General features: G+C 46.4%; 1 protein-coding gene and 1 pseudogene across 2 annotated transcripts; both read right to left on the bottom strand.

Annotated features, from left to right (window-relative positions):
- Nucleotides 1–51,609: 51,609 nt before the first annotated feature.
- On the bottom strand, nt 51,610–106,766 carry LOC146854011 (proto-oncogene Mas-like). 2 transcript variants are annotated; one of them, XM_085651875.1, is made up of 2 exons: nt 106,579–106,766; nt 51,610–57,517 (listed from the first exon to the last, which is right to left on the bottom strand). In XM_085651875.1, exon 2 carries the CDS (start codon nt 57,496–57,498, stop codon nt 56,491–56,493), a length of 1,008 nt encoding a protein of 335 aa, XP_085508001.1. In that variant the 5' UTR covers nt 57,499–57,517; nt 106,579–106,766; the 3' UTR covers nt 51,610–56,490. The 2 variants fall into 2 exon arrangements, with proteins under 2 accessions (XP_085508001.1, XP_085508000.1); XM_085651874.1 differs by lacking the exon at nt 106,579–106,766 and adding an exon at nt 87,946–88,134.
- On the bottom strand, nt 92,278–93,520 carry LOC146854012 (proto-oncogene Mas-like; annotated as a pseudogene).
- Nucleotides 106,767–144,179: the final 37,413 nt, after the last annotated feature.

The following is a 144,179-nucleotide window of genomic DNA, read 5'->3' as shown; positions in this document are numbered from 1 at the left end:
CTCCAGCATCTCCACGATCTGCGTGGGGCCCTTCTGCATTTTGCCACTCGACGCGCCTAACCGGTTGCTGGCCCGCTGGCTAGTGGCCATCTTGGCGACGAAATCTACAACAAACACCGCTGGTCTGGTTGCTCCAGACTGGCCCTTGCTCCCCTCCAAAGGAGCAGTTCCTCTGGCCTTGCTGGTCAGAACCATCAGCTTATCTCCTTGCCTACAACAATTGCTTTTGCCAAGGCTTGTTTGCTTCGATCAAGTCGCCGACACCGCCGACAGCGAGAGCCTGTGTGGGACAGCTCGTGACCCGACTCCTGGACGTCGTCGACCTTCAGAGACCACGTGGCTGCAGAGACAAGCTACACCTTTCTTCCTGTTTGCACCCGACATCGCCTGGTACCCACCTGGTGCCACGCTGGTCACTGGCTAGTGACTGTGAACACTGTCCCCTCTGCTTTCAGGTCTTCAACATCTCCGATCCACTCTTGGATCCACTGCATCTCTTCCCGACCGACCGCCTGCAGCACTTTTGTCTACAGGCCCCACGGAACAGATAGAAGAAACCCGACGCACTTCGAGGCCTATGCACCCGCTTCCTGTGGGTGAGGTAAAGCTGGCACTCCTGTGCCCAAGTGTAGTATTACATCTCTAGTGCCTGTGTTCCAAATCTTAAGTTCCTAGGTCATCCGGAAGATTCCTTTTGCAGTAACTTTGTACTTTTTACGCACCCATTGAAACCTATGGGAACCCGCGTGTGACTATTTGCTCTGCACACGCAACCCGTGGACCTCCTGGTCACTAACTGAAGTTAGCTCCGTGCAGGCCCAGCGATTCTAGAGGCCCTAGGCCTTTTCCCTTTTCTGTTCGTGGTACTTATACCACTATTTTAGTATATGGTTCGAGTGGCCACCGGGGCCTATCCATATAAAGTGCAACTTCTGTGTATTCTGTGATAATCTTGTTTGACGATTTGTGCTCCTGTGCTCATAAAGAGACTAGGGGTTACTTTGAGAAATAAATACATATATATTTTGAATATATATCTGTGTGGTGTCCTTTCATTGGTATAAAAGGGGGTTACTATTGGTAAAACAGCTTGCTTAACACGCATCACGAGTTTAGCCTCAAAGACTGCTTAGCCTACGCTACCACTAGGGCAGCTAGTCCAAAAAGGTTGACTTACAACCACACCATAAGGGTTGCTTGGCATGGTACAAGGTGATCACTTTAACTAGTGAGCATCATATACCAGGCCAACTTCTCACATTGGTGAGCAGCGGTTGGATTTGAGCTTGCTGTGTTTTACCATTGTAATCTCTTGGTTACCAATTGAAAGATCACATAGGTACCTGTAGGTACATATAAAACAAGATTAGATATACATAAGTTCTACTGAACTTAGTTGTTGTAGAGGAAAGGGAGTAGCACACCCTGACTACAACTACTAGATAGGTTTAGTAGGTAAACCCAAGTGTAGGTAGATTGCAACACATCCACCCACACTTAAGAGCAATGGCTGGGGCAGAGGGGTCCACTGTACCCATCTCTGTTGAGAGTGACCCCCCGAGGGCACCATCCATCTATGCTACCCTTAATCAGAATGAGCTCAGGCAGTTGGCAACTCTTAGAGGCCTTAAACAGCCCAAGAACCCTACCTCTGCTGTGCTCAGGGAGCTCTTGCAAAATGATGAGAATCAAAAAGAGCTCCAGAAAGCTTCCCAGTTAGCCCCCTTAGGGACAGGAACAGGAGGCCCCCTTTCTGAAGAGGCCACTGAGACACCCCTTTCCAATAGTCACCCCTTAGATGGGATGCCTACCACAGAGGAAGAAAGTGATGGGGATTCAGACAGTGGTGAGGATGAAGGGAGAACCAGCCCAGTGCCAAGTGTTATACTTGGCCCAGCTAAACCAAGGCTATTGGGGACTGACAGTGGGTTCACCCCACTGGATCTCCCCAGTGGACTTAACCCAGGGCTTGGAAGGCAAAGGAATCGCTCAGGTGACTCCAATGCCTCCCATGGCTCTAGAGGCTCTCAAGGTCACTCCAGGAGAAGGATGACAACCCCTCAGAGGAGGGAACATGAGGCCAAGATGCAAGAAGCCCAGCTGAGGATCAGGAAGCAGGAGCTAGAAGTAGCCCTGATGGAAGAGAAACTGAGCAGGGCTAGACAGCATAAAGAGAGTGGGTCTGTACCCACTGGTGGCAGCATTGTCCCTAAGGACAAAGATAGGGTTTTCGATAATAGAAACCTGTCTAAGGTTGTGCCCCCCTACAAAAGTGGGGATGACATCCACAAGTGGATAACTGCTCTTGAGAGAGCCTGCAAAGTACAGCAGGTTCCTGAAGACCAGTGGGCAGCAATCCTCTGGCTCTCCTTTGAGGGAAGAGGCAGAGACAGACTCCTCACTGTTAGAGAAGAGGATGTCAGAAACTACAGAGTCCTGAAGAGTGTTCTAGTTGATGGGTTAGGCTTAACCACTGAACAGTACAGGTTAATGTTCAGAGACACCCAAAAGACACAGACTCAGGACTGGTCTGAATACATTGAATGTGCCACTAAGGCTTTGGAGGGTTGGTTGCTGGGAAGTAAGGTATCTGATTTTACAGGATTGTATAATTTGATGATGAGAGAACAGATTTTAAATAACTGTCAAAACCAACAACTGCATCAACACTTGGTTGACTCTGATCTGACCTCTCCCCAAGAATTGGGAAAGAAGGCAGACAAATGGGTCAGAACCAGGGTTAAGCAAAAGAACCAGAACCAGGGCCAAGGGGGTGATCAGAAGAAAACAGACCAAAAGGGTGGAGATCAGAAACCTAAAGACCTGAAGTCTTCAACAGGGCCCCAAACTACTGCTAAGGAGGGTGGGTCCCAACAGTCCAAAAAGAAGAAAGAAGGTCAGAAGAAACCCTGGTGCAATCATTGTAAAAATACAACTCACTGGACTAGTGATTGCAAAAAGGGTGGAGCCCCCAACACTGTTGCCCCTAAGGCACCTGCTCCCAGTACTACTGTTAGCAGTGTTGGTCCCCAGACAAAGGGTGTAGTGGGAATCACTATGGGAACTGAAGGAGATTCTGACTTAGGCAGAACCCTGACACAGGCAGTCCTGATCTGTGATGGGGACATTGATTTGTCCCTGACTGTGAGCCCCAGTAACCTGGGCAAGTACAGACAGACTCCTTTAATAAACGAAAAAGTGGCTCAAGCCTACAGGGACACATGTGCCAGTGTCACTATGGTGACACCAGGCTTTGTGGACCCTGGACAGTACATACCAGGTGAGAACTACCTGGTGACCAATGCCAGCAATGCCACTACTTCACATAGTGTGGCAGTTGTTAACTTCTCATGGGGAGGGGTAACTGGCCTCAAAAGGGTTGTGGTTAGTGCAGACCTCCCAGTAGAATGTTTGTTGGGCAATGACCTAGAGAGTTCTCTATGGTCAGAAGTGGAGTACAGGACTCATGCAGAGATGTTAGGTATATCATCACATGTCCTTGCTGTGACCAGGTCACAGGCCAAAAAGTGCCTCACTGAACCTCAGGTCTTGGATCCTGGAACAATGGACCAAGCACCTACCAAGAAGAAGAACAGGAGGGTCAAGGCTGTGCCTTCCCCCCTGCCTCAGAGTGATGATCAGCCTTCCCAGGAAGCTGATCTAGAGGACCCTGAAGGAACTGTCCCTGAAGAGCTTGAACCTGATCAGGTTGAGTTTCTGGGGACAGGGGGACCTTCAAGGGCTGACTTGAGGCAGGCTCAGTTATCCTGTCCCTCTCTTGAACCCCTCAGACAGCTGGCTGCTGCTGAGGCTGCTGGGAATGCTCAAGGTACCCATAAAGTGTATTGGGATGAAGGGCTCCTTTATTCAGAGGCTAGAGACCCCAAGCCTGGTGCAACCAGGAGGTTGGTTATACCTCTGCAATTTAGGGGCTTCCTTCTTACCTTGGCCCATGATATTCCTTTAGCAGGACACCTAGGCCAGAACAAGACTTGGGACAGACTTGTCCCTCACTTTCACTGGCCTCATATGAATGAGGATACAAAGGAGTTTTGTCGCTCCTGTGTCACCTGCCAAGCCAGTGGCAAATCAGGTGGCACAACAAAGGCCCCCCTGATACCACTACCTGTGGTGGGGGTTCCCTTTGAAAGAGTGGGAATAGATATAGTGGGTCCCATGGATCCTCCCACTGCATCTGGGCACAGATTTATACTGGTGGTAGTGGATCATGCCACCAGGTATCCAGAGGCAATTCCCCTTAGGACCACTACAGCACCTGTTGTGGCCAGGGCCCTGCTGGGAGTATTCTCCAGAGTGGGGTTTCCTAAGGAGGTAGTATCTGACAGAGGTACCAACTTTATGTCAGGATACTTGACAGCTATGTGGAAGGAATGTGGTGTCAACTACAAGTTCACCACCCCTTATCACCCACAATGCAATGGGCTTGTTGAGAGATTCAACAAGACCCTAAAGGGTATGATCAAAGGATTACCTGAAAAGCTCAGGCGAAGATGGGACATCCTTCTACCCTGCCTTCTGTTTGCTTACAGAGAGGTCCCACAAAAGGGGGTTGGCTACAGCCCCTTTGAATTGTTGTTTGGGCACCCTGTAAGAGGCCCACTGTGTTTGGTGAAGGAAGGATGGGAGTTACCTCTCAAAAAGCCTAAGCTCGACATAGTGGACTATGTACTTGGTCTCCGCTCCAGGATGGCTGAGTATATGGAGAAGGCATCCAAAAACCTTGAGGCAAGCCAGGCCTTACAGAAAGCTTGGCATGACCAAAAGGCTGTCTTGGTTGAGTATCAGCCAGGACAGAAGGTATGGGTGTTGGAGCCAGTGGCCCCAGCAGCACTCCAAGACAAATGGTCTGGACCCCATACAATCCTGGAAAAGAAGGGAGAGGTCACCTACTTGGTGGACCTAGGAACTCCCAGGAGTCCCCACAGGGTACTCCATGTTAACAGGCTTAAAGCATATGTTGACAGGGCAGACATGGGCTTGCTCATGGCTACAGATGAGGGACAGGAGGAGGAGAGTGACCCTCTCCCAGACCTGTTGTCTCAGAACCCTGAAGATGGCTCAGTTGAAGGAGTGACCCTTGGAGGCAACCTCACTGCCCATCAGCAGACTGAATGTAGACAGGTTCTACAATCATTTTCACATATGTTTTCCTTGATACCTAGTCAAACTGACTGGTGTACCCATGTTGTGGACACTGGTGACAGTCTGCCTGTAAAGAACAAGCTTTACAGACAACCTGACCACGTCAGGGACTGTATAAAGGCTGAGGTACATAAAATGCTGGAATTAGGTGTCATTGAACCCTCAGAGAGCCCCTGGGCTAGCCCAGTGGTTCTGGTCCCCAAACCTCACACCAAAGATGGCAAGAGAGAGATGAGGTTCTGTGTGGATTACAGAGGACTCAATGCTGTCACCAGGACAGATGCACACCCTATTCCAAGGGCAGATGAGCTCATAGATAAACTAGCTTCTGCAAAGTTTTTGAGCACATTTGACTTGACAGCTGGCTATTGGCAAATCAGATTAGCTGAGGAGTCTAAGGCCAAAACAGCATTCTCAACCCCAGGTGGGCATTACCAGTTTGTGGTGATGCCCTTTGGTCTGAAGAATGCACCTGCCACCTTCCAAAGGCTGGTGAACCAAGTCCTTACTGGGTTGGATGACTTTTGCGCAGCATATCTTGATGACATTGCTGTCTTTAGCACCACCTGGGAGGATCACCTGATCCACCTGAAGAAGGCTCTTGAGGCTCTGCAAAGGGCAGGCCTCACTATCAAGGCTACTAAGTGCCAGATAGGGCAGAGTAAGGTTGTGTATTTGGGCCACCTTGTGGGTGGAGGCCAAGTTCAACCACTGGAGAGTAAGATACAGTCCATCAAGGATTGGTCCCCTCCAACCACCCAGACTCAAGTTCGAGCTTTCTTGGGCTTGACTGGGTACTACAGGAAGTTTGTTAAGAACTATGGGTCCATTGTGACTCCTCTTAATGATCTGACATCCAAGAAGATGCCCAAAAAGGTTCAGTGGACAGTAAGCTGTCAAAAGGCATTTGATGACCTGAAGGAGGCCATGTGCTCTGCACCTATCCTGAAAAGTCCTGACTACTCCAAAGAGTTTATTGTCCAAACAGATGCTTCTGAGTTGGGTGTGGGAGCTGTGCTGTCACAACTTAATGTAGATGGTCAAGACCAACCCATTGCTTTTATTAGCAGAAGGTTGACCCCCAGAGAGAAGAATTGGTCAGCTATTGAGAGGGAGGCCTTTGCTGTGGTGTGGGCCCTGAAGAAGCTGAGGCCATACTTGTTTGGCACTCACTTCAAGATTCAGACCGACCATAAGCCCCTCTTGTGGCTAAATCAGATGAAGGGTGAAAATCCCAAACTGCTTAGGTGGTCCATTTCCCTACAGGGTATGGACTTTACAGTGGAGCACCGGCCAGGTACTGACCATGGGAATGCAGATGGTCTCTCCAGGTACTTCCACTTAGGACATGAAGACGAGACTGGTCAAGGCTAGTTTAATGTCCCAGCGTTTGGGGGGGGGTTGTGTAGGAGAGTAGGGTCTGCTATCCTATGGTCACCCCAAATTTTTGCTTTTTGCTTCACTGGTTTTTGACATATTGAGGCTGTGGGCCTGCCAATCAGACCCCCAGCCTGCTGTTCTCTCTACTAAATTGACACTGTGCACCCTAGGTGCATAACCTATTGGAATTGGATCACCCTGTGAGCCCCTGTACCAGTGTACACTAGGTACCCAGGGCATTGGTGTATCTAAGGCCTGCCAGGGGCTGAAGCATGTATTATGCCACCCCAGGCTTGGCCTAACAAATTTGACACAACTGGCTGATCACTCAGCTGGGGTAAGTTGGTGTAACCACCTCTTACTTAGGTGTAGTATACCTATACCTAACCTTAAATGGGACACATGGTAACCTATAAGTCACTCCTATGGCAGGCCTTAACAATCCTGAAGGCAGAGTGCTTGGTTCCATGTGAGATGGTGCTCTGGCATGAGCTGAGCCTGTCTGCAGTGGTCGGAACCACTTCCTTCTACTGTTTCCAGATATCGTCATACCATATACTCTTAAGTGCATTATGAACCTCGCGGTTAAATGCTAACTTTGGTTTGGCTTTATCAAAACATGTCGAGTAAGGTGTCATACGAATTGGAATACTAACCCCTCGCCAATTCTGGCGACGGGGTTAGCATTCCACCCTTCTAGAGGGACACGACATGTACAGTACCTGAAACCCGGGTAAAATCAGACATAGCCTCAGCTCCACAAAATGGATGCTGCCACCACAGACACAAGTCTGCCCTCCTGCTGCTGGGAGTCCTTCCAGCTTGGGAGGTGTGGACAAAGGGTTTCCTGCCAGGGGAGGTGCGTGCACCACCCCAGACAGGATTTTGTGTATTGGTCAGGTAGGGCTTGAAAGAAACCAGACATGCCTGTGGCTCACAAGGAGCCTCGGGGCATATGCCAGTTCAAACCGGTCCTGGGGCACACCAGTCCCGGGCCTGGGGCGAGCTGGACAAAGGATTGGGGGTGTAACCACCCCCCTTCCTGGTCCCACCCTTAGGGAGGGACCTAGCAGGTAGTCCGGCCCCTAGAATCCGCTTAAAGGTAGGAGCTGTGTCCTAAGACTTCAGACATCCTGAAATCAACTTACAACTAAGAAGAAGACGGGAACTTCGACGCTCTGCCGCACAGAGGACTGAAGCCAATCTCCCCTGTGGTCAGGGAGTGACCACCTTGCTAACGCAAGCACCATCCAGCGAATCAACGTCTGCTTTGCCGCCGCCTCCCGCCGGAGCCCGAGCCCAGAGACTGACAAGACCTGGACCTCCAGACTTCTCACCGCCCGATCCACAGTCCCTGCAAAGAGGAGACCCGTGGAGGCACCGAGACACGTGGAGCCAGCCATCTTGAAACGACTACGACAAGCTGACCAGTGCAACAACCGAGGCTCCCTCCAAGTTGTGCTTTGGGTCCTGAGAAGCCCAACCCCCGAGCAGCATCTGCACCAAAGGTGAGCCCTCCAGCATCTCCACGATCTGCGTGGGGCCCTTCTGCATTTTGCCACTCGACGCGCCTAACCGGTTGCTGGCCCGCTGGCTAGTGGCCATCTTGGCGACGAAATCTACGACAAACACCGCTGGTCTGGTTGCTCCAGACTGGCCCTTGCTCCCCTCCAAAGGAGCAGTTCCTCTGGCCTTGCTGGTCAGAACCATCAGCTTATCTCCTTGCCTACAACAATTGCTTTTGCCAAGGCTTGTTTGCTTCGGTCAAGTCGCCGACACCGCCGACAGCGAGAGCCTGCGTGGGACAGCTCGTGACCCGACTCCTGGACGTCGTCGACCTTCAGAGACCACGTGGCTGCAGAGACAAGCTACACCTTTCTTCCTGTTTGCACCCGACATCGCCTGGTACCCACCTGGTGCCACGCTGGTCACTGGCTAGTGACTGTGAACACTGTCCCCTCTGCTTTCAGGTCTTCAACATCTCCGATCCACTCTTGGATCCACTGCATCTCTTCCCGACCGACCGCCTGCAGCACTTTTGTCTACAGGCCCCACGGAACAGATAGAAGAAACCCGACGCACTTCGAGGCCTATGCACCCGCTTCCTGTGGGTGAGGTAAAGCTGGCACTCCTGTGCCCAAGTGTAGTATTACATCTCTAGTGCCTGTGTTCCAAATCTTAAGTTCCTAGGTCATCCGGAAGATTCCTTTTGCAGTAACTTTGTACTTTTTACGCACCCATTGAAACCTATGGGAACCCGCGTGTGACTATTTGCTCTGCACACGCAACCCGTGGACCTCCTGGTCACTAACTGAAGTTAGCTCCGTGCATTCCCAGCGATTCTAGAGGCCCTAGGCCTTTTCCCTTTTCTGTTCGTGGTACTTATACCACTATTTTAGTATATGGTTCGAGTGGCCACCGGGGCCTATCCATATAAAGTGCAACTTCTGTGTATTCTGTGATAATCTTGTTTGACGATTTGTGCTCCTGTGCTCATAAAGAGACTAGGGGTTACTTTGAGAAATAAATACATATATATTTTGAATATATATCTGTGTGGTGTCCTTTCATTGGTATAAAAGGGGGTTACTATTGGTAAAACAGCTTGCTTAACACGCATCACGAGTTTAGCCTCAAAGACTGCTTAGCCTACGCTACCACTAGGGCAGCTAGTCCAAAAAGGTTGACTTACAACCACACCATAAGGGTTGCTTGGCATGGTACAAGGTGATCACTTTAACTAGTGAGCATCATATACCAGGCCAACTTCTCACAACGGCATTGTCAGAGGCAGACCAGGCTCTTTGAGGTGCAAGGACAATCCTCCCCCTTCCCCCATCGCAGCCCAGGTGTAATCAGCCCTTTCCTGACCTATCTAGACCATCTGGAGCCCCACCGCCAACCCCCCAAGCTTTCTATCCTCCAAAACCCAGACAGGCAATCCACATTCCAATAGAGGCATACGAGAGGAATGAGCAAGAAAATACCCACTTTCTAAAAGTTGTGTTTTCAAACACAGAATGTAAAACTCACCTTCTCAAAAAGATGCATCTTTAGATTCTGAGTTCAGGCATACTAAATTCTATTTTCTTACCGAATTCCCTGGGCCAGTTATGTTTATAGGATGTTATGAACAAACCTCCCATTCTATCCTACGGGGAACTGGTAGCCTTGCAATAGTGAAAAACGAAATTGGCTGTAATTCACTATTAGGACATGCCACACACACTAGGGCATGTCCTACATTTCACATACATTGCACCCTGCCCACAGGGGTAGCTTGGGCCTACCTGAAGGATGTCTGACATGTAAGAAAAGGGAAGGTTAGGGTCCGGCCAGTGTGTGCACTGGCCAAGTCGACATGACAGTTACATACTGCGCGCAGACTCTGCAATAGCAGGTCTGAGTTACCGTTTTCAGGGCTACTCACGGGGGTGGCACAACCACTGCTGCAGGCCCCCGGGTGTGAGAAGGTGGCCTGATATATGCTGTCCACTAGTTCTAGTGGGCACCCTGTACCAGTCCAAACAACCCCTTATGGTGAATTGGTTAAAGACAAAGGTACCCTAGCTCTTCAGAGCGTCTGGGGACTCGCGCATTTAAGTGCTGTGGTGAAGGTGTGCAGTGCTCGCTTTTAAACTACCCGTTTTGTATCTTTGTTCTAGTTAGTTTGTATTCCCCTGTTTTTAAAATTGGGCATTCTCCCTCTTACCTGCATTATAATTTGTTTTTTCACCGCTGCTTTAGCGGGTCCGGTCCTGGTGGGTTACGATACTGGGGGGAATTCGGGCGCCATCTTGGAGTGGTGGTGGTGACGTTTTGGGGCGCCATTTTGAGCGGTCTAGTGGTGTTGTCCACACGCGGACACTCTATTTAAGGCGGTTCCTCAAGGGGGTCAGCCTGGAAAAAGGTACCCTAGCTCCTCAGAGCGTCTGGGGACTCGCGCATTTAAGTGCTGTGGTGAAGGTGTGCAGTGTGGCTGGAACCCGCTCTCAGTTTCGTGGGACACTCCAAGAAAACTGCGGCCTGTTGCTTTGGAGTTCTTCGAGGCTTAAGATCCATCCTGAAGTTTTTTGACCCCTCCACGAGGCAGCTGGTGGTTCAGGCAACTGTAATTTCTCGATTAGACTACGCCAGCTCACTCCTGGTAGGGGCAAACTTGGCGGAAATTAACCGCCTTCAACGGGTCCAAAACGCAGCAGCCAGAGCCATAGTGGGCCTGCCTAGGTCCTGCTCTGTGTCTAGCACTCTCCGATCTCTTCACTGGCTGCCGGTGAAAACTAGAATTGACTTTAAAGTGCTACGTCTGGCATTCAAGATCCTGAAGGGTCTAGCTCCTCGGATCCTCTTGAACCTTTTGTCTTTTTATGTACCTTCTCGCTCTTTGAGATCGTTGGGCCAAGCATTTGCAGTGGTCCCGCGATTCAAGTTGAGTCGTATGGGAGGTCGGTCTTTTCGGGTGAAAGCAGCTATTCTGTGGAATTCTCTCCCGTTGGAGATTCGCCTTCTGGACGATCTCTTTCTATTCCGTAAAGCTGTAAAGACTGTGCTATTTTAACTATTTCATTTCTGCGTTGTTTGTATGTCACTCCTCCTGTTCTGTTAGGTGCGGCTAAGTTTACCTTGTCATGCGCCAGGACGCCCCTTAGCTGGGGCAGCTGTGCGCAATACAAATGCCCCTAACATAACATAACATAACAGTGCTCGCTTTTAAACTACCCGTTTTGTATCTTTGTTCTAGTTAGTTTGTATTCCCCTGTTTTTAAAATTGGGCATTCTCCCTCTTACCTACATTATAATTTGTTTTTTCACCGCTGCTTTAGCGGGTCCGGTCCTGGTGGGTTACGATACTGGGGGGAATTCGGCCGCCATCTTGGAGTGGTGGTGGTGACGTTTTGGGGCGCCATTTTGAGCGGTCTAGTGGTGTTGTCCACACGCGGACACTCTATTTAAGGCGGTTCCTCAAGGGGGTCAGCCTGGAAAAAGGTACCCTAGCTCTTCAGAGCGTCTGGGGACTCGCGCATTTAAGTGCTGTGGTGAAGGTGTGCAGTGCTCGCTTTTAAACTACCCGTTTTGTATCTTTGTTCTAGTTAGTTTGTATTCCCCTGTTTTTAAAATTGGGCATTCTCCCTCTTACCTGCATTATAATTTGTTTTTTCACCGCTGCTTTAGCGGGTCCGGTCCTGGTGGGTTACGATACTGGGGGGAATTCGGCCGCCATCTTGGAGTGGTGGTGGTGACGTTTTGGGGCGCCCTTTTGAGCGGTCTAGTGGTGTTGTCCACACGCGGACACTCTATTTAAGGCGGTTCCTCAAGGGGGTCAGCCTGGAAAAAGGTACCCTAGCTCTTCAGAGCGTCTGGGGACTCGCACATTTAAGTGCTGTGGTGAAGGTGTGCAGTGCTCGCTTTTAAACTACCCGTTTTGTATCTTTGTTCTAGTTAGTTTGTATTCCCCTGTTTTTAAAATTGGGCATTCTCCCTCTTACCTACATTATAATTTGTTTTTTCACCGCTGCTTTAGCGGGTCCGGTCCTGGTGGGTTACGATACTGGGGGGAATTCGCCCGCCATCTTGGAGTGGTGGTGGTGACGTTTTGGGGCGCCATTTTGAGCGGTCTAGTGGTGTTGTCCACACGCAGACACTCTATTTAAGGCGGTTCCTCAAGGGGGTCAGCCTGGAAAAAGGTACCCTAGCTCTTCAGAGCGTCTGGGGACTCGCGCATTTAAGTGCTGTGGTGAAGGTGTGCAGTGCTCGCTTTTAAACTACCCGTTTTGTATCTTTGTTCTAGTTAGTTTGTATTCCCCTGTTTTTAAAATTGGGCATTCTCCCTCTTACCTGCATTATAATTAGTTTTTTCACCGCTGCTTAAGCGGGTCCGGTCCTGGTGGGTTACGATACTGGGGGGAATTCGGCAGCCATCTTGGAGTGGTGGTGGTGATGTTTTGGGGCGCCATTTTGAGCGGTCTAGTGGTGTTGTCCACACGCGGACACTCTATTTAAGGCGGTTCCTCAAGGGGGTCAGCCTGGAAAAAGGTACCCTAGCTCCTCAGAGCGTCTGGGGACTCGCGCATTTAAGTGCTGTGGTGAAGGTGTGCAGTGCTCGCTTTTAAACTACCCGTTTTGTATCTTTGTTCTAGTTAGTTTGTATTCCCCTGTTTTTAAAATTGGGCATTCTCCCTCTTACCTGCATTATAATTTGTTTTTTCACCGCTGCTTAAGCGGGTCCGGTCCTGGTGGGTTACGATACTGGGGGGAATTCGGCCGCCATCTTGGAGTGGTGGTGGTGACGTTTTGGGGCGCCATTTTGAGCGGTCTAGTGGTGTTGTCCACACGCGGACACTCTATTTAAACCAGTCCTCAAGCGCGCAGCGGTAACGCGCAGCGGGCGCGCCTTTTTCGCGCCTGAGTCGTGCCAGAGTCCTGCCCGTCTGCGCCCGTCAGCGCTAAGGAGGCGTGAGGCATGGGATATGTTGGTCGTAGGTGTTCCCTCTCTTTTGAGGTGATGTCTGCGGTGAGGGGATATTCCAGGGATGAGTTGCTGTATTGCAGACAGGCGGTTCCTCGCTGTGCGTCTGAGCCTGTTAGCCCCCTTTGTGGTCAGTATAAGTGTGCTTGTGGCTATTGGTCGCTTGATGCCCCCTCTTTAATTTCTGCTTTGGCGGAGTCATCTCCGTGTAAGCCCTCTTGCAGTAGACCATCTGCCTCTCGAGATATTACTATCTGGAATCTCAACATTAGGGGCCCGATTCACAGAACTAACTTAAGACAAAATCCTAAACTTACTACCATTTTGGTATTAACAGAAGGCACTTACACATTTTGGTATTCACAGAAGTAAAGTTAGGACTCCTAACTTTAGGACTCCTAAATGCCTTCTGTGAATACCGAAAGCCTTAAAATTTGGATTTTTCTCAATTTAGTAGTAGTAAAGTTAGGACTCCTAACTTTAGGACTCCTAAGTGCCTTCTGTGAATACCGAAAGCCTTAAAATTAGGATTTTTCTCAGTTTAGTAGTAGTAAAGTTAGGAGTCCTAACTTTAGGACTCCTAAACTGAGAAAAATCCTAATTTTAAGACTTTCGGTATTCACAGAAGGCATTTAGGAGTCCTAAAGTTAGGACTCCTAACTTCTGTGAATCCCGAAGTGAGTAAGTGTCTTCTGTGAATACCAAAATGAGTAAGTGCCTTCTGTGAATACGAAAATGGTAGTAAGTTTAGGATTTTGTCTTAAGTTAGTTCTGTGAATCGGGCCCGATGTCCCTTTCGAAGCACCATTCAGAACTATTTGATCTTCTACGGGAGGAGACACCTGACGTGTTCTTCATGACGGAAACTTGGCTTCAGGAAGTAGATTCGGCAGTTGTGAATCTTGCTCTCCCCTCAGATTATTCCATCTTTACTCACAATCGGGCATCTAGGGGTGGTGGCATTGCTATGGTTGTCAAGTCCTGCTACCCTTGTGATTGGAGGGTAGTGAATCTGGTAGGATGCGAGAGTGCATTCTTCAAGATCTCTATTAGTCATCATTTTGCCCTATCTGGCCTTCTTATTTATCGTCCTCCTGGATGCGACACTGCTTTTCGAAAGGCTCTCCCGGAATGTGTCAGCTCGCTGGGATTGGGCTGAGCTAACTTCAGCATCCTTGGAGACCTTAATCTTCATTTTGATTGCCCTCATATCTCATCCATTAGTAGCACTTTGGCGGATTTGGAGGCTTTTCAGCTCATTCAGTTGGTTACCTCCCCCACTCATGTGGGGGGCCACATACTTGACCCTTTGTTTACAGATTTGACAGGGGTCAAGGTGACTATGCCTAGCCCTATTGCTTGGTCCGACCACTTTTTAGTTAAAATCTCTCTTTCAATCAATGAACATCCATTTAAGCCCTTGGATAGAGTAGTGTACAAACGCCATTGGAATAAACTTAAACTGGAGGATTTTTACCATCTGCTGGAAGTGAACCCGTTAGGTCCTTATCTCAATGTTGATTCTGGGTATGACCTTTTCTGTGATTGGGTTTCTCGGGCCTTGGATGTATTGATCCCTATGGCCTGGACGAAATGTCGTCCCAGAGAACCCAGCCCATGGTACGACAGTTCCCTGGTGCTGTTGAAAAAAGCCTGCAAACAGGCAGAAAGGGACTGGCGGAAATCCTATGAGGCTGGTAAAAAATCTCTGTATCTTTCTAAAGTCAAAAAATATCATAGAGCTGTGTGTAGAGCCCATGCTGCCTATTATTCACAGGAATTCAGAACAAGTCTCAATCCGTCCAAGCTAATTTTTAAGGTCCTAAAGGATCTGATGGTTAAAAGAGCTCCGGCGGCGGAAATTTGTTCTGTGGCCCACTGTGAAGATCTGGCCTCTTTTTTCCTTGAAAAGGTTCAAGTTATCTACCGTGCCTTTTCCTTCACTGAGCCGGTAGTTGAGCCCACCAGCCCCACATCAACTATAGGTGAGGCATTAGCATCATTCCCTAGTTTATCGATGGAGATATTTTTAAAACTAGCCCATAAGATAAAATCTGGCTCGCCAGCGGATCCTATGAGGCCAGCTCTGTTTAGAGACTCTGCCACTATCTGCCTCCCTCCATTGCGTCATCTTATAAATCTCTCTCTTGCCGCAGGTGCTGTTCCAATTAAATGGAAACAGGCTGTTGTAACACCCATCTTGAAAAAGCCCACAATGGACCCCCTAAAACTCGAGAGCTATCGCCTGATCTCTCTCCTCCCTTGGGCCACCAAAGTTGTTGAGTCTCATGTGAACGAGGTGTTGACCGAACATCTTGTAAGGGCAAGTATTCTGGATCCCTCCCAGAATGGCTTCCGTGCTGGCCACAGCACCGAGACTCTTTATGACGGAACATCTCCGCTCTGTGCTTGACTCTGGTCAGACTGCGGCACTGATATTACTTGATCTCAGTGCCGCGTTTGATACGGTCTCGCATAGGATTCTACTCCAACGTCTCAGGGAGACGGGTGTTATAGGCATTGCTCTCGACTGGTTCCGCTCTTTTCTTACTGATCGGACCTTTAAGGTTGCTACTCCGCCTTTTGAGTCCAAATTCTATTCGCTGGAGATGGGTGTGCCTCAGGGCTCGTCGTTGAGTCCCACGTTATTCAACCTCTATGTGAGACCGCTGGCGGATGTCGTCAAGCATTGGGGCTTGACTATGGTCTCCTATGCTGACGACACGCAGCTGGCGGTTGCCTTGAGTGGGGACTCTGACCTTGACGCCCCCAGATTCCGGGATGGTCTCTTGGCGGTGGCTAGCTGGATGAATGCCAATTGCCTTCAATTAAATGCAAAGAAAAACGAGGTCATGATTGTGGGTAAGCGGACGGATTTTTGGGGTGACAGGTGGTGGCCTCCGGAACTGGGTGTAACTCCTGTTCCAGTTTCAGAGGTAAAGAACCTGGGGGTGTGGTTAGATCCTGTCTTGAGTTTCTGTGTCCACACAAAAAAAGTGGCGGCTACCTGTTTTGGCATTTTGCGAGGGCTGCGACCCATCTTGAGGTTCTTTGATGCTTCTACTAGACAGCTGGTCATACAGGCATCCATACTATCGCGGCTTGACTACGCCAGTTGGCTCCTGCTGGGGGCCAACCAGGCTGAAATTGCCCGGATGCTGTCGTACTTTGCAATTTGGGACCGCGTAGGAGGCAGGGCCCTAGCCCTGTCTATCCCGGTATTAGTGAACCGCGAATGGTTAATGCGGTATGTACAAGTGCTTTGTGTAACGTTTTAGCTATGAATGCCCTGTGTATATGCTATTATACATCACTACGTGGGTTCCATTTTAGAGCGGTGGCCATCTTATGGTTGCCCTCACATAGGCTACATAAGCATGAGGCAAATACGGGCCTTTTAGAGCACATGTGCCTTTCTTTGACTTTTCTGTGACCTGGGCAGCTTGGCTCCGCTGCCCCAGGTCAAACTGGTCTCACGAGTTCCCCGTCCTCTGGCCACCTGTGATTAGCATCAGGGCTTGACACACCATAAAGCCTTTACATTAAACACGAGCCTTCAGCTAATCTCTTTCTCACCTGACTGTTCCTGCTTTATGGCTTGTTTTCCAAACAGGAGATGCTCATGTTTATTGGGGCCTATCGATATCTGATGTGGGATCTGAGCCTTGCTGGGTAAATATTTGTGGGCTGGCTTAGCTGGAATGTGGGATGGTCATCATGACTCTGCCTTTTCGTTTGAAATGTATACATCTAAATGACCATGCCATAAACCTAGGAATGTATGCCTGAAGCAGGATATTCTGTATTTAAGAAGAAGCCCGTTTCTGTGATTTTCAGCAGTCTCCTGAGAACATACACGCTGTTGTACTTCTAGGATACCTGTAATTGGTCTGCAGCCAATAAACTGATCTTTGACTTCACCCAGAAGACTCTGTGTTTCTGTAGGTCTGAAACAGGAAGAACCCCGAAGTCATAGGGTGTGTTCCCCTGCACCGCTGGGTTTAAAATACCCAGTACTTCAGTTGGCGCCCAACTCGGCGCGATTTCAGCGGTACCGGTCCAAGCCAGAGGTTCGTGAGGAGCTGCGTGTGGAAATTCTGGAGGAAGGCCGCCACTTCATCGACCCCTGCATGTCGACGTGGTCCGAAAGTCTTTTCTGCGAGGTTCTCCGCGTCCCGACGGCTACGAAGGACTGCTGCCCTGATTAATCGCCCTGTTTTGGACCCTTGACGATTTTTTGGTAGAGCGAAACAATCGAGAGAGTCTTCTGGTGACGCCATCGATCATCAATATTCAGTTAAGTATAAGTGGAGCGTCTCCTAGTTTGAATTTGGTATCCTTCGGGATCATTTTGATTTGGTGCTTGCAAGTCCCAAAGCCAGAGGACTCGTGTATTCACGAGACTATCGTATTCGATAATCCTTTGACGTTTGAAACTAGACTAGTGAGCGAAGATGCCTGGTTCTAGTGTATTTTGCAGATTGTTTTGTTTGGGTTGTGGAAGGGATTTCCAGTTAGAGGATTCATGTCCGGTTCCTCCAATTGGAACTCCTACTTATGAGCTTTATGTAAAACATGGCGTGGGCCCCATTGCATATAATGAAATATGGATCCGATATACTAGAAAGGACGGTGTTTTAAAATGGCCCCATAATGGTAGTTTCGATACAGATATCTTGGATAATTTGGAGGTTAAATTGTTTAAAAAGAAAGCCCGGCCGGGGATGTTTGATTCTTTCCGCCTATGGCGAAAGGAAGCCAAACAGAAGGAAATTAAGCTAGCAAAGAGAAATAAGAGAGAAAGAGGTATGTCAGTGATGCAAGCAGCTGTGCAATTTAAAGATAATGAGGAGGAACAAATGAAGGAACAGTTACATAGACAGCACAAACTAGGGATTGATAAATGTTACCCTGTTTTGTCACCCCTTGTGCAAGATGAGACAAAAGAGAAAGAGAAAGATTCCCTAATGTCCCATTTGTTAAGTTCGCCACCCCCATATGCGCAAAATGCCACAGCACCTCCACAGCTTGTTAATGTGCAGCCTCCAGTAAATATGCCGCAAGCCTTCCCACAGCCGCCAGCTCCTCCTCAGCTGGCTCCTATCCCTGCAGTGCAGCCCTCTCAAGGGCTGCCAGTTTTGCTACCTGTTACCCCCGCGCTTCCTGCGACTTTGCCTAGCACGCCAGCAGCTTCCCCTGGCGCTCCTTCTTACACTACCCAGGTATCTGTATCTGAATCTGTTTTTCTTCCCTCTGTCTATCCCCCCGTTTTTGCCTCAACTTCTCCTTCAGCACGACAACGACTAGCTAATGTAGTTACTAGTCTAATGTCGCCTCTCTTTGGGTCATCTAGTGCGACTCCTGCCTTACAGCGTAAGCAATTGCGCAGTCAGCTGCCTGGTCCCGACGAGAAAGAGGTGTTAGATCATCTGGCGCGTAGGTGGATTGGTTTCCCTTCACTCTATGATGTGGAATCAGTTGTTAACGTTTTTCACCAATGGGATGCCCCAAAGCAGAGGTATGTCTTTGATAGAATGTGTGAATTCCTCTGTGAGGAATTGAAGGATAATGGTGCAAACCCAAACCCACAGGAATTGTGTCGAGTGCGATTTGATTTTGAAAAAGGTACAATTGTGGGTTCCAATGTAGATAAAGCAGTTGCGACTTTACTGTCCCTCAGAAATGATGATTGCCAGCAATCATTGTTCGAACAGGAACTCAATGTGGGGAAAAAGGTAAAAGCGCGCCAATATCCGATGCGTGAGGTTCCCCCAGTTTGGAGACCTGCTGATCCAAATGCTAATCCACCTGTCTTAGCACATTTTCAACGTGTTTGGGTGCATGTCCCTTGGAAGCGATCTGAGGTCTTAGCGCTTAAACAGACATTGCCTGACCCCCGTAAGAACCCTACAGGATATTATAAGGAGTTATCCCAAACTGCAGAATCGTGTGTCATGAATTTGGCTGACATAGATATGTTGTTCGGGAATGTTGTTCCACAGCCTTTATGGGGATCCATCCGTAATACGGATCATGCTGCAGAGCTAGGGGGTACATGGGCTAATATCGTTGCTGCAGACGCTAGACAAGTTGGTGGCGCGAAGCCTGACCCTTTGGTAGCAGAACTCCCTGGTAGAATTATTACCTACATGAAAACTATAATGCCTGCGATGCGCGTAAATTGGGATAAACTATCCGCATGTAAGCAGAAGAAAGATGAGACAGTGTCTGATTTCTTTACCAGGTTTGAAGAAACGTTTATCGACCACAGTGGTCAAGACATGAGCACTTAAGGTGGCCAACGGTTATTTGTTGATAAATTTGTGCAGAATCTACTTCCCGAGTTGTGTAAAAAATTAAAAGACTCAGAAAGTTCCTGGGCTGTTTCCTCTTCAGCGCAAATACTGGCTACTGCACAGTATTATGAGAATAGAGACAAAGATGAGAAGGATAGAACAGATAAGAAAACGCAAGAACTTAAAACAAAGGTCCTTTTACAGCAAGCCTATCCACCACGTGGAGGACAGAGTAATTATAGGCAAACACAAGGTATCTATCAGCAACCCCAACAATTTCAGAATAGTCAGCAAATGAATGGGTATTATCAACCACGAATCCCTGTAGGTCCCAACCAATGTTCATTTTGCAAAGAGGAAGGTCATTTTAAATATAGTTGCCCTAAATTAATGCAGCGTAACAGTAATGTGTATGGCGCAAGAGGTAGAGGTGGTCAGCAAGCTCCTAGAGGCAGAGGGCGTGGAAATGTTCCCCACAACGCGCGTCCTCTTCCGCCTCAAAATACCATAAATAGCTTTGATCAGCAAGCCAACGTGACTGGTAATACAGCTCAGTACTACAATAATGATTATTATGCAGAAGATGACAATGTAGAAGATAACGATTACTAGGACCGCCGTAGACAGAGAGAGGGAGTTGTTTCAGTGCCAGTGGATCAGAGCGGACCTTATGTTAAAGTAACTACAGCAAATGTAACGGAGCCCTTTCTGCTGGATACTGGTGCTGCAAAGAGTTCAATTATGCATTCAAAACTCCCTGGCGCGCCTTTGTCTGGCGAAATGAATGTTTCAGTAGGTTTTTCTGGCGCCCCAGTTAGGAACCCGATTTCTAGTCCTATGTCACTTTCTGTTGGACCTTGTGAGCTAAAAGCACCCCTCATCCTAACAACAGGTTGTGGTGAAAATTTGCTAGGCTTAGATTTGCTGAAAAGACTGCATGCAACGCTATGTTGTTCTCCCTCAGGAGTACAACTTACATTAGGCAAGAAAGTGATTTCCCCAATGTATTTGTCTAAAAATGCAATGCCACCTGAATTGTCATCCCTTCCGGATGTCCTTTGGGCTACTGGTCCCAATGATGTGGGTCTTTTGGAAATACCGCCATATGTGGTCACTTTAAAAGCCAATGTCAGATTGCCACGTATTCCCCAGTACAAGATCTCCAATGAAGGTCAGAAAGCATTGTTAGCAATTGTCAGTGATTTGATTAAAAAGGGTGTAATTGAAGAGACAAGGGGCAACGTTTGCAATAGTCCTGTTTTACCTGTCTTAAAAAGAACGGACCCTTCCCAACCACCTGTTTACAGATTTGTGATTGATCTTAGAGAGGTTAATAAGATTGTTGTACCACAGTTTCCAGCTGTCCCTGATATAACTGCCTTGTTAACCATGATTCCAGCCTCCGCTGCATGGTTCTCAGTGATCGATTTAAAGAATGCTTTCTTTAGCATCCCAATTGCAGAGGAGAACAGAGACATTTTTGGCTTCAGTTTAGGCGGCCGAAGCTTCCGCTTTAAACGCGCTCCCCAGGGCTACTGTGAGAGTCCATCAATATACAGCCAAGCTTTGAAAGCGCAACTTGATGCACTTGTTTTACCTAGTGGCGCTATCCTCATTCAGTACGTTGACGATTTACTAATCGCCGCGGATACTGAAAAGATTTGCAAAGAAGCTACCTTGTCATTGTTGCGTAATTTGTCTGCCTTCCATCACAAAGTGTCTCTCTCAAAGCTGCAATATTGTCGACAAGAAGTGACCTACTTAGGTCATCTCTTATCGAAGGAGGGAAGGAAACTGACCCCAGAAAGAATTCAAGCTATTGCACAGTTGAGTGTGCCAAGAACACAGAGAGAAGTGCGTGCTTTCTTGGGCATTACTTCATACTGTAGGCATTGGATTCCCAATTTTTCCTTGTTGGCAAATCCTTTGTTAGCATTAACATGCAAAGACACACCAAATCCTATCCCATGGTCTGAAGAGTGTCAGAAAAGTATTTTGGAATTGCGTAATGCGTTATGTTCAGCTCCTGTGTTGGGTACCCCTGACTACAGCAAGCCTTTTACATTGTATGTTCATGAGAAAGATGGTTGCGCATTATCAGTGTTAACACAGCCTTTTGGCGACAGACCGCGTCCATGCGCATACTTTTCATCAACCTTGGACCCTGTAGCGAGGGCATTGCCAAGTTGTCTGAGAGCCACAGCCGCTGCAGCTATGTCTATTCGACAGTCTGCTGGACTAGTAATGGATAATACATTGATTGTCATGGTTCCGCATGCTGTGGACACATTGTTAAACAGGACCAAGACGCAACACTTAACTAGTGCACGATTATCTGGTTATGAGCTGACACTGTTAGCAAATCATATACACATAAAGAGATGCAACACGTTGAATCCAGCTACACTATTGCCAATTCCAGCAGACCTAGATGAGATTGAGCAACATGATTGTCTGTTCAGAACAGAAGAAGAGACGAAAGGGAGAGTAGATCTTAAAGATACTCCCCTGACTGAGTGTGATGGTACTTTATGGGTGGATGGTTCGTGTTTTAAGCTTCCAAATGGTGATACGACTGCTGCATATGCTATCACGACTTTGCACACGATTGTGGAAACTGCACGTGTGCCACAAAATTCGGCTCAAGCAGCAGAATTGATTGCCCTTACGAGAGCATGCGTGTTGTCTGAAGGAATGAAAGTGAACATATATACGGATAGCCAATACGCCTTTGGCGTGGCTCATAGTTTTGGGCGATTGTGGAAAGAACGTGGGTTCCTGACTTCGCATGGAGCTAAGATTCAGAATGGCAAGTTGGTGAATGATCTCCTTGAGTCGCTGACCCTACCGTTGCAAGTTGCGATTATGAAATGCAGTGCGGACAAGAAAATCACTGATGATGTTGGTCGCGGTAATGCGTTTGCTGATGAAGTCGCGAAAGAAACAGCAAAAGATGTAAAGACTCGAATGTATGTTGCAGGCCCTGCCAGATGGGTTGGTGATGTTGGAATGTGTGAAAACACAATAGAGAGTGTAAAGTCCCTTCAAGCTGAAGCCACAGAGAAAGAGTTAAGCAAGTGGAGAGAAAGTATGGGTAAGTTGGATGAGAATGGTTGTTGGATTGATTTGTCAGAACATAGGCGATGGTTGTTACCTGATGCATATGTGCTTCCAGTGGTTACTATGGCACATGGAATGGCACATATCAGTACGAAAGGAATCTGTAAGTTGTTGGCTCCAGTATGGCAGAATGCTGGAATTCCTAAATGTGCAGAGAATGTGGTCAAGAATTGTATGGTATGCTTGAAGTACAACCCTGGTAGGGGAACCCCAACTCCAGCTGGTCATTTTGCGCCTCCATCATATCCATTTGAAGTTTTGCAGTTGGATTTTATCCACATGGAAAGATGCAACAACCTGAAATATGTATTGGTGGTTGTTTGCGCTTTCTCAAAATGGATAGAGGCCTATCCTCTAAAGGATAACACTGCTCTGTCAACAGCCAAAGCCCTTGTGAAGGAATTTCTCCCCAGGTTTGGAATGCCAAGAATGGTGTGGAGTGATAACGGAAGTGAGTTTGTGGGTAAAGTGATGAAGAATGTGTGTGAGGGACTAGGTATAAAGCAAAAGTTCCACGCTGCAAATCACCCCCAATCAGCTGGATTAGTAGAGCGCTACAATGGCGCTCTAAAACTCAAACTGGCCAAAATCCAAGCGAGCTCAGGTCTTAAATGGCCTGACGCTCTGCCTCTAGCACTACTATCCACAAGAATGACCGTGCACTCACGAGTGGGACTTAGTCCTTATGAGGTTGTTTTTGGCCGCCCGGCCAATGTAATGGGGTGTGCCAAGACTGACGAAATTCAGTGAAATCGAACATCCAGTACTGCTTGATTACTTGTATGATTTGACGGTTAAACTGCGTGTTTTACACCAACAGGTGCACGATACTCTTCCCCCCGGCCTCTGAGGCTCCAGGACACCCCATTGACCCTGGCACGTGGGTGCTCATCAAAAACTTCCAGCGGAAAAACAACGATGAGCCCCGCTGGATTGGCCCTCACCTCGTACTACTGTCTACAAGATCAGCTGTCCGAGTGAAGGGGAAGAAGAACTGGATCCACGGCGCCCACGTGAAGAGGATCCCTTTGCCTCTGCCGTATGACCAGTGGGTCCAGGAGGGTATCTCTGACTCTGAAACAGACACTGTACCTCGTTTTGTGCCGTTCAGTGATGCACGCATAAAAGGCACAACTTCAGCACAGGAAAGTGACGATATTTTGCAAGAAGCTGTGCCGCCGTCAATTCGATTGGACACCACAGAGCCTGAACTCTTGTTCCAAGATCAAACAGTACCTGGCCGTCTCCATTACAATCTAAGACCAAGGCCTATGGACAAATAAATATTCTTTTTCTTTTACCTTTTTTATTTTTTGATAACCAGAGCTCTCCCATCTGAAGGACTTTCTTGATTTTTGTTTTTCGAACCACCATCCGGGTTCAGCCGCAGGGTCGCGGTGCCAAGACTTTGGGGTACAGGCCGAAGACGTTAGGTCGACGGTTCTGGTTGGTCTAGGGCATTCCCTGGACTGACAGGCGTACTCCTTAGCAGAAGATACTCACCCGCCGCGAGCGGCACGATTAGAGGATGGAGTTTTGTAAGATGGAGAGACCCGCTGAGGAAATGAACTTTAAAGCAAGAATATGTAAAATAATGAAGAGCAAAGGTTTTGTATTTTTATGCCTGTTTGTATTATGTAGTATGGTAGTGTTTACTGTAGGATTTGTATTCTTCTCCTCTCAAGAGCCCATTGCTCCTACTGTCTCCTCACACTCTTTTCACCCACTGCCTGAACATGAACAAGCTAGACGGTCTGAATTTGTGAATAACTCGTTTATTCAGCTCCTGCACCAGCACCAACTAGTCATGAATACAACCAATTGTTGGGTGTGTGGTTTAATGCCACATACCATTAATAAGGGTATTCCCTATCTAGTGCTGCCGTATAGTTACAATGGATCGTCATGGGCATTCCAGACCATGTTTCTCTATGCACTAGATGCGTACTCCCCGCGACAACCGCGTTCCATCAGACCCAGCACCAATAATAAAGCTTTAATGAAAGGAGTTGCCGATATGAGTAGAGATATCGATGCATACTCATCTATTCCCAAGGATGAATTGAGAGCTTATGTAGGGTGGAACGCGACGGGGTATAGTATTAGTCTGGGTGAAAGACAGCGAAAAATCTCATCCCCAATCTGGGTCGTACCCCACATAGGTCGGTTCTGTTTGCAAGGTAATGGTCAGAATCCTAGAGCTCAACTGGGAAGAAGTGACTGTACTGAAACGTACACTTTTCCGTCACAGTTTTCCCCTGCGTTTTTGGCTGCCAAGGGTACATATTTTATCTGCAATGACCGAGCATATACATGGTTGCCCCCTGATTTCTTGGGCACATGTTATATTGCAAATCTGCTACCGCCAACATTTACTGCCGCCTCTGACTATCACAAGACCAGAGTTGTGAGAGGCGTGATTAGAAAGGAGGATACTACCGGTCAGGAAGCGGGAGATTTCTTTTTGGGTTTCCTGCCGTTTTGGGGACCTATGGTTAATAGTAGAAACCTGAGACAACTGACTCGTGTGGTTGAATCCACTGTTAATGTTACGGCTGGTGCCCTTGGTAATTTGACAGCTGAGCTCCAAGCGGATCGCCTCATGACTTTGCAGAACCGCATGGTTCTAGACGTCATACTTGCAGACCGCGGTGGGGTATGTAAGGTTATCCAATCCAGTTGTTGCATTTTCATACCAGACAATGCTCCAACAGTTTATCAAGCCATCTCCAAACTACATAAAATATCTGAGTCCATACACGTAGATAAAGGAGATTGGTCACTGGTGGGGTGGTTCTGGGAACTGATATCTGCCTGGGGTTGGAAAGTTCTGTTGGTCATTGGAATGATTTTAGCCATCCTTTTCCTGTTCTGTCTGTGCATACAGTGTGCTCCTGCAATATGTGGCCTCTGTGCTACATTATGTGTAAGGAAACCTGTATCGAGGGACGAGCTAAGTAATAGGATGATGCTACAGCAACATCTCCATGACTTCGTGAATATTGACCTAGACTCGGATTGAAATGAGTATAGTTATTGCCTATGTAAGGGCAAAAGGAGGGTCTGTCGTACTTTGCAATTTGGGACCGCGTAGGAGGCAGGGCCCTACCCCTGTCTATCCCGGTATTAGTGAACCGCGAATGGTTAATGCGGTATGTACAAGTGCTTTGTGTAACGTTTTAGCTATGAATGCACTGTGTATACGCTATTATACATCACTACGTGGGTTCCATTTTAGAGCGGTGGCCATCTTATGGTTACCCTCACATAGGCTACATAAGCATGAGGCAAATACGGGCCTTTTAGAGCACATGTGCCTTTCTTTGACTTTTCTGTGACCTGGGCAGCTTGGCTCCGCTGCCCCAGGTCAAACTGGTCTCACGAGTTCCCCGTCCTCTGGCCACCTGTGATTAGCATCAGGGCTTGACACACCATAAAGCCTTTACATTAAACACGAGCCTCCAGCAAATCTCTTTCTCACCTGACTGTTCCTGCTTTATGGCTTGTTTTCCAAACAGGAGATGCTCATGTTTATTGGGGCCTATCGATATCTGATGTGGGATCTGAGCCTTGCTGGGTAAATAATTGCTGGCTGGCTTAACTGGAATGTGGGATGGTCATCATGACTCTGCCTTTTCGTTTGAAATGTATACATCTAAATGACCATTCCATAAACCTAGGAATGTATGCCTGAAGCAGGATATTCTGTATTTAAGAAGAAGCCAGTTTCTGTGATTTTCAGCAGTCTCCTGAGAACATACACGCTGTTGTACTTCTAGGATACCTGTAATTGGTCTGCAGCCAATAAACTTGTGTAAATCTGAACGGCGCAAAGTTTAAGTGCCATTTTTTGATAATACTGCATATTTTGCATTATTTTTTTGAGCATGCCTGCTTTTAGCGCACTCCGTAAGTGGTGTTGCTGCTTTGGAAACCGGTTGGATCTCAAAGAATCTGCTCCAGCCCCCCCAGAGGGGACTCCTAATAGGGACATGTATGTGAAGCATGGTCTTTCCTCTATAATGTACAGCACAGTGTGGAGGAAATACACCAAAAAGGATCCTGAGTTACGATGGCCTTTGTATGGATCGTTTGATATGCGAAAGATTGAGTATGCGGAACAGTGTATGTGTAAACGGCGTGCTCAGCAAGACATGTTTGAATGTGTACGGTTATGGGTGAAGGAAGTGCGTGAGCGAGAGAAACGTGAGAAAGCGCTGTTTGATAAAGAGCAACGGAAAAATGATCATGTGAGAGCACAGGAAGCGAAGCGTCGGGAGGAAATAGAACTGGCGGAGAGACAGGAGAAAGAGCGTAGGTTGCAAGTCTCGGGTCAATATGCTGTCCGCCAGCCACTTTATCCTGTCCTTACTAATCTTGAAGATGATTTTTATTTATTAGATCGTTCTCCGCCCCCTTATGTTGGCGCGTCCGCACCAAGATCACAGGATTCTGGATCGGTTTCGCATAAGGTAGACACGCGGTCCATGCTATCAATTGAGCGTATGGGTGAGCTTCGGAAAATTTCTCTTTGTGCGCTTAAGAACAAGCTATCCCTTTCTGAATTATTGGACTCTTTGGAACAGTGGCGGGATAAAGAGCAGTTGTATTTTCTTGAAACTTTTTCTCATGACGTGATTACTGCCTTTCGGAAATATTCAGATGCTTTCGAGCCTGATGATGTAGTATCAGATTCTAAAGCATTACGTAACGGTGTTTTTTCTCCCTCTAAGGTACCCGATGCGGTCCGACGGCTGTTTGCATTGCGGGACGCGGCGGTTGAACTTAAAGAGAGAGCGCGCCTGCAGGCAGGGGAGAAGGAGCAATTGGATTCACATATCGGCGGCGACCAATCATCTACCTCCCACTCAGATAAGAGCGAACTAGTGCATGCTAAACCGATGCGAGAGGCGGCACCTTTGTATGTTCCTCCTAAAGGAGCGGGAAATAGTTCAGATATTTCTTCCCCCGATGCTAGGGGATATTTTGTGTATAATTAGGTTTATACCCCCTGGCATAGGGCTGATATTATGGCATTAAAGAATGCCTTGCCTGACCCCCGCAAGAATCCAGCGGCCTTTTATGAAGAGGTCGAAGGGGCCTTGAATTCTTGTACTATGACTTTAGCGGATATAGATTTGTTCTTTGGGCTCATTTTACCACCGGATATGTGGAGATCTGTGCGGAGGGTGGATGATGTTCCCGCTTTTAAGGCTAAGTGGTCAGAGATTGAGGATGAGGATAGGGAGAGAAAACCCGCGCAAAAACCACCGCAGATTATTTTAGACCTTCCTGCTGCTATCTTGACTAAATTGAAAACAATTATCCCCCCTAAAAAAATTGACTGGAATATGTTAGCGTCCTGTAAACAGAAGGTCGATGAATCAGTTTCAGATTTCTTTACACGCTTTGAGGAGACATTCCATGATTTCAGCGGTCAGTCACTTACGGATGATACGGGTCGGCATCTTTTTGTTGATAAATATGTGGCGAATTTATTACCGGGAATAACAGCTCGTTTAAAAGCGAGTGAAAGTTCTTGGTCCACTTCGTCTCCGGCATCCCTCCTGACTATGGCTCAGTATTATGAGCGTCAGGAACAAGAAGCGAAGGGGAATGAGGAGAAGAAATCGAAAGACTTGAAAACTAAGGTGATGTTAGCACAAGTATATGGTCCGCCTCGTCGGGGTGTAGAAAGAGGTAGAGGAGGATTCTATGGTCCCCCTTCAGGTCGGTCGGATGTTAACAGAAATCAATGTGCGTATTGTAAACAGTCGGGTCATTGGGCTAGAGAGTGTCCGGTGTTATATGCATCTCGGCAGGGGCGTGGTCAGGGACCACCGAGAGGTAGAGGGGGTTTTTCGAATTTTAGAGGGAGCTCTAATGATCGTGCTCGATTTGAGCATAACGTGCAGCAACGAGATAGACCTAATGTATTTGATCGGCAAAATCAGTATCAGATGTCTGGGAATAACCGTTCTGGGTACCATGACTCACAGCATGCGTAGGATTGCGATGGATGGGGGTTGGAATCAGTTGAAGTGCCGGTTGATCAGAAGGGTCCTTATTTTTCAGCAAATATTTTGGGTTCTACTGATCGGTTCCTAGTTGATACAGGAGCTACTCGCAGTGCACTGTCCAAACAATTGGTTCCGAGGGCTCCCCCATCTGGCTTAATGGTTACATCGGTAGGGTTTGATGGTACACTCTCTCGAAGCCCTCTTTCCCGACCCCTTGCATTCCATGTTGACCACTTTTCTGCACCCTGTCCGTTTTTGCTTGCCCCGAACACGCCTGACAACATTATGGGTCTTGATATGCTCAAGCACTTCAGAGCCACGATCCGCTGCTCCCCTACTGGAGTGCGTGTGATCTTAAACGATAATCACCCTATGACAGACCGGATGTGTGTGGTTGCGGAGGAGCCTGCATTGGCGTCCCTCCCTCATTCTTTTTGGGCCACTTCGGATACTGATGTGGGACAGATGGTGATTCCGCCTGTCCACATTAGTGTCCAGGAGGGTGCGGTGTTACCACGCCTCCCTCAGTATCGTATTTCCCAGGAGGGGGAGGAGGCACTCATACAGATTGTGCAGGATTTCATTAAGGTGGGAGTAGTGGAGGAAGTTCCCTATAATGTCTGCAACAGTCCTATTTTACCCATTTTGAAGAAAGATACCGATACCAGGGTTTATCGTTTTATCATTGACTTACGGGAAGTGAATAAGATAGTGATACCTCAGTACCCAGTGGTTTCTGATATCACGACATCACTCACTCTGGTCCCGCCAACGGCGACCACGTTTTCAGTTATTGATTTGAAAAATGCCTTCTTTTCGATTCCTGTTCACCCTGATAGCCGATACCTTTTCGGCTTCACTTTAAATAATAGGTCTTATAGATTTTGTAGAGTCCCTCAGGGTTATACAGAAAGTCCTAGTATTTACAGTCAAGCATTGAAAAGGCAATTGGATTCCTTTGTTCTGCCTGAGGGTGTCGCCCTTATACAATATGTCGATGACATCTTGTTGGCGACTGACACTCCTGAGCTGTGTGAGAAGTGTACGTTATCTTTGCTTTCCTTTTTGGCATCACACAATCACAAAGTGTCGAGGAAGAAATTGCAATTCTGTAGACCAAAGGTGACTTATTTGGGTCACCTTTTGTCTAAGGAGGGGCGTGCACTCACACCAGATCGTATTCAAGCAATTTTGGACACGCCAGTACCTTCCACACAGAAGGACGTGCGTGCATTTTTGGGTCTTGCTTCTTTCTGTAGGCAATGGATATTGGGGTTTTCACACATAGCTAAACCATTGTTAGCGCTTTTGACAAAAGACACACCGATTCCTCTTCCCTGGTCAAATGAGTGTGAAATTGCTTTTCAGCAATTACGACAAGCCCTTTGTTCAGCACCAGTGTTAGGTACCCCTGATTATACGAAGCGAAGCCCTTTTCACTGTACGTGCATGAGAAAGATGGATGTGCATTATCAGTTTTAGTGCAGATGCACGGCGACAAGCAGCGCCCTTGTGCATATTTTTCGGCTGTACTTGATCCTGTTGCCCGAGCATTGCCTGGTTGTTTTCGCTCGGTTGCGGCGACAGCTGTGTCAGTACGCCAAAGCGAGAGAATTGTGTTATCTCACAAACTGTTGGTATTAGTCCCCCATGCTGTTGATGCCCTGCTTAATCAGACAAAGACGCAGCATTTGACCAGTGCTCGTTTAACGGGATATGAGTTGACGCTTTTGGCTCCTCATATTACGTTAAAGAGGTGTGCAACGTTAAATCCAGCCACATTGTTGCCGTTCCCGGAAACTCAGTCTGAAGCACGGAAAGCACATGATTGTATTCTTGTGACTGAGGAACAGACAAAGGGTCGTATTGATCTCCAGGATACGCCCTTTACAGATGTAGATGGAGAACTGTGGGTGGACGGATCATGCCTGAAGCTACCAGATGGTACGACTTCAGCAGCGTATGCAATTACCACATTACAAACAATAGTGGAGACAGCACGCATACCGCAGAAATCAGCTCAAGCAGCGGAACTGATAGCATTAACGCGAGCATGTGAGCTCAGTACAGGATTGTGTGTGAATGTTTATACAGATAGCCGTTATGCCTTCGGAGTAGCGCACGACTTCGGCCTACTCTGGAAGGAGAGAGGGTTTCTAACGTCACATGGAACACAGATCATGTATGGGGAGTTAGTTCACAACCTTTTGACTGCGTTAACATATCCGAAGAGGATTGCTATAGTTAAATGTAGTGCCCATAAGAAAGTGGTTGATAAAGTTGGAGAAGGGAATGCTTTGGCAGACCGGGTGGCACGAGAGACTGCGATGCAGCCTGGTGCTACTGCAATGTATGTTGTGAAGTCGCAGGCAGAAAGATGGCACGATGCTAGGAGAGAAGTGCTGGAAATACAGAGGACCGCTTCCGATAAGGAACGGGAACAATGGTCCAATGATGGAGAATTAGATGATGAAGGGTGTTGGAGAAGTAAGCAGATGGATAAATGGAAGTTACCTACAGCCTTTGTACAACCTATGGTTCAGATGGCACATGGACTAGCGCATGTCGGAGCTTCCGCAATTGTCAAATTACTCACACGAGTTTGGGAGCATCCGGAGATCGCTAGTACGGCAAAGAGGGTAGTGCAGACCTGCATGATTTGCCTGAGGTACAACCCAGGAAAGGGTACACGAACTCCAGCAGGAGGATTTGCGACACCTACTGCACCCTTTGAGGTTTTGCAGATGGATTACATCCAGCTTGAGCGCTGTAACAATCTGAAGTATGTTCTAGTAGTGGTTTGTGCCTTCAGTAAATGGGTTGAGGCATACCCTACGAAAGACAATACTGCAATGACTACAGCCAAGATGCTATTGAAGGAGTTCTTCCCTCGATATGGTGTTTGCAGATTGTTGTGGAGTGATAACGGACCTCATTTTATAGCAGACGTTATCAAGTATGTCCTGAAAGGCCTGGGAATTACCCAAAAATGTCATGTAGTGTTTCACCCTCAGTCTGCGGGATTGGTTGAGAAAAATAACGGTACTTTGAGGCTTAAGATCGCTAAGATCCAAGCTTCGACTTCTTTGACTTGGCCAGATGCTTTACCGCTGGCATTATTGTCAATTAGATCGATACCGCATTCTCGGACCGGTCTCACACCCTATGAGATTGTGTTTGGACGCCCAATGAATATTTGGGGTCCACCAAAACCAAAGTTAGTGTATGATGTACCTTGTGTAATGATGAATGATTATCTGGCACAGTTAACGGATAATTTGGTTTCTATTCATCAACAGGTTCGAGAGGCGCTCCCTGATCGGTCCACCGGTGAAGGCCATAATCTCCGACCTGGCGATCAGGTAATGGTAAAGGTGTTCGAAAGGACGAACAGTCTGGAGTCGAGATGGGTTGGTCCTGAGCAAGTCTTTCTTGCAACGAGGACAGCTGTGCGGGTTTCCAATCGAAAGAACTGGATCCACTCCTTGCACTGTCGTAAAGTGCCGCCTGGATTGGTGGAGCCTGCTGTGTTGACCGACCATCGAGAAATCCTGACTGGGGAGAAAGGCCGTGCTGTGGAACCGAATGACACTGAGGAGCTCTTCCCGGACCAAGCGACTACTGGAGGAAGAAGATATCACCTCAGACCGAGGAAGTGATTGTTGTACCTAAAGTTGTCAGAACGGCCCTTAGGTTAGTGAAACGGAGAGCCAATGAGGCAAGGGGGGTGGATCAGCCCTGCATTAGTGTAGTGACGCCCGTCTTGGCCCGCTGGTGAAGAAATCAACGGCTGCCTAAGGGGAAGAGTTCTGACAACCTTTTTAGTTTCAGGAAGATATTGACTTTTATTACAAGATGGAGAAGAAGAAGATTTTTTGTGCGACAAGTTTTATTATCATTGTGGCTATTGTGGGTATAACCACATGGTTTGTTGAGGACGTGACTCCTGCTCGTGAGTTGCTTGTTTTGACCACTCCAGTGCCTGAGGAGCACTACTTTTATACCCTTCCGTATCAAGAATTGAAGCATCGTCAGTCTTATTTGAATAACACTTTCATCCAGATGTTGCATCATACCCATGTTGCCACAAATGCTACGAACTGCTGGATATGTGGTATGATGCCAGCTCATCAGAAGAAAGGAGGAACGCCGTTCATACCTCTTCCTTTCTCTCATAATGGTTCTTGTAGAGCATGGTACACTTTGCTTTTTGCTACACGGAAACCTACAGTGGGACGATTACTTTTCAGACTCAATAGATCAAGATAAAGATGGCTATCCACAAGCGAATGGGACAATATGGGAATGGGAAGAATATCGACCAGACAATGAGTCGATCCCCTACATTTTCACGAACACCAGAAACACCGTAGGGAAGGACCAATTTGTGATTCAAGTGGCACAAGCTCAAGCGGACCTGTGTGTCCAGAGTGTGGGTTATATTCCTGTTGGTGTTAGCGATTGTATTATTGTCCTGAATATAGATGGACTAAATAATAGTACTTTCTTAGCCTCCCCTAATACATACTTCGTATGTGGGAATAAGGGCTACTATCGTTTGCCAGCCGGCTGGTCCGGAGTATGTTATGTAGCGTTCTTATTACCCCCTGTATTTTTAGCACCTGCATCTCATCATAAAGATTTGAAGTTGTTGAATAATGTGACTGTAAATAGGTATAAACGTACTCTATCCATTGATGATGTTGATCAAACCGATACTAGCTTACAGCAGTATGTTGATTTTAACTTAGGATTGTTTTTCTTTGTTGGAGCTGCCCTAAATAGTAGGAAGGTTCGAAGATTAACAAGAGTTGTAGAGGCTGTGATGAATCAAACCGCTGCTGCCCTTGGGAATCTTACGGAAGAATTACAAATTACTAGAATCGTTGCATTACAGAATCGTATGGTATTAGATGTTATGTTAGCTGATAGAGGTGGAGCATATAAAATTATCGGGAGTAGTTGTTGTGTGTTTATTCCTGACCATACGCCATCAGTTTATAACGCTATTAATAAATTGCACAAAATTGCAGCTGAAATTCAAACAGAAAATGGCACTTGGACCTTTTCTGGATGGTTTTGGGCACTGATCACTGTATGGGGATGGAAGGTTTTAACTGGACTCTGTATTATTATAGCAGTTCTGTTTTCTTGCTGTATTTGTGTTCAGTGTGGTCCTTTACTCTGTTCTCTATGTGTGTCATTCTGTATTCCTGATAAAAAGCTACTGCCAATGTCATCTATCAGAAACATTTAACCAAAGAGGTGGAAGAGATGATGAAAATTGACATATATGAAGATTATCCTAATAAGCCGAATGTCTTCAGTAAATGCTGAAAGGGTCGTCTGTTGAAAACTGAAACAGCGATATGATTAAGCATTCACTGAAGACATGAATTCTCTCCTAGTTAAAACATGTTTTCTGTCTTATGTTGACTAATGTCTGGACTCCATTTTGACTTGTCGTGTCTCCACGTGCTCTGCACGAGAAGAGTCCTGTCTTCATGTTAGTTGCTCTTGTAATCTGCCTAGTAACAGTCTATAAATAGCTCCTTTGTCCGTCTGGCGCATGCCCAGACTTGACCACATCTGCTATCAGTTAGTCCTTGCTTGACCATGTTTTCGCAGGCTCAGGATTATGGTTACTCCGCCCACATATTGATTCTGTATCGAAAATGTCCATAAAAGGTAATATTCTTTGCCTCATGTTGTATCCACCCACTTATGAGCCCCTCTGTTGTGTATAAAAGGGGACCGTGTACGCAAGTTCTTTGTGCTACTCTATGCAATACTGAAGAGTGTTGTATAGGTTGTAGGACCACCCTTAAGGGTTAATAAACTTTGTCTTTGTATTTGCAGTTTCCGTGCCAACTTCCTTCTAGTTTTCGTTACAGGAAAGCGAACCCTTGTATTCTGCGGGCCTAGCTGGGGCCTGTATTCCTCAATATGGGAGGGTTTGGAAAGAGGAATAGCTACACCCATTTCCTTTGTCCAGTTTCGCACCAGAGCAGGAGCAGGTAGCCCCTGCAACCGGTTTGAACTGGACATAGAGCCGAACATAATACTGAACTGGCTCTAATTAAGTCCTTAGATGAAGTTAGGGATGCATTGGACGGTGATGGGAAGGCTGTAATGATCCTACTGGATCTGTCGGCAGCCTTCGACACGGTCCACCATATGATTTTGATGGACCGTTTGTCGGAGGTGGGAGTACAAGGGATGGCTTGGAGACTGCTACTTTCCTTTCTCTCTGACAGATCCCAGACCGTTAATCTGGACAACTATAATCCATCTCCTTTTGCCTTCCTTGTGGGGTCCCTCAGGGGTCCTCACTGAGCCCCACCCTTTTCAATATTTATATGATATCGCTGGCAGGCCTTATAAAATCTCATGGCTTTCAGCTAACTTCATATGCGGATGACACTCAAATAGTGTTATCATTCAAGGATGGTAAGGAAAAAGAAACGGAAGTGCGCTTTCATGACTGCATGAAAGAGATAGCTGGATGGATGGCCTCAAACTGCTTAAAACTAAATTAGTCCAAAACCGAGATAATTGTCTTTGGAAATAATCCCAATGTCTGGACCCCTGACTGTTGGCCAGCAAACTGGGCAGCTGCCCCTCCCCCTCGCCGAAAGCTAAGAACTTGGGGGTAACTGTTGACTGCAGATTGACTTTCTGTGATCATATAAGCACCGTGGTCTCCGCCTGTTTCATGTGGTTACGAATTTTAAGGAAAATCAAACCTTACCTTTCAGATGGAAATTTCAGGACTGTGGTCACGGTGCTTGTTATGTCAAGATTGGATTACTGTAATGGCATTTTTTTTAATGCCCGTAAACATCTGGTCAACAACTTCAAAGCACCAGAGAGTGCTCCCGCCCAGCCCCAATACACATATGCCTGTCTGGGGAGGTGGTTACACCTCCCTTCGACAGGAAACCTATTGTCCAGGCCTCCCCTGCCGGAGTTTCGGTCAGCAGCAGGAGGCCAGACCCGTGTCTGTGGCAGAGGCATCCATTTTGTGATGCCAGGGCTCAGGAAAGTCCTACCGGGTTAGACCAGTGTGAATATGTCTCTCCCTCTAGAAGGGTGGAATGCTACCCCCGCCGCCAGAACTGGCGGGGGGGGGGGATAGTATTCCAAAGCGTTTGACACCAAACACAACATGTTTTGATGCAGCCATTCCAAAGTTAGCATTTACCGCGAGGTTATAATGCACTTAAGAGTATATGGTATGGCTGTATCACAGAACAGCCATAAGGAAGGATTTCCGAAAGCTGCAGAGGGGCTCAGCTCATGCTTGGGCACCCTCTCACACAAAACCAAGCACTCTGCCTTCAGGATTGTCAAGGCCTGCCATAGGAGTGACTTATAGGTTTATATGTGTCTGTATATATATGTAGATATAGGTACCGTTTACCACTGTAAGGGGTGCAAGCACACCCTTACCCAGGCTGCAGTAGCAGACCTGTGGTGCCATTTTGGAGTGCTTCCCAGGGGTGGTATAATACATGCTTCAGCCGCTGGTAGGCCTTTGAGGTACCTATGCCCTAGGTTCATAGTATGCCATATACTAGGAGCTTATAAGGCACTCCAGAATCCAATTAGATATGTACCTAATGTACATGCAAACCATTTTAGTGAGGAAGCAGCTAGGCTGTGGCCCTGATTAGCAGGGCCACAGCCAGACTAAAGTCGAAAAACAGTGAAACACCAACAAAAAGTGGGGATACCCATGTGAAGCAGATCCTACTGTCCTACACAACGCCCCCCAAATGCAGGGACATCAAACAAACCTTGAACAGTTGCGTCTTCATGTTCTAAGTGGAAATACCTAGAGAGTCCATCTGCATTGGCATGGTTACTCCCAGGTCTATGTTCCACTATAAAGTCCATCCCCTGTAGGGAAATGGACCACCTAAGCAGTTTGGGGTTTTCACCCTTCATCTGTTTTAGCCATAAGAGGGGCTTATGGTCTGTCTGAACAAGGAAGTGAGTACCAAACAAGTATGGCCTCAACTTCTTCAGAGCCCAAACCACAGCAAAGGCCTCCCTCTCAATGGCTGACCAATGTTTCTCTCTAGGGGTCAGCTTTCTGCTTATGAAAGCTACTGGCTGATCCTGACCTTCATCATTCAATTGTGACAGTACAGCCCCTACCCCCAATTCAGATGCATCTGTTTGGACAATGAACTTCTTGGAGTAATCAGGACTTTGCAGAATGGGAGCAGTGCACATGGCCTGCTTCAGGTCATCAAATGCCTTTTGACAGCTAGTTGTCCACTGAACCTTTTTGGGCATCTTTTTTAGAAGTTAAGTCATTCAAGGGTGGCACTATTGATCCATACCCTTTGACAAATCTCCTATAGTACCCAGTCAGGGCTAAGAAGGCTCTCACCTGAGTCTGGGTAGTTGGAGCAATCCATTCCATTATGGTTTGGATTTTGCTCTGTAATGGTTGAACCTGGCCTCCACCTACAAGGTGGCTTAGGTACACAACCTGACTCTGCCCTATCTGGCACTTAGTAGCCTTGATAGTTAGGCCTGCTTTTTGCAGGGCCTCCGAAACATTCCTCAGGTGGACCAGGTGATCCTCCCAGGTGGAGCTAAAGACAGCAACATCATCAAGATATGCTGCACTAAGGTCTTCCAGGCCTGTAAGGACTTGATTCACCAACCTTTGGAAAGTGGCAGGTGCATTCTTCAAACCAAAGGGCATTACCACAAATTGATTGTGCCCACTAGGGGTGGAAAATGCTGTCTTTGGCTTTGCATCATCAGCTAGTCTGATCTGCCAGTAGCCAGCTGTCAGGTTAAATGTGCTTATAATCTTGGCTGAGGCCAAAGTATCTATCAGCTCATCTGCCCTGGGGATGGGATGGGCATCAGTCCTAGTGACTGCATTGAGACCCCTGTAGTCTACACAAAACCTCATCTCTCTTTTCCCACCACTGGTGGGAGGTTTTGGTACCAGGACTACTGGGCTAGCCCAAGGGCTAACTGAAGGTTCAATCACACCTAAATCCAACATCTTTTGGACTTCTGTCCTTATACAGTCCCTGACATGGTCAGGTTGCCTGTAGATCTTATTCTTCACAGGTAGACTGTCCCCAGTGTCCACTTCATGAGTGCACCAGGTGGTCTGACTTGGAGTCAGAGAAAATATATGTCTAAGCTGGCTGAGAAGGTTTCTGCAGTAAGTTTGCTGCTGGGCAGTGAGGCTGCCTGCCAAGGCTACACCATCCACTGATCCATCATCAGGGTTCTGAGAAAGCAGGTCAGGGAGTGGGTCACTCTCTTCCTCCTGTCCTTCATCAGTAGCCACGAGCAAGCCCAGGTCTGCCCTGTCAACATATGGTTTAAGTCTGTTGACATGAAGTACCCTGTGGGGACTCCTAGGGGTTCCAAGGTCTACCAAGTAGGTAACCTCCCCTTTCTGTTCAACAATCATGTGGGGTCCACTCCACTTGTCCTGGAGAGCTGCTGGGGCCACAGGCTCCAACACCCACACTTTCTGTCCTGGCTGGTAAACAGTCAGTACAGCCTTTTGGTCATGGCAGTCTTTATGCAGTTCCTGGCTACCCTCAAAATTTGTGTTTGCCTTTTTCATGTACTCAGCCATCCTGGAGCGGAGACCAAGTACATAGTCCACTAAGTCTTGCTTTGGGGGCTTGAGAGGTAACTCCCATCCTTCCCTCACCAAACACAATGGACCCCTGACAGGGTGACCAAACAAAAGTTCAAATGGGCTGTAACCAACCCCCGTTTGAGGCACCTCCATGTATGCAAATAAAAGGCAGGGCAAGAGTAGGCCCCATTTTTGCTAAAGCTTCTCTGGGAGTCCTCATGCCCTTTAAGGTTTTGTTGAATCTCTCAACTAAACCATTGCATTGTGGGTGATAGGGCATGGTGAACTTGTAGTTCACTCCACACTCCTTCCACATAGCAGTCAAGTAACTAGACATGAAGTTTGCACCCCTGTCAGATACTACCTCCTTAGGAAAGCCTACTCTTGAGAATACACTCAAGAGAGCACTTGCCGCCACAGTGTAGTGGTCCTTAGGGGAAGTGCCTCTGGGTACCACCACCACCAGTATAAATCTGTGCCCAAATGCTGTTTGGGGATCCATGGACCAACAATGTCAATCCCTACCCTTTCAAAGGGCACCCCCACCACAGGTAGTGGTATCAGGGGGGCCTTTGTAGTGCCACCTGCTTTGCCACTGGCTTGGCAGGTTACACAGGAGCGACAAAACTCCTTTGTGTCCTCAGACATGTCGGGCCAGTGAAAGTGAGTGACAATTCTGTTCCAAGTCTTGTTTTGGCCTAGGTGTCCTGCTAGGGGAATATCATGGGCTAGTGTCAACAGGAAACCCCTAAACTTCAGAGGTATAACCAACCTCCTGGATTCACCAGGCTTGGGGTCTCTACTCTCTGAGTATAGAGTCCATCATCCCAATAAACCTTATGGGTGCCACTAGCATTCCAAGCAGCCTCATCAGCAAATTGCTTTCTGAGGGGTTCAAGAGAGGGGCAGGCGTTCTGCTGCTGGCTCAGATCAGATCTGGAAGGGCCCCCTGTCCCCAAGAACTCAACCTGGTCAGGTTCAAGCTCATCTGGTACAGTTCCTTCTTCAGGCTCAAGATCATCTCCCCGAGGAGACTGATCAGCACTCAGGTGGAAAGGCTCTGCCTTAACCCTACTGCTCCTCCTCTTGTGAGGCACATGGTCCATTATTCCAGAATCCAGGGCCTGTCCAGTTTTAGACATTCTGGCCTGTGACCTAGTCACAGCAAGGACATGTGCAGGGATCCCTAACAGTTCTGCATGTGTCCTGAACTCCACTTCAGCCCAAGCTGAAATCTCTAGATCATTGCCAAGCAAGCACTGTACTGGTAGGTCTGCACTTACCACAACCTTCTTAAGGCCAGTTACCCCTCCCCAGGAGAAGTTAACAACTGCCAGAGAATGGTCTGTTCTGACATTGCTAGCATTGGTCACTTGGTGCATTTCACCAAGTATAATCTGCCCAGGATCCACAGGATCTTTTGTCACTATTGTGACACTTGCTCCTGCGTCCCTGAATGCCCAAGCTTCTACTCCATTAATTAAAGGCTGCTGTCTGTATTTGCCCAGGTTACTGGGGCTCACAAAGGGGGACATATCCATGCCCCCATCACAGACAATCACAGCCTGAGTTGGAACTCTGACTAGGCCAGAGTCCATCTCAGAACCCAGGGTCAACCCTACTACACCCTTATTCTGTGTATTCCCACCACCAATTGTAACTGCACTAGGGGGAGCAGGTGCCTTAGGGGCATTGGTGGGGGCTGGAGTATTTTCTTTGGCCTTGGTGCAGTCACTGGTCCAGTGAGTTTTCTGCTTACAGATTTTGCACCAAGGTTTCTTTTGGCCTTTTCCCTTACTTGACTGTGACTCCCCATTAGAAGAAGATTTTTGGGGCCCTTGAGAAGACTTCTGGTATTTACCCTTGTCCCCACCCTTGACAGAGTTCTTGGAATCCTGCTTCTTTTGGTCACCACCTTGGTTCTGTACCTTCTGCCTCACCCTGGTTCTGACCCATTTGTCTGCCTTCTTTCCCAATTCTTGGGGAGAGGTCAGATCAGAGTCTACCAGGTACTGGTGCAACAGCTGATTTTGACAGTTATTAAGAATCTGCTCCTTCATTATCAGAATGTACAATCCTATGAAGTCACACACTTTACTGCCCAATAACCAACCTTCCAGAGCCTTAGCAGCACAGTCAACAAAGTCAACCCAGTCTTGATTTTGTGCTTTTTGGGTGTCTCTGAACTTTAACCTGTATTGTTCAGTGGTTAGGCCAAACCCATCTATTAGTGCACTTTTCAAGACCTGGTAATCATCAGCATCCTCTTCTCTTACAGTGAGGAGCTTGTCCCTACCTTTGTCTGCAAAGGAGAGCCATAAGATTGCTGCCCACTGACCTTGAGGGACCTTCTGTACTTTACAGGCCCTCTCCAAGGCAGTTATCTATTTGTGGATGTCATCCCCACTCTGGTAGGGAGGTATGATCTTACTTAGGATTCTATGGTCATAAGACCTCTCCCTATCTCTAGGGACATTGATGCCACAAAGGAACTCTAGTCCCTCCTTTTTACTAGCTCTGTAGAGCTCTAGGGCTTCCCTATCTAAGGCCATCTGCTGCTTTCTGAGGTTGAACTTGTCTTGCTCTTACTTCAGCAGTCTCTCTCTCCTCTCCTGGGAGGTTTCCCTCCCCCTCCCTCTGTGAGAAGAGACAGAGGTCCCTATAGAGGAGTTAGATTGGACAGATCCCCTTGACAGAGATCTATCCCTTCTAGTCCTATTTTTAGGTCTACCTGGAGGAATAAAGGAAGGAACATTATTGTCATCATCCTCATCCTCATCCAGGAGATCTGTGTTCACCAGAGTCTGGTCATTGTCACCAGTCTGGTCACCATTAGAGTTAGGGTCAGGGAAGTTTCCACCCCTAGGTCCACCCTCACCTGCTGCCCCACCCACAATGTATATCCCATCAGGCCCACTAGGCCCTGTGATATCATCCAGCTTAAGTATCTTTATGAGATGCTGGGTGGTTGGGCTTTTGCCTGTCTTCAGCTTCCTAATGGAACATAAGGCCCTTAGCTGAGCAAAGGTGAGATCCTCATATTTATAGGGAAGGAGATCACTGGTTCCTGGTAGGGACCCACTGATTCCTGGCTGGTCAGACATTACTAATGTGGTGTGGTGTATTGCACTACCTACACTAGTGTGGCCTACTAAACTCTCTTGATTTGTAGAAAGGGTGTGCTATCCCTTAACACACAACTCTAAGTTCAGTAGAACTTACTGTAGCTAAACTTGATATTATATGTACCTTAGGTACCTTTCGTGGTTTTCAGTTGATAAATTCAATTAAGATTATCTGGTAAAACAATAGCAAGCTGGAATCCCACACGCTGCACACCAATGTGAGAAGGTGGCCTGATATATGCTGTGCACTAGTTCTAGTGGGCACCCTGTATCAGTCCAAACAACCCCTTATGGTGAATTGGTTAAAGTCGACATGGCAGTTACATACTGCGCGCAGACTCTGCAATGGCAGGTCTGAGTTACCGTTTTCAGGGCTACTCACGGGGGTGGCACAACCACTGCTTCAGGCCCCCGGGTGTGAGAAGGTGGCCTGATATATGCTGTCCACTAGTTCTAGTGGGCACCCTGTATCAGTCCAAACAACCCCTTATGGTGAATTGGTTAAAGACAACCTTTATTGAAAGCTATCCTAGTGGTAGATATGGAGAGCAGCCTTCAGGCTAAGTCTTGAAGGAATGTAAAGCAGCTTGTTTTACCAGTCTATAATCTCTTGAATGATCAAATGAAAGGATAACCACACCAGGTATATATTCAAAATATATGTATTTAGGTTAAAACACACCCCTCTAGTCTCTTTATGAGGCTGGAGTTCGAAGTACTTTGTTAACAAGTTAGCAATTATCAGTAATAGCACAAATACAAGTTTGGGCCCTAGGGGCGTACCAAACCATATACCAAAAAAGTGGTATAAGAACAATGACTGAGGTAGACACAAGGCCTAGAGCCTGCAGAATCGCTGGGACCCCAAGGAACCATCCAAGGTAGTGACACAGGGGACCCACGGGGACTGTATGCAGTGTGTAAACACAACCGCGGGTTCCCGTTAGCTTCTACGGGCAGTGTCGCGGTTGGAATTTTAAAGATTAGGGACACTTAGAATCGAGTCAGGACCAAACCCTTTTGGACTTAAGAAGTTCTAGGGCTAGCACCCACAGGAGCACTGGAGTACTCGAGTTACCTCACACAGGGAAGCCGGGTGCATAGGTGTCTTTTGGTGTCGGGTCGCGTCGTCGATTGCAATGGGAGCCTGCAAAGAACTGCTGCTGCTGTGAAGAGGAGAAGTGTCCGAAGAGATCCAAGCCTGGATCTAGGATGGAAGGAACCTGAAAGCAGAGGGGACAGAGTCTGGGTCACTAGCCAGCGACCAAGGGCAGGATGGACCAATGCCCACAGATGTCGGGTGCTTCAGGTGAGTTGATGGGTGTCTTGACTCTTCAGCCACGAGCTCCAGGAGGTGTCGACAAGGTCCACGAGCCGGATTCGAGCTGTCCCATGAAGTCTGTCGAGTGCTGCGGTGTCGGCGTCCAGAATGGACCCAACAAGCCGTCGCAATGGCAAGTCACTGGAATTCAGAGAAAGGACTGCGCTGCAGACCAGCAAGGTCTGAGGGACTCACCCGGTGAGGGTAAGTCAGGGCATGTCTGGAGCAACCAGGAAAGTCCAATTAGAAGAGGAGTTGTCTTCGTGGGGACCTGCTAGCCAACGGGCTAGTGATCGCAAAGGAGCCTTGAGCGGTCGCACTTGAAACTGGCCTACGGGTCACTCGGGGAATGGAGGCCAGCACTCTTCGGTCCAGGAAGTGCTGAAGGCTGGGGCTACTCGGAGCCTAAAGCACAACTTCAACGAAGTCCCAGAAGATAGTGTTGCTGCAAAAGTTCACGGTGTTCAGGGGTCACGGTTCCACGTCACCCACGATAGCCACGGGCCTCAGCTTTGCTGTGGACTCAGGGTAGACTCGGGGAACTCTTGAAATCCACCTCTGGTGATGCAAAGACTTCGGCGTCCGGCGGGAGCTTCAGCGATGCAGACTGGTCAATTGCTTCTTTGGTGCCTGCCAAGCAGGGGAGTCACTCCTTGACCCCAAGGGAGATTTCTTCAGTCTTCTAGTCAGGATAGAACGTCGAAGGTCCAGGATATATGTTGCAGGGTTTCGTCCAGGGAGATCTAAAGTCTCAAGGACTGGGTTCCCATACTTATACTAAGTTTGGGGGTTGGACATACTCTAGGGACCCACCTATGCGAGGGTTTGGAAAGAGGGGTGGTTACACCCATTTCCTTTGTCCAGTTTCGTGTCAGAGCAGGAGCAGGTAGCCCCTGCAACCGGTTTGAACTGGACATAGAGCCGAACATAATACTGAACTGGCTCTAATTAAGTCCTTGGATGAAGTTTGGGAGGCATTGGACGGTGGTGGGAAGGCTGTAATGATCCTACTGGATTTGTCGGCAGCCTTCGACATGGTCCACCATATGGTTTTGATAGACCGTTTGTCGGAGGTGGGAGTACAAGGGGTGGCTTGGAAACTGCTACTTTCCTTTCCCTCTGACAGATCCCAGACCGTTAATCTGGACAACTTTAAATCTATCTCCTTTTGCCTTCCTTGTGGGGTCCCTCAGGGGTCCTCACTGAGCCCCACCCTTTTCAATATTTATATGATATCGCTGGCAGGCCTTATGAAATCTCATGGCTTTCAGCTAACTTCATATGCGGATGAGACTCAAATAGTGTTATCATTCAAGGATGGTAAGGAAAAAGAAACGGAAGTGCGCTTTCATGACTGCATGAAAGAGATAGCTGGATGGATGGCCTCAAACTGCTTAAAACTAAATTAGTCCAAAACCGAGATAATTGTCTTTGGAAATAATCCCAATGTCTGGACCCCTGACTGTTGGCCAGCAGAACTGGGCAGCTGCCCCTCCCCCTCGCCGAAAGCTAAGAACTTGGGCGCAACCGTTGACTGCAGATGGACTTTCTGTGATCATATAAGCACTATGGTCTCCGCCTGTTTCATGTGAATACGAATTTTAAGGAAAATCAAACCTTACCTTTCAGAGGGAAATTTCAGGACGGTGGTCACGGTGCTTGTTATGTCAAGATTGGATTACTGTAATTCTTTTGAATGCCCATAAACATCTGGTCAACAGGTTGCAGATGGCTCAAAATGCGGCTGCTAGGCTGCTATCTGGTATTCCTAAATTTGTCTCGGTAAAAAAAGAATTAACCAGGTTACATTGGCTTCCTGTGAAGCATAGGATATGCTTCAAGACCCTATGTAGAGTTTTCAAGGCCCTCAATGGGATAGGTCCACAACACCTGAAGGACAAGCTCAGGTGGTACGTTCCCAGCAGGACCCTTCGGTCCTCTGGAGCGAAAAAGGTCCTGACGCCCTTTGTTAAAAAGGCCAGCTGGGGTGGCAGGAGCTTTACGGTATGTGCATCCAGGGCCTGGAATGATCTGCCTTTCCACTTGAGGAATGCCTCCAGTCTTCTTATTTTTAGGAAGGGTTTGAAGTCTTGGCTATTTACCCAATGATCTCCTCCTTCTTCCGGCTAGGCAATACATAGCGCCAGGACACCCCAGGGTAACCGTTGCATTCTACAAATCTTATTAACATAACATATTAACATAACTTATACTAAGTTTGGGGTTGGACATTCTCTAGGGACCCACCTATGAGAGGGTTTGGAAAGAGGGGTGGTTACACCCATTTCCTTTGTCCAGTTTCACGCCAGAGCAGGAGCAGGGAGCCCCTGCAACCGGTTTGAACTGGACTATGCACAGGGACACCAAGTGTGCCCCCAGTGCAGGACTTCAAAGCACCAGAGAGTGCTCCCGCCCAGCCCCAATACACATCTGCCTGTCTGGGGAGGTGGTTACACCTCCCTTCGACAGGAAACCTATTGTCCAGGCCTTCCCTGCCGGAGTTTCGGTCAGCAGCAGGAGGCCAGACCCATGTCTGTGGCAGAGGCATCCATTTTGTGATGCCAGGGCTCAGGAAAGTCCTACCGGGTTAGACAAGTGTGAACATGTCTCTCCCTCTAGAAGGGTGGAATGCTACCCCCGCCACCAGAACTGGTGGGGGGCGGGGGGTAGTATTCCAAAGCATTTGACACCAAACACGACATGTTTTGATGCAGCCATTCCAAAATTAGCATTTACCGCGAGGTCATAATACACTTAAGAGTATATTGTATCACAGAACAGCCATAAGGAAGGATTTCCGAAAGCTGCAGAGGGGCTCAGCTCATGCTTGGGCACCCTCTCAAGGCCTGCCATAGGAATGACTTATAGGTTTATATGTGTCTGTATATATATGTGGATATAGGTAGCTTATACCACTGTAAGGGGTGCAAGCACACCCTTACCCAGGCTGCAGTAGCAGACCTGTGGTGCCATTTTGGAGTGCTTCTCAGGGGTGGCATAATACATGCTTCAGCTCCTGGTAGGCCTCTGAGGTACCTATGCCCTAGGTACATAGTATACCATATACTAGGGGCTTATAAGGCACTCCAGAATCCAATTAAATATGTACCTAATGTACATGCAAACCATTTTAGAGTGGAATCAGCTAGGCTGTGGTCCGATTAGCAGGGCCACAGCCAGACTAAGGTCGAAAAACAGTGAAACACCAGCAAAAAGTGGGGGTACCCATGTGAAGCAGATCCCACTCTCCTAAACAGGGTAGCATTTAATTCACCGGCGCTGGCACTCGCAGTGCACTTTACTAGGGGCTAACAGGTAAATCAAATATCCAATCATAGAAACACCAATCTATAACACAATTTACACAGAGAGCTTATGCACTTTAGCATTGATTAGCAGTGGTAAAGTGCCCAGAGTCCTAAAACCAATACAAACAGGTCAGGGAAAAATAGGAGGAAAAAGCAAAAAGTTTGGGGATAACCCTGAAAAAAGGGCCATTTCCAACAGTGGTTGACATTGCTATTGATTTAGAAACACATATAAACCGCAAAGAAGAGAGCAGCAGCAGCGAAACCTGATGGAACGACCTGCACGTAAAGTAGGTGCTACTGAAATGAGAAAGACAATGACAGTTGCCACAATGATAATGACAAACTTTGATGGATGTTCTTGCGTTTAAGATTTTTGTTACATAGCATGTTTGTTGGACCCGGCCTCGTAACATGGCTCTACTGGTCCCCACACCACATAACCTGGTACCGGCAGCCCCAATCCCCCGGCCTAACCGATCCTTTCCACCAGAACACACGCACCCGACCCGGACATCCTCGTCCATGGCCTCTCTCCCTTCGACCACCCCGGGCCAGCGTGCCCACTTCATGCACCAAGATGGCCGCCCGGCCCCAGCGCGACCCGGGCCTAGAGGCGCCACTCCGGCTGGAGGACATCACGCTTCCAGGGGATGAGAGAGGGAGGAGCAGTTTCTATCGCACCTCTGAACTCCCCTGGGACGATGGGTTTCGATCGGCCCTCCGGCCTCCCTGAGGGCTGGCTCCACGCCTGCTGGGTGTCTGGGACTCCTCCCGACCCGGCCCTGAAAAGATCACAAGACAATGGCAGGAAACCCCGACAAGCGACCCCCAGGTGACAAGACCCCTGCCTGCACAGACTCCGGACATCAAAGAGGGGTCGACCTATAACAAGGGGTGCTCTGGGACTGTCCGGCAGATTCGACGCTGGAACAACGAGAGCCTGCTGACGCGGTCGCGGCTCCTGGAACTTAGAACCACCTGAGCCCTGCTGAGTGACTCGCGGCTCCCTGAAGATCGTAAGACCTCCGAACTGTACCTGAGCCCTGCTGAGTGACTCGCGGCTCCCCGAAGATCGTAAGACCTCCGAACTTGTACTTGAGCCTGCTGAGTGACTCGCGGCTCCCTGAAGATCGTAAGACCTCCGAACTTGTACCTGAGCCTGCTGAGTGACTCGCGGCTTCCACAGACTCCACCGGTCCCGCCGGACCCCCCGACAACCAGCCTACCCCTCAGCTCGAGGATTGTGAGCTGTGCGCCGGGTACGTCCTTGCCTTGAACCTTTTACCAGAGACTGTCCCGCTACCCCCTATCCCCTTCCGAGACTCATTGAGCCCGTGCTCTCCTTGTACATATTTGCAGTACTAACCTGTTTGATAAAGATTGGTTCCTAAGAACGCACGGTGTGGTGTTTCTGTGTCGTGTGGTGCCAGAAGTACGATCCTCGATACGAGATTCCTCCTCCTGAGGAGTCTCCCGCCAGTGCCCGGCTACGATACTTTGAGGGTGGGTCTCAGGGTAGTCAGGACCCCCTTTCCGGGCTCCTCTGAGGTCGCCGTCTAACAATGTTTCATTACTTGCTTCTTTTCCTTTGTCCCTTCCCCTTTAAACCACTTGTATATGTTTAATTCTGGCACATGCCTTGTTGTTGGCATAGATTCTACTCAGAACTGGAATCTTGTCATTGTCGTTCCTGCCTCTGATCAGGAGAGTACTGTACCTGTTGGATTAAACCTATTTCCTATCATTTCTGGATTTTGCTCCTTTTATTTGGATTTTACACTGGCGACGAGGTTGCATCTATAAGTTTTGGGGAGTGTAAGTATGCAATTCGAACATCCCGCAAGGTTTTCATAGATGAAGGGCGATCCTTCTATTTCTTGGTCTAGGTGGAAGGAGGAGTTTTTAACTTAGATGAAGGCCATTGACAGAGATAGAATGGGCAATGAGAGAAAAAAAAAGTATTCTTCTCCATTGTTTAGGGTCGGAGGGTCAAGCAGTATTCAGGACCCTACCAGTTGTCCAGGGTGAGTTAAGTACTTTCGAGGAGGCGTTAGATCGTATGGAAACTAGGTTTAACCCCATGACCAGTATTGCGCTAAATAGATATAAATTCTACACACGCTCACAAAAGGAATCAGAATCCTTTGATGATTTCCTAACTGCTCTTAGATCTCTTATTGTTTCATGCAAATTTGGAATTATATCTGATGAGATGATCAGAGATCAAATAATAGTCAATGTAAAGAGCAAAAAACCACAAGAACAACTGTGGGTTTTAGGAAATCCTAACTTGCATGTTACAACTGCTACTGCTAAAGCTTTTGAGCAATCTGAAAAATGGATGAAGACGATTGAAGAAGTAAGTTTCAAGTATGACAAAACTGTTGATGAAGTGTGTATTGTGAGTGATTCTCGCAAATTTCCTCAACCTGGGAAGAAGAATGACAAAAATATAGTATGTTATAGATGTGGGAGTCTCACCCACGTAGCATTTTTCAATTTTGTCCTGTCATTGGTAAGGAATGTATTAAATGTGGCAGAGTAGGTCATTTTGCCAGAGCCTGTAAGAATGATAAAATGAGAGTAATTAACAAAGGAAATATGTTTCCCGTGAGAAGTAATGAAGTCTCGTGTGTGAGGTGTGCGTGTGTTACAGATGATGGTTCCATTAAAGAAAATGGGATCATGGTATCTATAACCGATATTTATGCAGTTGAGGGTGAAGTTTTGAAGTCTCCTAAGTGCATTGTTTGTTTCTTAAATGAGAAGTTAGAACTTATGGCAGACTCACGTTCTCCATGGTCAATTGTTACAGAAAATGATTTCAATGAGAAACTTGGTAAATCTGTGTCTGTTAATGATTAGTGTCCCTCGGATGTCATCGCTCAGAGTTTTGATGGTTCCACCATCGACTTGATGGGATATATTGCCTCTGATATTTCATTCAAGCAAAAAAGGGAGTAAATATTTTAGGATGGAGGGACCATTGAAGAGTGGGAATATTACTTAATCCTCGCAACAAAGAACCTGTTCGGGAGAGCCAGCGTCACTGTTGGCCTTTTATTATATACAAATATTTTTCTTCCCTTAGGTTAGCAATTGATTATGGCGCCATCAAGATTCTTCTCCGCGCTTTTCTTGATTTTATTTCATTTTGTCCACACCACCACCTCACTACCAATGGGGTCTCTATGCAGTGTGAAGTCACTTAATTCATGTACTTTTTCACATACATAGGGTATCCACATATTCTTGGGTGTTTCACTTCCCGGTTACCATCGCATAGTAATCTTATACATTAATTTTTTTCTATCAAGTACCAAAGTCATGGCCTATATTATCTCTTTGTTTTATTTTATTTTGTTTTTTTTGTGTCCTTCCCAGCCCTGAAGAATCACAATTGTACCACGTTGTGATGAAACACGTGTCGGCTGGTTTGTTTTCTCTCTGTATTGATCTGGATTGACATAAAAAATCTGTGTTTATGATACACTTGATGTCGACCTCCATAATTTCGAAGACAAAGAATGTTTGAGATTTGTTTAGAATTTACATGGTACACTTAAACCATTATCCCGATACGTGTGCACAAGACTTGGTTCCATGTTGCCTATTGTTATAGTCATCTTGAATGTAAGACAAACAAAACATTTCAAGATGGCCTCCTGCCACAGCTGGCTTTGCCAGCGCTTGCAAATTTACACCATAAGCATTGGTAAAGCATACAAATATCGAGGACAAAATATTTAATCCATATATACAAAGTTCAGTTCAGATTTTCAATATGTAACTCCGCATATATGTACCTTGAACGATATACATATCTTTAATGAACGTAGATGTGGAGTTAGCAATAGTAAAAATAAACCTGTACATAAACTTACCTTTTGATTTTTTGGTCTATGATATGTTGTCCACCTTATTCTTGTATCTCAATGTTCTTAGCCTTGATATTCAGCAGTACAATATAATTCTCTCAAGACTAAACTCTGGAACTGTTCTACACACAGGTCTTACACAATATAGTCTCACTCCTCTCAAAGTACCCCCATTCTCAGCTACCGGAGTCACTACAAATGCTAGACAGACCAACTCATGGCATTGCTAAGGGCCTGATTATGATCTTGGCGTAAAGGGTTACTTAGTCACAAACGTGACTGATATCCCGTCGACAAATTACAATTCCATAATATCCTATGGAACTTGTACTACGAGGAAAGGGATATCCTTCACTTTTGCGACGGAGTATCCCATCTGCCAAGATCATAATCAGGCCCTATGATTTCTGCACTGTTTCCAATGAAGAAAGGGGTGCACACTCCAAACAACAGTATAATTTACCAAGTGCTACATTTTAAAACCTAGTCCTACCCTGAACAGATATCACAATTCCATAATATTCTATGGTACTTGTAATACAGGGAAAGTGATATCCATCACATTTGCGACGGAGTATCCCATCTGCCAAGGCCATAATCAGACCCTGAGATTTCTGCACTGTTTCCAGTGAAGAAGGGGTGCACACTCCAAACAACAGTAAAATTTACCAAGTGCTACATTTTAAAACCTAGTCCTTCTGTGCACAGAAATTAGAAATCCTAGTAGAAAACAGAAATGTGAGCAGCAACAAAGGGCTGGTGCTACAATTCCCAAAATTTTCCAAACAAAAAACTATTAACCAGTCCTTCTTTGGGCAGCACACAAAACATGGAACAAGGTCCCATAGAACGTACGACTGCGCATTATGCATTCTGTGTATGAATAGAAATACTCCGTAATCATTTATCACACAAGTAATAAATGCTTTTTTATAGTCTTCGCTATGCTTAACCGCATGCTCAAGTGACATGTATCTTATATCTGGTAAAGTCAACCAGGAGCAGTACGATGAGTCACTCGAACTGATGTACCTAAGTCTGGCTAAACCCTCACGATGAAAGAGAAGATACACCCATGACCATCTGCCTCAGAAAATTGAATGAAGACCTGTTTCACAATATAAGTAAACATAGGAAATTGTGCAGACTTATATTTCACATATAAAATGTTTTTATGATTTCTTTACCTATTGCAAATCGATATAGCATTGACTGACTTGGCCGGCCCCGTAGAAAACTAAATTAATCGCCTACTTGACATCTGATAACTTTAGGTGCAGAAATATTGTCCATTCAGTCACCTATTAGAGTGGCTGTCCCTGCAACCAATCTCTGTCAGGACTGCATCATCATACATCTTATCTGCCCCCAGGTCCTCAGGTCACCTGACCCACTCTCAGCCAATCACACCAGAAAGTATGTTGATGGGGTCACCTCTTTCAACTCACTGAGTGAAGAAGCTTCCACCCACCAGCATCAATTGCGGTACCTTTATGCAAAGATATAATAATCAAAGACAGCTCTTTTTGAAAACACACAAGGATTAAAATTAATATTTATCTCAATTCAGGAACACAACGGGACATGTTCTTAGTTACAATAATGGGAAAGCCAACCGGAACAATCTGGGTGCACCCGTGTTTCGTAACAAAACAACCTCCAATATTTCTACTAGAGTGCATAGCATGACCCTTCCTTAGTAACAGCTGCATATGCACACCAACAAAGATCGAGAGACACAACACCCAGCCCCAGGCACTCACTCAGACCTTAAAACACATACTTGTAGAACGATACACGAATATGCATAGAGTCACTTGGGAAAGATCATGCGGACACTGAGGATTCGAGACACTGTGTAATCACTGAAATAACTTATGAATTGGCACAGTAATATACCAATCATAAATGCCGGGAAACAGGCACACATGGCCACTACACACAAATTACACCGCTCTACTAAAAATTACTTTTCAATTTACTTTTGAAGCCATTTATTGTTGCATTATACATGTTGTTATGTATTGACCTTTTTTACGTTAGCATTCGCCATAATGATGGATTCAAGTAACTTTGTCTTTGTTATATGTAACCTGTTTGTAGTATTTTCATGTACACAAAGCAAAATTTGTATTCAAAATAAATAAATGATTGATATTTTTATCTTTGTATGAGTACACTGATTCAATTGTTAGGTGTCATGTTAATTTAGATTTATGTATCTATATCCATAGCTGTCTAGGAGTTTATTTTTTTCATGAGTAATTTTTCCTGATCTAGGAGCACCTAAATATTTACAGGGGTCCCCCTACACTACACACAAACCGACATCACACAGAAATATCACTTACATTCAGATGCACACAGGGCGTAGCTTGGTCAGTAAGATGGGGTGGGGTGAGCTTCAGATTTTCTGACAATCAGGCTGGCATATAATGTTTCAATACATTATACGACAAGGAGGGTGCATGAAAGGGGCCTTCAGGGCAGTGGAAGGGGAGAGGAATGCGGATTGGTAGGAGTACTAAGAGAGACAACACAATATTTTGAAAAATGACCAATATTTTTAAAGGATTTTGCAAAAAGAGAAAGAGAGTGTATGTGCATTTTTGTATGTGTGTCTGTGAAAAATCCAGGTGAAATCCAACATACTCATCCCCATACTCGACTGAAAGCTCCTGTACCCAACTACTTATCAGAAATTAAATTTATTAGGGGGCTGCAACACACCAAACATCCCTCCTGAAGCTAGGTCTCTGGATGTCTATGAAATGATAATACTGACCCAGAGAGAGCAATGCAAAACCACACTGACACAAACTGAAGCCGACAAGATTCACTACGCAGACATGTGCACTTTAACAGAAATCCTTCCTTGCCCATTGGAAAATGTGTCGTCTCTATCTCTGTCTCTCATACACACTGACATGGGTGTGCGCCAACACACACACGCACACACACACTAAGAAATACATACGTACACAGAAACACACCTATAGAGAAACATACAGAGACAAAAAAACACAAACGCTCACAGAATAGACACACATTGCCAGTCAAAATAAGAGATAATAGGCAATAGCATAGCTGCCACCCAACATTGTGCAGTACCTTTATTGCTTTTACTCTGACCAGTACCCTGGCTTCCTCTCAAAGTAGTTTCTTCGCCTCCTTCTTCCACTGCTCCCTAGGCTGGGCTGTGGCCATCACTTTCTGGATCTCCTTGGACAATGATCTGAGGGCAACTCCTGCTCGAGCCACAAGGAAGGTACTTCTGAGCTCTGGATCTTCACAGGCTGACTGAAGAAGCTACTCTCAAGTTTAAACATCTAGATTTATCCTCTGACATCAGCGACCAGCAAATAGGAGGAAAAGCCCAGAGGTATTTGTTACCTACTATGCCTTGGTATGAAACCCATACCCCGACACACTTCTCTATTATTTAATGCAGTAATTATCGTCGGTGATTCCCTGCTGTCATTGTCCAATCACTTCTGACATTTCTTCTTGGCTTTTTCACAGGGGTGTTGGCTGTGGTTGAACCTGCCATACCTGCCCAATGTGTTTATCAGACTGAAGATTTGGCTACAGTACTGATCAGAAAGCCTGGAGGAAAAGTTCCATAAACCTCTGCATATATTTTTGATGGAATTACTAATTCCAGGAAATATAAAGACAGCTATCCCACTCCTATAAATTTTAGTAGATTTAGTTTTTTCCCATAATAAAAGTAGGACTCCTCGTGTCTAAGTGTAAATAAAAAAACAGAACTGAAGAAGGTACTCGCACTGGCCTGGAACATCTCGCATCAATCTCTCCGCAAATGTAGAATGCTAATTGTTTGAACAGATGGCAAAATGCAAAAGTTGCACTTAGCCCTGATTTTTCAAGGAATTGCATGGCCCTTGTGTAATGTAGTTCATAGCACGGGCCATGCAAACTCTAAGTCAGATTTACTAAGCAACGTAAGGCATTACATGGTAAATCTGGAGCAACACAAGGCAGTACAAGTTTCTGACTAGTGTTACGTTGTCCTGGCAAGGCATTCCATGGGCAGAGCGTGGGTGTGCCCATGCATCCATCTATGGATTTCGGCACATTCCCAGATTTACCAAGACAGGTAAGCCTTGGAATGCGTCAAAAAGCTACGCCGTGCCTTCCTTGGGGAGGTGCAACAAGGAGAAATATTTATATTTCTCCTTGTTTCCTCTGTCAAAGTGTGCTGCATTGTGCAGCATATTGCGAAAGAGGAAAATTCCTATGAGGATCGCTGTTTTCCAAAAAGGTGCCCCTTCCTGCACAAAAACAATCCTGAGTGCAATGCAGGTACCCTTGCACCACAGCGCAAGGATGCCTGCATTGGTGCAAGACAACACGTTGTGCACCAGCACAAGGAGAGCACAGAAATGCACTATATAATATCAAATATGGTGTATTCCGGCCCTTTCCGTTTCACACAGCACAGCAAGGCGTCTTACTGCATTGGTTGGATAAAAAAATTGGTAAATCCGACTCTTAATAGTTTTCACTTCAACCAAGCTAGGAAGAACATGCATACTGCAAAAAGCTACAGAACTAGGCTGGGGAATGTAAAAGAATGATTAACTGAGTTAGCATTTGATGCGGGGTGAAATCCATCGGCTGCCATCTCCACTGGAAATCTAGGGCACACACCAAATAGTCATAAGGAAGTGTAGTACAGAGCCACAGTCCTTACAATCTGAGGAATCTCTTCTCTTGCTGCTGGACAGCTCCCAGCTTGCCTTGTGGTTAGAAGGATGTACTGTTTGACAGGCACATGCAAGACATCTTGAACAGCAGTGATCTACCACTGGGCAGATCCTCGCCTTTACCTGCACATCACCTTTGAAAGTTAGGTCAGTACATTTGTTCAGTGGTAGATCTTTATGCCTGACAGGATGAGAATGTGAATCCCCAACTCTACCAGATGCAGTACAGGACCCTGCAAGGGTGAAGCTACTCAAAGATTTCCAGGTCCATCAGGCTGAAGAAAAACAAACGTGAACTTCTATCTTGTGTTAATATCACTTTGTCTTTGCAGAGGGAGCCATTCATAACTCACGGTGGTACACAATCATGTATCAACACTATGCATATTTTATAACCACCACCATATAACTTGTATTTCTTAGTGTATTACTAAGAATGAATTAGGCCCCAAAGAGTGTCCAGGTAGATCTGCAAGGCATGTTAGCACAACAAAGTAAAAAAATATACACTAAAGTGTAATAAAATAAAATGCACAAATGGGAGTTTTGAAATTGACAGATGTGACAGATGTTTATGAAGACAGTGTTCAGGTTATGTGCTCAAATACCGTGATTTACAAAATGAGAATTGTTTCAGAAACCATTTTAAGAACGAGGCAACATTGCTCATGCAAGCAAATCTGTTATTTCAGTGTGGGCACCTCCGCCAAAATAGATGCGCTTGCCAGTTTTGGGATAAACACACATGCATGGTAGGCACATTTGTAATGTCAACTCAGTTGTACAGTCACTCTTGTAAAGGATAAAATTATGCCAATTTTCAGGGTAGGTGCTGGGGAAGAAACTAATGCAAAATATGTGTGGATGTAGGGGAATGGTGTCTTCATGGGTAAGTATCGTTTGCCGTTACTGCAGCATTTTTTCACATGCACATGCACACATGAAAAAAGATATGCCTATAAGAGGTCATATTTTGGAGAAAACATTAGGCATTGGACTTCTGTAGCTGGAGCAAGTTTAACTATGCTGATTGCCCACATGCTATTAACCTGGTACAAAATGTATTGAGTAAATACACAATGTGAAATTAAATCAGGAGTATATTTCTGAAGCTAAGAATCTTCCACCGCATTATGCACAGGGCTCGCTGTTAGTACATTTAGAGGAAGCACATGTATTCAAAATGTGCACAAGCGACGAAGACCATGATCCATATTCTAAGTCAGGTACTGTTGAGCTACCAAAGGGGTGACAGAAAGAAATCATCCCCTCATACTATCTCTTTGACATACTATATGTTATGTCCAAATGTTGGCCTATAGAACCAGAGGCATCCTTTACATAGATTTTGAGTGGGGTCTGAGAGAGATATGCCAGTGTGACTTCCTGTAATCCGAATTTAGTTATTGCATGGGCAAAGTCCCAGGAAACTATATCTTTTTCAAGTTCTGTGCCAAAAACGACCTCCCTGCAAAGCAGGCACTCTTGCACTATGGTGCAAGGGTGTCTGTGTTGGCGCTAGGCAGCTATTTTTAGTAGCAGTGCTAGGGAAAATACAAGGGTGCGCCATATTCTTGTAAATATGATATATCCCTGCATTTTGGAAAGTGAGGTGCTGCAAAATTTGCCGCAGCGCTGCCCTATTTCCTTGTACATATGTCTCTGGGTCCTTAACTACAGCTGCCTTCTTATTGCTGCTCAGGAGAGAATCTGTTCGTTCAGACAAGTAAAGCAACTATTAGCTTTGTTCCCAATAGGCAAGGGTGCTTTACCAGGCAAGGCTTGGATTGTGTTGATCATGCGTTTGCATCTCCTCACATGCATACAGTATATGTTCTGTATGCTAAGCATTATGCTCTCTTCTTAGCTTCCCGAGGGCATATAATGCACTGATGTAAGTTCCCAGAGAACCAATGAAAATTACCAGCCTCCATGGCATACAGAGAGAATGGGCCTTATTTTAGCAGCGAGAGCACAGATCGTCTTGTCTGGTACTTAAAGTGTGCTTTTCCATTCATCAGCCTTGGGAAAATAATTGTGAAATCCAGTCTAACTGATTTTGTGCTCTGTGGTGTGTCCCTCTTCATGGTGTTTTGTTGCTCCTTTTTCACCTTCCTCTTTGTCTTCTTCTTCTCCAAAGACCTTCCTCAGGGCCTTCTCTAGGAAGTTCCAGACTCCTTGCATTTTCTGCCTTCCCACCACAAAGTAGATGAAGGGGTTGACACTGTTGTTGATTGAGATACATATGTAAACCACAAAGAAGAAAGCACGAGGAGAGAATCCTGATGTATTGACTTTAAGGTAAAGTAGCAAACACAATAGTCTCACGGGTGCTACTGAAATGAGAAACACAATGACTGTTGCCACAATGACAATGACAAGCTTTGGTGGATGTTTCTTCCTTGAGGATTTTTTAACTATGATTAGCATAATCAGGCTGGATGTAACCATAGTGGGTATAATCAGCAAGAAAATCAATACTGATAAAAATGTGTGGACTGTCGTACACCGCACCCCCACTGTACCAAATAGCCATGGCGGACAACCTACGTGTTCCACCAGAGTCACAAGAATTGAAAGAACCCAACTTATGACACACACAAGCAAGGACTGAAAGCTTGGTCGTTTGTAACGATACCACATGGGGTGATAGATGGCCAAACATCTCTCCACGCTAATGGCAGTCAGTAGAAACATATCAGCATAGATTCCAAAGCCGACTATGATCTCCAGTGCAAATATTACTGTATTTGGGTCTGCTTTGAATTTTTGCCTTAAGAAATGAAGGATTATGATGCACAGCTCCACAGAGATGAAGATAAAATAAATTAAGTCAGCGACAGCAAGGTTGATAATGTATATGGTGTACTTAGTCCTTTTGATTTTAAAACATAGATACCAGAAGACCAAACTGTTTCCAATAATTCCAAAGAAGCTGATAAACCACATGAAACCAGCTGCAATGATGAAACTGGTGGCAGATCCCATTACTGGATGTGTCTCATTTAAACCTGGAGCATTGGTGATGTTACTGGAAATGCTTCCCGTATCTGCCATGGTGGCGTCTTCAAGTGCCCTATTGGGAAAGAAGATAAAACTCTTTTTAGCTGCAAGAATATTAATTTCAATAACAAACTCAAACAAAAAGCTCATGAACGAATCTTGGGAATATGGCGGAGTGCAAACCAAAATAAATTCACGTGGACTGATCTGGAATTGAGCCTCCGATAGTTCTGCCTCTAACAAAATGAGTTGTGAATTTGTAGGCAAGGGCTTCCCAGGCACAGTGGTTAACAGCAGATTGCAATTGCCATTTGTACAGGACTTCCTTTTCATCTGCAATGAAAGAGTTGGTGACTGTTAAAGAAGAACTTCTTGACCGACAAAGCCAATGGGTCTTGTTCTATCAATGACTGTTTGCTGCCACAATTGTATTTTCCAATGCTTGTAGAAGAGTTGCACTAGCATTGGCAAATTCGATAGCAGTAGGAGGTCATTTGTTGTGGCAGTTTTATGTAACACAAACTTGACCCCAGGGTATTAGTATATTTTACATGAGCACCTGATCAATTTATACAACATCTAATTAATTTTTTTAAGACATAGGGAGATCAATTGATTTTCCCAGAATTGCGGGTAGTTAAACCAATGCCGGGACTCAAAACAGCTTCCAAAGTGTCAATGTTGGCAGCTCTGACTATTAGACCACATCTTCTCCACACATCTTGAAATGCTATTTTGTAAACGTATAGGATGACTGTCACATTGCATCTAGATTGAATGTAACACCTTCTTGGAATGGTGTAACAATTAGTATGAAAAACAATTTTGCAAAATGGCTGTCATGTTGCACATTGTGGTAGTCTTCTTCAAAGTATAAAAAACATAATATTTAAAGATGGTCCCCTGCCACAGTTGGTTTTGCCAGCGCTTGCAAAATTGCACCACAAGCATTAGTAAACCCAATATTGATGGATGGCCACTAGACAAAGCGTGGTGCCTATCTTAAAAGTATAGAAAATACCATTCCATGATGTACATCCACTACAACTTGCCAATGCAATGTTTGTATAATTGCGCCATAAGCACTGGCAAATGTAATAGTGGCTGGCTGGCCCTCTTGGAATGCTTCTCTGTATACTTCCAAGATGGCCACCACTTTCCATTATGACATAATGCACCCAACATTTTGGAAGAATTATAACCATTCAAGATACTACTACAAGCGCTTCTTATAGTGGCAGCGGCAGGCAACATTTCGGGGAGGAGGAGAGAGAGAGATCTGAAAGCAGCACTGCTCATGATTAGAAGAGTAGGTATGGAGAGAGGGGAAAAGAGTGTGATAGGAGCAAGTGGGCCGCAGAGGAAATAGAGGATAACTGGGGACGATGGTGAGGTAGAACAAGCCCAGGAGAGAAAGAGTGACATAATAAGGGAGACACTGAGAAAGAGATACAAGAGCAGAACATGTACTCCCATCAAGCGCTACAATTAAGACGCCAGAGAAACATGCAGAATAAATAGTATCCTGATATCAGCAGTGGAAGGATTTACTCAACCAACGAAAATACAGGATGGAGCTTAATGCTTCGGGGGGGGGGGCAAACAAAGGGATAGGGAGGTAAGCCATTGATTCAGGAGCAAGGCTTTGAAATAGGCAAGCAAGACATCCAATCATGAGCAAGAGGTAGGCCCAAAGCCCACTCTAAATATGTGTTAAAGTATCGGTTGCAATGCTGTCTCTGACAGACAGCTAAAGCTGTCTGTCTCAAGACCCCAAAACTTAGGTAACAAACCAGTGTCAGTGTAATGCTTGGCCTTGGCTTGTATACTAACCTCCGCAGGGAGTTAGAGAAGTCTGGGTTACAATGTTCATCTTAATTTTAAATGTCATATTTAGTTTTGTGTATAATGAAGGAGGTTTCATTTTTTTTTTAAAGCAGTGGTTGGACCTTCTTTTATCAAGAGATATTTGGCTGTTTTACTGACTTCTATGCATGGGCGTCCTTTATTGGTCTCCAGGGCTTGCGGCCATGGCCCTTAGATAGCACCTTGTGAACCCTGGCACTACGATTGCGACCCCTGGTCTCAGAGGGGGCAAAAGCAGTTTCAGGAACACAGGAACAGCTCATTCTTATGAACATCACTTGGGGTACTACTATTCTTGTTTTCAGTCAGTTTTGTATTACACTAATAGTGGTTAATATGATATTGTTTTTATAATAAAATAATGGAGTACAATTTACCTGGAATATGACCCTACTTGGCAGCAGAGGTAAGAAAAAAATGCTTCTAAATATATGTTGTGTGTGTGCTTGTGGGTCAGAGTGTGCTTTTGTAAGAAAGAGTATGAGTAAATGTGTGTGTATGTATAAATAAGTATGCGTGAGTGAAAGTAACGGTCACTTCCGCCACCCCATGCATTTTGGTGAATTGATGTCCATGCTTCTGAGTGTCCAACCATCATTCCCTCCCTTTGTTAATCTTCAACTTGCCTGGCTTGCTATCCTGAGAGTCATATGTTACAGGAATATACTTGGTATTTGTTTTTAGGTCCAACAATAAGGTTATAGGACACTTGTGTTAACTACTCCAGTTGTTACAAGTGGCATTCAATAACCTCTAATTGCCCTGCATCTATGCTTTATTCTGACACAGTTTTTTTAAAACTTTAATGACATTTTCATCAAAACAAAGAGACATGACCCCTTTCAGCAAAATGACAGTTTTGTACAAAGGAAATTAAACACAATATAGCATTGTACAGTCAGTCATATCCATGATTACCGTTCCATGAGTATTATCAGCCCATACCTCCCAAATTAGCCACAGTTCCAACAGCGTGAGTTGCAGAATAGACAATCCTCCTCTGAATACATGACATTCTGGACCTAATTCTGTCTTATCTCCACTATAGATAGAGGTCCAACAACACCGTCCCCCGCCACCCTTGTTTTGCCCTCCTAAATTTAGGACTCTGCCTCTCCCTCCCGTACACTCTCAGCAACTTCACCACCAGACGGCACATCTTTAGTCAACAGGTGTGTCTGGCCCAGAAATTTTTAGTCCGACTGCGTGGAGAAAGAAGCTCGCTATAAGTCTCAGTTTGCGTGCTGCACCATGTCCTTGCTCCAGTCTGCGATAGTGGGGATGGGGCCCTTAGACCAGCGCCTCGCCACACTCCGTCTTGCAAATAACAAGCCCATGTCTACTAACCTACGAACTGCCTTTGGGAGTGGCTTAGAGTACCCCAATAAAGCTAGCAAGGGGTCTGGCATAATTTGCTTGCCTATAACCGCACTTAATTCCTTAAACACCAAGACCCAAAAGTTGCTAATCAGCGCGGGTTTCCTCAGATCAATCACATTTAGCTGTGTCTCGCAGCCCATATAGACACCGTCTCTCCGGCGTATAATACACCCTATGTAGGAACTTAAAATTAATGAGCCAACGAGATTCTCTTCAGGTTTTCGCAACAATATCTCCAGGTAACATGGTCCAACTCTCTACCTAAGTCTGTTTGCAAAGTGAGTCTCACTTTGGTCTAGGCGTTTTCCCTATACCCTGGTGTTAGTTTGCAAATTTTGTGCACAATTTTGGTTGGGGTGCCAGCTTTTATGACATATGTGAGCAGTAAGACTTCAGGTGGTTCATCTAGATCACTGCCTAGTATTTCTGCCATTGCGTGCCTCATTCTATGCAACTGAAATCTATGTAGTAGGGTTGCATTTGTATCAGGCCCCTCAAACTGTTCCCATGTCTTGACCTTCCCTTCCAGGAACATTTCTCCCATAGTTGTCACCCCCATAGAGCTGAGCGCTCTGGTCACTCCAATGTCTCTACAGGAGGGAATCCAATGACACCACTCCATAGGAGCCAACGGGAGTATAAGATCGCACCAGCATGTAACTTCAGCAGGTGATGCCAGGCATGTCTTGTCGCTTTTATTGAGTCTAGGATCCCGTCCTACGGTCAGGGGGTGTAAACAACACAGTAGAGGAGAGGCCGCCACCTGTTCTATGTGTAAGTGCTCTAAAAAGAGTGTGCAACAGTGAATATGGGGGGAAGCACCAGGTAAAAGGAGGTATCCGTTTCTCCGGGGCGGCTACCACTAAAAGTAAGGGGGAGTGATCCAAGTAAGTGTGTGGGAGCACAGTACACTCCTTAACTCCCACGAACATGTGTTGAGAGGCTAGCCAGTAGTCAATTCTTGTATGCAAATTGTGGTAGGCCGAGTAGTGAGGAAACCAACCTCGGCTTGGATTCCGCTGCCGCCAAACGTCAGTCAAATCTAATTGCGTCAATGTATTGCGCAATGACGAGGGCCACAGCCGAAATACGCCTGTCTGGACCTTCCAATCTATCTAGAGTCGGGTTCAAAATGCATAGGTGCGCATCCTTTCTGTGAGTTCGGTAAAGAACCCCGGGTTATCATAATTAGGGCCATAGAAATTAACCAAAATCTAGTCTAAACCTTTCCCTGTGCATCGTGAGACCTCAGGATCCGAATCTAGGGGGTTAAGTTTAAGGTGAGATTTAGGATTCACCCAAGTGATCTCCCCTCTCGCATGGGTAGTGAAGCCCGCCCCATGGGTGTTCCCTTGTAAACTTCTGCTGCAGAACACGATACTACTCAGGGGCAGGTGTGATTCCTGTAACAGGGCAATATCTATTCTGTGTCTCGTCAAGTAAGCTATAACCTTTCTCAGCTTTCTATGGTCATTGAGGTCTCTAACATTCCAGGACAGGGACCTCAGCACATTATGTGTATCCAAATCTCGTCCACTACGACTCATCTACAACATAGGGAGGCATCAGTATGTAACTTGGGCTGGTATGTATGATTGAAATCAAAGGTATTCCTGGTCGTCCGAACCTTGTGTTTCTGAAAACTCTGCAATGTGTCTGTCTCAATACCCCCCGCCCCCCATCCACGCCAAGCTATACCCAACTGTGCATTGGCGAAATCCCCCCACAAAACCCATAATTCTCATAACAACTCTGTTATCACAATTACTGAGATTAGTCACCAGGTGTGGCGCACACATGTAGGCGGGTGTTGCCTGCCCTTGTAGTAATTAAACTACTGTAGGTTAACTGTTCATAACCGTCTGCCATCACAGTTAATAGTTGCATAAGGTATGTAATCACATATCTCAGCCATTCCCTCTGACTACTTGTGAGGTACAGCGCTCGCCGCAGACCTAAGTATACAGCCGAGTTGCATTGTTAAGGCATCCTGAACAGCCCCACCACTCAAATGAGCCACGACATATCACTCAAAAACAGTCCCACCACAGACCGTGCAACAACAATTTCAGTAGTAAGCCGACCTCCAAGTGTCCCCATCTTATCTGGTAGGAAGGAGGAGAGCCTAGTTCTGTTTGTCCAAACTCCCTCCGGTTGCTCCGTCCACCGCTGTGTGTTCCGGGCCTCGACGACGTTCTCTTGCCTTCAGGGCTTTCTGCAGAACCTTGGGGTCAGTGAAGATCCTAGACTGGCCCTGCCTATTAACTCATAACCTTGCCGGTATAACATGGCGTAGTCCACATTCAGATCATGCAATTGCCTCTTGAGTGGTGCAAATTGTTTGCGAGCTTCCTGCACTATGGGCAGTAAAGTCCGGGTAAAGCGAGATCACATGCTAACCTCAAGGCTGTGTCTTGATCCCTGTAGCTCAGGAGCTTAGCGATAATGGGTCGCGGTGAAGCGCCCATGGTGGGTAGCAGGCCCAGTGAACAGTGAGTTCTCTCCACCACAAACATGGATGAAAACTTGTCAGAGCCCAGCAAAGTATGGAGCAGTTTTTCCACAAGGAGCTCCAAGTTCCCTGCCTGCGTGGATTCTGGCAGGCCCGTAATACGTATGTTGCATCTCCAGGAGCAGGCCTCGAGGTCTTCCACCTTGTCCTGCAGGGTTTGCAACGCCTTGTTCATCTGTTTTTGCATTGTATCCATTTCTGTCTGTGTCTCTTCCACTTTAGACACTCTGCGCTCTGCCAAATCTAACCTCTCTACTTGCTTGTCCATACGTTCCATCATCTTGTCCATCATATACGATAGGGAGTCCACTTTAGAGTCTATGGCTGACAGACTGGCCTATAGGCTTTTCTGCATGGCTGCAAGCATGGTCCGAAAATCTACGTCCACCTGCTCTGGGCTTTCCTCTGGTGCGTCGTGGCCACCCTCCAGGGTGTTTTCTCTGGTTCTAGACTTCCGCTGATCAAAGGTGAGCTTTGGTTGGGTTTTGTCGACATTACCCATTATGGGAGTGTGGGGGGCATAGCCGCAATGCACCCTGCCGCCAGGCAAACGCTAGCTGGCTATGAGCCCCCTCGATGGGCCCTGAGATACAATTATGTCTGGTTGCCACCAGCTGATCCGCGCCGCCAAGAAAACAGCATTCAAGGACCGGTTGGACAACAACGCACACAACTGCAAGGAACTCTTCAACATCGTGAAAGAGCTTTCCAACCCCAGCGCAGGAAACAACGACATCACCCCATCGCAAGACCTCTGCAACTCCCTCGCTTCATACTTCCACAACAAGATCGCGGACATACACAACAGCTTCTACAACCAACCAACGCACACCATGACCGAACAACCACCCCCCACCACCACCCTCCACGCCTGGACCCCGATCAGCACCGAAGACACCATCCGCACGATGAACTCCATCCACTCCGGATCACCGACCGACCCCTGCCCTCACCACGTCTTCAACAAGGCCGACGCTGTCATCGCACCCCACCTGCGAGACATCATCAACACATCCTTCGACACCACCATCTTCCCTGAGAGCTGGAAACACGCCGAACTCAGCGCTCTACTCAAGAAACCAACAGCGGACCCCACCGACCTCAAGAACTACCGCCCCATCTCGCTCCTCCCGTTTCCAGCCAAAGTCATCGAGAAGATCGTCAACAAGCAGATGGCCGCCTTCCTCGAGACGAACGGATCCCTCGACCCCTCACAGTCCGGCTTCCGAGCCAATCACAGCACCGAGACCGCCCTCATCGCCGCCACCGATGACATCCGAGCCCTGATGGACAATGGAGAAACAGCGGCCCTCATCCTCCTAGACCTCTCCGCGGCATTCGACACGGTCTGCCACCGCACCCTAGTACGGCGCCTCAGCAACATCGGAATCCAGGACAAGGCGCTGGAATGGATCATCTCCTTCCTCGACGGAAGAACACAGAGAGTCCGCCTACCACCGTACAAGTCAGAGGCCTCCGAAGTCATCTGCGGCGTCCCTCAAGGATCATCTCTGAGCCCCACCCTCTTCAACGTCTACATGAGCCCCCTCGCGGCCATCATACGCAAACACAACCTCAGCATAATCTCCTACGCCGACGACACCCAGCTGATCCTCTCCCTGACCAACGACCCCACCGCCGCCAGAGCCAACCTGCACGAAGGGATGAAAGAGGTAGCCGAGTGGATGACGACCAGCCGCCTGAAACTGAACTCGGACAAGACGGAGGTCCTCATCCTGGGCCCCTCACCCTCCGCCTGGGACGACTCCTGGTGGCCTCCCGCCCTGGGCACCGCACCCAAACCGACAGACCATGCACGCAACCTGGGCTTCATCCTGGACTCCTCCCTCTCCATGACCAGGCAAGTCAACAACGTCTCCTCGGCGTGCTTCAAACATCCTACGCATGCTACGGAAGATCTTCTGGTGGATCCCCACCGAGACCAGGAAAACCGTCACCCAGGCCCTCGTCACCAGCCGACTGGACTACGGCAACGCCCTCTACGCCGGTACCACCGCCAAGCTCCAGAAGAGACTCCAGCGGATCCAGAACACCTCAGCCAGACTCATCCTCGACATCCCACGAACCAGCCACATCTCCGGACATCTGAGAGACCTTCACTGGCTCCCCGTCAACAAAAGAATCACCTTCCGCCTCCTCACCCACGCACACAAAGCCCTACACGACCAAGGCCCGAGCTACCTCAACAGCCGAGTCAACTTCTACTCTCCCAAACGCCACCTCCGATCAGCCAACCACGCCCTCGCCGCCGTCCCCCGCATCCGAAGAGCGACTGCAGGAGGAAGGTCCTTCTCCTACCTGGCCGCCAAGACCTGGAACTCCCTCCGGACCGACCTGCGCCTGACCCAAGACCACCTCTCCTTCAGGAAGAAGCTGAAGACCTGGCTGTTCGAGCAGTAGCGGCACCCCCCCCCCCCAGCGCCTTGAGACCCTACGGGTATGTAGCGCGCTTTATAAGTGTCATTGATTGATTGATTGATTGATTGCCTCCGTACCCCAGGACACAGCAGCCGCAGAGTCACAGTTCTCCCAAAGCAGGATATCCCGCCGTCCAACCAATGCAGTGCCGGGATGAGCGTTGATCGCTATGCACCCACGCCCAGTGACTCACCCCAGTTGTCCGTCAATGTATGTCCAACTTTATTGCTTGCTCCGCAGTAGTTCTTAAGCAAAATTGGAACCCCGTTCTTTATGTGTACACTCTCAGCATGGGCTGTATCAATCCAATCCGGTGCTCCAGGTGACCCGCAGCACAGTGGTGATCCCTGTCACAGCAGGAGGGGGAAATCAACTGGCCCCTCATCCCCCCAGGTCCGTCCCGGTGGCTTACAGAGTCTCAAGAGGGCAGAGTCCTCTTAAATCTCCCCCGATGGGCAGCGTGAGAAAAAGTGGCCAAGGGCCCATCGTGGCAGTGTCACGGGTGCAGCCGGGTCATGCAGAGCCGAGCACCCGCCACCTCCGACCGAGACCGCCGCTAACAGTCAACCGATGGTGCTGATAGGCCTCAAGGAGCACCCCAGGAAAGCGGGGAATAGTGCAGCACTGACCGATACCACGAGGTGCCGCTCTCAACAGAGGGGCAGATTTACAAGCCCCTTGTGCCTCTTTTACGCCGCCGTTGCGTCACTTTTGTGACGCATCGGCGGTGCAAAACCAGCGCCATGCATTTGCAAAATAGGGAATTGCAAAAATTGCGATTCCCTATTTTGCAAATGCATTTAAGGAATCATAATTTGCGATTCCTTAAATGAAATGCAGGAAGCCAAAAAAAATTGCGACCTGCATTTAAGGAATCGCAAATTACCACCAACTTCAAGTTGGTAGTAATATGCGAATTCCATGAAAAATGAACTTTTTTGCATTTTTCAAGGTGCCTTGTGGAGTACATACCTGCCCTTAGGGCAAGTATGTGCGCCACATGTGCACACATGCATATTCCAGGGGAGCAACAGGGTGTCCATTTGGCACCCTTGCACCCTTAAAATTGCATGCACAATTCGTTAGTACCTATTGGATACTCGCAAATTGCCCATGCAAGTCCCATTCATTTCATTAGGAATGAATGGTAAGCCTTTCCTTATTTGTGACTCGCAATTTGCGAGTAGCAAATTAGGAATATGTAGGAATCCCAATTATTATTGCGAAACCTACAGTTTGCGATTCCATAATAGCGAATCGGTAAAACTCGCTATTATGGAATCGCAGAACTAATATTGATACATCTGGCCCTAAGGTCCATGCCTGATTGTTCAGTGCTGATGACTGTGTGTCTGCATTCAAATACATGCTGGGATGTTGTTGTTCACCTTACCATTCAGCCTGTTGTTGAACTTCTCTTATTCAATCAGAGTTTCAGCCTGAATGGCTTTATATGGTACTCCCAGATTATTTCTCCTTTCTGTGTCTGTGTTCACCCCTTTCAATCACTTAACATCACCAAATGGAGTACCACAAGGTTCCATACTTGCTGCAACACTCTTAAGGAAAGGAATCCGAGAACTAGGCCAACACCGATGATACTTGGATAGATTTAAAAATCAGTTCCGGACAAGAGGTTATTAACTTAAACAAGCTTTGGTAAAGCCCATCGGTCTGGCTAATTTAAAGGTCAAAGTGATTCTTCATTGATTGGTGATTGTTGGACTTGGCCCTTTTTGGCTAAAGTTCCCTAAACTTTTTGCCTTCCCCCCTAGACCTTTTTTTCTGACTTAGATGCTTTGGGCACTTTGCCACTGCTGATCAGTGTCAACGTGCAAGTGCTCCCTGTATAAAGTAGTATGGATTAGTGATTCCATGATTGGTATATTTGTTTTACTAGTAAAGTCCCTAGTAATGTGCACTATGTGTGCCAGGGCTAGTATTACAGATGCTACTCATGGTTCTGCAGCACTAATTGTGCCACCCCCATAAGTAGCCCTCAAAAGAGAACTAACTCAGGCCTGCCACTGCAGTGCCTGCACGCAGTTTGCTAACTGCCATGTTGTCCAGACAAATGCACCCACTTGCCAGGCCTTACCCTTCTCTTTCCATGCACATCAGACACCCCTATAGTAGGCCCAAGGTACCCCCCCAAGGCAGGGTGCAGCGTCTGTGAAAGGTAGGACATGTACTGAGGTGTGTACCATGTCCTGACAGTGAAATACTCCCCATTTAGTTTTTCAGTGTTGCAAGGACATCTTGCCCATAGGACAGAATGGGGAAGGTTGTGTAATATGTTCCAAGCCTATCTTCCCATAGGCTTCAGATGGAGAGGTGAAGTTAAGTGTGCCTGAACTCACAATTTAATAACACATCTTTTTGTGAAGGTGGTTTTTGAATTGTGTGTTTAGAAACCACACATTTAGAAGTGGCTGGTTTTTTGTTCTGACAATTCTGAGTATCTCTGCCTGGTTGTGGATTGACTGTCTGGATTTGAATGTGATAGGATCTGGGAAGTCTCTTGACCCAGGGGAGGAGTAGGTGAGACAGAAACAGATTGACCTGCATCTGGAGTGTAGGGTGAAGTAGCCCCCTGGATGTGAAGAGGCCTGGGCTGCTGCCATCAAAGAATGGCTCCAACTCCTGCTGAGTGTCTGAGGCTCCAACTCCTGCTGAGTGTCTGAGGAACCAGACCCCCACAATCAAAGGAAGAAGGTGCCACTGGCAGGAAGACACCCAGTACTGGTTTGGACAGGGGTCAGTGCCCCCCTGAACACAAAAACCTCAAAGACATTTAGGGGTATAATTATGAGAGCTGAAACCCCTGGACTTTAGACTGATCAAGACTGAAAAGGACTGAAACTACTTCGCGATCAAGAGGAACCTCTGCCAAGGAAGAACAGCTGAAGAGCATGAAGACAAGCACTGACCCTTGCTGTGTGTTCTGGGGCTGGCCTGTAGTTTGATGATTTAACTAAGGAGAGGCTAAGGGACTTTGCTGTGTGCTGTGTCCTCCTGCTTGAAAGGACATGGCTGTGTGCTGTGTCCCGAAGTAACTTGTCTCTAAGGGCCCGACATGAGCTGGCTCCCTGTTGTGGAAACTCAGGAACATCAAAGTTTCCAAGTGTGTCTCAGCAACGCTGTGTGCGTGTGCTTTTTGCAGCCTGGGACCTTCGTAAGCATTGCTCTGGGACTCTGTGGCCCGAAGCCCAACTGAGTCTCAGCGACACTTTGTGCGTGTGCAGCCTGAGACTGCCGTGGGGTCCGGGGTGCTGGTTGGAAAGCGCCCCTTGACTGCAGTGCCCCAGCAGCGTGAATCCATTCTGTAGTGTAGCTGTTTGTGGCCCGAGCGGTCATTGTAACTGAGGATGCAGATCAAGATCGCCGCCGCCGGCCCGAGCCGCAACATACTAAAGGATTTCGTAAAGCTAAGGAATTCGTGAAGAAATCGTGATCGTTGTTTGCAAGAGGAATCTGCCCAAGATCATCAGCTACGGAGAAGGCAGCACCGTATCTGTCCGGCTACAGCGTCGCCTTGCATCAGAGCTGCGTCGTCATTGTGAGAGCCCAGCAGGACGTCCGACGAGCGGGTAGAGAGAGAGAACGAGGCAGCGCATCCCCCAGGTTAGGCTTGGACTCCGGTCGGGGGCCACAAGCGTGGCCTGGGGAGGCGTGCAGGAGGAGTACAGAAGTGCTCCCATCTCTCTCCAGCTGCATCGCCTTAGACGCTCTGATTCCTTGAGTGACCCGGACCCGCCCGGCAGTACCAGGGCCGTCCTCGGAAGTTCAGGACTGTTGTCTGTGGTTGGGGCCTAGTGGTCCCCGCGCTAATTGCGTCGATTGGCCTGGTATTATTCCTGCATTACGAACTGCCTTTTTACTTGCATTAGGGATTGTATTATTCCTGCATTACGAACTGCCTGATTACGTGCATTGAGTATTGAATTATTCTTGCATTTATTAACTGCCTTATTACTTGCATTAAGGAGTGCGTTATACTTGCATTACGAACGGCCTGATTACGTGCATTGAGGATTGCATTATTCCTGCATTACGAACTGCCTGATTACGTGCATTGAGGATTTAATTATTCTCGCATTACGGACTGCCTTATTACTTGCATTAAGTAATGCGTTATACTTGCATTACAAACTGCCTGATTACGTGCATTAAGGATTGCATTATTCTTGCATTACAAACTGCCTGATTACTTGCATTGAAGATTGCATTATTATTGCATGACAAACTGCCTGGTTACTTGCATTGAGGCTTGCATTATTCTTGCATTACGAACTGCATTAATGTGACAATACGAAGGGGAACAACCTTTACAACACAACTTTTACAACGCACTACACTTACAACGCATTTTTTACAACGCACAATCCATTACAACGCATGACATTACAACGCATGACACTACAACGCATTTTTAAAAACTACCTTTACAACGCATTCCATTACAACGCATACTACCATTACAACGCATACCATTACAACGCATAATATTACACTACACTATCCAACACTTACCCTACTACCCTGGAGTTAGAATAGTAATTTTTACCCCTATACTATCCAACACTTACCCTACTGTTGCACTCCCTGGAGTTAGAATAGTAATTTTTACCCCTATACTATCCAACACTTACCCTACTGTTGCACCCCCTGGAGTTAGAATAGTAATTTTTACCTCTATGCTATCCAACACTTACCCTACTGTTGCACCCCCTGGAGTTAGAATAGTAATTTTTACCCCTATACTATCCAACACTTACCCTACTGTTGCACCCCCTGGAGTTAGAATAGTAATTTATACCCCTATACTATCCAACACTTACCCTATTGTTGCACCCCCTGGAGTAAGAATAGTAATTTTTACCCCTATACTATCCAACACTTACCCTACTGTTGCACCCCCTGGAGTTAGAATAGTAATTTTTACCCCTATACTATCCAACACTTACCCTACTGTTGCACCCCCTGGAGTTAGAATAGTAATTTTAACCCCTATACTATCCAACACATACCCTACTGTTGCACCCCCTGGAGTTAGAATAGTAATTTTAACCCCTATACTATCCAACACTTTCCCTACTGTTGCACCCCCTGGAGTTAGAATAGTAATTTTTACCCCTATACTATCCAACACTTACCCTACTGTTGCACCCCCTTGAGTTAGAAAAGTAATTTTTACCCCTATACTATCTAATACTTACCTTAAATGCAATTTAATGTTATGCGTTGTAATGGTATGCGTTGTAATGGTAGTATGCGTTGTAATGGAATGCGTTGTAAAGGTAGTTTTTAAAAATGCGTTGTAGTGTCATGCGTTGTAATGTCATGCGTTGTAATGGATTGTGCGTTGTAAAAAATGCGTTGCAAGTGCATGCGTTGTAAAAGTGTGCGTTGTAACGACATACATCCGTCCCCCCGTGGGATGTATGTCGCTACAACGCACACTTTTACAACGCATGCACTTACAACGCATTTTTTACAACGCACAATCCATTACAACGCATGACATTACAACGCATGACACTACAGCGCATTTTTAAAAACTACCTTTACAACGCATACCATTACAACGCATAATATTAAATTGCATTTAAGGTAAGTGTTGGATGGTATAGGGGTAAAAATTACTATTCTAACTCCAGGGGGTGCAACAGTAGGGTAAGTGTTGGATAGTATAGGGGTTAAAATTACTATTCTAACTCCAGGGGGTGCAACAGTAGGGTAAGTGTTGGATAGTATAGGGGTTAAAATTACTATTCTAACTCCAGGGGGTGCAACAGTAGGGTAAGTGTTGGATAGTATAGGGGTAAAAATTACTATTCTAACTCCAGGGGGTGCAACAGTAGGGTAAGTGTTGGATAGTATAGGGGTACAAATTACTATTCTTACTCCAGGGGGTGCAACAGTAGGGTAAGTGTTGGATAGTATAGGGGTAAAAATTACTATTCTAACTCCAGGGGGGGCAACAGTAGGGTAAGTGTTGGATAGTATAGGGGTAAAAATTACTATTCTAACTCCAGGGGGTGCAACAGTAGGGTAAGTGTTGGATAGCATAGGGGTAAAAATTACTATTCTAACTCCAGGGGGTGCAACAGTAGGGTAAGTGTTGGATAGTATAGGGGTAAAAATTACTATTCTAACTCCAGGGGGTGCAACAGTAGGGTAAGTGTTGGATAGTATAGGGGTAAAAATTACTATTCTAACTCCAGGGGATGCAACAGTAGGGTAAGTGTTGGATAGCATAGGGGTAAAAATTACTATTCTAACTCCAGGGGGTGCAACAGTAGGGTAAGTGTTGGATAGTATAGGGGTAAAAATTACTATTCTAACTCCAGGGGGTGCAACAGTAGGGTAAGTGTTGGATAGTGTAGTGTAATATTATGCGTTGTAATGGTATGCGTTGTAATGGTAGTATGCGTTGTAATGGAATGCGTTGTAAAGGTAGTTTTTAAAAATGCGTTGTAGTGTCATGCGTTGTAATGTCATGCGTTGTAATGGATTGTGTGTTGTAAAAAATGCGTTGTAAGTGTAGTGCGTTGTAAAAGTTGCGTTGTAAAGGTTGTTCCCCATAACAAACATACTGCAGCGCATCGAATGCAGATGGATAGACAAGGTCAATTCGATTGAAGAGGGCCTTAATTCCGCTGAAGAATGGAGAGGCTATGTAACTACCCTACATTAAGATACTCGCACCCCCTGTGCACCATCTGTCGGATGTCCAACCCATGAACGTTTCCGCTACTTAGGACCCCCCCAGCAGCCATACACCACTACGCTGTGCACACCACCCACGCAACAGCTCAGACTCCATTAACACGCTGTTCATCTGAGGCAAGTACAGTGTCCATTCTGTTTCTTCCGCGGTGACACGTTTGTACATTACACATCTCTACTTATTACGCTATGTATAACACCATTCTCATATTATTGAATATGTTTGCTCCACGAAAGAAATGTCAATATATAGAATGTGAGCATGAATCTTCCTAACGGGGGTATATGACAGATGCAAAGTTCATAGCTGATGCAGATTGTGTACAATGCAGAACATGTTGATATATTACGATGTATCTAAAATCTTGCCACAGGCCATTCTGTCATGAATATAATGATTAACATCCTATGTCCTGGCCAAATAAGACTTAGGAAAGTGCCGTTTATACAATTACTACACACCTCTCAGGTGTTGTCCTGAGACACCTACTTTACTCATTCACTCGATGTTCTACTGTACTGTATTCACAGGTTGGTGTTACGTCACATAATTCAGATCGGCTGTACTTTTTTACGAACACTAATTTTACACCAATCTCGGTTGCATACATTCCACCGTAGACATACCAATTGTTCCCGAATCAGACCTCCTCCGCCACGGAGGTAAGTCTGTTTTCAGTTTTCATGCCATCAGCTCACCGATCACCGGATCGTACGGTGTATCAGCGCTCCACACCGCTACCTGCCGGTCGGCAGGCAGAGGAGGCAGGAATCTCTGTTTATAACTGAGCACACAGCCATCGCTCGGTGTCATTGTACCAGGAGCGCATGCACACGCTCAGTCTGCAGCAGATCCAGGCAGCTGCAGCGCTACACGCGGAGATTTATCTGCTCGTCTTTCCCTAGTAAGTACCTGCGCGCACTGCCTGTTAGTGCCGCTTCACCACCCCTCACCTCCATGAATTATACCTGATACAAACCCCTTATTTTTGCATCTATCCAATCGTGGTACTACTACACAGAGTACCCCTGAACACTTGGCCAATTTAAACCCAGTTCCACAAAGGGAAGTTATTCGCTACAGCTATAGCGAGACATTCGAAGAGCCCTCCAGCCTATTCTTATCCTAAAGAGCCGGCCTTCCACACTGTGAGGTAAACTTCAGTTTTAACCTTCCGGCACCACTATAACTGTATACAGTAAGGGTATGATTAGCAACCATACATTCACACAGCGCTAATCATCCACCATTGTCTTTCCTCCCTCTGAACCCACCGTTGAAGAACCCGGCTGGGTCCTCACGTGAGTTCTTTCCATTCACTTTCCACTGAGGCACTTCACGTTCACTAAGGCTGTGCCCTTTTAACAATCCAGGTAACAACCTTCAACAGTAGTCTTTCGCTATAGTTTCTCGCATCTGTGCCGGTACATGGGCCTTATGCTAACCTTTAATAATTTATTTTAGATGTCCCTACATCGTTAGTCCTGAAGAGACCCCACATTCACAGAATGGTTGAAACGCCATCGACAAGCACATAGAACGGACCATCACCCAGCCTGTATCACTGTATACGTAGACTGTTGAAAAAAGTGTTTTTGAATGGTCGTTCTTTATAACTTATGGAAACCCTTTACAAAATATTACACCTTGTACAGTCACTTTTTGGTTCCAACTTTCACTTGGGGACACTATGCACAAAGGTTTGCGCTTTTGACTTAAAAGAAGTGTATATACTATTCACTGTTTTTTTATAAAATACTGTATTGAGTAAACTGTGTAGAATTTTCATTTTGCCCTCTGACATTACCAGGTCCTTTTCACATTTATTGCGATTGTGCATATTCATTGCTTAAATCATTTTTCCTCACAGGTGAGTAGCATGCTCTAAACCCCCTGATTGATTGATTGATTGATTGATTGAACACACGGCCACATTCCAACCAGTAATGTACCTCATTGGCTGTTCAAGAAAATTACTGTCCTCAGCCAATTAATCAGAGCTCTGTGTTAAAGATGTTCACCATTTTATATTGCTTTATTTTATGTTATGTTAACCTATCTTATCTTATAATCTCTTTGGGGCTGATTCACACAACTAATCTGAGACAAAATCCTAAACTTACTACTTTTGGTATTCACAGAAGGCATTTAGTAGTAGCAAAGTTAGGATTTTGTTTTAAGACAGCTTAAGACAGACTTAAGACAGACTTAAGACAGACTTCAACCTCAGAGAGCAGACCCCAGTAACCACCCATCCCTCCAGCGATGACAGCCAGCCCTCCATCACTGCCTGGACCCTGGTCACCACCGAAGATACCACCACGACTGTGAAAAGCACACTCAGGAGCCCCCACGGACCACTGTCCCCTGCAATCTTCCACAGAGCTGCCACCACCATAGTACCCGAGCTACGATGCACCATCCATGCGTCCTTTGAATCTGGCTATTTCCTCGTGACTGGAAGCAGTCAGGAGTCAAGCCCCTCCTCAAGAAACCCTCTGCAGACCCTACGGACCTGAAGAACTACTGACCCATATCTTTCCTTCCCTTCGCAGTCAAAGTCACCAAGAAGATCAGCAATGCCCTATCTTATCTTATAATATCTTTGGGGCCGATTCACAGAACTAACCTGAGACAAAATCCTAAACTTACTACTTTTGGTATTCACAGAAGGCATTTAGTAGTCAGACAAACTTAAGACAAAATCCTAACTTTACTACTACTAAATGCCTTCTGTGAATACCAAAAGTAGTAAATTTAGGATTTTGTCTCAGATTACTTCTGTGAATCGGGCACTTTATTTGTATAGCACCAGACTCACCCAGTAGGGCATACTGGCGCCGATCCTTTGAATGCACTTCAGGTTCTGTTCACACAATACCGATCAGCACGGTGCGGCCATTTTAGTAGACACAATGGGGCCGAGTCACAGAACTAATCTGAGACAAAATCCTAAACTTTCTACTTTTGGTATTCACAGAAGGCATTTAGTAGTAGTAAAGTAAGGATTTTTACTGCTACTAAATGCCTCTGTGAATACCAAAAGTAGTAAATTTAGGATTTTGGCCCAGATTACTTATGTGAATTGGGCCCATTTTGTTTACTCCTAACTTAAGAAGTGTCAGTCTTCAAAAGTTTCTACCCTAGTGTTTAACCTTGTCATATTATCTACAAGCACCTGATTGTTGCCTTGGAACAACTAAGCTCCATGCCTGATTGTTCAAAGATGATGCCTCTGTGTCTGCACTCGAGTGCATACTGTGTTTTTGCCGTTCACTTTACCATTCATCCTGTTGTTTAGATTGTCTTTTGCAATCAGAGTTTGAGCCCGAATGGCTTGATATGGCACTCCCAGATTATTTCTCATTTCTGTCTCTGTGTTCACCCCTTCTAATTTAACATCACCACATGGAGTACCACAAGGTTCCATACTTACACTCTTAAGGAAAGAAATCAGAGAACTAGACCAAAGTCGATGATACTTAGATAGATTTATAAATCAGTTCTTGACAAGATGTTTTTAACCTAAACAAGCTTTGGCAAAGCCACTCGGTCAGGCTATTTTAAAGGTCAAAGTGCTTCTCCATTGATCGGCGAGTATATGTGTTGGTTGTGTATATATGGAATGGTGTGTATGTGAAACTAAGTAGGTGGGTGAGTAACTATTTTGCGAATTAATTGAAGGATGAATGATTGAGTGACATGTTTATGTAACTGTATGTATGAATGTTTGAGTAATGAGTTAACAAGTGGATAGGAAGGGGACAGTATAGTTGGTGCATGCATAAAAAGGATGCAGGATTAATCTTAGATTCCAACAGTGATCTGTTGATGGAGATAATAGAGGTCAGCCGGCTGGAAAACAATAATAAAATGACTAACACACTGTTCCCTGAAGTGAATATAAGAAAGAAACAGGCATCAAACCAAAAATTACCGCACCTCTCCTGTGTTCCTAAAAAATCATCACTTAAGAGAATCTATCTTTCTGTGTGCACTCTCTAAATGCACCTGCTGCCAAGATGCAACCCTTGGAACAAGGACAATAAATGTATACAGACTAGGGTTGCACCACCATCAGTAACATCATTTCAATAAAGAAACTTCATTCAAATTCTAAAATATGTCCAGTTATTTTCTTATTTTTAAGCCTTTAAGAACATTTTATGTTTGCAGCGGTCAGCCAACACGTTTCATTTATTAAAATGGACTTCTTCTGTGCATATATAATTTCAATATCAAAGAACGTGTAGGAAACACCACTTGTAGTCCGAGTGATGAAGTCTGGTGATCACAATCTGTCTTAAAACAGTGCCACTTCCAAAGCTACTGGGATCAACATGTGGGTAAATAATTTCAAACTGATCAGCTATCTACACCAATAATATCTAGGGATGTCCAATCTTCTTGTGAAATCCAACATTAAAATCCTTTATGCTGTACATCACGTAAATAATCTCAGTAACTTTACAAGTTATACAGCTAGAATTGCCCAGTCTGTCCCATCTTGTTACTGCGATTGGAGCAGTCAGCCACATAGAAACACTCCCCTCACAACCGACGTACAGACTACAAGTGGTGTTTCCCATATGTTCTTTGATACTAAAAATACGTTCTTTGATATTGAAATTATATATGCCCCGAAGAAGTCAATTTTTATGGACGAAACACGTTGGCTGTCTTTGCTGCAAATGTATGATGTTCTTAAAGGTGCACAAATTGTGGAATTTGAATGAGGATTCTTTTTTAACGTGATATTATTAGCCGGGTCTAGTGGCTCAGTGGACTAATGCATCCACTGCAGGGCCTGTGTTTGACCTCATGGTCACAAGTTCAAATCCTGGTGGGTCCACTCAGCCTTTCATCCATCTGAGGTCGATAAAATGAGTGCCATGGAGTTGGGTAACAATACACATCTGTTATTCAGCGCCAAAATACCCTGTTCGGGTTTAACGTGAGCTCTACAAATACACATGCAATGTTATTGATGATGGTGCACATCTAGTCTGTTCAAGAAGAGTTTCCTGAAGTGTTTGAGGATCAGCTAGGCTGTCTTAAAGGATGTACTAACACAAAAGTATTAAAATAAGGAGTCTGTCCATTTGTAAGGTGGGTAAGAGGTTGCCGTTGGCAGTAAAAGATGCCATCTGGGTACAATTGGAAACAATTTAAAAGCTTGGCTTAATTGAAGAGGTGGAGACTGAATACTTGAGCAGTGAGTGTATGTATGAATGAAAGGATGTATGAAAGGGTGAGTGAGTGATTAATCAGGAGCATCACTGTGTCTGACCATATTGTGTATTTCTATCCCAGTTACTCTATGTGTGAAACATGAACCTCACTGAACAGTTAATAGATTGTCCCAACACAATGTCCATCGCTTAACAGTGAATAAAGGTGGGAAAGCACAAAGGGTAGATTTACTAAAAGATAAGGCAACACCAGGGTCATATTCATTAAATAAGGCCTGCTCCTGTTTTTTCCACCTGTGCTGGCTTGCATACAGGCTGCCTATCACACACCTTCGCACCATTGTGCAGAGGTGAATGTGTGCTGTGGGTCACCATAGGTTTGTACTGGAAGCATAAACTTAGAAAACAAAACTCTATGCCGACACAGTTTCTAAAGCATTTCACATATTACATGTGTGTTGTGGAGTGCAGTATACATGCACTCCATGGACTGTCGAGAAATAAATATATTTCACCAAATTTGGGATTGCGTTCTTTTTGACTCAAAGCATGGTCTGACAATTTTTGCAGATTTTCATAAAAAAACATAGGCACTTCCTCTGGAATGCCCAAGTACCATCCATGGAACACTCCATTGATGCAAAATAGTATAAAGCCACACAAAGCACTAAAAAAGGGTACTTATCCAGGTCAAAAATATTTTCTGCACTGGAAAATGAATACCGTTTCAAGATTTTTGCACTGCTTGGTGTGGATTTCTGGAGGCACACATTCATCATATATCTGCACAAATGTACCTAGCTGAGTAGAAGTGTATTATCACACACCCATCAGCACATATAAATACCTATGAATGTATCTGCATCTCTGAGCCAATGATCTAATGCCACAAGTTACAAGTTAACAAATGCCAATAACAAATTGCACAGAAGAGGAAATTCGATTTAAGCATTATAAAAATGTATGTGCTAAGCTTTTATAGTGCTACTTTTTGCTGGAAAAATGTATGGTCAAAGCATATAATCCTCAAATAACTTCAACCATTTCTTTAAGATGACAAGTATGTCAGAACTGTTTGCAAACCTGACTACAACGTGTACGAATATGCAACCTTGCAGCATCAATTTTTTCGAAATATTTGATTGCTTCACAATTGTTACAGGTCATGTACCGAAGGAGGTTGGATAGTCAAAGAAATCCTATGGACTGAACAACTTCAGTGATATATAGTTTTTTTAAACAAAATAATACAACTGTGCAACTGTACTGACAGGAAATATCCACAGAAATTATTGTGAAAACCTTGAAATCGTGAGGCACTTGCCAACAACTCAAAATACCAAATTAATTGTTAGTTTATTTACAGGCATAGAATTTTTGAAAATGATACCCAGCCATTCCTCCGCGCTTGTAATAAAACAGAATTGACTATTCAGTGGTCCAAGGATCCTTTCTGTTCTTTTGGACATGTTTCAAAACTGGAGACAGTACATGGACTTCTTCTGATCTGATTGTAATGCTATGAGAAGCAAAGGGCCCTATTTGTCAAGGGTTTGCTTAGTGTTTGCACCATGCAACTTTGGTGCATGCACAACGCAAACCCTAAAGTGCGATTTATCAAGCCATACAAAGCCACATTGTGTGGCCCTGCGTAGCTTGATAAATCAGGAGTAACACAACGTAGCACAAATCGACGCTTTGCATTACATTGCTTTGCCCTGGGAGGGCATTCCGCAGACCTTGTGTGAGTATTTTCGTTCATCTCTCATAGATTTTGATACATTCTCAGATTTATCATTGGTGGTAGAACGAGGAAGGCACCAAGAAGATACGCCTTCTCAGGGGAGGGATAACAAGGAGAAATATCTGTATTTCCTTTCGTTACTTCCTCTTGAAATGTGAGCTGCATTCTGCAGCACACATAAAAAGGAATATGCCTCTAAGGATTGTTTTCGTGCAGGAAGGTGCTCCTTTCTGCGCAAAAACAACCCTGCATTCAACACAAGTTCCCTTGCACCAGGGAGCAATGGTGCCTGGATTGGCCTCTAGGTAGGTCGTTGTGCTCCAGTGCTGGGGAAAGGACAGGAATGCACCGTATTGTAATACATTTCGCACATTCCTGCACTTTCCGTGTAAGGCAGCACTGCGCAGCTAGGGGACTTGCTATGCTGTGTTACGTTTACATAAATAGGCCCCACTTATTCTGACAGCAACGTAAGTTTGCGCTGCTACAAGTCGTAGTGGGCGACTCACTATTATTTACATGGGCTTTCATTGCTCATTGTTGAAGAGAGTGATGTTGTCGTAATGGAAGCCAATATAGCTAAAAAAAAGCGGAGCAGTTTTTAACTTGTAAAGGCACAGGGGCCAATTGGCGAAGGGTCTCGCACTCATGGGGGAGGCCCTCAGTCATGGCGGCGGGGGCGCACTCGTGGCAGGGGCCTTGCAATGGGTAACTGCAGTACGGAGGTCCCTCCATGACTGCGGACCCTCCGGCATGAGTGCGGAGGCCCTTTGTGAATCGGGCCCACGCTGTTTAAGTCTTTTGCAAGGTATGGAGGATTTCATGGAGTTGAGCTTGCTGCAGGTGATATTTGTTTTACTATCAGGGAAATCAATAGTAAAAATCCCAAAACAGGTTCATAAACAGACAGAAAACATCTCACTGACTGACCTGTCTGACCAGCCCGTCGGGCACTGCTTGTTAGTCCTAAAGGCCAGTCCAACCCAGAGTAAAGGCCATCATTCAGAGTCCAAAACCATGAAGGACTCGCGCTTCTTGACTTCAATGGAATCACCTAGCTAAAGGCAGCAACACTTGTGGAACTTCAAAGCACAGTTTGGAAAAGAAATATGCAACACAGTATGCGTAAAACACAAGTATATTTAAAAAGACCATTGGTGCATGGCTAATACATTTATTGAAGGGCATCTAATAATATTTAAGTAAAAAATTAATTTACAGCACATAATAGGATCTTATAAGAGAGAAGCACACACTCTACTATTGCGTCACAGCCATACCCTTGAGTTGATAAGACAGAGAGCAAGATAAGACCAGGCAAACCCTGGCTGCCCATGGCTGTTTTCCAACAGCCATTTTTGCCTGAACGGCCTCGCAGCAGTGTGGGAGGGAACGCAAATAAATGTTAAAACACTGTTTATAATTGCTCAAATAAAAAAGGAAATAAAGTAAGAAAACGCACTGTCCCACAACCTCTGGCATTTAAAGGAGCTTCTTTTATTGTGGATGTGCACATGTGCCAGAGGGCAATGCCACCACTCACAGTGAGGAGAGTCAGTGACCCACTGTCCCTGCTGGATGCTGTGGTGGATGGAAGCAAAATGTGAGTGACAATTTAACAGACCAATAGCTGAAGACCGCTGCCCTAAAGCTCCTCTGTGTATGTATATCCACGTCTGTGTTATTTAAAATGTATATATTTTCTAAAACAGGAGGTCCTGGCAATATTTAGTTCTCTAGTACGCCCCTGAACATCGAAGCTAGAATATCAAAGTATACAAGTAGCGAGGACAAAATATTGAATCCAAATACAAAAAGGTATGTTTAGATTTTCTATACGTAACTCCACATATATGTTCCGTAACGATATACATATCTTCAATGTACGTAAATGTGGAGTTCGCAATAGTAAATCTATTCTTCCTCTACAAGCTTTAGTCTTTGAAATTTTGTAAACGATATTCTTATAGCTCAATGTTCTTAGCCCTGATATTCAGTTGTACAATATAATTCTCTCTAGACTAAACTGTGGAGCTGTTCTACACACTGGTCTTCCACAATACAGGCTCACTCCTCCAAAAGTAGCCCCCATTCTCAGCTACGGGATTCACTGCAAATTGCCAAAAAGACAGATCAACTCGTGGCAGTACTAACATTTCTGGACTGTTTCCTATGAAGAAGGAGTGCACACTCCAAACAACAGTATCATTTACCAAGTGCAGCATTTTAAAACCTAGTCCATCCCCGAACAGAACCTAGAAATCCTAGAAGAAGCCAGAGATTTGAGCTGCAACAAAGGGCTGGTGCTACAAATCCCAACATTTTCCAAACAAAAAACTTTCAACCAGACCTTCTTTGGGCAGCACACAAAACTTGGATCAACATCTTATAGAACTTACGACTACACATTACACAATTTGTGCAGGATTGGAAAACAATCCGTAGTTATCTATCACACAAGGAATAACTGCTTTTGTCTAACTTTTATTATGCACACCCGTATGCTCAAGAGGCCTGTATCTTAAATCTGGTAAGGTCAACCAGGAGCAGCACCATGACCACCCTGGAACTGATGTACCTAAGTCTGGTTAAACTCTTACGATGAAAGAGAAGATACATCCATGACCATCTGCTTAAAAAAATTGTAGAAAGACCAGTTTCACAACGTACATAAACACTGGAAATTGTACCGACTCATATTTCACTTATAAAATGTATTTTTTGACTTATCTACCTATTGTAAATCACTATAATATTGACTGACTTGGCCGGCCCTGTACAAAACCTCTAAATAAATAAATAAAGTGCCTCCTTGACGTGGTCATCTGTTAACCTTAGGTGCAGGACAATTGTTCACTCAGTGACATAATAGAGTGGGTGTCCCTGCAACCAATCTCTGCCAAGAGTGCATCGTCAGACGTCTTATGTGCCCCCCAGGTCCAAATCAATATTTATCTCAGTTCACGGCCACAACAGGACATGTTCTCAGTCACAATAATTGGAAAGCAACCCAGAATAACCCAGGTGTACCCATGTTTCACTAGGACATTAGTTAACTTAAAGCAAAACAACCTCCTTTGTCTCCTAGAGTGTATAGCACGAGCCCTCCTTAGTAACAGCTGTATATGCACACCCACAAACACCAACAAAGACTGAGAGACACAACACCCGGTCCCAGGCACTCACTCAGACCTTAAAACACATACTTGTAGAAAGATACACAAACATGGAAAGGTCATGCGGACACTCAGGGTCCGAGACACTGTGTAATCACTGAAATAGCCTATGAATTGGCACAGTGATATGCCAATTATAGATACCAGGAAACAGGCACACATGACCACTACACACAAACCGATATCACACTGAAATATCACTTACATTCATATGTACAAGAGGGGTGAGTTTAAGATTTTCCAACAAACAGGCTGGCATATAATGTTTAAATACATTATACAACAAGCAGGATGCATGACAGGGGCCTACAGGGCAGTAGAAGGGGAGAGGAATGCAGATTGGTAGGAGTACTAAGGGGCTCTTTACGATGGCAGGCAGACTTAAGTCCATCCACCATCGTTTCAGATTTGGTACCAGCCACCTATGAGTCGGCCTCCCCACAATCCGAATTACGATGCCACAGCCTCCACAGCGGTCGCATCACCTATACTTTGCATTGTGCTGGGGATGCGGTTAGCAGCGCCACCGCAATGCAAAAAAAAAAAAAAGGCACCTGCATATTCCTGCACTATGTGGCAGGCATCATGCGGTGCCTGCCACATGATGCAGGGATATGTAGGGGGGCACCATAGGTGCCCTCCAATGCCAATGCCCCAGGCCCAGGGATGAAGGGGGGCCCGCTACGGGCCCCCAAATCTGTTTCCGCCTCCCTTTTCGTGGTGGGTTGACTGCTGCGAAATGACTGGCAGAACGGGATATCATAATCCCAACGAAGGTGCATGGCAGGCACCACCACAATGCTGGCCAATGTTGCTGCTCCGACAGGTGTTGGAAAAGGACCACCTGTCAGAACCGCGGCGGTCACTCTTTCTGACCGCCACGCTTCCCCCCTGCCTTCATAATATGGCCGGGGGAAATTTGCGTTGCGATGGCGGTGTGCCTGCCACCGACAGGCTGTCGGTGGCAGGCCTTCCGCCATCGTAATCAGGCCCCTAGAGAGGCAACACAATATTATGTAAAATAACCAATATTTCTGAGGATTTTCAAAGCAGAGAGGGAGAAAGTGTGTGTGCGTTTTTGTCTGTGTGTATGTGAACATTCCTGGTAAAATCCAACCTACTCCTCCCTTACCTGACTGAAAGCTCCTGTACCCATTTAGCAGAAAATACATGTATTGGGGGGCTGCAACACCTCAAACACCCCCTTGAAGCTACCTCTCTGGATGTATATGAAAAGATAATACTGTGTTAGAAATGGGATCTCAGGTTGGCTAGGGCAAGCGCCTAAGCCAGGCAGAAACCACCACTCTAGTCTGGGCAAGTAAGTTACACACCAAAGATAACCCCTGCTCACCCCCTCTGTAGCTTGGCACGAGCAGTCAGGCTTATCCCAGAGGCAATGTGTAAAGCGTTTGTGCAACACATACACAGCAGCAACACACAAAGCGCACCATAAAAGAAACTCCACCCATGGTTATATCAAAAATAACCTTTGTATTACTCATAAAATACATTAGAGCACAATCACATATATACACTGTGCCACCTGGCACTAGGTATTACTTTAAAGGGGATTTTATACATTACAGGGCCAATCGGACCACTGTCATCACCATCATAACACACAAGTAGTGAAACTAAAGAAACAACCAGTAACTATTGGTAACCTCACAGGTAGCATAAACATATTATGCATAAATAATGAGCATGAACATCATAACAGGACTCAGCATAGCGTATTATGCAGAACCTCAGCAGTGCACCCTAGTACCCACTAGTAGTGTGCACATATTACCAAACAGCATAGAAACATTACGCATAAATGCTGGGTGCCTCAGCACCAACCCTGATCAGCAGCATACCGTAGTATAACCCTTATAGGGTGGATACAATACCAAGTGAGCCCCACAATCAGCGGGGCCCTATCCTGGGCTCGCCCCACAATGCCCTTGTCCCAAAGTGAGGGCTCTCCCCCCGGCTGGTCCCTTCTGCAGACACGGGGCTTCCAACTAGCCCCCTGCAGATCTGCTGGCCAGCTGAATATGGGGGAGATCTCTCTGGATCTCGTGCCATCAATGTCGTGGTAATACCCTCAGTACTCACTCCCAAAAGGGCAGTGCAAGGCCCCTCAGGGCGGGAAGACCTCGCTTGGGGCCCCTCTATCTCCTCGAAAGCAAAGCGATGGCCAAAAAGCGGCTGCCGGCTACTCTGCGGTGTGGCTGCCACTGGGTACACAAGGGGAGACATGGATTCCCCTCCAGTCAACCCCTCCAGACTCACCCTCACTCCGGGGAGCCTGGGAAGTTTTTCCAGTGTCATTCGGCCTCTCCTGAGTTCCCTCACTCCCAGCGTCCTCAGTGGAGCCCTCACTCGCCGGCAACATATGGGGCTCTCCGCTTCCTGGGATAGAGCCCAACCACAATCAGGTTTTGCCTGCCTGGCTGCCTCTTATCTGGAGCACACATGGAGCGAAGCCTCCGTCGACCCTGGCTCCTTTCAGTTCTCAACCAGGCGTCGTTCTGACTTCCGGTGTTTCAGGCAGCTTCCTTCGCGTTCCTCAGTCGAGCCTGCTTTCCTCTGGCACAAGAATGCGGGGTAGGCTCCCACCCAAATGTTATATCTGCGGCGTCTCCCACAGCCCACTCAGCTGGTGAGCCTGCTCATCAGGCTCCAGTGCCAATTTCCGCCCCCAACCCATTTCTGCTCAACAGAGGAGATCCAGCAAAATGCTCTTCCCTCCAGGGTCAGGAAATCGGGTAAAATGTGCAGCGCTCAGCCTGTCTCCCAATTCCAGATAACAGCCAGGAGCAGGCAGCGCTTTTCCAGGGAAGGGGCAAGGCAGAGATGGCACAGGCAGGCCAGCACACTGAATCTCTTTGGCAGGACAGCAGATCCTTCACCTGCCAGGCAGGGCAGCAGGCCCAGTGGTGACACACTTTCATGGAGTCACAGCCCCAGTACTTATACTATGTCAGTCTTTGTCCTCCCCATGGCACAGGGCTCTGTGCCTAGCCCAAACCAGTTCTGGGGGGCACCTAATATTTTATTTACAGTGCACAAAACACCTGCTTTGTCAGTGTAGGCTCTGACCCCAGACAGACCAGAGGGGGGCGGAGCCAGCATTATGTAGTTCAGGCACAGTCCTATTCAGGCCCAGGTGCTACTCCTTCCACTACTGCAATTGCCGATCATGCCCATTCAGCCTAGCGCTGACTCACCCAGTCCCCTTTGAGCCACTGCACCTCCCCACTCTCTGTCACTCCAGAGCCAGACATGCAATAGACAACAGGCAGGCACAAAGACACATAGCACAAAGAAATGACAACTTCTAAAAGTGACATTTCTAAAATAGTGATAATAAATCTGCTCAAAGCACCAAGCAGCATTTATTACCACTATTCCAAACATACCAAACTTGATCATGCTAATCCTCTCAAATCAGGAATTACCACCGAAACACATATCAGAGAATCCCCAATGTATTCCTATGAGAGGGCAGCGTGACAGTAGTGAGAAACCAAAATGGTTGTTTGTCACTACCAGGACATGCCACATACTTAAGGCACCTGTTCTACCTTTTATTGAACAACAGGAAACAAGCTGTGCTTCTAGATGAGCATACATCCTCTCACTTTGTTATGCCATGTGGGGTGCCTCAGGGATCGGCACTCTCACCCACCCTATTTAATATATACGTTTCCCCATTGGCTAAACTCATTCGCTCCTTTGGGTTCAAGTCCATTTGTTACGCAGATGACACACAAATTATCGTCTCTTTAGCCACAAATCCAGAGACTGTGGCAGAGCGTTTCAAGCTCTGCATGAGTCAGATTATTTGCTGGATGCAGAATAATTGTTTAAAATTGAATACCGGGAAGACGGAAGTAGTTATGTTCGGAGGAGACACGTCACTCTGGGACTCAAATTGGTGGCCCGCGACAGCAGGGCCATGCCCCCAGCCCGTAAAGGAGGTAAAAAATGGTGGAATCCTAATTGATGACCATCTTTCACAATCAGATCAGGTAAATAGCATTACCTCTTCCTGTTTTTATACACTTAAAATTCTTAAGAAAATTCTTCCTTTTATTCCTATGTCCTTGAGGAAAATGGTTGTTACGGCATTGATTCTGTCAAAAACTGATTATTGTAATTCACTCTATATTGGAGCAAAAAAAAGTGTGATTAAAGAACTCCAGACCCTGCAGAATGCAGCGGCCCGGCTACTTTTGGATCTACCTAAATTTAGTTCCATTAGCCAAATTACTCGAGAACAACTACACTGGTTACCCATATCCGCTAGGATCCAATTTAAATCAATGTGTGTGCTACATAAGAGTCTGCACGGGATGGGACCTATGCAGATGGGTCAATACTGTAAGCAATACACTCCACTGAGAAGTCTACGTTCTGCGTCAGCTTACCTGCTTGTGGTTCCAAGAGTAATGACGATGAAATGGGGTGGCAGAAGTTTCCGATACCTGGCCCCTAAGTTTTGGAACACTATGCCTTTGCATCTTAGAATGCAGTTTAGAAAGGGACTCAAGACTTGCCTATTTACATGTATCTCCTCGATGTCTTAATTTTTCTCTCCGTTTTAATTTAATGGCAGCAAGCGCTAAGATGCCACGGCAAATATGCGCTCTACAAAAACCATTTTCATTTCATTTCATTCATTCATTTCATTTTATCTACATTGCACCCTGCCTATGGGGCTAGCTAGGGCCTACCTTAGTGGTGACTGATATGTAGTTAAAGGGAAGACACAGACGTGGCAACCACTTTACGATCAACGTCACAGCGGCAGTAAACTGCATGTGCAGGCCTGCAATGGCAGAGGCCTGAGACAGGTTTGAAAGGCTACTTTGGTGGGTGGCGCAAGCAGCACTGCAAGCCTACCAGTAGCACTTAATCTACTGGCCCTGGGTACCTGAGATATCACTTTACAAGGGACTGATAGGTAAATTAAATACGCCAAATAGGTGTAGACCAATCTTACCACGCTTTACCACAGAGAGCACCTGCACTTTACACTGGATAGCAGTGATAAAGTCCCAGAGTCCAAAAACCACCAACGCCAGGTCAGACAAAAAAGGAGTAAGGCTAAAAGTTCAGGGATAACCCTGCAAAATGGACCAAGTCCAACACTGACCTAGAGAGAGAAATGCAAAACCACACTGACACAAACTGACGCTGACAAGACTGACTAAACAGGCATGTGCACCTTAACTCAAATCCTTCCTTGCCCATTGGAAACGTGACGTCTCTATTTCTGTCTTCTATACACACTCACATGGTGCGCGTAAACACACACTCAGTAATACACAGGTACACAGAAACACACCTGCAGAGAAACACACAGAGACAAAAAAAACACAATGCTCTCAGAATAGACTCATATTGCCAGCCAAAATAACAGATAATAGACAATAGCATTGCTGCCACCCAAAATCATGCAGTACCTTTCTCGCTTGTACTCTGACCAGTACCCTGGCTTCCTCTCAATGTAGTTTCTTTGCCCTCCTTCTTCCACTGCTTCTCCAGGCTGAGTTGTGGCCATCACTACATCTGGACCCACAGGGAGGATGGAAGACAATGATGCGAGAGCAGCTCCCGACTGAGCCACACGGAAGTTACTTCTGAGCCCTGGATCTTCACAGGCTGTTTCTGAAGAAGCTGATGTAATGTTTAAATATCTAGATTTATCCTCTGACATCAGCGACCAGGCAATAGGAGGAAAAGCACAGAGGTAATTGTCACCTACTATGTCTTGGATTGAAACCCCACGCCCGACACACTTCTCTATTATTCAATGCAGTTATTAGCTTCGGTGATTCCCTGCTTTCATTGCCCAATCTCTACTGACATTTTTCTTGGTTGTCTCATAGGGGTGTCGGCTGTGGTTAAACCAGCCATACCTGCCCATTGTGTCTGTCATACTGAAAGTTTGGCTACAGTACTGAGCAGAAAGCCCAAAGGAAAATGCTGTAAATGTCTGAATATATTTTCAAACGAATTAATCACTCCAGGAAGTATAAAGGCAGCTATCCAACTCTTATAAGTTTTGGTAGATTTCGTTTTTTCCATAATACCAGTAGGACTTCTGGTGCCTGAATGCAAAGAAAAAAACAGAACTGAATAAGGTACTCACACTGGCCTGGGACATATTGCAATCCATCTCTGTGTAAAAATATGAATGTTTGAGAAGAAGGCAAAATGCAAAATTTGCACTTAGGCCCAGATTTATCAAGGGATTGCATTGCCTTTGAGTGATATAGGGTATTGCTCGGGCCATGCAAACCCTAAGTCAGATTTACCAAGCACCGGAGTAACACAAGGCAGCACACGTTGCTTCGTTGCGTTACTTTGCCCTGGGAAGGCATTCCATGGGTGAGGTGTGGGCCTTCCCACGCATCCACCTATGGATTTTGGCACATTCTCAGATTTACCAAGACAGGTAAGCCTGGGAATGCATCACAAAGCTACGCCTTGCCTTCCCAGGGGAGGCACAAAAAGGAGAAATATTTATATTTCTCCTTGTTTCCTCTTTTCATTACATTCTACAGCACACTACAAAAGAAGAAAAAGCCTCTGAGGATCGTTGTTGTGCAGGAAAGTGCCCCTTCCTGCACAAAAATAATCTTGCTTGCAACGCAGGTACCCTTGTACTACAGAGCAATGATGCCTGCGTTGATGCAAGACAGCACATTGTGCCCCAGCGCAAGAAGATCACAGAAAGGCGCTATATAATGTTAAATATGGTGCATCCAGGTCCTCTACCTTACACACAGCGTAGAAGGTGTTTTGCTGTGTTGTGTTGGATGAAAGTATGGTAAATCCGGCTCTTAATTATATTTACTTCAACCAAGCTAAGGAGCACATGCATACTACAAAAAGCTGCTGGACAGGACAGAACTAGGGTGGAGAATGTAAAGGAATGATTCAATGAGTTAGCATTTCATACGGTGTGAAATGCATCGGTTGCCACCTACACTGGAGGCACCAAATGGTCATAAGGATGTGCAGTAGAGAGCCACAGTCCGTACAATCTGAGGACTCTCTTCTCTCATTGTTGGAGAGCTCCCAGTGTTAGCCCTTGGGTTACACAGATGTACTGTGTGACAGGCACTTGCAAGACATCTTGAGTAGGAGTGAACTACCACTGGGCAGATCCTCACCCTTGCCTGCACATCAGCTTCAAAGGTTCAGTCAATACATTTGTTCAGTGGTAGATCTGTATGCCTGACAGGATTAGAATGTTGATCCCCAACTCTACCAGATGCATTGTAGGACCCTTCAAGGGTGAAGCGACTCGCAGATTTCCAGGGCCATTATGCTGAAGAAAACCAAACGCGAACCTCTGTCTTGTGTTACAATCACTGTGCCCTTGTAGAGGAAGCCATTCATAACTCACAGGGGTACTCAAGCATGTATCAATACTATGCATATTCTACAACCACCACGATATAACTTTTATTTATTAGTGTATTACTAAGAATGAATTAGGTCCCAACGAGTGTTCAGGCACATCCACAAAGCATGTTAGCACAACAGAGTAATAAAACATACACTAAAATGTAATAAAATAAAATACACAAATGGGAGTTTTGAAATTGACAGATATGACAGATGTTTTTGAAGGCACATAGACTATGGTCCAAATAGCCACAGAGCAGATTCGAAAGACTGAAGCAATCTGGCAGATCTTGTGGATTAGAGGGGTTGGTAGGCGGCAACTCACAAGATTGGAAGAAGCTATTGTGAGACGAAGTGTAAATGCAATTTCCTCAGTTTATTCAAATCAACATGTAGATGGTTGAGATGATTATTAGAAGTCTCAGCATGGAATATAAGAGCATCATCAATTGTTTCAGAAGTGGTTGAGTGTGTAGAGTTTGTACATTTTCTTGGATAACAGGGAGGATGAAGTTGTGTCAAATGTTCCATGCACAGCCGTTGAAACTCCTCCTTGGTGCAAGGTAATGCAAGGCATCACATTGTTCAGCTTCACATCACTTTTTGTTATATCCAACAGAATTCACAATTTGCGTTGGATTGTAAATATCACAACTAAATTTTGTTTTCAGTGGGTTTGCATTGAATAAGTAATACAAACATGATGCAAAGGGTTTGTAAATCTGAATGAAAGTTACTAATCTGTGTTCAGGTTCAAATACCATGATTTTAGAGTGCAAGTGCACAAAAGTGATTTACAAAATGTGAATTTCCCAAGAAAACAATTTAACAACGTGGCAAAATGCTCCGGGCTACAAAATCGCGTATTTCAGTGTGAACACCTCTGCCAAAATAGGAGCACTTGCAAGTTTTGGGATAAACACATATATATAGTAGGTACATTTGTAGCTTCAAGTCAGTTGTTGATGTACACATGTTAAATATAGGATTATGTCAATTTTCTGGGTAGGTGCTGGGGAGGAAACAAATGCAAAATTTGTATGGATGTAGGGGAAATGGTGTCTTCATGGGTAAGAACAGTTTGTCATTACTGTAGCATTTTTTCACATGTACACTTGAGAAAACATACATGCCTTTAAGAGGTCACATTTTGGAGAAAACATCAGGCATTGGACTACTGTAGATGAAGCAAGTTTGACTATGCTGCTTTCCCATATGCTATGAACCTGGTACACAATCTAATGAGTGTATACACAATGTGAAATTAAATTAAGGGTTTATTTCTGAAGCTAAGGATCTTTATTTTAACTACGTTATTGGCTTTTAGTATAACATATGCAAACATTAACAGGAATAGTCTGAAGCTAAGGATCTTACACCGTATTATGCATAGGGCTGGCTCATAGTAAATTTAGAAGAAGCAAATGCATTCAAAATAATATCCAAAGCGATGAAGACCATGATCCAGATTTCAAGTCAGGTACTGCTGAGCTACCTTAGGGTGACAGCAAGAAAACACCCTCACCCCAGTTTTTCTTTGACATACCATATGTTATGTTCAAACGATGGCTTATATAACCTTAGAAAGCTTTTGAGCTGGGTGTGAGAGAGAGATGCCAATGTGACTTTCTGTAATCCAAATCTATTTCTTTCATAGGCAAAGTCCAGGGAAAATATATATTTTTCAAGTTATTGGCCAAGAATGTCATCCCTGCAATCAGGAACTCTTTTCTTATTGTGCAAGGGTGTCTGTGTTGGCACTAGGTAGCTATTTATAGAAATAGCGCTAGGGAAAATACAGGGGTGCCCCATATTCTTGTAAATACAGTGCATCCCTGCATTTTGGAAATAGTGCAGCATGGCAAAATATGTTGCAGCGCTACGTCATTTCATTGTACATATGCCTATGGATCCTTTACTACAGCTGCCTTCTCATTGCTGCTCAGGAGAGAATCTGCTCCTTCAGACAAGTAAAGCAACTATTTGTCAGGAGCCATATTTTCTTTACATTCATCTATATTGGGGTTCTACCAAGCAAGGGTAAGGTTTGGATGGTGTGAGTCATTCTTTCGCATCTCCTTACATGCATACAGTACATTTTCAATGTGCTAAGCATTATGCTCCCCTCTTAGCTTCCTGAGGTCATATAATACACTGAGGTATTTCCCCAGAAAACCAATTGAAATTTCCAGCCTCCATGGCATACAGCGAGGATTGACCTCATGATGAGCCCTTGAAGATAATTGTGTATCATTTTAGCAGTGAGACCACAGAACGTCTTTTCTGGTACTTAAAGTGTGCATTTCCACTCATCAGTCTTTAAGAAATAAATGGAAAGCCGAGGCTAACTGATGTTGGGCTCTGTGGTGTCTCCCTCTTCATTGTGTTTTGTCTCTCCTTCCTCTTTGTCTTCCTCTTCTCCAAACATAACGTAATATGTTGGGCTCTGTGGTGTCTTCCTCTTCATGGTGTTTTGTCACGCCTTCCTCTTTGTCTTCCTCTTCTCCAAACAAAACCTAACATGTGTATTTGTAGAGCGCATGTTCACCATTAGGCATCTTGGCACTGAATAACAGATGTCTATTGTTACCCAACGGTACTCAATGTATAGACCTCAGATGGATGAAAGGCTACATGGACCCACTGGGATTTGAAGTTTTGACCATGAGGTCAAACACAGGCCCCTGCAGTAGACACATTAGTCTACTGAGCCACCGGACCCAGTCACAGACCTTCTTCGGGGCTTTCCCTAGGAAGTTCCGGACTCCTTGCATTTTTTGCATGCTCACCACAAACTGCTGTTGATTGAGATACACATGGAAACCGCAATTGAAAAGAGAAACCTGATGGAAGGCCCTTCAGGTAAAGTAGCAACCACAATACTCTGGCAAGTGCTACTGAAATGAGAAAGACAATCACTGTTGCCATAATGACAATGACTTTGGTGGATGGATTTTCTTTGAGGATTTTTTAACCATGATTATCATAACCAGGCTGGATATAACCATAGTGGGTATCATCAGCAAGAAAACCAACACTGATAAAAATGTGTGGATTGTGGTACACCACATCCCCACTGTACCAAATAGCTCTGGGGGACAACCTACTTTAACCACCAAAGTCACAAGAATTGAAAGACCCCCAACTTATGACACACACAAGCAAGTATACCCATTGGCCGTTTGTAACGATACCAGATTGGGTGATAAATGGCCAAACACCTCTCCACTTTAATGGCAGTCAGTAGAAACATATCAGCATAGTTTCCAAGGCCGAGTATGATCTCCAGTGGAAACATCAATGGCTTTGGGTGTGCTACCAGTTCATGTTTTAAAAAACGAAGGATAGTGATGCACAGCACCACAGAGATGAAGAGGAGATAGATTAAGTCAGCGACTGCAAGGTTGATGATGTATATGGTCTACTTAGTCCTTTTGAGTTGAAAACATAGATACAAGAAGAACAAACTGTTTCCAATAATTCCAAAGAAGCAGCTAAAAAAATGAAACCAACTGCAATGATGAAACTGGTAGCAGATTCTATTACTGGATTGTCTTCCTCCGTCTCACTAAAAGCTAGAGCATTGGTGATGTTATGGGGAATGTTTCCCGTATCTGCCATGGTGGCTTCTTCAAGTGTCCTATTGGGTAAATGTGTAAATGTGTGTGTAAATGTGTTTGTACTTATATAGCGCACAGCTACCCCGGACCGGGGTCTCCCGGCGCTGTATTCATACCGCTAGGGAACCCTTCCTGGCTTTTTCCCCGTGAAATGTCCACTCCTGGGCATCCCAGGGTGAAGCCAGGCATCCCAGCGCTGTGGGGCCATTGTGGAGATTAAGCAAGCTATTGCAAAGAGTTGCAGCGTGGGACCCATGATTAGAATAGGCACTGAGGCGAGAATATCCGGTCCGCGGAATTTATAGCCCGAGACCCTGCCGCGACGGGAATCGAACCCTGGTCCCGGACCAGTGCTCTGCATCGAGGTCTGCCGCTCTAACCATTGAGCCACACTGTAAGAAGTGTTGTAAGAAGATACAACTCTTTTTTGGTTACATGCATATTAATTTTAATAACAAACTCAGACAAATAAGTCATGCACACATTTTAGGAATATGGTGGAATGCAAAAAAATATAAATTCATGTGGACTGATCTGGAATTGAGCTTCCAATAGTTCTGACTCAAACAAAATGAGTTGTGAATTTGTAGCTAAGGGCTTCCCAGGCACAGTGGCTAACAGCAGATTGTAATTGCCATTTGTACATGGCATGTTTTCCATTGGAACTTCTTGACCGACACTTCAAGCAAACTTTGGCAAAGTCAATGGGGCTTGTTGGAAACGGCCCTTTTTGCAGGGTTATCCTCAAACTTGTTGCTTCTTCCTCCTTTATTTTTTCTGACCCGTGGTTGTTGGCAATAGGACTCAGGGCACTTTACCACTGCTGATCAGTGCTAAAGTGCATATGCTCTCTGTATAAATTGTTATATTGATTGGTTATCCATGATTGGTATATTTGTTTCACCTGTTAGCCCCTAGTAAAGTGCACTGCGTGTGCCAGGGCTGGTGATTCAAATGCTACTAGTGGGCTGCAGCACTGAGTGTGCCACCCACAGGAGTAGCGCTAAAATGATGTCTCAGGCCTGCTTGCAGTGCCTATGTGCAGTCCAGGACTGCCATGTCGACCTGGCCAGTGTACCCACTGACCAGGCCTTATCCTTCCCTTTCTGTACATGTCAGGCATCCCTATGGTGGCCCTAGGTACCCCCTTGGGCTGGGTGCAGTGTATCTGAAAGGTAGGGCATGTACTGAGGTGTGTAACATGCCCTGGTAGTGAATTACAGCCATTTTCGTTTTTCACTGCTGAGAGGCTATCTTGCCCATAGGATAGAATGGGGAAGGCTGTTTACATGCTTATCTTCCCATAAGGGCAAGATAGAAAATCCAAGTTTGGTATCTCTGTGTTCAGAATTTAATTATACATCTTTTTAGCAAGATGGTTTTTAAATTCACTGTGTGAGAATAGCACTTTTTAGAAAGTAGCTATTCTCCTGTTTAACCTTCCTGTGTGCCTGTGTGCTGGTTGGCTGAAGGGTGTCATGTGATGGGCTAGGTGGCTCAAGGAGCCTGGATGAGTCAGCAGCAGGGTGAATAGGGAGATCTGCCTTAGATGGGTGGGAGGAGTAGTCCCTGGGTTTGAATAGGGCTGCCCCTGCCAACACAAAGCTGGCTCCACCCCCTGCTGGCCAGGCTGAGGACTCTGCCTCTGCTGGCACAAAGAAGGCTCCACCTCCTGCTGAGCGTCTAACGACCCTGCCCCTCACTCTGAAAGGAACCAGGTGCTCCAGAGCAGAGCACACCCAGGAACCGGTTTGAGCAGGGGAATCCCCCCACTGAAACAAAGAGAGACAAAGGCTTGGAGGGGTATAAGAAGAGGACCCCAGACACCTAAACTTTAGATCACTTTGGAACTAAGAAGAAACCTCTGGCAAGGAGAAAGCTGAAAGGACTGAAGAGGAGAAGACTGCCTGCTTGCTGTTTTGCTTTGCTGCCAAGGAGAGGGGAAGGACTTTGCCGTGTCCCCTTCTTTTGATTCTGATCTCCAAGGGCCTGAGAAGAGCTGGCTCCCTGTTAAGAAGTCCCAGGAACAAAAGGACTTCACCACCAGCTCCCCTGGAACTCTGCTGAGAGAGTTCTGACCTGCCTTGGAGTGCTTGCCCAGTCTTGGGGCCTCAGGAGGTCGTTTTGCTGTGTTTTGGGAGCTGGGAAGCAGAAGCGTGAAAAAGAGCAACTGGTACCCAACGCATCATCCGATTGCGTGTCGCAAGAACGAGAGTGCGTGAAAAATTTCATCGCGGCACCATCGCAACACGCAGGGTCCCCGCATCGCCGAGTGCGTCGAGCATCGTCCCGGTGCGAGAAGATTCCTGACACTGCGAGGGTCATCGCAGAACCAGTTTGCGGGCCGCACCACTGCCGGTGCGTGAAAAGTCTCCAGTCGCTGCGTGCGTCGATGCAGAGTCCCATTCCGTGGCGCATCAAGTGTTGCGGCGCCGGAAGGCAATGCTGCGCCACGCATCGCACCACATCGAAGAGTGTCGCATCGAATCTGTGCGTGAAGCTTCCCCCCAAGAAACCTACGCAACGAAAGCCAAAGGTATCGCATCCTCCCCCTACAGATCGGAGCCGGCGCATCCACCTCTGCTGCGTGAAGCAGGGCTGCTGCAAAGCCTCCCCAGGATCTCAGGAGTATCGCATCGCCTTTGCAAGCTTCCTTGTTATAGCTTTTGGGAACCTTATCGCAACTACAGGTACTGTTGGGCACGAGAGTGTCGCATTTTGTGCATTGAGAGTCGCATTGTGCAGGACACTGATTTTGACATCCTGGAGTACTTTCTGCAAACTCTTGAACTATTTTTAAAGTAACCTTTTTAATTGTATGTTGGTTTGTCTGTAGTATTTGGTCTTGTGAAGTTTTTAGTAAAGATACATTATTTTTCTAAAACTGGTGTGGAGTAAATCTGTGGTGTTTTCACTGTGTTACTGTGAGTGTTGGTACAAATACTTTACACATTGCCTTTGATAGCCTAGACTGCTCAGGCCAAGCTACCTAGAGGGTGAGCAGGGGTTATCTTAACAGTGTATCCCCCTTTCCCTGACTAGAAGCAAGGGTCCCTACTTGGACAGTGGTACCTACCCTGCCAACTAGAGACCCCCAGATCTAACAGGGCTTGTTCTATCAAGGACTGTTTGCTGTCACAATTGTATTTCCCAATGCTTGTAGAAGAGAGGCACTAGCACTGATGAAGCCAATAGCAGTTGGTGGTCATTTTATTTTAGCAGTTTTATGTAACAAAACTTGGCCCCAGGGCATTAGAGTATTTTACATGAGCACCAGATTACACTACATAACATCGAATTACTTTTTTTAAGACACGGGGAGATCAATTGATTTTCTCAGAATCACAGGATGTTTAACCAATGGCGGGACTCGAAACAGCTTCCCAAGTTCCAATGTTGGGAGCTCAGACCATTAGGCCACATCTTCTGTCCACATCTTGAAATGCTATTTTGTAAACATATAGGATGACTGTCACTTTGAATCTAGATTAAATGTAACACCATTTTGAAATGGTTTAACAATTGATATGAAAACAATATTGTTATATTTTTGCAAATTGTCTGTCATGATGCATATCATGGTAGTGATCATGAAAGTATAAAAATATAACATTTCAAGGTGGCCACCTGCCTTAGTTGGGTTTGCCAACGCTTTGAAAATTACACCACAAGCACTAGTAAAGGCAATAGTGATGGATAGTCATCAGGCAAAGTGTTGTGCCTATCTTGAAAGAATAGAAAATGCCGTTCCAAGATGTACATCCACTGCAAATGGATTTGCTAATGTTTGCAATGATTGTAGAATTTTACCATACGCACTGGCAAAGATAATAGTTGCAGGCGGGCTCTATTGTATACTTCCAAGATGGCCACCACTTTGCATTATGACACATTGCACCGGACATTTTGGAAGAATAATAACCATTCAAGATAGATGCTAGCTGCTTATTGCCTTGGTTAATGGTTATGATGGAATACTTCAATCACTGCGTATAATGGCAGCAGCAGCCAACATATCGGGGAGAAGGAGGGAGAGCGAGAGAGAGAGAGAGAGAGGGAGAGAGAAAGATCGAGAGAGATCAAAAAGCAGCATTGCTTGTTTTTAGCAGAGAGTGGGTAAGGAGAGAGGGATCAAGAGTGTGATAGGAGCCAGTGGGCAGTGAAGGAAATACAGAAGTGAGGATAACTTGGGATGATGGGAAGATAGAAAAATGGTAGGAGAGAAAGGGCGTGATAATAGGAAACACACAGAGAAAGAGAGAAAAGGAGAGAAAGAGACAAAAGAGAAGGACATGCACTCCCATCAAGCGCTAAAACTCAAATGCAGAGTAAATAGTTCCCTGATATCAGCAGTGGAAGGATATAGTCAACCAATGAAAATACAGGATGGACTTTAAATGTTCGAGGGGTGAGACAAAGAAAGGGATAGGGAGGTAAGCCATTGATTTAAGAGCAAGGCATTGAAATGGGCAACCAAGTCATCTAATCATAAGCAAGAGTTTGGCCCAAAGCCCACTCTAAATATGTGTTAAAGTATTGGTTACAATGCTGTCTTTGACAGATAGTTAACGCTGCCTGACTCCGGACCCCAAAAAACGAGGTAACAAACCAATGTCAGAGTAAATGCTTGACCTTGACTTGGATACTAACCTAGGCAAGGAGTCAGAGAAGTCTGGGTTACAATGTTTATCCTAATTTTAAATGTAGTATTTGGCTTTGTGTATAATAAAGGAGTTTTCGTTTTATTAAAAGTCAAGCAGTGATTGGAACTTCTTTTATCAAGGGATACTTGGCTGTTTCACTGAATTATACACATGGACGTCCTTTAGGGGTTGCAGTTGCAACCCCATAGATTACACCTTGTGAACCCTGACACTACGATTACGACCACTGGCCTCAGAGATAGCACAATCAGTGCCAGGAACACAGGAACAGCTCTTCGTTATGAACATCACTTGGGGCTCTACTTTCCCTGCTTTCATTCAATTTTTTATTACACTAATAGAGGTTAACATGATATTATTAACTGGTTGTGCAATAAATGACTTATGTCCTTGAGTTCTCATGACGGCTCCCGGCCGTTATGAGTCACAGTGGGCATTTGCTAACGACGGCTGGGAGCCGTCCGAATGTTGCTGCTCCGCCCACACGGTATTATTTCCCTGCCTGTGCGAGAAAATTAATCAATGGGCGGAGTTTGTACAGCTCTTGGCTGTCATGAGCACTCGTCCACCGTGATTTATGACGGCCGGGGGCCGTCCTGAGTACAGGAGCACCATGCCCTAACCCGCCCCCTCTATCACCGCGGCAGAATTTGCACCGCGGCGAAGGGGTTAATGGCTGGTATTGGTTACACAGGGCCACATTCCAACCAGCAAGAACCTCATTGCCTGTTCAAGAAAAGGACTGTCCTCAGCCACTTCCTCAGAGCTCTGTGTTAAAGATATTCACCATGGTATGTTAGTGCAGCCACCTTTTTTTATGCCTAACTAGAGAGGTGGCAGTCTTCAAAGGTTTCTCCTCTAGTACTTAACGTTGTCATATTATCTACAAGCACCTAATTGTTGCCTTGTAACAACTAAGCTCCATGCCTGATTGTTTAATGCTGATGCCTGCACCTCTGCACACACGTGCATGCTGTGCTGTTGCTGTTTACCTTACCATGCAGCCTGTTGTTTAACTTCACTTTTGCAATCGGAGTTTGAGTCTGAATGGCTTTAAATGGCACTCCCGGATTATTTCTCCGTTCTGTCTCTTTGTTTACCCCTTCCAATTACTTAACATCAATCACCACATGGAGTACCACAAGGTTTCACACCTGCTGCAACACTCTTAAGGAAAGAAATCAGATAACTAGGCAAAAACTGATGATACTTAGATAGATTTATAAATCAATTATGGACAAGATGTTATTAACTTAAAAAAGCTTTGGCAAAGCCAATCGGCCTGGCCATTAAGAGTGGAGACAGACGTAACACCCCATTCACAAGCGGGTGCCAACTGCAGACATCGCCACTATTCCCGCGATAACTGCCCCAAAATTGGGCACCACCAACTAACCCTAATGAGATGCAGAGTAGGCGTTCCCGTGCAAAAACACACAAAAAAGCCACAACACCACTTTCACAACGAACTGCCAGATCTGCGAAGCTAACCAAAAACAGGTGATAAGCCGCGGTAGCCGCTGGTATTTAACACCTGCCTCAAGCAGGTGTAAAGAGGGACGACTAGCTGCAGTAGGCAACGGAGCTCCGCACACAGCCACACCTGAAGAACAAACGCCGCCATGGAGCTACTCATCATGCAACTCAGAGCCCCAACAGGGCCACAACACCTAACCCCAACACCCCCGGACCGCCACCACCCCTGGGACCAGGACCCCCTCCCCCCGGACCACCACAGAGGCAGCGCAGAGTAAGACAGCGGACCTAATGAAAATGAACAACTCTCACAGACCTAACACCAGAGGAAGTCATTCCCCACTACAGGCTCAAAAGGGCAACCATCCTCCGCATCATGACCCACATCACCCACTGGCTGACGGTCCCAACACAGCGGAGAACCAACATCCCTCCGCAGACAAAGCTTCTGGCCGTGCTGCACCTGTTGGCCTCTGGTACCTTCCAACCAACAACTGCCAGAGTCAGAGGGGTCTCACCGCCAGCCCTATCAAAGTTCATCACACCTGTCCTGGATGCCATCCTCAGCTTCATACCCCAGTACCTTCACTTCCCCCAACACAGCGCAGGAACAGCTGGAGACAAAGCAAGGCTTCTACGCCATAGCCGGATTCCTGGCCGTGTTGGGGGCAATCGACTGCACACATGTCCCACTTGTGCCCCCTGCGGATACTGCACACCACTACAGCAACAGAAAGCATCAGCATTCCATCAATGTGCAGGCAATAGTGGACCACCGGGGACTCTTCACCAATGTCGTTGCCAACTACCCAGGCAGTGTGCATGATTCCTTCATCTTCCGACAGTCCATCATCAACCAGGGCTTCCTGGATGGCACATATGGAACGGAACTGCTTGTTGATAAGTGCCAAATCAACACATCATACACCCCAAAGCCACCACCACACAACGCACAACTCAGTGAATGCACATGTGACCAAACCACATACAACATGTCAAACTACACGACCACCTACCAGACATGAAAACACCACTCCATGGTCATCCTGGGCTACCCCTGTTCCCAATACAGACATTTCATGGCCCCACAGCCACACAACATCTGAACGTGTGGAGATGCGGAATGCAGCCATGTGCGAGGATGCAAGTGACCCGTGAGTGGGAATGTGCACAACAAGAAGTGAGGCATGGATGTGCAGGACAGACATGGCTATGCACACCACTGATATTTCCATGCAGACCACAACTGCTGGTGACTGGAGAGTAGTGAGCAGTGGACGTAACCATGTCACCCCAGGCAGTGGGACAGATAGTGGAAGTGTTGCACGCTGCGTCCCCCCCGGTGTTCATGAGCATAGTGGGTTGGCCCCGAGTACGCCAGGGCTGCGCAGAGGTATGTTGAAAAACCCCGTTGCGCAGAGCGTGGTTCACTCCCGGGAAGGCCAACGTTACTGACAGTGTGGCGCCACGCAGCCTGCCATGAGGCTGACGCCGTGAGCTGCGGGTCCTGTGAACCTGTGCGCCTGCTGCACCCCAAGACGCTGATGCATAGACCAGGCCTGCCCGCCCCAGTGCACCAGGGCCGCACTGCTTACCTGCCAACACCGTTGTGTGTCAAAGAGGGCCCAACACGTGCTGGTGCAAGCTCCAAGCCCCAGTCCCGTGACCTCTGCAGCCTCCCCAGCACCATCGCTGCCCCCCCCCAACGCTGGTCCACATCACTCCTTACGTATTGTTATGCTCCACCGGCGTCCTCCTCGGCCCAGTAGGTCCCACATGTGGAACAGTGTCCTGAGTCCTGAATGGCAGTGACCCCAAGTCCGTAGCAGCGGCCACAGCACCAGACTCCCTTCAATCTGTGAGGCATAATTCCATATCGCAGGCCTGCGACACGTAGAGCCACTAACCCTGTGCTCCATGAGTGACCGTCATCCTCCGGCAGAACATCGTTGGTGTCTGAGCCTGTGGCCTGAGGGTTGTCATCAGCAACGGGCAGGTATAGACTTGGTGTCTGGCCTGTGTCTGTGGCATTCATATCCGCAATGTTGCAGGACACAGCTGACATGTACCCTCTGCATCATGCCCTGGGGGCAGGCCTCCCATTCTCACCCGTGACACTTTCTGAAAGGCACCTATGACACATGCGAGGCCCTGCTCTGCCTTCCTGACCCTACCACAGTCTCCCGCAGATCAGCGTCCCATGGCGGTGGGCCCGTGTCGGCCGCTATGCATCTGGGGCCACTGGCCCTGTGCGACTCGAGTCAGTCCCCCTTGTTGTACTGACATTGCATTTCTAAGTGCCTGATGACTGTTGGAGTTGTTTCCAGCACCAGCTATTTACTGAGGGCTGGCTTACACTCACCCCACACACAGCCAGCACAGGCATCACTGTATTAGTGGGCCTGCCATCACATCCTGCCGAACCAAGTATTGACTCTTTTCTCCCTGCACTGTCACAGGTGATCAAGGATATGCACTCTGCCCTTGGATAATAACACTCCTCCGAGTTCCGGACACACCCGCCCAGAGGCAGTACAATGCGGCCCACATACACACAGGGGCATCGTTGAACGCACATTTGTCGTGTTGAAGTCACGTTTCAGGTGCCTGGATGGCACAGGTGGAAAGCTTCTGAGCAGCCCAGACATCGTGTGCAAGATGATCGATGCATGTTGTGTGTTGCACAACATCTGTGTTCGCACCAATGCCCCATGGATCCCAGTTGCAGAGGTACTGGACAATGATGGTGGTGATGGGGCAGGTGGCCCACAACCCACTGCAGCTGTGGCAGGAATGGCCCATAGGAACTCCATAATTGACACTTACTACTCATGAGTACGTCACATTGTGGCTGTCCATGGCAATCATCTGTCGGTTCTGTTCTTCCACGGTGCTTTGATGTTGTGGTGTACATGTAGTCCTCTGCAGTCGGTCAGGGTGCATCCGTGGTACTCCGCTGTTGATGTATTTTTTTCTGTGGTATTTTCCGTATGCTGTTCTTGTGCTTTTTCACGCATTACGCGTGAGCATTGCTGCCCTCGCGCTTGTTGTCACTGTTTTCTTATCGTGCTTTGGCCCATCACAGGTGTTTTTGTGTTGTGGTTTGTGTTTTTATCTCCATTGAGGTGGTTGTATCGCGGACATTTTCCGCGGTTTCGGCAGACTATCGCATGGTACTGCCTTGTTGTGAATTCCACGTCGACACCAGGTTATTTTCCTGCGACAGGCTGCGATGTGTAAAGTTGCGTTAACACTTTTTGGTGATGTTTAGCACACGTTCTTGTGAATATACCCCTTAGAGTCCAAAACTATGCCGACACATTTTCTAAAGCATTTCACGTATTACATGTGTGTTGTGAAGTGCAGTACACATGCACTCCGTGGACTGTTTGGAGAAATAAATATATTTCACCAAATTTGGGCTTGCGTTCTTTATTACTCAAAGCATGGTCTGAAAATATTTGTAGATTTTCATCAAAAAACATAGGCACTTCCTCTGGAATGCCCAAGTACCTTCCATGTAACACTCCATTGCTGCAAAATAGTATAAAGCCACACAAAGCACTAACAAAGGGTACTTATACAGACCAAAGAAATGTTCAGCACTGGAAAATAAAAAACATTTCAAGATTTTTGCACTGCTTGCCGTGGATTTGTGGAGGCACACATTCTTGATATAGCTGGCCAAATGTACCTAGCTGAGAAGAAGTGCATTATCACACTGCCAGCAGCACATATAAATACCTATGAACGTATCTGCGTCTCTAAGCCAATGATCCATGAACATCCTCTCTCTAATGCCAAAAGTTACAAGGTAACAAATGTCAATAACAAATTGCACAGAAGAGGAAATTGGAATTCAGCATTATCAAACTGTATGTTCTAAGGTTTTATAGTGCTGCTTTTTGGTAGAATGATGAATGCACAAAGCATAGAATCCTCAAATAACTTCAACCATTTCTTTAAGATGCCAAGTAAGTCAGAACTGTTCTCAAACCTGGCGACACCCTGTAAGAATAGACAGCCTTGCAGCATCAATTCTCTATAAATATTCGATTGCTGCCCAATTGTTGCAGATGATGTACCGAAGGAGGTGAATAGTCAAAGAAATCACATGGGCTGAACGACTTCATTGATATGTAGTTTATTAAACAAAATAATGCAACTGTGCAACTGTACTGACAGGAAATATCCACAGACATATTTGTGACAACCTTTAAATTGTTAGGGGCTTGCTAGCTCCCCAAATTACCGAATGAATTGTTAGTTTAAATACAGTCACAGCATTTTAGAAAATGATCCCCAGCCATTCCTCCGCGCTTGTAATAAAACAGAATTGACTATTCAGTGGTCCAAGGATCCTTTCTGTTCTTTTGGACATGTTTCAAAACTGGAGACAGTACGAGGACTTCTTGTTTGATTGTAAGGCTATTAAAAGCAGAGGGTCCTATTGATCAAGGGTTTGCTTTGCATTTGCCTGCACGAGGCACACCCTAAAATGCAATTTATCAAGCGATGCAAAGCCACTTTGCGTAGGTTGATACATAGGTTGCTTTGCCCTAGGAAGGCATTCCAACGGTGTTGCATGAGTATTCCCACTCAACTCGCATGTATTTTGTCTCACTCCCAAATTTACTGCTTGTGGTAGAAGTGGAAAAGCTCCAATAAGATCCTCCTTCTCAGGGGAGGCTTAGCAAGGAGAAATATTGATATTTCTCCTTGTTTCTTCCAGTTTATATGTGCGCTGCATTCTGTACCACACATACAAACAGGAATATGCAGCTCAGGATTGTTTTTGTGCAGGAAGGTGCCCCTTTCTGCACAAAAACAATCCTGCATGCAATGCAGGCATCCTTGCCCCATGGTGCAAGGGTGCCTGCATTGGCCTCTAGGTAGCCCATTGTGCGCCAGTGCTGGGAAAGGACAGGAATGCGCCATACAGTAATTAATAAGGCACATTCCTGCCCTTTCCGTGTAATGCAGCACAGCAAGGGGACTTGCTATGCTGCTTTACATTTACATAAGTAGGCCCCACAATTTCTGATAGCAACATAAGTTTGCGCTATTAAGTCGTAGAGGGCGTCTTACTATTATTTACATGGGCTTTCCTTGACAATTGTTGAAGAGAGTGATGTTGTTGTAATGGAAGACAACATAGCTAAAAAAGTGGCCCATGTTTGCAAATCAGAGCAATTTTGAACTTGTAAAGACACAGGTTCCTATTCACAAAGGGTCCCGCACTCATGTGGGAGGCCACGCAGTTGTGGCGGGGGGTGAGAGGGGGTCGCACTCGTGGCAGGGGCCCTGCAATGTGCAACTGCAGTACGCAGGTCTCCTCATGACTGTGGGGCCTCCGTCATAAGTGGTCCATGCAGTTTAAGTGTTTTGCAAGGTATGGATGATTGAATTGATTTGAGATTGTTGCAGGTAATATTTGTTTTACTATCAGGGAAATCAACAGTAAAAACTGACTCACCAGACCATAAAACAGAAGTATGCAAACATAGTATGCGTAAAGCACAACCATATTTAAAAAACACCATTGGTGCAAGGCTAATAAATTTAGTGAAGGGCATTTATTAATATTTAAGAAAAAATTAATTCAAAGCAACTTTAGGATCTTATAAGAGAGCAACACACACACTACTATTGCGCCACAGCCATACCCTTCAGATGATAAGACGGAGAGAAAGTTAAGAATAGGCAAACCCTGGCTGCCTGTGAGTGTTTTCTGGTAGCCATTTGTGCCTGAGTGGCCTAATAGAGGTGTGTGGAGGGGGGGTGCAAGGCCTGCATAAACAGAAAATAAATGTTAAAACAGTGTTTAATATTGTTAAAAATAAGGAATTAAAATAAGAGAACGCACTTGTCCCACAACCTCTGGAATTTAAAGGAGCTTCTTTTATGGCGGATGCCCACATGCGTATGAGCGAAATGCCACCACTCACACTGAGGAGTGTAGTGTAGTTCCTATTTCCCTTAAAGGCTCTGCCTCAAGTCCTCAGGACTTTTCTTGCTATGGTCAAAGAAACAAAAACAGCTCTTTTTGAAAACATTCATGTATTTAAATTGAGATTCATCTTAGTTCAGGACCACAAAGGGACAGGTTCTCGGTTACAATAATGGGAAAGCAACCCGGAACAAACCCGGTGTACCCGTGTTTCACAAAGACATTCCGTAACATAAAAGAAAACAACCTCCTAAATTTCTCAGCCCTCTTTAGTAACAGCTGTATATGCACACCTACAAAGATTGTGAGACAAAACACCCGGCCCCAGGCACTCACTGGGTGTATGAGAGGGGCCTGCAGGGCAGTGGAAGTGGAGAGGAATGTGGAATGGTAAGAGTACTAAGAGAGAAAACACAATATTTTGTAAAATAACCAATATTTTTGAGGACTTTCAAAACAGAGAGGGAGAAAGTGTGTGTGTATGTGCAAAAATTCCTGAATTTTCTGAAATCCGACAGACTCCTCCCCATACCCAACTGAAAGCACCTGCATCTAACTGTTTATCAGAAAATACATTTATTAGGGGGCTGTAACACCTCAAATACCCCCCCCCCCCCCTCGAAGCTATGCCTAGGGGTGTATTCACACATATGAAAAGATAATACTGAGCCGGAGAGAGAAATGCAAAACTCCCTAACACAAACTGAAGCAGGCAAGATTGACTACTCACACATTAACACAAATCCTTCCTTTCCCATTGGAATATGTGAGGTCTCTATCTCTGTGTCTCTCATACACAGTCACACAGGCATGGTCATGTATACACACACAAAGAAATGCACACGCACACACATACAGAAAAACACACAGAGACAAAAAACACGGACACTCACAGAATATACATAGATTGCCAGTCAAAATAAGAGATAATGGACAACAGCATAGCTGCCACCCAAAACCGTGCAGTACCTTTCTCGCTTGTACTCTGACCAGTTCTCTGGCTTCCCCTCAATGACGTTTCATTGCCTCCTTCATCCGCTGCTTCTCCAGGCTGGGTTGTGGCCTCCACTACATCTGGACCCCCAGGGAGTTGGATGACAATGATGTGAGAGCGACTCCTGCCTGAGCCACAGGGAAGGTACTTCTGAGCCCTGGATCTTCACAGGCTGCTCTGAAGAAGCTGCTGTCAAGTTTAAAAATCTAGATGTATCCTCTGACGTCAGCTGCCAGGCAAGAGATATAAAAGCACAGAGGTAATTTTTACCTACTATGCCTTAGCATTAATCCCCACGCCCAGAACATTTCCTAGATTACTCAATGGAGTAATTATCTTCGGTGATTCCCTGCTGTCATTGCTCAATCACTTCTGACATTGTTCTCGGTTCTTTCATAGGGGTGTCGGCTGTGGTTGAACCTGCCATACCTGCCCATTGTGTCTGTCATACTGAACGATTGGCTACACTACAGATCAGAAAGCCTGCAGAATAAGCTGTAAATCTCAGCATATATTTTCAATGGAATTACTCATTCCAGGAAATACAAAGGCAGCTATCCGACTCTTATAAGTTTTGGTAGATTTCGTTTTTTCCCCATCATAAAAGTAGGACTCTTCGTGTCTGAATGCAAACAAAACTGAAGAAGGTACTCACACTGACCTGTGACATCCTGCATCTATCTCTCCATGAAAGTTGAATGCTGATTGTTTGAACAGATGGCAAAATGCAAAAGTTGTACTTAGGGCTAGATTTATCAAGGGACTGCATTGCCTTTGTGTCATATAGGGTGGCACAAGGGAAAACGCAAACCCTAAGTCAGATTTTCGATGCAACGTAAGGCCACCCTGCATGGCCCTGCAGTACTTGGCAAATCTGGAGTAACAAAAGGCAGCGCAAGTTGCTGCCTTACATCACTTTGCCCTGCGAAGGCGTTTCATGAGTGGAGCCTGGGTGTACTCATGCATCCACCCATGGATGTTGGCACATTCCCAGATTTACCAAGACAAGTAAGCCTGGGAATGTGTCAAAAAGCTAGACCTTTCCCAGGGAAGCACAACAAGAAGAAATATCTTTATTTCGCCTCATTTTCCTTCTGCAGCACAGTGCAAAAGAGGAAATTGCCTTTGAGGATCGTTGTTCTTCAGGAAGGTGTCCTTTCCTGCACAAAACACTCCTGCTGGCAACGCAGGTACCCTTGCACCCACAGCACAAGGGTGCCTGCATTGGTGTGAGACAGCACATTGTGCACCAGCACAAGGAGAGCACAGAAATGCGCTATATAATGTTAAATATGGCGCATTCCTGTCTTCGCCCTTTCATGGAGCGCAGCACGGTGTCTTGCTGTGTTGGGTTGAATGGAAATATGATAAATCTGGCTTTTCATTTTTTTTTAGTTCGACCAAGCTAGGGAGCAGATCCATACTGCACATAACTGTAGGGCAGTACTGAACTAGGTTGGGGAATGTAAAGGAATGATTAAAAGAGTTAGCATTTGATACTTGTGAAATCTATTGGTTGCTACCTACACTGGAGAGCAAGCCACAAATGGTCATAAAGAAGTGTATTAGAGAGCCACAGCCCTTACAATCTGAGGACTCTCTTCTCTTGCTGAAGGAGAGCTCCCAGTGTTAGCCCTCTGGTTAGAAGAATGAGCTGTAGGACAGGCACGTGCAAGACATCCTGAACAGGGTGAGATACCACTGGGCAGATTCTCACCCTTGCCTCTCCATCAGCTTCACTGGTTAGGTCAGTACTTTGTTCAGCAGTAGACCTCCATGCCTGTAGGATGAGAATGGGTATGTCTTACAGGACCCTGTAAGGGTGAGGCTACTCGCAGATTTCCAGGTCCATCAGGCTGAAGAATACAGAAAGCAAACCTCTGTCTTGTGTTACAATCACTGTGTCCTTGCAGAGGAAGCCATTCATAACTCACGGGGGTACTCAAGCATGTATCAATAATATGCATGTTCTACAGCCACCACAATATAACTTGTCTTTCTTAGTGTAGTACTAAGAATGAATTAGGTCCCAACGAGTGTCCACACAGATCTGCAAGGCATGTTAGCACAACAGAGTAATAAAACATACACTATAATGTAATAAAATAAAATACACAAATGGGAGCTGCCCGGCGTCGGAGAGATGATTGCTCGGGCCTCAGTTCACACTTCATTCATACCACGCTCAAGAAAAAAGCAGCGTTGGTTTGGCTACTTACTCGGTAATCGGTAGGCGGCACCGGCACTCTCTGCCTTTATTATTAGGCCTGCTGCTGCTGCCCTCTCGATGTCGTGCTGAACTGCTGATCACAGTGACGTGCAGTGGGTGGCGTTTTGAAAAACACCTACGCACGCCACCGCAGCTATTACCCCCCGCAGAACCAAAACCCGCCCACCAGCAACACTGAGCTGAGGGTCACCGCCTAAGGCAAATCCGCATGGAGATGGCTGGATTTATATTGTTTCTCAACACTCTTTACTGAGGCATAACTGCCAAGGTTTCAGATTGCTTATGTGTGACATTTTCATAATTTCAGTGTAATTATGAGTGACATTTAAACAATTATGAGTGACACTTTCTTGTGAGCAAAATCAAGCAAAAAAAGATGAGGGAAACATCTAAATATCAGAAATTACAGCTATTTGAACAACGAGAAACTAAGAAAATCTTAAAACTGCTGCAAAGCACCAGAAATGGAAGATCTTGACATCGGGGCTTAAAGTGGGATGAAAAAAGTGTGTGGGGTGGTCTCTAAAAGGGGCATGCTTGGCCTACGTTATTAAGCTTATGGTTTAAACACAAACAAAACCTCTATGATTTCCATAGAGTGCTGTCCGGCCAGTATTTTGGTTTGTCTCTGAGCTTGACAACTGGCATATCTCTATAACCAGCCAGGGCTATTGGCGTTCTCAATGGTTGTTAGCAGTTTAAGATAAATTAGTAAAAACAATTATTTTGTTGTAAATAATATTGAGAAATTATGAAACAGTGAGACTCTGCATTAAACATTGCTGAGGGCTGTAGAAATGGTAGGGGTCTTCTGGGTGTCTCAATCACTCCAGTTAAGTTCAACTTGTTAGTCATGTGTGTCCCTTTCATCCTTTTTCTCTCCACATCTGCATAGCTTTCACAGGTGTAGTACCACTAGAGTGTACTTGCTTGTGTCACTTTTGCCTTGTACTTTTCGTACCTATTGAAATGGACAAATTCGATAATTGGACTGGAAGACAGTGCACACAGACATATGATGGGGTGGTGGCAGAGGCAAAAATGGACAGAACATTCAGACCTATTCCTCACAGTGAGCATGAGACTTACACTCCCAAAGGACGGTGGAAGCAACGCGTTTGCACCTTGGACAATTAGACTGACATATTTACCAAGGTGAGCATTTTTCTCTACCTGAAAACTCTGTAAAGGAGGTAATGTGTTTTGGGGGTACTTACTGATGCTGCTATCGTGTACATGGGATGTCCACAGTGGTGTACAGAATAACAGTATGAGTTGTGTAAAATACGGGGTGGAAAGCCTCCCCACCCACCAGGTGCACGGTGAGGATGTCTGGGCCCTCAGGCAGTGAGGGGCCCGTGACTGTGGCGTCAGAGCAGACCAGCTAACAGTCTGAGCATAGGCCTAGAGATAGAACAGTCCTTATCAGAACAGCGATCTAGTTTTGCTTATTTCAGTTGCATATTAAAAACGGAGATCTGAAACGAGATTGAGACAGCAACTCTTCAGGAGTTTTAAATTGGTGCCTGTACTAGGAAGTTCCGTCCAGCAGTACACTCCACAGCCCTCTCCCCACCTGCCTAGCATCACTTTGTCCCCGCTGCTACGCTCCCAAACTACCTCAGCTTGCTCAACCAAAAATCATGCAGTTTTTAGGCAAAGCAGCACCTCGCGATTTTCTTACTCTAGGAGGCCGTAGGGGAAGGAGCCTCCTGGAACACCTCTTTTAACGGCCGGCAACACTCAGCCACGGAATGCAAGTGTGCAACTTTTCGCTATTGGGGATTATGCTGGCTTTCAGGAGAATTACACTGGCACTTCAAGATACTGCACTGGAAAGCATCATTGGAAAATAAAACCACATGGGGGTATATTTACAATAACTGGCGCATCCCTGCATATCAGTAGGGATGCGCCAGTTATTGTGCGCCACAGCTCCGCCACCATAGATGCGCCGCATTTACAATGCGGCGCACCATGGAGCAAAAACGGCACAGATGCGTGACGCATCTGTGCCGTAAAAGTGGCGCATTGCTGGAGTTTCGTCGCAAGCGCGACACAGCCCCAGCAATGCTCTGGGGGGCCCCATCTTGTGAATGCTGCGTCAATCCTTACGCATGCTTCAGGCAGGCGCAGGGTTTTGACGCAGCATGGGCCTAAAAGTGACTGAGTGAAATCTTGTAGACTTTTAGGAGGCGTTCCTGCGACAGAACGCCCCCCCCCCCTGCGCAGGAACGCCTACTTCTGGTGCAGGGCTTTACAACGTGACGCATCTCCCAGATGCGTCACGTTGTAAGTACCCCGCACCATGGCGCAGGATTTGCGCCGCCGCTGCGTCACAAAAGTGACGCAACGGCGGCGTAAATGAGGCGCAAGGGGCTTGTAAATCTGCCCCTAAGTGGGTGGGAGGGCAATGTCACGGATCCGCGCTGCAGAGAACCAGCCAAAAGTGCCATCAACAACACTGTGGGGAACCGGTGTCTCATGTTATGCCAATACTCAACGGTTGATGAAACTCGACAATGATTTCTTACATTAGTTGGTTTCCCTTCCTGTTTATATAGTTGGTGGGGATCTGTTAGGCAATCTTCTACTATTCATTTCTTTTGCAGTGTAGAGCGCAAACTTGACCAGAAGGTATCAGAGCGCTTTACACGCGCACCAGTTGCATTACAGATGGCCTGGAAAAGCGGAGACTGGTGGCACGGTCTACTTAGCAAACCATTAATAGAGACTTACACTTACTCGGCCAGCTGCAAGAACTCCCGGCACCGTCCGATCTGAGCAGCACTGCGGCCGCAGACCCTGAGGCCTCCATCTGCATTCACAACTGCACCAGAAGTGAGAGGACTGCAGTGCAGGGGGTCTGGCCGGGTTGCACACACCACCACAGCGGCCGTGCACGTCCGAATCAAACACAAATTCAAAGTGCGCCCTAGTTCATTGCGCATGTCTGCTGACTGTTGATTGAACAAATTAAATTATGAGACCCAGTCTCGACCTCAGTGACTGCGCGGTGAGTGAAGAAATATTGTAGCTAGCCCTGCCTGAGCCAGCAGTGAGGACTGTGAGGTGAACAATACTGTCTTCGCCAGGTGCGCCTGCAGTGAATGAGGTGATTATATTTAGTTTGCCATAGAAGTGCAGACAAGTGGTGTAGACCCCGCCCTGATAGATAAGTGCCGGTGCTAATCACCGGAAAGCACTGGCACAAATTAAGCACTTATTGTACAGCTTAACATCACTTTTTGTTACAATCCAACACAAATCAACATTTGTGTTGGATTGTAAATAGCACCACTCCACTTTTTTGCTGCCGGATTGCGTTGAAAAAGTAACACAAACCTGATGGATAGGGTTTGTACATCTGGGCGAGAGTTACTAGTCAGTGTTCAGGTTATGTGCTCAAATACCATGACTTTAGAGTGTAAATTCACAAAATTGATTTACAAAATGTAAATTTCTCAGAAAACATTTCAACAATGTGGCAAACTGCTCCATGCAAGCAAATCTCGTACTTCAATGAGGGCACATCTGCCAAAATAAGTTCACTGGCAAGTTTTGGGATAAACACACATGCATGGAAGAAATATTTGTACCATCAGCTCAGTTGGAGATTTAATTCTGTGGACGATAGGATTATGCACATTTTTAGGGTAGGTGCTGGGGAGGAAACAAATGCAAAATTTGTGTGGATGTAGGGGAAATGGTGTATTGATGGGTAAGAATCGTTTGCCATTACTGCAGCATTTTTTTCATATGCACATGCACACATGAAAAAAGATATGCCTATAAGAGGTCACATTTTGGTGAAAACATTAGGCATTGGACTTCTGTAGCTGGAGCAGGTTTGACTATGCTGATTGCCCACACGCTACGACTCTGACACACTGAGTTGAGTATATACACAATGTGAAATTAAATCAGATGTATATTTCTGTAGTGTAGGATTTTCCATGCATAGGGCCCACTGCCCAGGTCAGTGCCGTTGTGCACCTTTAACTGATCTTTGCTATATACTACCTCACAGTCCTGCATGCTTTGTTGTGTTTTACACCATGTGAAGAATCTTCCCCTTTTGGATACTCGCCAGGCATCAGACTAGAACTGAAAACCTTTCAGCAGTACCTTTGAGCGCCGGTAGGAGGCACCATGCGGCTCCACACTAACACCGTTCCACTATGGAAATTATGTGCGGAGCCTATATAATCACCACTCCTGAGCTCTAATATCAGTTCCTTTTTTCGCTGTCACCAGACGTGAATCAGGAGCTTCCTCAATAAAATCAATGAAGTGGCTTATAAAGCACGACTACTCACCCATAACGGTCTCAAGGCACTGGAGTGGGGTGTGGGACTGCAGATCTGTCGTGAGGCACAGTGGTTCAGTTGAAGAGCCCGGTCTTGAGGTCCTTTCTGAATGGGGCCAGTGACGGTGATTGATTAATGGGAGAGGCAGTGTACTCCAGGTCTTTGCTGAGAGGTAGGAGAAGGATCATCTCCTGGCCATGGTCTTGCAGATTTGTGGGATGGTGGCCAGGTCAGTTGGGCAGAGCAGAGGTCTCTGGTGGGTGCGTGGAACTAGAGGCAGTGATTGAGGTATGCAGAAGCTGTGTTGTGTAGGGCTTTGTAGGCGTGTATGAGGAGCTTGAAGGTGATTCTTTTGTTGACGGGGAGCCAGTGGAGGTCTCACAGGTGGCTGGTGATGTGGCTGTGGTGGGGGATTTTGAGGATGAGTCTGCCAGAGGTGTTCTGGATTCCGTGCAGTTTCTTGAGGAGTTTCTGGGTGATGCCTGCATAGAGTGCGTTGCTGTAGTCGAGTCTGCTGCTGATCAGTGCGTGGGTGACCGTTTTTTTGGACTTGGTGGGGATCCACTTGAAGATCTTTCGGAGCAGGCATAGTGTGTGGAAGCAGGATGATGAGACTGCGTTGATCTGACAGTTCATGGTGAGTGAAGAGTCCAAGATAATGCAGTGGGGGTAGGTCCTAGATCTGCGGGCCACCAGTAGTCGTCCCAAGTGGAGCGGGTGGACTCCAGGATGAGCTCTTCGGTCTCTCTGAGTTTAGCTTGAGGCAGCTGTCCTTCATCCAGGTGGCAGCAGCTGACACGTGTTTCATCCTCCTGGACTTTTTCAAAGCTGGTTATGGTCTCAGTAATACAGTAATTATAGTTGCTATTAAGCTTGAGTGAGCAGAAAAGAGGAGTTCTAAGGCGACGCTTCCATGGCATATCTTATTGTCCTAATGAGGTTAGTTTTACCTTGTCTTGGCTATTGTAGTGGCCTCATTGGCTGCCACTACCAATCATCTTAATATATTTAAAGAGAGCCACAATCCATTGATATAAGTGGCAAGACCTTGATAAGTCTGCGATTCTTTTGTCAATCACGACCCCAAAGGAACGCGGTCCACACGTGGAAGTCTCACTTTGGGGTCGAGAGGCGTTCTAAGATGACGCTCCCATGGCATATCGTAACGCCCTATTGAGTTTGGTTTAAACTTGTTTTGGTTATTGTAGTGGCCTGACTGGCTACCACTACCAAACTTCTTTGTATATTTAAAGAGAGTCACAATACATTGATAGGTTTAGTAGCAGGACCTTGATAAGTCTGCAATTCTTTTGTCAGTCGTGATCCCAAAGGAACGCCGAACACACGTGGACACCAAGAAAGACACGATTAAGATATACTAATTGGACCGTGTGTGCTGTGGTGCCTTATGTGGTTATTCGTATTACTCTGCACTAAATTGTAGTGTAGTGGATTTACAATGAGGGTGGCTGGGTGTTGGCACCATAATAGCACCACCAAGCTGAACAGATATCATACTGTGCTTCTTTTTCTACTGCTGAAAACTGGGGACAGATGTGCAGAACTAAGCATAACCACCATATTGTAGATGTGTATCTTTGTTCATCCAGGTGGCGACGGCCTTCATCCCATCATGGAAGTTGCTCTTAGCGACTGTGGGCTCATTGGTGAGGGAGAGGATCAGCTGGATGTCATCATCGTTGGAGAAAATGTTGAGTTCATGCTTCCTGATAATGGCTGCGAGCGGGCCATGTAGATATTGAAGAGATTCCGGCTCAGGGTGGAGCCCTGAGGCACTCCACAGCTGATTTCTGTGGTTTCTGGGTGAAACAGTGGTAGCCTGATGGTCTGTGTTCGGCTGGTGAGGAAGGATTGGATCAATTCCAGGGCATTTTCGCGATGTTGTGGAGTCTTGTGCAAAGGGTGTGGTGGGAGACAGTGTCGAAGGCAGCCGAGAGGTCCAGGAGGATGACAGCTGCAGTTTTGCCTATGTCGAGAAGGGGGTGGATGTCATCTGCGGCAGCGAGGAGGGCCGTCTCCGTATTGTTATTGCTTCTGAAGCCGGATTGAGAGTGGTCCAGGATATGGTTTGCTTTAATGAACTTGGAAAGTTGGGTGTTGATTGCCTTCTTGATTACCTTGGCCGACAAGGGGAGCGGAGAGATGGTTCTGAAGTTCTTGAGGTCCTTCAGGTCAGCAAAGGGTTTCTTCAGCAAGGGGTTGATATCTGCATGTTTCCAGTCTTCTGGGAACGTGGTGGAGTTGATGGAGCAGTTGATGGTGTAGCAGAGTTCGGGGGGGATGGAGGTGCTGGATCTGTGGTGCGGGCAGGGGTCTGAGGGTGACCCTGAGTAGATGCTCTTCATGATCTTGAGGGTGACGTCAGTGGTGAGGGGAGTCCAACTGATCAGGGTCTAATGGGGTCTGGTGTTATTGGGTGCGGCGGTTGCGTGTGGGGTGAGAAGGTCTTGGGTATGTCGGGGGCCGGAGACCAGTAGTTGTTCATGGAGGGAGTGAGTGTTGAGTAGGATACAGCTGAGAGAGTCTGGTCCAATATGTGTCAGTTGTTTGGTGGGTGGCGCTGGTGTGCAGTGGCAGGCGAAGGTGCATCAGCAGTATCCCTAGGAGAAAGGGCCCTGGGTATCATTCAGCGATGCCCGGCGGCAGGCGGTGTGGTGTCCGGTGTTCAGGGTGTGGAGGGTGCTGGCGTTGTAGCGGTGGATGGGTCTCGGACTGGCATCCATGGTGCTGGGTGCAATCCAGGTACTTTCAGTGCGCCTGGGGCACGCCAGCTAGAGTAGTATGAGGAGAGAGGGCTATACAGCAAGGGCACTGAGGTGAGAAAAGGGGAGCACTCTCTGGAGGGGAGGTGGTGGGGGACTAGCAGGTGCGGGGACACAGCAAGGAAAGGTGCATTGCGGCAGTTGGGAGGAGAGGAGAAAAGGCAGAAAGATGAAGGAGATAAAATATTAGTGAGAGAGTCTATCCGAGTCCTATCTCGGTGCGTTTTTAGGTAGTTAGCCAGTAATTTCCCCATTTTATTCTGACCTCCATAATAACGGGTACTACTTTTCAAAAGATAAGAAGAGGCCGCTTCTGTAGATAATTTATTAAAAGCGATCTTAGCAGTGATAAGATCTTTTAAAGACGATTCGGAAGAAGAGTGATAATAAGTATATTCTAGTTTTTTAATATTGGCAAGTAATTGAGTCGAGTGTTTCTCAAAACTTTTTTTCTTCTGAGAGACAAAATTGATGATAAAGCCTCTTGCAGCTTCCTTGAAAGAATCCCAAATCATAGCAGGGGGGGGAGTCGTGAGTTGTATTAATAGTGAAGAACTCCGAAGCAAAGGAACTGAATTGGCTAGAGAAATTAGTATCTGCAAGCAATGAATTATTAAATCGCCACCGCCCAGCGGACGATTTATAAGGTATTAGGTCAAAATCAACAAAGACCGGGGCATGATCTGAAATTAAAATAGACCCTATTTCAGAGTGGAGGACATGTTGAGTTAAAGATTTACTATAAAAGAGATAGTCAATACGAGATTGGAATTTGTGTGGGGGAGAGAAAAAGCTGTATTCCTGAAGGTCAGGATGGCACAATCTCCAAATATCAACTAAAGATTTCCGATGAATGGTAGAAGTAAATTGTGAGTGCATGTTATTGGTCACAAATTTGACTGGGGAATTCCTGTCCAAAATGGGATCACAGATTTGATTACAGTCCCCGGCAAAGATAATATAATCATCATCAAATGAAAGTAACTTATCAGAGATTTGTAGCCAAAAAACATTATCGACAGAAACTGGAGCATAAACATTAAAGAAAACCAACAGTATTTTATCAATAAGTAAGTTAACAATAACCCAGCGACACTCAGAATCAGTTTCTTGAGAAATAATTGATACATTAAATTTCTTATGAGAAAGAATGAGAACCCCATTCTTCTTACCCAAAGCTGGGGAAGAAAACACATTACCCACCCAACATTTCTTTAATTTAGATGCTTCAGCGTCAGATAAGTGGGTTTCTTGAAGAAAAGCAACATCAGTTTTTGATCTAGCTAAATGTGATAACACTTGTTGCCTTTTAATCGGATTATTCAATCCCTTAATGTTCCATGTGGTAACTCTGAATGTGACTGATAATGAATAAGGTGATTAAACCGTAAACATACAATGCAATAAGCAATTATAAGGCTAAAATTAGTAAAAGAGTGAAAACTCGAGAATATACCAACAAGGAAGCGGAAGAGGAAAAAATCAAATACAATAATATTAATAAATTCAACAGGAGAAAAAAGCGATGAGCGAAGGGTGTGAAATTGCAAGCAAACAAATAAGAAAGAAGAAGAAAAAAGAAAATAAAGCAGGGGAAGTAGAGGGGAGAAGAAAAGGGGGAGAAGAAGGGAAAAGAGAAAAGAGGAAAGGAGGAACAGTGAGAAAAGGCAACAAGGAAGAGACGAAGAGAACCTGTGAACAGGAAACATACTTACATAAAGAAGATTCAAGGAAACAAGGGGGAAGGGTGAAGCCACATGACACGGACGGTATATCCGGGAAGGACCCAGCGGAAGACGAGGGGCAACACGTCAAAACAAAAAGATAAGAAATCTGCAGAAGTAAAATAGCACAAAGAACAATGAAACAATTAATATAACATATAGTGAATATTACGAGCCAAAAAGTAAAACAAACTAACTGATATATTGGAGAACCAAGTCAAAATTGCAAGTCTAATGAAGTCTAGAGAAATAACAGATGATACATGAGTGATGGCGGAGAAGAGGAGTAATAAATGAGAACCCTGTAAGAAAAAACATAAAGTCAGGTCACATTTGAAGACGGAGAACTTGAAGAATCCATAGCATCCGTCTTGTTAAAGTTTATGAAACTCTGTAGTTGCAGTGTATCTTCATAGGTTGTCGTTTTGTTGTTGAATGTGACCTTAAATAGGCAATGGTGAAAGAGCCCATAGCGTGCACCCATGGAATGGAGAGCAGGTCTCATGCCAAGAAAAGCCTTACATCTGTTAGCAGTGGACTTGGCATAATCTTGTGCGAAGAACAAGGTTGAGCCGGACCAGGTGATGCACTGGGAAGATTTAACTGCGGACAGAACCTTAAGTAAATCAGTGTATTCCAGGAAATACAAGATGACACCGCTCGGCCTCTGTGAAGATGAAGCAGATGAGGGAGGACGGCCTAATCTATGGGCTCGCTGAATATTGAGAGTGGTGGTTTCTGGCATATGAAGTATCTTGGGTAGAAAAGTTTTAAAGAAGGCAGGAGGATCCGATCCCTCCAATCCCTCCACCAGACCATAAATGCGCAGGTTATTCCGCCTATTGTGATTTTCAAGGTCCTCGACTTGACGTTGAAGTACGGATACTTGAGACTGGAGGTGAGACACACTGGTGGCGGTATCTTTGAAAGAAGACATATTACATTCAACTGCGGTAATTCGTGTGTCAAGTTGAGACCAAGAATCGGTAAGGATTTGTAGTTTGTTATTTGTGTCTTCCATAAAGGGTCGAAGGGCCCTAATCTCCTCCAACAACGTCTCCATAGAAATAGGTGAAATTGCTTTGGGTGGAGAGGGTGGATTTTGTTTTAAACGCTTGGTGGTGGATTTTCCAGAGGGTGCTGGTGGGGGGGAGGGATCCATATTTGTCGTGGAGACTTGAAAAGGAGACAACAAAGAGTCCTCTAATTTGGAGAAGGCAGTAAAAAGTTTTGAGTTTTTGATGAAAACATGCTTGGGCGCGGGCTGTTTAGAGAAAGCGCCTTTTGTTCTACCCATAGAGTACAAACCAGTCACAGGATTTAGTCAGTAAGAGGTACAGATGCGGGCAAAATAGTTACTGGCGAGGAAAGAGGGCCACCTAGGAAGGTATAAACCAGCAAATATAAAATAAACAGCAAGCAAAAGAGGAGACCTCTGGAAAATAGAGAGTTAATGAGGCAAATTATATTCCAAAGTGCAGATGATGCTTCATAATACAGGTACGTGGAACAACACTGCAGCCTGATGAGTGAACAGGTAATCGGAGATTCGAAGGATAAGATATAAAATGGCTGCCATAAATTCTTCTCCTCAGGTAACTGTAAAAAAGGCTGTATATAAAAATAATAGCAGCTGACAATAGAGTTTAGAGGAGGAAAAGTGGGGGTAACTTAGTTTGAGCGCTATCCATCATAGTGCACAGCTCAAAACTAAAGCCCACCTCTGAGGAACTCAGTAGATCAGGAACGTTGAGAAAAAAAAGAAAAAACAAAAGGGCGGCCGCGAGATCGCGTCGCCTCCACAAGAGACTCACTGTGTCGAAAATGGCATTTCCTGCTAAGCAACGGGAGCGGCGAGGTCCTCGCAGTAATCAGCGGGTATTCCGATGATCAAAAACTGCAATATTTCCGTGGGGGAAGATCAAAAGACGCGGTGCCGCCAGGTTGCACCGAAGAGCTTCACCCGGACGCCACCATGCGTCTCAGGTGCCAAGCCACGCCCCGACTATACATAACATTTGCCCTTCCATTTTCTCTGAAAAGTTTCATATCAATGCATTAATTAATTTAATAGCATATAATGATGTCAGAGGAACTTTCACCTTGAAAACTGATAGTAAATTAAGAAAGTGATTCTGACCCATCGCCTTATAGAAGGCTTGTAACTCATTGGCATTCATGGAGACCTTGAATGAGCTGTGATCAATATGTGACTTTTTCATTATGCTACATGCTACAATTTTCCTCAAATAGGGGTATGAATTTACAACCTCAAACTTCTCTGGTCCTGAAACCCAAGCATAGTTACTGATCTTCTGGGGGTTTCTATTTCTGAGGATCAAACCTTACTTTTAGAGACATTAATCTTCAGATAATGATGTGGGCGTGGCTTCGCTGAGCTGCAAGATGACCGCTCGCTAAGAGGGCTCTGCTGGCTGAGCCCACTATCCTACACATATCTGCTGACTGTGGGCCGATCGGATGTAAAAAGTGAGCTGAAACTATTTTGTGGTGCTTGGGCGCTGCAACACGATCAGTCTAATAAAAGTGCAGCAAGCCGATCTGCAGTGAACGAGCTGCCTGGGCCCACGCAGCAAGCTGTGGGAGAGGTGGCTTAGCTGCGGCATACACCGCCAACGCTGCTAAAGACACTGCCGTAGAGGGTGTACACCTACCTCTGACAACGGCTCGAGGACCCATTTGGTGTGCACTAATGAACGGCCGCCTGGGCGCCCTGTGCGGACTGGGGAGTGATCGGACCTAGACGTTTGTCCGAAGTGCGGATAAGGCCAATCAAAACTGAAGAGCTAGTCCGGCGGGCACAGAGAAGCAGGCCTTGAGGAGCTCGAGACACTGGAGGGCACGGTCGCAAACTGTGGGCTTCTGCAACGCCTACCTACCTGGAACAATGGCGGACTGAAGCGAGTGGTGAGCCAGCAGGAAGATAGCGTGAGTACGCTTGGGGTCCGGGGTCCAACTATCACGGGACAGGCTGCACGGTCTATCTCTCCGATTGGGGCTGTGATGTGTCAGGCCCTGCTCCGGGAGCCGGCAGGTGAGGGCAGGACTGAGAGCACTGCGCCGTTGAGTACTGCAGGCGGCGTGTCCTGGCTGGAGCTAGCGGTGATGCGGCGTGGGGCCTCCGGTTTCCTGGTAAGCAGTTCACAACTGGGCCTACCGGGGGCTGGAGGGTGACTGCGCAGCGGCTCGCTGGCACTGAGAGCTAGGTCAGTGAACACGCTGCAACAAAAGGCAGGAGGATACATGGGCCTCAGCTTAGTTCTGGGCTCAGTACCACCTCACTCACTCACGCATGTGACTTTGATGTCGAGCACACTGTAATCCACATACAGGTGAAAGTGCACCTTTTGGACACTGCAAGCAGAGGCCCGAATTCGAGTATGCTCGGCTGCACCTGACGGGATCTGTTCTGACTCTGAGGCGAGACGCACCTGACAGACCCCATAAACAAGACCCAACAGTGTCCACCAAGCCTGGGAAAAAACGACCCCAAGCAGCCTAAACTCCCATTCGAAAATAAGTGCCTCACTCGAAATATGGAGGCATGCTCAGAACCTGACGTGGAGCAGAACGCCGGGGAAGGTGAAGATAACCAGGAGGATGTCCTTCGTGCCATAATGCTGGACGTCCGCTCAAGTCTAAAGTCCATCGATACTAAAATAGACGCCCTCACATCAAGCCTAGACAAGGTCAAGAAGCAGGTGGACTCCCATGAGACTTGTTTAGATATGTTGGAAAACCACGCTTCAGAAGCGCACGACTATCAAGCAGAAGCAAAAGAGCAGTACCTCCAAATGGAAAAGATTCTAATGGTAATTAAAGTTAAGCATGATGATTTGGAGGCGTGCTCTAGGCGCAACAACCTCAGGATCAATGGAATACAGGTGACCACGGTGATACCAAAAATGGAACCGTAAATCGAAACACTGCTCCATGACCTGTTCTCTACAGATCTCTCCCCGATGCTCATAGTAGAGCGTGCGCACCGCACGCTGGGACCTGGACCACCTGTAGGGGCTCCGCCCAGGCCGATAATTGCGCATTTGTTAAATTACCACAATCGCGAGTCCGTGCTTAGGGCGGCCAGAGACCGTGGTCCTATAAACCATCAAGGTAAAAACATTTCCTTCTTCCCTGATTTTACCCCACTAGTGCAGGCTGCCAGGAAAGAATTTCTGCCGGCCAAATAAAATCCCATACGCCATGCTGTACCCCGCAAAATTGTAAATATCGCAAGGCGGCCAATCTCATTTCTTCACCGATGCGAAATCAGCTCTAAAGTTTGCAAAGTACACAGGCGGCAAGAGGCAGTCTCCGCGTTTTACTCAGAAGTCTGGATCCGAACATGGACTAAATGACAATGACTGACACATCTGTCACCGACAGGCGCTATTTGTCAGATCTGGGGGGACACCCCAGGCAGCCCGCACTATTTACAACCATAGTTGTTTCGGCTTCTTTAGATAAAATGGTTATAAAGTTTGGCCCCAATATGCATACACTTGATTTTGTGATCCCCTGCACCATACTAGCTCTTCAGTGGAGTCCCAGGCCCCCACTGGGAGAACTCCATGTTTTGCTCTGTTTGCATATTAAGGATTAATGTGGGGGGGATTGGTATCACAACCTAGTTGGGGGTTGGTATGGGCGGAGGGGGGCAGAGGTAGTTAGCAAAGTAGATCATACATGTAAACACGAATACAGATTATGTGACCCAGCATGTGCACTATTTACTACCTGTAACATACGCTACTATGCAACTAACTTACAAGTAGAGCCCGGCAATGCAGGTCACTTTCGTAGTGGCACAAGGCTGAGACAGCAACCAGACAGATATGTGGAGTATTAGAGAATTAAATGACCACAGGAAGGCTCGTCTCATGCACTCATATTTGATTAGGCATAACATCCCCATCTGCTTCTTACAAGAAACACAACTCAAACATACTGCAGACCCTAAACTCCATAACAGGCATTGGGAGAGACACACTCAGCAACATACTCAACTATGCTAAAGGCGTAGCAGCACTGATTACACAAGATGTTGGCTGGCATGCCACCCGAGAAATAATAGACCCAGACGGTCGATATATCATTTTAAGGAGCGCTCCGGCGACTAGCCAAATAGTACTAGTTGCAATCTATGGACCCAACGTAGAAGACTGTGACATTTTTGACACCATCTGGGAAAAAAGTTACCTTGCTCGGCTGCGATACTGTGGTGTGGGGGGATTTTAATGGAATAATGAGTGAGTGACTTGCTCGATCGCATGGGCTCCTCCCGACATTTGCACCTCAGCGCCAATCAAAAGCTTCTCTACCTGGACATTGGTCTTATAGATATTTGGTTTAGCTGGCACCCGGATGCGTTGGAGGGCACATGCAATTCTTCACAAAGCAGAGTCTTGTCCAAGCTAGATTTTTGGCTAGTCACTGGGGACGTTGCGATCTGGACTACAGACACTCATCATAGGCCGCGCACACTGTCTGAACATGCCCCTGCTCTGTTCAGCTGGAAAATTCCACAGACTGTACCCCGGGCATTCTGCTGGTGCCTCCCCCAAAATGCTTTATTAGACATGGTGTTTAAGGAGGAGATAAGAGAGGAACTAGCACAATTCTTCTCCTTGAATGAGGGGACGGTGGCCTCCCCTTCAACGCTATGGGCGGCTTGCAAGGCAGTGATAAGGGGTGCATTCATAGCGAAGCAATTAGGGGTGCTAAAGTCCATCAGGCAGACTCTGGCCAGGCTGGAGTGAAACATCCGGGATGCTGTGCTCCTGTATTAGCGGAATGGCTCATCAAAACACCTTGCCACCATCAGAGAGAAGCTTACTGAGTATAGTGAGTAGGCGTGCAGGGAGATCCACTTCCTGGGTAAACATGCTCATTATGGTAAGGAAGATCGCCCAGGCAGGGCACTAGCGCACACCTGAGACATACCTGAACCTCTGCCTACATCACTGAACTGCTAGACGCCGACTCTCACCCAGTAAGAGGACAGGCTGCCACACTCCAACAGTTGGGGGACCTTTATGCTACAGCCTACACTGCCACACTTGACAGCCCCAACCCCAAGCTACTGACCTACCTGGATTCAATAGAACAGGTGTGGCTGAGTGAGGCTCACTTTGCATACCCCGACAAGCCCGTCACTGCCAAAGATATTGTTCAAACTATAAAAAACATGCCAGGAGGCAGGACTTGATGGTCTGACAACTTCTTTCTACAAGACATACGCTGTCCAACTCTCTCCCCACCTCCTGGCGGTCTACCAGGAGTCTCTAGGGCGAGATTTGCTTCCGCCGACCATACGTGAAGCAGGTATAATATCAATCCTGAAACCTGACAAGCCATCCAACTCATGTGACCCCTACCGTCCACCATCATTCATTAACATTGACGCCAAAATTCTTGCCAAATTACTAGCCACCAGGCTACAACCACTCCTCCCGATAATAGTCAAGCTATACCAGTCTATGTTTATCCCGGGCAGATCCAGTACACACAACTTACATACCTTCTTCTCCACCCTGCACTAATTAGACCCTCACTACCAGCCCTGGCAGCCTTTTTAGATGCCACGAAGGCGTTCGACTCCCTAGAGTGGCCATACCTGTTTACCATATTACCCAGATTAGGTATTAGTTTAAAGTTCCTTAAATAATCAGTTTGTTATATACCCAGCCAACCGCGCAATTAAGAGTGAACGATATGTTATCTGATCCCTTCCCAGTAACATGCGTAACTAGGCAGGGACGTCCCCTTTCACCTCTCCTATTTGCAGTGGCCATGGAACCACTGGCAGCCAGGCTACGCCAGCACCATACGGCACGTGGACTATTATTCAAATATAGGGGTCTAATTGTATCAATGTATGCCGATGACATCACCCTATATATTATATACATGCTCCGGGAAATAATTTAAACCCTGTGTTAAGAGGGGTTGTTCAGTTCAGTGGTATGTCTGGTATAAGGTGAGGGGAAAAAGATCCACAACCCGACTCCTTGCATGACATGCTCTCTCCTCGCCTGGCATTTTAAATATCCGCTTGAATCTGTATATTTAAATACTGTCTCGTCACCTTACGATATTACAATAATGCATGACATAACGGGTCTCTGCCCCACTCCTGTTCTGGACACAAACGCTCTCATAAATACTGTTATTATGAAATCTTTACAAACTGTACATTATCATTCGCTTTTTGCTCTGAAATGTCTTTTTACATACGCGCACCACCGTTACTTGTTATTTTTGTGTTTTAATTACCTTGTAACTTACTCACCTTCTATCATTACACTTGTCTTTCAATTTGCATTTGACTTAACATAAAATATTCATGCATATGTCCCAACTGTATATAATGTTCCTCCGTTAAATGCCAACCTATCCTCTTCTACCTTTCTAAACTATCTCTCTCTCACAATCTAAATGATCAAAATACCGAATTCACATCCCCCCACTTTCCAAAACCACCTTACCGCTGCTTGCTTGACCACCGCAAACACTTACATTAACCCCCACATAACTTCTGTCATACACTAACCCACACGTATACCTCTCCTTACAACTACACCCTTTTTTCGGGAATAACCCTTGCCCTTCGCTCATACCCTAACTATGTTCTCTTCCTTCCCTTTTTCTGGTCTTTCATTGGTTTCCTTTACACAACTTGCTCACTTCCTCACCCCTTCACCTCTATTCACACCTAACACACCCGCATGTACTAAACTACATGATCCACTTGACTGGGTGTTATGAATCCTTATGGCGACTCTACCTCTGCTCAGCCCTGAAGAAGCCCTAGGCCTGATGGCCGTTTAGAGGGCGAAACACGTGTTGGCTGTGCCATCCCTTTTCTTTTCTGCCAAACAAATAAAAGCACAAACTTTTCACTGGCATCGCTTGATATACTTGCATCAATTGGATATTTATATCAATCATAAAAAAATCCAGAATCTTGCCCAGACACACCAAAACTCGTATGTCTGGTATAAGCATCAATTGGACCAAGTCGAAACTCCTTCCCCTGACTGTCGCCCCAATCACGGTTGAGATAGATTTCCCATTAACTTGGGCTGAGGGATTGATCAGGTACTTGGGTATCTGGCTAAGTAGGGACATCGAAGAGATCTGGCGAATGCATTATGGACGTTTGATGGATTGACTGGGAAGTAAGCCGCCTGGTTGAAGCTGCCAATATCCCTGGCTGGCAGAATTGACATAGCCAAGATGGTGGTTCTGGCAAAATTTCTATATTTGTTTGCAAACATTCCACTGCCGCTAACGCAGGCGTTCTTTAGGAAATTCCGTTCCTTGATGGTGACTCTCACTTGGGCAGGCAAACAGCTGCAAGTAAACTGGGAGTTCCTAACGCTGCCACTCGGGGGGTTGGGTGCACCGGATCTTGAATTATATGTGCTATCCACTCAGGCTCACTACCTACACTACTGGGTGCATCCAACCCAGTTTCAACCGCATGTAGCTGTGGAAGGGGGAAGGGGGCATCAACATCTCCTTCGAGACAGCGACCTTCCCGGAGAGCTGGAAGCTCGCAGAGATCAACGCCTTACTAAAGAAACCCAAGGCAGACCCCAAGGACCTTAAGAACTTCCGACCCATCTCCCTGCTCCCGTTCCTGGCAAAGGTCATCGAAAAGGCCGTCAACAAACAATTGACCAGCTTACTCGAAGAGAACAACATCCTGGACCCATCCCAGTCAGGGTTCCGCAGCAACCACAGCATCGAAACTGCCCTTATCGCCGCCACTGACGACATCAGGATCATGCTCGCCAACGGAGACACCGCGGCCCTGATCCTCCTGGACCTGTCAACCGCCTTCGACACAGTCTGCCACCGCACACTAGAGCACGCCTCCACGACGCCGGAATCCAAGAGAAGGCCCTGGACAGGACCACCTCCTTCCTCTCCGGAAGAACCCAGAGCGTCCGCCTGCCCCCCTTCCACTTCAAAGCCACCGAGATCATCTGCGGCATACCCCAAGGCTCATCTCTCAGCCCGACGTTATTCACCGTCTACATGGCACCACTCACCCACGTTGCCCGACTGTACGACCTAAACCTCATCTCCTATGCCGACGACACCCAGCTGATCCTCTCTCTCACCAAGGACCCCCACACCGCCAAAACCAACCTCCACGAAGGAATGAAAGCCGTCACCGACTGGATGAGAAACAGCCGACTGAAGCTGAACTCGGACAAGACGGAGGTCCTAATCCTTGGCTCCACCCCCTCGGCCTGGGATGACTCCTGGTGCCCGACAGCACGAGGAGCACCCCCTACACTCACTAAACACGCACGAAACCTAGGGGTCATCCTCGACTCCACACTCTCCATGACAAAGCAGATCAACGCCGTCTCCTCCTCCTGCTTCAACACCCTCCGCATGCTTCGCAGGATCTTCACGTGGATCCCCACCAAAACTAGAAGGATGGTCACCCAGGCCCTCGTCAGCAGCAGACTGGACTACGGCAACGCACTCTACTGCCCCGGCCAAACTTCTGAAACGACTCCAACGCATTCAGAACGCCTCCGCTCGCCTGATCCTGGACATCCCCCGCCGCAGCCACATCACACCCAACCTGAAAGACCTGCACTGGCTCCCTATCAACAAGAGGATAACTTTCAAGCTCCTCACCCACGCACACAAGGCACTCCATGACACCGGACCAGCGTACCTCAACAGGTGACTCAGCCTCTACACCCCCGCCCGCCAGCTCCGCTCCGCAGACCATGCCCTCGCCACCATCTCCCGCATCCGAAGAGTGACCGCCGGCGGCAGATCATTCTCCTACCTCGCCGCCAAGACGTGGAACACCCTCCCCCTCCTCCTACGGCAGACCGAAGACCTTCTATCCTTCAGGAGACTCCTCAAGACCTGGCTCTTCGAACAGTAGCAGCCCCCCCCCCCCAGCGCCTTGAGACCCTCACGGGTATGTAGTGTGCTTTACAAATGCTATGATTGATTGATTGATTGATTGCTAGCACCCACACCACTGCAGGTTGCCTTATATCAGACATATAGGAGGACAGGAGACGAGATTAACACAGTAGAATCCCTACATTGGACATGGGTGGGGCTGCAGAAACGGCCATACATCCCGACATTGTACTCCCCAGCAATACCACTTGCATACCATCCACTCATTCCTCCTTTACATGATAGAGGACCTGGACAGGGCGCACATCAGATGGGCTTATTCACGTTTAAAGACCTGTACCTAGACAACTCATTCTTGACTCGCCCACCGGTCTCTGACGGATCCCGAGCATCATGGCAGACCTATTATTACACTATCAACTCAGAGCCACCTGTAGTCAACTACATACCTCTTTCCCGACTGTACCACCTGCTCTGACTGAAACATACTGACCAATCCGTCACCCCGGAAGCTAATCATGCGACTATACAACATTACTCAATCTACCTCACCAGTCACGGCGCAATGGCGCACTGAGCTAGAGCCCCCACACAGATGAACAGTGGGCATATTGCTGCTCTCAGCTTACGAAACAGTCACCAAACTACAAACTCTGGGGCAGATCTATATCGGAGATGCGCCACTTTTACGCCGCCGTTGCGTCACTTTTGTGACGCAGCGGCGGTGTAAACCCTGCGCCACGTTGCGCCATATTTACATCGTGACGCATCTATGGAGATGCGTCACGGTGTAAAGCCCTGCGCCACGTAAAACCTGCGTCAGGTTTCACGTGGGCGTGTCGACAGAGGGGGGGGCGTTCCATCGCAGGAACGCCCCTGAAAAGTGACTCAGTCAAATCTATAAGATTTGACTGAGTCACTTTCCCAACGCTGATGCGCCAAAACCCTGCGCCTGCTTGAAGCAGGCGTAAGGCTTGACGCACCATGTTAGGGATAGGGTAGGTTGGAACAGTGCTGGAGTTGCGTCGCGCTTGCGACGCAACTGAAGCACTGCGCCAACCTTACGCCATCGGATGCGTCACGCATCTGTTTATTCCTGCGCCATGATGCGCCGCATTGTAAATGCGGCGCATCATGTGTGGCGCAAGGGTAAACTTGCGTGACGCATCATTCCTGGCGCATCCTTGCTGATTTGCAGGGATGCGCCAGGCAACATAAATCTGCCCCTAAGACTCATACATTTCAAATTCCTCCACCGTGTATACTGAACACCCCTGCAACTCCATAGAATGCGTTTGAGGCCAGATGCAGACTGCTGGTGATGCAAACAGGCACATACGACATTCTTACACTTGGCATTGCTCTGCCCACGAATATCCTGCTACTGAAATAGGGTTTTTTGAGATGACACAGGAGGTTACAGGTTTCTGCTTGGAACACACACCACTTATAGCGCTCTTGGGATTTGTGAAGACTTCTCCTCGTACTGCTGGTCGCCTTGCCACTATGATGATCTTGCTAGCCAAGTAGGGGATAGCAATGCACTGGGGATCAGCCACGGCTCCTCGAATAGACACCTGGATACAAGACATCACCTATTGCCAAGAACATCTTACGGCCTACTGGGACCTAATGCCTCAAGCATCTCGGCCCAAAGACATATGGGGTCCTTTCACACTGTTGGTCAGCATGAGACCCACAGCCGAGCACAACACTATCTAACACGGGCGGGTCATCAGCCGAACACTGATGTAAGACATGATGCTGGGGCAAAACCACAAAAGTAGAGGGGACTAAGAACTGTACTGCAGAATCAGTCTGTAAATAAATCATGAAGGTGCACTGTTAGGCACACACTCACGGTATTAGATGTCACCTATTGTAGTGTCGCGGTCTAGTTGACGTGCGCACTACGTCATGACGGTGATGTGCGTAGCGGCCGTTTGGACGCTACTGCGCATGCGCGAGGCATAGCGCGCGAGTGAGAGACGCGATCGGAGCGTGTTGCCCGGCGCTCTCTCGGAAAGTGAAGTAAAAGTATAATAAAGGTTCCTACAACCTCCAGAGCGCTTCCTGAGAGTCATTGGGGGAAAAGCTACTGATAGCCAGGCACCCAGCAACATTACAGTGGCGACGAGACTGGCATAAGAAGAACCCTACGTGCAACAAGAGGAAGGTGCCCTCCAACCTGCATCAGAGAAGAAGCCCACCAGGAGGGATACCACCCTACGCGGTAAGAAGACCGGAGGGGTCGAGGACAGACACCTACACACCGGGAGAGCGCGGCAGAGGCAGATAGAAGGCGGAGAGTGGCACGTGGGCAGCAAAGGAGCCAGCCACGAGGTAGAGGATATCGCAGGCGGACAGCGGAACCACAGAGGAGATCCTGGCGGAGTCGGGGGACGACGGAGCGGCTAGCTCGAACGCAGTCCCAGGTACCCGAAGCAGGGGAGCGGGCACAGACGCACCTGGTAGCCCAAGGAAGCACGTGGACGCCAAAATGAGTGCACAGTCATCGACTCTGACGACGCCGATTCCATTCCTACCACGCCCGGGAGAACCCATAATGAAGTGGGAAGACTGGAGGGAGTACTTCAAAAACTACCTGGAAGCGCTAGAAGATGAGAACGAGGAGGCGTTCTCTAGCGCCAGGAGGAAGAGGATACTTCTACACAACCTGGGACCAGAAGGAATACGGGTGTTCCAAAACCTCACACCGACCACCAGGCAAGCAGGGGACACAGACGTGTTCACCCACGCCATAGATGACTTGGACAACCACTATCGGCCAGCGGTGTGCACCTCCATCGACCGCTATAACTTCCAGCAGAGGAAGCAAGAAGCGGGAGAATCCGTAGATGACTACGTGGCGGCGCTGCGGAAACTGGCGATGACGTGCAAATACGGCGGACTGCAAGATGAATTCATCAAGGACCAGATTGTCATGCACACGACAAGCAAGTCAGTACAGGACAAACTATGGGCGAATGGAGATGCGACGCTGAACGAGGTGATCGCCATAGTGAAAAGAGCGGAGCTAACAAAACGCTGTGCGGAAGCGGCCAAGAGAGAACCGACCCCCAGACTCACAGTCAACAAGGTGGACGACGCGGACCATCAGACACGGGGAAAACCAACGATGGGAGAGTACAGAGGAGCGACCAAAGGGAAACCAAGACCCGGACAGACATGGAAACAAGAAAAAAACGAGGCCATGAGATGCTACAGGTGCGGCAGCGCGAGCCATGCTGCGCACGACAAACGGTGCCCCGCATTCAGAGCCAAGTGTGCGTTCTGCGGCCTAGTAGGTCACTACGAAAAAGTATGCCGTAGGAAAGGGAGGCAGCAGGCGGTGAAGTTCGTGACACAGGGCGAGGGGGACGAAGAAGAAGGCCGTGAAGAAGACGAAGAAGTCCTGTGTATTGAAGACCAGGTACTGGGCATAGAGGGGAGAAGAACGCGCAAACCCCAGTGCGACATGATTATCGGAGGAATACACATCACCATCGTGGCGGACTCAGGATCTCTATACACGATCGTCCAACGTTCAGTATGGAATGAGAGGTTCAGACCCACGTGGGGCGCGCAACTAGACCCCCCGACTTTCGACCCGTCACCTACACAGGGGACCCAATCCCGATGGTAGGGTTCAAGACGCTGAAGTTCCAGTTCAAGGAGCGGAGTGCGCTCTGCAAGCTATACGTCGCGGAGAAGGGACCGTCAGTCCTGGGCTGGATGGACCAAGGAGAGTTGGGCGTACAACTGCACCCAGGAGGGGACACCCAGGTGATGGTGACTCTGGACGGAGAGGAGTCGACGGCGGAAAAATGGCGGAGCGGGCACCCGAAGGTTTTCGGAGGGAAGATTGGGAAACTGGAGAAGTTCTCCCACAAAATCGTCCTCAAGGAAAACGCCCGGCCGGTGGCGCACAAGGTCCGGAACATCCCGATTGCAGTGAGGGAGGCGGTGCAACAGGAACTCCTCCGACTGGAAGAAGGGGGAATCATTGAGCCCATCGACAGTGCGGAGTGGTTGGCGCCTCTGGTGGTGGCCATGAAACCATCAGGCAAAGTGCGTCTCTGTGTGGACCTCAGGGAGTTGAACAAGTGCATAGTGGTTGAAAGGTTCCCCTTGCCACGCATAGAGGAAATGCTGGCCCGCACGAAAGGAGTGAAATGGTTCTCCACCATTGACTTGCAATCGGCATACCACCAGGTAGCGCTACATCCGACAAGCAAAAAATTGACGTCGTTCATCACGCCGTTCGGCTGCTACCAATTCTGCCGCATGCCCTTTGGTCTCGCCTCGGCAGCGGCGGTGTTCCAGAAGCTAATGGCCCGCCTATTCAAGGACATTGAGGGAGTGCAATACTTCCAGGACGACATCCTAGTGATGGGGACAGAGCTGGAAGACCATGACAGGAAGCTGTCGGTGGTATTGAAGATCCTGGAAGAGAAGGGCCTAACGGCAGAGTGGGAGAAATGTCACTTCGGGATGAAGTCAGTCACCTACCTAGGGCACGAGATAGGGGCGCAAGGAATAACGCCGAAGAGAGGGAACGTGAAGGCCATATGTGAAGCACCACCACCCACCTCCAAGGAAGAAGTACGGTCATTCCTAGGGATGGCGGAGTACTATAGTAAATTCGTCCACCACTTTGCCACAAAAACCCACCACATGAGGCAACTCACGAGAGACAAGACGGCGTTCATCTGGACAGAGGAGACGCAAGAGGAGTTCGACACAGTGAAACGGGAAATCGGCGGAGCGATCCCGTTGCAAGGATTCGATCCCCAGGGACGGTCAATATTGATGACAGACGCGAGTGAAAAGGGGCTTGGAGCGGTGCTCATGCAGGAAAGACCAGAAGGTGGAACGGAGACGATCAGCTTCGCGTCCCGGACGCTGACAGCGTCGGAACAAAAGTTCAGTGTAATTGAGAAAGAGATGCTGGCGGTAGTGTGGGCTATGGCGAAGTACCGTCAGTTCCTGTGGGGAACCAGATTCCAAGTGAAGACGGATCACAAGCCTCTCGTGAAGGTATTGACATCGGACGGCCATGCCAGCGCCACACCCTGGATTGCGAAAATGACACTGAAACTCCTGGAGTACAGGTACGACGTGGAGTATATCCCGGGCTCCAGAAACAAGATAGCGGACTACCTCAGCAGGGCATCAGCGATGGACAGCGCCTCCAATGACAGGGAGGACGACGATGAGATGGTGGCCCTGACGGACGACCCGGAAAAAGCCATCAGCAGGCAGGAATGGAAAAACGCGTATGAGGCGGATGGTGATATGGAGGACATCAAGGCGTACATCGTGCGGGGATGGCCAGAAAGAAGGAGACAAAGATAAAAAATCAGGCAGTTTTACGAAGTCAGAGAAGAGCTGTCGGTGGGAAACGACGGAGTGTTTGTCTACAGAGGTGACAGGGTGGTGCCACCGGAGAACATCGTACCTACCCTGCTAGCCATACTACACGAAGGCCACCTGGGAATCGTGAAGACAAAGGCCAGGACAAAACAAACCTACTGGTGGCCAGGGATGGACACGCATGTAGAGAGGCACGTGAGAGACTGTGAGCAGTGCCTGGGGGCGGACAAGACACTTAAACCCATGAGACCACCCTTAGGGAAATTCACGAACCCCAGCAACCCATGGGAAGAGGTAGCTGTGGACATCCTGGGGCCGATACTGGACGACCAGGGGATCCCCAAATACCTATGTGTACTAGTGGATAAATACTCGAAATGGCCAGAAGTACACATCAACGAGATCATGGACACGGACGAGATACTACGCTTCCTCAAGGCGGTGTTCCTCCGGGAAGGCTTCAAGTTTCAAAAGACCTTTATTCGAATTTGTTAAAATTCATAAAAGTACCGACACATCAAAGAACATATACATACACATAATACAAAACAGTTAAATAATTTACATTTCATAGTAACAAAGCAATTCATACAGAGGTTAGACAGTAAATTCCATTAACTTATAAGGTTTTAGCAGTAGTATTTTTTGACTAAATCTGATCACAAGGACTTTCCATAGTCTTGCGTGCACGTATGGCTAGTCTTAGAAAAGTGCTAGTGCGAAATGTCAGTTCATCATTGTCCAGGGTGAGCAGCAGCATGTAGGATTCCTGAAGTGTAAGAGGTCTGAGCTTTCTAAAATATGGGGTTAAAAGCCATTTGGTATATCTCACATAATATTTACAGAAAAACAGAAAGTGCAAATCATCTTGAGTGCTTGTACCGTCACAGGGGCAGGGGGTAAGGACAGTATGGTGTTGATACCCCAGAGGAAAAGAGAGCAGAAATTTAACAGTTCCTGCCCTTAGACGAAACAGTAAAGATCGTTCCCAATTTGACATAGGCAGTGATAGGTAGGGTGGCATGATTTGCATACAGAGACCATTACCAATGTATTTTTTGACCCCTGATTTCTGTAGTTCAATTCCAAGCCGTTCATTACGATAAAGTGCATAGAGTGCCTTTTGAACCTCATGTTTATCCTTTGGTTCAATAGCCGTTGGCTCAATAAACAAAATACCTCTTCCAATTTCATTAAATATTTTAAAAACTTCTTTAAACCAGGGGATCTGTATGCCATTATCACTATTGAGGCAGTCCCTAATGATGTTTTGCGTAAGGGCAGCAGCCTCATTCCTCCAGATTCTGATCCAGAAGAGTGCTGGTCTTGCTTTAATAAAGTCGTTTATGAATGGGAGGTTAAGTTCGTTATGACAGATGAAATTGGAAGAGGAAATTGGTGCTCCCAGCAGTTTCCTGCAAAAACGGTTTTCCTCTCTTTGAATACCAATGCTGCTGGCCGATCCCCAAACTTCGGCTCCATACGTAGCAACAGGGGAACACTGTAATTTAAAAATTTGAACAATAGCTTTAGTGGCGCCGATTTTCTTAGGGCGTGGGAGACTCAGGACGGAGTTGTTGGCTTTCGAGAACTTGCTCGTGGCGTGGGCCACATGCCCACTCCAGGAGCCGTTCGCAGCGAAAACCAACCCCAGATAAGGGAACTTATGGACAGATTCGAGTTTATCTGTTCCAATTTGAATAGTGCCGAGTTTCCTTTTGCCCGGCCCACAAGGCATAATAAAAGACTTTTTAAAATTAACTTTCAAATCCAGTCCCTCCATACAATTTACAAAACTATGTACAAGCAGACGTAAGGCGTTTGGTGTACGTGCCAAAAGGACAGCGTCGTCTGCATATAAAAGTACGGGCAAGGGATTTCCTAAAATGATTGGGACATCGGGGGTAGCTTTCTTTAAACAGTTGGACAGGCCATTAATATAAATGATAAACAGCAGGGGTGCTAAAACGCACCCCTGTCTCACCCCCCTCCCTATCTTAATGGCTCCCGATACCTCTCCGCCCATACCAATACGTACCCGAGCTTTCAAGTCAGTATGGAGATAGGCTAAAAATCTAACAAGAGTGGCATCGAGACCATTTGACAGGAGAGATAACCATAGCTTGGATCTATTCACAAGATCGAATGCGGATGAAAGATCCATAAAAGCTAGGTAAACGGGGGATGAGCGAGCAATGCAGTATTTATCTATTATCAATTTTAAGTTTAGGCATTGCTCGACTGTTCCTACCCCACTCCTAAACCCCATCTGGCAGGGGTCTAAAAAGTCAGAATCAGACGCCCATACCAGTACCCTATTATAAATTATTCGTCCTAGTATTTTTAAAGTATTGTCCAGGAGGGAGATGGGACGATAGTTTACTGGATCAGATCTGTCTCCCTTTTTGTAAATGGGGACAATAATACTAGTAGCCCAGGTGGCAGGCATGGCTACATGTGGAAGACTATTAAAAATATTTAAAAGTATTGGTGTCCAAAGATCAACGTTAAATTTAAGGATATCTATAGGGAGGCCGTCTGGCCCGGGCGCCTTGTTGCCTAGGCTCTCTTTGATAGCTTTCCTGACTTCTAAGTCCGAAATCTCTAAGCCTGCTGTTTGGTTCAGGTTAGGGAGAGGTTGCTCATCAGAGGGGGCAGCATAAATATTAGAAAAATGGGTCTCCCAGGCTGTACTGGTTATGTTGCAACTAATTTTAGTAAGCTCTTTGCCCATTTCCCTCGTTCTCCTAACTGCCGTCCAAAATGGGCCGCTGCCACCCAGATTGGCGCTGATAACCAGCTTATCCCAGTGATCGGAGAGCAAATTTGCCTTCCTTTTCGATGTTTTATCTTTATAGTTTTTCCTGGCGGCTCGAACAGCGTCCTTACACCTGGGATTGGCAGAGAGGGCCTTTCTTAACTCTCTATTGGCCACGGAGCAAGATGTATCAAACCACCGTGGCTCTTTATGGTCAGTAGAGAGTGGGACTGACAGGAGAGTTTTTATATTGGTGCATAAAGCTTCAAAATCAGTAATCAGTTCTTCATTATTTGTACTGGGGGAGGAGAGACATTTCAATAGATCCGGATATGCCTCCTGAATCGTATCTATAATGGCCCCACAATCAATTCCTCTCCATTTAAGGCGAAGGCCATCAATTGAGGGTGTGATATCCCTAGCTCCATTTAAATTCATAAAAATCGGACTGGGTGCGAGGTTAAAAATAGCAAACAAAGGATTATGATCGCTGAAGGACGTTTGCACCACAGAAGATTTGATTAAACAGTCCGTTAACACAGGTGATGCAAAAATGTAATCGATAATTGAACCGTTATCCCTGCCCTTAAACGTAGGGGCATAGGGAAAATTCATATCATACCCTACACTCATTACATCAACAAGATTAAAATCAGAGAGTATGCTAATCAGTTCCAAACCCCTGCGGTCATTACAGTGATCAAAGTTAGTGGATCCATAGTTATCTATAAGTTTCACATTAAAATCTCCCCCGATCAGAATACTAGTCTTAATATCTACTGACATGGAACAATCAATTATATTTAAAACCTTAGATAAAGCAACAAAATTTTTGTTCGGTACACCATTAAAATCATTATTGTAAAAATTGATTAAATAAATTGTGGTCTTTGATTTCAATTTATATTCCAAAATTTGAATGTTGGAATTAGCAAGGTTATCTAACTTCAAAACATTAATTGTACCGCCTGCCAAAATTCTAATCCCCGTAAAGAGTCCACCCACCGCTCGGCCAAAACTAGGTTTTAGAGATGTCAGGCTGAAACAGTGGTAGCCTTCGATATACAGGTTATCAACAGCCCAAGTCTCTTGGAACATGAGTATGTCTATGTCCTTAATTAGTTCGGTCCAGGCAGGGTCAGAGAGCTTGGATTCTAAACCTGCGACATTCCAGCTTAGGATTGATAGGCCGTGTTTGAACCCCTGGTTAATAAATGTGCACCTAGTATTCCCATTATCATAGATAGTTGATTCGTTTGAAATGGCCGGAGTGCTATCCGACAATATGATTTCTGGAACTACTGTTTTAGCATGGAGTGATGCAAGTGAATTTATGATTGTGGCATCCTCTTGGTTACAGGCTTTTGCATTCTTGCATGATTCATTATTAAGGGGTATGCTCAGTCAATCCTGTTCGTCTAATGATGATAGATAGTCGAACCGATTGAAAGTTGGGATATTGTACATTGGCCTGACTTGTGTCGTCTGTGCAAACTGGAATGGGTTAGGGATTGGGTAAGACCTATCCCTGTGATTGCTCTGACGCATGGTTGGGGCTTGAAAATGTTGTGGATGGTTGGGGGTAAGAATTGGCATTAGAGGTTGTGGATGCCAATTGGGGTTGTTGGAAAAGGCGGCATTTAGGTTCTGGTTTTGGGCAAAAAAAGGTGATTTGACCCTTGCACCAAAATTCATCTCTTGGTATGAGTTAATGGGGAAATTGTTGGGAGGGTTAACCGTGGCTTGTTCTGGAGGTATCAGGTGTCGATAAAAATATCCTAAGGGAAGGAGCGTGGTGTTAAATTCCCATGGCGATGGTAAAGGGGCGTTGGCTAGTGTTTTCTCTGCCCAATGTGGTTTTCTAAAACTAATAATGACACAGTCGCCCTCAAATTTTTTCCTAAGGGGTCCAATCCAACCCACCCGCTGTGTGTTAATAATCTCCCTTGCACCATCAATCGGGTAATTGCAGTTAGTAATTAGCCAGTGCAGGGTTTTATTTTTGAGTGATATGGGATTTTCATCCTGATCCTCTCTTAGTTTAGTAACGTTTACTAACACTAATACATATGCACCGCATTCCGGAGGAAGATTGATGCGGGCCGGAACTTGTCTGGGCGGTTTTGGGATGGGTTGGGTCAAGATAGGATTGCTTGTAGAAATTGAAGGGTGACCTGTGGTGCTCGCAGTTGAGAGTGTGGTATTCGCGGTGGTATTGATGCCAGGATCCTTTCTTTTATCTGTGGATTTGCTATTAGTGTGTAGTGTTGCTGTTTTTTGTTTAGTAATTGGGCCATTGGCCAGCGCAACAGGTACAACTTTATCTGCATTATTTGGGGCGACTGGGGGTACTTGTAAGATAATTGTTTTGGGGCCTACTATATTGGTGGGGTTACTATTTTTTTTTTTTTGTACTGGTTGCAGGACCTCCCTTTAGGAAAATCTTAAGAGGGTTGCTCAATTCATCTAGCTGTTTTTCTAATCGAGCAAGCCTATTTTCGATTGGGGATAGATAAATGCTTAATAAATCCCCCAGTCTTTCCAACAGGGGGTCATATGCCTTGTCTATATTTCCGTTAGTGTTCGTTGTTCTGCCCTGCTGAACAGTTTCACTATCATCCCTCTGGGGTATTACCGTAACCTTAGTCGCGTTATGATTATTGTCAGGGACAAAGTTGGTATTTTTCCCAGGTTTCCTTTGTGCCCGGCCATATTTCCTGATCGTAGTTACCCGGGGCTTGGGTACGTGTAACTTCAGTTTTTGAACTGCCCCCTCAAGCCTACCTCTAGCATGCCTGGTGTTATCAGCAGATTGTACTTTGGGAGAGGGGTTAATTAGTAAGTCAGGCGTTTTTTCCAGGTCTGTGCTAGTGTCGGTATCTGTGTCTAACAGGGGAATTGAGGCTGAGAGGTTAACCTCGCTAGGAATGGTGTGTATGTCAGCACAAACATCAAGTAGGGGTCTGATGTTATTAGGCATAATTTGTGCAGGTGTAGTGGCGGTAGCAATGAGGCCAAGCGAAGAACGTTTGGCATGCGCCAAGTCTTGTGATACCCTGCGTTCTAGTAGGTTTATGCCCTGGTTGATGGCATCATTGGCCTTAGAAATAAAAAGGTCAATGGGGCCAGTCACAGCGGCAGCAGTTTTGCTGCGGGTGCCTCTTGGGGCCATGCTGACAAATAATAACCCCTGTTCTGCGATTTGGGTTGTTACGCAGGACTACAGATACAAGTATCAATGACACATAGCAAACATTATAGTTATAAGGCAGATAGTCCCGGAAATGATAGCAGTACCCACAGTTCCCAAATGAGGAATGGCCAGTGGACCAATAAACAGTACCTTCAAGTTGTAACGAATAGGTGAATAAAAGGAGGTGGCCCCGTCCCGTCCTCCTCGTGCCTCTGAGGGCCTCAGAGGGCCCGCCCTTGTCCCGGGCTTCTCCCGGCGCTGCCCGCGCGCGTCCCGCGTCGCGCACAGTGTTGGGAGTTTATTATTAGGAGGAGGAGGGGCTAACTGGCCACAGGTGCTCCTGGCTCACCGATTAGCGCTGGGCTGCTGGGAGTGGTAGTCCGTGTTCTTCCAGGTACACGGAGGGTGGCGGGGAACAGGTTGGCTTTTCTTCCCGTTTTCGACCCCCAGAAGTACGCCCTCAGTCCACGGGCAGCACAGGTTCCCCACTGCAGGCAGGACAGGAAAGGAAAAGCGCCGGCAAGAAAGCCTCACGCAGCGGCATACCCAGGAGCATTATCAGCGACAATGGTCCCCAGTTCATCTCCGACAAGTGGGTCACGTTTGCGAACAGAAACGGCATAATACTCAGACACACCTCGATATACCAACCATCCAGCAATGGACAAGTAGAGAGGTTTAACAGGGTGCTGATGGGCTCCATACAGGCGGCCATCACGAGAGGCAAAGACTGGGAGAAAGAAGTGCTCAGCACGATATGGGCATACCGTATCACCCCCACCGGTACGGGGTACAGTCCCTTCCAGATCTTACGGGGAAGGCAACCCTTCACCAGAGACAATGTGGCGTGGCAGGAGAAGACTATCACCAGCAAATGGTCTCCGGCGGTGGTGCAGCACAACCTGCAGAAGGCACAACGCATCTATACAGAACACTACAACCGCCACAAGAGGACAAAAGAGACGGCGTTGGAAAAAGGGGAGTGGGTCAGAGTGAAGCTGGCAGTCCTTAAGCGAAAAGGGGAAAGCAAGTACTCCCCACCCCTCCGAGTAGAAGAAGTGTATGACCGGGCGGCACTGCTCAGCGACGGAAACGTGTGGTCACACGAGCGCATGGCCAAATGCAATAAGATCTTACAGTGGCCCCGAGAGTACACGGAAGGGGAAACCCCGACAGAAGGGCCGATAAGAGACACAGACTCATCCGAGGGAGGCCACGGAGAGAACATGAGCGGAGAACAAGAGAGAGAGAGAGACAACTCGGGGGGAAGACCCTTGGGGGAGACCAACCGAGAAGATGGCGAGGTAAAAGAGAGAGAGGGCAAGGCACTCCGAGAGGTACCGACGGAGGCCCGGTCGCAGAGGGAAACCGAGAAGGACATTCCACTCCGGTAAGACACACCCGGGGGGGAAGAGCAGTGGTGAGACCATCCAAGTTCAGAGACTTTGAAATGGACTGACCTCCTGGTCGGGGACAGTGAGTGTGTGGTATGAAAAGGGGGAGATATGTAGTGTCACGGTCTAGTTGACGCGCGCACTACGTCATGACGGTGATGTGCGTAGCGGCCGTTTGGACGCTACTGCGCATGCGCGAGGCATAGCGCGCGAGTGAGCGACGCGATCGGAGCGTGTTGCCCGGCGCTCTCTCGGAAAGTGAAGTAAAAGTATAATAAAGGTTCCTACAACCTCCAGAGCGCTTCCTGAGAGTCATTGGTGGAAAAGCTACTGATAGCCAGGCACCCAGCAACATTACACCTATGAGCTCACTTACTGAATGCTGTGCGGTCTGGTGTATAGACTATTAGTACATTGCTGGTTGAAATGATACATGATCGATTTTAGTGCAATGCTTCTTAAGCCGTGGTCTACTGTTGCTCTAAATGGTGCCTGTAAAACGGATTGCTACTCTTGCTGTATAATTGCCATGGCATGTAATGCACTATGTATGGAGAAAAACTAATAAATAAAGTTTTTTTAAAAACAAAATCTTCAGATTATGATGTGGCATATCGCTGTAGTGAAGACAACCTAATATTCAAGTCCTTGGCAGTTAGATCTAGGACCGTGATATCATTTGCATACATTAAGCAGAGTAAGCGGCGGCCACCGATCCTAGGCCATCCCCCTTGTTGATTGCTAGATTGTCAGGAAGGTCAGAGACATACAGGGAAAAAAGTAATGGAGCTAGCAAGCAACCCTCTTTCATATGCTTTTGTTTGGAATTTGGCAGACAATCATCAATCCCCAACTAACAGCAGTTGACACCAAATGGAGGAATGGAGAGCGATTCCTAATGAGAGGAGAATCTCGGGCATACCTAACTTTTTAAAATTTCTTCCACAGCGTTGGCCAGTGTACCCTGCCGAACGCTGTGGAAAACTCTATGAGTGCCACACACACATGAAGTTCTAGAATTGTAATATACTATTCTGGTAAAAGCTTAAACATGAATATATTATCAAGTGTACAGTAATTATTTCTAAAACGTGCTTGTTCCATAGGGAGAATCTTTTCCTCAATAACACACTTAGTGAGATATTCCAGGATTCTCATGACAAATATTTTCCCTATTGCATCCAGCAAGGCTATTTGGCAATAATTATAAGGGATAATTCTAGGGCCCTTTTTTGTGTATCATATTAAGATGCTTCCGGACGAGGAGGAGGATGTAGCTCCGTGCTAAGGCTCCCGTTTAATAACAGTAATGGGCACCCCATTTGGATCCACTCCCCCAGAAGCCCCATTCCCACAATAATATCCTCTTTTGTGGTAGGGACACAATATATTAGGGGAGAAGAAAGGGATTCGGTAAAAGCGGTGTGGCACCATTCTAAATCAGCATTACCTGAATAAAGTTCCTCTAAATAAGCTCTCCGTTCGACTTCCTTTCTTGAAATTGAAAGGAATTTTACTCTAGTGCTGCATTTATTAGAGATCATTTTCTAGTATTTTTGGCATCTTTATGAGAGGATGCTTTTTTTAGCTGAAACTGTATAATCATCCTTATCTTTCTTTAAGGAACGTTTCAATTTGTTCCTTATTCTTTTGAGGAGATGAATTAGTTTACTTCGTTCGGAAGTAAAGGAAAATATTGGATGGCCATTAGTCTATTTATTTTCCTTATTATACAGGTAACAGGTTTTGGAAATGGTCTCCTAAGGGAGACTGGATTATTTATTTTACAGACAGTAACCAATGTTTTCAAATTGTTTCTGTGCTTACGTTATAGGTCATGATACATAAACTGTGGGTCCTCTAGGAATGATGTCAACAATTCATTTAGCTTACCGGATAGCTTAAAATTCCACTAGATTCTGCCAATAGATTTCTTGAATCCCACTGTTCTGTCTTTGAAATTTCACATTCCCACTGTCTTTGGACCTACATCAATCAAGCAAGAAAGCAATTTATGATCACTATAGAGATTATCAAAAGATGTCAGAGATCATATTAAAAGGAGAAAATGGAGCAATAATAATAATAATAATCCACATTTATAAAGTGCAAACAATCACCCGTAAGGGTCTCTAGGCGCTGGGGGCCGTCGGGAAGATTAAGCAAGCTATTGCCCCGAGTCACATGGTGCTGGGCTAATCTGCCTCCGGCGATTGAAACGTGATCCCCAGATTCCGGAGTCAGTCGCCCTGGACGCGGTGCCACACCTCTTCCCTATAAGATAATCAACAATAGAACAACTGGAAAAAGATTCATGGATAAAATTGGCTGGGGTGTTGTTCTCTGTTCTTTATTCCTTAAACCTTCTAGCAGCAGTAATCCTCTTTTATCTATTCTACAATTAGAGGGACAAGTTGCAGGGGTAATTTTTAATGCTTCATCTTTGGCATCATTTGCAAACGACCTAGGAGCATGATTCAAGATTTGTGCATTTAGATCACCTACTAGTACTATAAATGTGCACATGTCTCTCTTAATAATACTAGAGATAAAGGAAAACATGTCTGTTTCCAGCTGGGCATAGCTAGGATGCTGTGGGATATATGATTTGACCACCAATAAAGATTCAATATTATCTTGTTCCCCCTTAAAACTGTTTTTTTGCCACCTGTATTAGTTTTGAGTCATGTGAATTCATTAAATGTCCTATTGTAGTTGGTACTTAGCAGTATTGCTACACCTCCTTATGGGTGGCCCTTCCTGGAGGGGATTGCGGGGCAATTTATCACAAAGTATCCTTCTAATCTCCAATCATTTATAAGCCAGTTTTTTTTAATGCATTTTATATTGGCCTCCTCTTTGTTCAAGAATACTATGTTTTTACTATCAGTCAATATACCAGCCGCATTCCAAGAAAGCAGTTTAAGATTAGTACTAGGTGCTTCTTTTGCAGTTTAGCCCAGTGGAACCCTCAGAGGTAAGGACACATGTTAACCAACTCCACCTCCCAGCTCCGTCATCTCAGTTCGAGCCATTCCTCTCCTCTTTCCCAAAGATCAGGGAAACCCTCCTACCCCCCTTTTCCAATCGACACCCGCAAATTGTTTATCTTCACAATTGACAATGAGTCGAGGGGAGGGGCATGAAGGGAATAGATACACTCACCGAGGTATTATGCGGGGTGTTCTGATGTCCATCTTTTCCTGCAAAGAAATTAAATCAATACCTCAGGAGCGCAACTAGTCACTATTTAGTAATATTTGCTTAGAGACCACTTTGGAGTTAAAGGTTACTCTGTCCCTACAATTAATTTACCCCTTGAGTCACAATTTGGATTATTAAGAGATCACTGCTTTGAACTATATTTAATTCAGGTATATCAGATAAACACCCTGAAGCATCCTACACAGCCTGGTTACATGTAAATGAATCTAGGCACACACTGAGCTCGGTATTACGGATCTTTATTTATCATAGTATAACCATATACTTGGGAGTTCCCAACCTTTAAAAGGCAGACCATTGTCAGATTTTTAAATGGACAGAAATCCCCAGGTTGCAAATATGCCTTTGATGGAGCAGGTAGAACAAAATGTTGTATACCACTTCCATCTTGCATGTTATTAATTACGTAATCTCTAATTAAAAGCTAATTAGCTAATTTGTTGGAGTGATTTTGCACGGCTAACCAACCTTACACCTTGATAAACACGAATATACGTGGGACTAAATTGCAAATTGCATGGCAAAACTAATTAAATAATATTGTTACGCGAACTAACTTTAGATCTATATTAAAGTAGAAAATTTCCCAAAGATCAGGGAAACCCTCCTACCCCCCTTTTCCTATCGACACCCGCAAATTGTTTATCTTCACAATT

Source organism: Triturus cristatus, chromosome 4_1 (genome assembly GCF_964204655.1).
Source record: "Triturus cristatus chromosome 4_1, aTriCri1.1, whole genome shotgun sequence".
Lineage (NCBI taxonomy): Eukaryota > Metazoa > Chordata > Amphibia > Caudata > Salamandridae > Triturus > Triturus cristatus.
Note: the sequence above shows the minus strand (reverse complement) of the source record. Positions and strands in the feature narration are given on the sequence as shown.

Coding starts and splice junctions, on each gene's coding strand:
- LOC146854011 (XM_085651874.1), bottom strand. CDS start 88,043: ATGGCCACAACTCAGCCTGGAGAAGCAGTGGAAGAAGGAGGGCAAAGA. Junction 57,518..87,945: donor TCAGAGTACAAGCGAGAAAG/GTACTGCATGAT, acceptor CTTTCCCAATAG/GGCACTTGAAGACGCCACCA.